Consider the following 139673-nt stretch of genomic DNA (forward strand, 5'->3'; position numbering starts at 1 on the left):
ATGGTTGGAGTGGATGGAGTTTGGTGATGAGCTGGCAGTGCTGGGTGAATGGTTGGAGTGGATGGAGTTTGGTGATGAGCTGGCAGTGCTGGTGAATGGTTGGAGTGGATGGAGTTTGGTGATGAGCTGGCAGTGCTGGTGAATGGTTGGAGTGGATGGAGTTTGGTGATGAGCTGGCAGTGCTGGTGAATGGTTGGAGTGGATGGAGTTTGGGGCTGAGCTGGCAGTGCTGGTGAATGGTTGGAGTGGATGGAGTTTGGTGATGAGCTGGCAGTGCTGGTGAATGGTTGGAGTGGATGGAGTTTGGTGATGAGCTGGCAGTGCTGGGTGAATGGTTGGAGTGGATGGAGTTTGGTGGTGAGCTGGCAGTGCTGGGTGAATGGTTGGAGTGGATGGAGTTTGGTGGTGAGCTGGCAGTGCTGGTGAATGGTTGGAGTGGATGGAGTTTGGTGGTGAGCTGGCAGTGCTGGGTGAATGGTTGGAGTGGATGGAGTTTGGTGATGAGCTGGCAGTGCTGAGTGAATGGTTGGAGTGGATGGAGTTTGGTGATGAGCTGGCAGTGCTGGTGAATGGTTGGAGTGGATGGAGTTTGGTGATGAGCTGGCAGTGCTGGTGAATGGTTGGAGTGGATGGAGTTTGGTGGTGAGCTGGCAGTGCTGGGTGAATGGTTGGAGTGGATGGAGTTTGGTGATGAGCTGGCAGTGCTGGGTGAATGGTTGGAGTGGATGGAGTTTGGTGATGAGCTGGCAGTGCTGGGTGAATGGTTGGAGTGGATGGAGTTTGGTGATGAGCTGGCAGTGCTGGTGAATGGTTGGAGTGGATGGAGTTTGGTGATGAGCTGGCAGTGCTGGTGAATGGTTGGAGTGGATGGAGTTTGGTGATGAGCTGGCAGTGCTGGGTGAATGGTTGGAGTGGATGGAGTTTGGTGATGAGCTGGCAGTGCTGGTGAATGGTTGGAGTGGATGGAGTTTGGTGATGAGCTGGCAGTGCTGGGTGAATGGTTGGAGTGGATGGAGTTTGGTGATGAGCTGGCAGTGCTGGTGAATGGTTGGAGTGGATGGAGTTTGGTGGTGAGCTGGCAGTGCTGGGTGAATGGTTGGAGTGGATGGAGTTTGGTGATGAGCTGGCAGTGCTGGTGAATGGTTGGAGTGGATGGAGTTTGGTGATGAGCTGGCAGTGCTGGGTGAATGGTTGGAGTGGATGGAGTTTGGTGGTGAGCTGGCAGTGCTGGTGAATGGTTGGAGTGGATGGAGTTTGGTGGTGAGCTGGCAGTGCTGGTGAATGGTTGGAGTGGATGGAGTTTGGTGGTGAGCTGGCAGTGCTGGTGAATGGTTGGAGTGGATGGAGTTTGGTGATGAGCTGGCAGTGCTGGTGAATGGTTGGAGTGGATGGAGTTTGGTGGTGAGCTGGCAGTGCTGGTGAATGGTTGGAGTGGATGGAGTTTGGTGGTGAGCTGGCAGTGCTGGGTGAATGGTTGGAGTGGATGGAGTTTGGTGATGAGCTGGCAGTGCTGGTGAATGGTTGGAGTGGATGGAGTTTGGTGGTGAGCAGGCAGTGCTGGTGAATGGTTGGAGTGGATGGAGTTTGGTGATGAGCTGGCAGTGCTGGTGAATGGTTGGAGTGGATGGAGTTTGGTGATGAGCTGGCAGTGCTGGGTGAATGGTTGGAGTGGATGGAGTTTGGTGGTGAGCTGGCAGTGCTGGTGAATGGTTGGAGTGGATGGAGTTTGGTGATGAGCTGGCAGTGCTGGTGAATGGTTGGAGTGGATGGAGTTTGGTGGTGAGCTGGCAGTGCTGGGTGAATGGTTGGAGTGGATGGAGTTTGGTGATGAGCTGGCAGTGCTGGGTGAATGGTTGGAGTGGATGGAGTTTGGTGATGAGCTGGCAGTGCTGGTGAATGGTTGGAGTGGATGGAGTTTGGTGATGAGCTGGCAGTGCTGGTGAATGGTTGGAGTGGATGGAGTTTGGTGATGAGCTGGCAGTGCTGGTGAATGGTTGGAGTGGATGGAGTTTGGTGGTGAGCTGGCAGTGCTGGGTGAATGGTTGGAGTGGATGGAGTTTGGTGGTGAGCTGGCAGTGCTGGTGAATGGTTGGAGTGGATGGAGTTTGGTGATGAGCTGGCAGTGCTGGTGAATGGTTGGAGTGGATGGAGTTTGGTGTTGAGCTGGCAGTGCTGGTGAATGGTTGGAGTGGATGGAGTTTGGTGTTGAGCTGGCAGTGCTGGTGAATGGTTGGAGTGGATGGAGTTTGGTGGTGAGCTGGCAGTGCTGAGTGAATGGTTGGAGTGGATGGAGTTTGGTGGTGAGCTGGCAGTGCTGGTGAATGGTTGGAGTGGATGGAGTTTGGTGATGAGCTGGCAGTGCTGGTGAATGGTTGGAGTGGATGGAGTTTGGTGATGAGCTGGCAGTGCTGGTGAATGGTTGGAGTGGATGGAGTTTGGTGATGAGCTGGCAGTGCTGGGTGAATGGTTGGAGTGGATGGAGTTTGGTGATGAGCTGGCAGTGCTGGTGAATGGTTGGAGTGGATGGAGTTTGGTGATGAGCTGGCAGTGCTGGTGAATGGTTGGAGTGGATGGAGTTTGGTGGTGAGCTGGCAGTGCTGGGTGAATGGTTGGAGTGGATGGAGTTTGGTGATGAGCTGGCAGTGCTGGTGAATGGTTGGAGTGGATGGAGTTTGGTGGTGAGCAGGCAGTGCTGGTGAATGGTTGGAGTGGATGGAGTTTGGTGGTGAGCTGGCAGTGCTGGGTGAATGGTTGGAGTGGATGGAGTTTGGTGGTGAGCAGGCAGTGCTGGTGAATGGTTGGAGTGGATGGAGTTTGGTGGTGAGCTGGCAGTGCTGGTGAATGGTTGGAGTGGATGGAGTTTGGTGGTGAGCTGGCAGTGCTGGTGAATGGTTGGAGTGGATGGAGTTTGGTGATGAGCTGGCAGTGCTGGTGAATGGTTGGAGTGGATGGAGTTTGGTGGTGAGCTGGCAGTGCTGGGTGAATGGTTGGAGTGGATGGAGTTTGGTGATGAGCTGGCAGTGCTGGTGAATGGTTGGAGTGGATGGAGTTTGGTGATGAGCTGGCAGTGCTGGGTGAATGGTTGGAGTGGATGGAGTTTGGTGATGAGCTGGCAGTGCTGGTGAATGGTTGGAGTGGATGGAGTTTGGTGATGAGCTGGCAGTGCTGGTGAATGGTTGGAGTGGATGGAGTTTGGTGATGAGCTGGCAGTGCTGGGTGAATGGTTGGAGTGGATGGAGTTTGGTGATGAGCTGGCAGTGCTGGTGAATGGTTGGAGTGGATGGAGTTTGGTGATGAGCTGGCAGTGCTGGGTGAATGGTTGGAGTGGATGGAGTTTGGTGATGAGCTGGCAGTGCTGGGTGAATGGTTGGAGTGGATGGAGTTTGGTGGTGAGCTGGCAGTGCTGGGTGAATGGTTGGAGTGGATGGAGTTTGGTGATGAGCTGGCAGTGCTGAGTGAATGGTTGGAGTGGATGGAGTTTGGTGATGAGCTGGCAGTGCTGAGTGAATGGTTGGAGTGGATGGAGTTTGGTGGTGAGCTGGCAGTGCTGGGTGAATGGTTGGAGTGGATGGAGTTTGGTGATGAGCTGGCAGTGCTGGGTGAATGGTTGGAGTGGATGGAGTTTGGTGATGAGCTGGCAGTGCTGGTGAATGGTTGGAGTGGATGGAGTTTGGTGATGAGCTGGCAGTGCTGGGTGAATGGTTGGAGTGGATGGAGTTTGGTGATGAGCTGGCAGTGCTGGTGAATGGTTGGAGTGGATGGAGTTTGGTGATGAGCTGGCAGTGCTGGGTGAATGGTTGGAGTGGATGGAGTTTGGTGATGAGCTGGCAGTGCTGGTGAATGGTTGGAGTGGATGGAGTTTGGTGGTGAGCTGGCAGTGCTGGGTGAATGGTTGGAGTGGATGGAGTTTGGTGATGAGCTGGCAGTGCTGGTGAATGGTTGGAGTGGATGGAGTTTGGTGATGAGCTGGCAGTGCTGGTGAATGGTTGGAGTGGATGGAGTTTGGTGATGAGCTGGCAGTGCTGGTGAATGGTTGGAGTGGATGGAGTTTGGTGATGAGCTGGCAGTGCTGGTGAATGGTTGGAGTGGATGGAGTTTGGTGATGAGCTGGCAGTGCTGGTGAATGGTTGGAGTGGATGGAGTTTGGTGGTGAGCTGGCAGTGCTGGTGAATGGTTGGAGTGGATGGAGTTTGGTGGTGAGCTGGCAGTGCTGGTGAATGGTTGGAGTGGATGGAGTTTGGTGATGAGCTGGCAGTGCTGGTGAATGGTTGGAGTGGATGGAGTTTGGTGATGAGCTGGCAGTGCTGGTGAATGGTTGGAGTGGATGGAGTTTGGTGATGAGCTGGCAGTGCTGGTGAATGGTTGGAGTGGATGGAGTTTGGTGATGAGCTGGCAGTGCTGGTGAATGGTTGGAGTGGATGGAGTTTGGTGATGAGCTGGCAGTGCTGGGTGAATGGTTGGAGTGGATGGAGTTTGGTGATGAGCTGGCAGTGCTGGTGAATGGTTGGAGTGGATGGAGTTTGGTGATGAGCTGGCAGTGCTGGGTGAATGGTTGGAGTGGATGGAGTTTGGTGATGAGCTGGCAGTGCTGAGTGAATGGTTGGAGTGGATGGAGTTTGGTGGTGAGCTGGCAGTGCTGGTGAATGGTTGGAGTGGATGGAGTTTGGTGATGAGCTGGCAGTGCTGGGTGAATGGTTGGAGTGGATGGAGTTTGGTGATGAGCTGGCAGTGCTGGGTGAATGGTTGGAGTGGATGGAGTTTGGTGATGAGCTGGCAGTGCTGGTGAATGGTTGGAGTGGATGGAGTTTGGTGGTGAGCTGGCAGTGCTGGGTGAATGGTTGGAGTGGATGGAGTTTGGTGATGAGCTGGCAGTGCTGGGTGAATGGTTGGAGTGGATGGAGTTTGGTGATGAGCTGGCAGTGCTGGTGAATGGTTGGAGTGGATGGAGTTTGGTGATGAGCTGGCAGTGCTGGTGAATGGTTGGAGTGGATGGAGTTTGGTGGTGAGCTGGCAGTGCTGGTGAATGGTTGGAGTGGATGGAGTTTGGTGATGAGCTGGCAGTGCTGGTGAATGGTTGGAGTGGATGGAGTTTGGTGATGAGCTGGCAGTGCTGGTGAATGGTTGGAGTGGATGGAGTTTGGTGATGAGCTGGCAGTGCTGGTGAATGGTTGGAGTGGATGGAGTTTGGTGATGAGCTGGCAGTGCTGGTGAATGGTTGGAGTGGATGGAGTTTGGTGGTGAGCAGGCAGTGCTGGTGAATGGTTGGAGTGGATGGAGTTTGGTGGTGAGCTGGTAGTGCTGGTGAATGGTTGGAGTGGATGGAGTTTGGTGGTGAGCTGGCAGTGCTGGTGAATGGTTGGAGTGGATGGAGTTTGGTGATGAGCTGGCAGTGCTGGTGAATGGTTGGAGTGGATGGAGTTTGGTGGTGAGCTGGCAGTGCTGGGTGAATGGTTGGAGTGGATGGAGTTTGGTGATGAGCTGGCAGTGCTGGTGAATGGTTGGAGTGGATGGAGTTTGGTGATGAGCTGGCAGTGCTGGTGAATGGTTGGAGTGGATGGAGTTTGGTGATGAGCTGGCAGTGCTGGGTGAATGGTTGGAGTGGATGGAGTTTGGTGATGAGCTGGCAGTGCTGGTGAATGGTTGGAGTGGATGGAGTTTGGTGATGAGCTGGCAGTGCTGGTGAATGGTTGGAGTGGATGGAGTTTGGTGATGAGCTGGCAGTGCTGGGTGAATGGTTGGAGTGGATGGAGTTTGGTGATGAGCTGGCAGTGCTGGTGAATGGTTGGAGTGGATGGAGTTTGGTGATGAGCTGGCAGTGCTGGGTGAATGGTTGGAGTGGATGGAGTTTGGTGATGAGCTGGCAGTGCTGGGTGAATGGTTGGAGTGGATGGAGTTTGGTGGTGAGCTGGCAGTGCTGGGTGAATGGTTGGAGTGGATGGAGTTTGGTGATGAGCTGGCAGTGCTGAGTGAATGGTTGGAGTGGATGGAGTTTGGTGATGAGCTGGCAGTGCTGAGTGAATGGTTGGAGTGGATGGAGTTTGGTGGTGAGCTGGCAGTGCTGGTGAATGGTTGGAGTGGATGGAGTTTGGTGATGAGCTGGCAGTGCTGGGTGAATGGTTGGAGTGGATGGAGTTTGGTGATGAGCTGGCAGTGCTGGTGAATGGTTGGAGTGGATGGAGTTTGGTGATGAGCTGGCAGTGCTGGGTGAATGGTTGGAGTGGATGGAGTTTGGTGATGAGCTGGCAGTGCTGGTGAATGGTTGGAGTGGATGGAGTTTGGTGATGAGCTGGCAGTGCTGGTGAATGGTTGGAGTGGATGGAGTTTGGTGGTGAGCTGGCAGTGCTGGGTGAATGGTTGGAGTGGATGGAGTTTGGTGATGAGCTGGCAGTGCTGGGTGAATGGTTGGAGTGGATGGAGTTTGGTGATGAGCTGGCAGTGCTGGTGAATGGTTGGAGTGGATGGAGTTTGGTGGTGAGCTGGCAGTGCTGGGTGAATGGTTGGAGTGGATGGAGTTTGGTGATGAGCTGGCAGTGCTGGTGAATGGTTGGAGTGGATGGAGTTTGGTGATGAGCTGGCAGTGCTGGGTGAATGGTTGGAGTGGATGGAGTTTGGTGATGAGCTGGCAGTGCTGGGTGAATGGTTGGAGTGGATGGAGTTTGGTGATGAGCTGGCAGTGCTGGTGAATGGTTGGAGTGGATGGAGTTTGGTGATGAGCTGGCAGTGCTGGTGAATGGTTGGAGTGGATGGAGTTTGGTGATGAGCTGGCAGTGCTGGGTGAATGGTTGGAGTGGATGGAGTTTGGTGATGAGCTGGCAGTGCTGGTGAATGGTTGGAGTGGATGGAGTTTGGTGATGAGCTGGCAGTGCTGGGTGAATGGTTGGAGTGGATGGAGTTTGGTGATGAGCTGGCAGTGCTGGTGAATGGTTGGAGTGGATGGAGTTTGGTGGTGAGCTGGCAGTGCTGGGTGAATGGTTGGAGTGGATGGAGTTTGGTGATGAGCTGGCAGTGCTGGTGAATGGTTGGAGTGGATGGAGTTTGGTGATGAGCTGGCAGTGCTGAGTGAATGGTTGGAGTGGATGGAGTTTGGTGATGAGCTGGCAGTGCTGGTGAATGGTTGGAGTGGATGGAGTTTGGTGGTGAGCTGGCAGTGCTGGTGAATGGTTGGAGTGGATGGAGTTTGGTGATGAGCTGGCAGTGCTGGGTGAATGGTTGGAGTGGATGGAGTTTGGTGATGAGCTGGCAGTGCTGGTGAATGGTTGGAGTGGATGGAGTTTGGTGATGAGCTGGCAGTGCTGGGTGAATGGTTGGAGTGGATGGAGTTTGGTGATGAGCTGGCAGTGCTGGGTGAATGGTTGGAGTGGATGGAGTTTGGTGATGAGCTGGCAGTGCTGGTGAATGGTTGGAGTGGATGGAGTTTGGTGGTGAGCTGGCAGTGCTGGTGAATGGTTGGAGTGGATGGAGTTTGGTGATGAGCTGGCAGTGCTGGGTGAATGGTTGGAGTGGATGGAGTTTGGTGATGAGCTGGCAGTGCTGGGTGAATGGTTGGAGTGGATGGAGTTTGGTGATGAGCTGGCAGTGCTGGTGAATGGTTGGAGTGGATGGAGTTTGGTGGTGAGCTGGCAGTGCTGGTGAATGGTTGGAGTGGATGGAGTTTGGTGGTGAGCTGGCAGTGCTGGGTGAATGGTTGGAGTGGATGGAGTTTGGTGATGAGCTGGCAGTGCTGGTGAATGGTTGGAGTGGATGGAGTTTGGTGATGAGCTGGCAGTGCTGGTGAATGGTTGGAGTGGATGGAGTTTGGTGATGAGCTGGCAGTGCTGGTGAATGGTTGGAGTGGATGGAGTTTGGTGATGAGCTGGCAGTGCTGGTGAATGGTTGGAGTGGATGGAGTTTGGTGATGAGCTGGCAGTGCTGGGTGAATGGTTGGAGTGGATGGAGTTTGGTGATGAGCTGGCAGTGCTGGTGAATGGTTGGAGTGGATGGAGTTTGGTGATGAGCTGGCAGTGCTGGTGAATGGTTGGAGTGGATGGAGTTTGGTGATGAGCTGGCAGTGCTGGTGAATGGTTGGAGTGGATGGAGTTTGGTGATGAGCTGGCAGTGCTGGTGAATGGGTGGAGGGAATGGGGGCTGGTGTTGAGCTGGCAGTGCTGGATCAATGACCTTAGAGGTCTTTTCTGACCTAACTGATTTCATGAATCCTTGCATTAGTGCATCCAGAAGCCCTGGGCATTGCTGGCTGTGTTGTATGGTGAAGATCCAGTGGATTAGAACCACCTTGTCAGGAGCTGTCAGAATTAAGTCAGCTGGTGGGGGTCAAACTGGAGGACCTCTATCACTCTGTTTTGTTTTCTCATGAACCCGAGGCTCCCTAAGGGAGTTCTGTTTACCTCTATGCTGAATGAAAGGAGGAGGATGAAATAGCAGGAGGTAAGAGCTGGCTCAGGACGTGATTATTGCTGCAGAAATTCTCCTGGGGTCCCTAATAGCCAGGAACAGCCCTGGCTGCAGCTGTGCACCGTCTCTGGAATGGCACAGGAATTCCCATCACAGCCCCCTTGAGGGTTATCAGCATTTATCCTGATGAATGCAGCTGCTGGGGTGCAGTTAGATGTTCAGGGATGGACAAAGAGGGAGAAATTGGTCCTCTGGAATGGCAGAGCATGTGGGGAAGGAGGAGGGGCAGGCAAGGAGGGGCTACCCCTTAGCTTGGATGCCTTTAACTCTTTGCTTGCTACCTGGTCAAGAAAAACTGCCTGAAGAAAGCTGGGGAGGGAGTTTTGATAGGAGGGGAATGGATTGAAGCTGGAAGAGGGGAGATTGAGGCTGGAGATGAGGAAGAAATTCTTCACAGTGAGGGTGGGGAGACACCAGAACAGGTTGCCCAGGGGGGTTGTGGCTGATCCCTGCCTGTTGGTGTTCAATTCCAGGTTGGATGAGGCCCTGAGCAACCTGGGCTGGTGGGAGGGGTCCCTGCCCATGGCAGAGGGCTTGGAACTGGATGATTTGGTTTTTTTAAGGTCCCTTCCAACCCAAACCATTCTATGATTGCTCCTCAGCTTTGCAAGACTCCAAGCTCTGAAGCCTGGAGGAAATTCTCACTCCTGCCTGACTTCTTTCTGCTTGTGGTGGAGACTTTTGGGTTTTTTTGGAGGCTGGGAGCCCCTGAGGTGTTTCAGAGAGTGTAATAATGTTATTTTTAGAGGGTGTTTTTGGCTCTCTCTTTGTTGCATCTGCCCATCTCCAGTTCAATTACAGCAGCCCCAGCAGGAACACATCTTTCAATGATCTGCTTGCTGCCACTTTCTTTGACCTGCTAAATTGAATGGTAAATGGAGCGTGGCATGGCTCAGCAAACTCCATTCCTGGCCTCCTCTAACAAGGTGTGCAGAGAGCTATCAGCCACTCTTTATAATAATCAAATGAGATCTGTCTGAGATGTGCAGGGACTTTAGGAGGCATCTGGTTAACTATTGAAGCCTCAAGGACCAGAACAGCATGAATATTTTTTTTCTTACTTCAGACCTCTTGTCTGCTGGATCCAATTTCTTCCTTTCCCTCCCCATTTATTTATTTGTAGGTGGCTTCTTCTGCAAGACCTAAGGGCAGTGAATCAACTCAGACTTTGCAGCCTTTATGAAGTGGCCAGGCTGGCTCAAATTGGTTGTGTTGACAGATGGATCCTTCTTATCATGCAGTGGGTTGGGTTGGAAGGGACACTTAAAGGTCATCCAGTCCAACTGCCCTGCAGTCAGCAGGGACATCAGCAACTAGATCAGGTTGCTCAGAGTCCCAGACAACCTGAGCTGGTATCACACATTGAATCACAGATTGTTAGGGGTTGGAACAATCTGGAGATGATATCAAGTCCAACCTCTCTGCCAAAGCAGGATCACCTAGGGCAGGTGATACAGGAATGCATCCAGATGGGTTTTGAAAGCCTCCAGAGAAGAGGACTTCACAATCTCTCTGGGCAGCCTGTTCCAGTGCTCTGTGACCCTTACAGTAAAGAAGTTCTTCCTCATGCTGAGGTGAACCTCCTGTGCTGGAGTTTCCATCCATTACCCCATTACCTCTGGGCAGTCTGTTCTAGTGCTCCATCACCCTCACAGTAAAGAAATTTCTCCTTGTGTTGAGATGAAACCTCCTGTGTTCCAGCTTCTATCCACTGTTCCTTGTCCTATCTCCAAACAGAGCCTGGCACCTTCATCTTGACACCCACCCCTCAGATACTGATAGACATTTATTAAATCCCCTCTCAGCCTTCTCTTCTCCACACTAAACAGCCCCAGGGCTCTCAGCCTCTCTTCACAGGAGAGATGTTCAAGTCCCTTCATCATCCTCATGGCTCTCTGTTGGACTCTGGATTGGTTCCAAGGATGTGGGTTGGACTGGATCATAGAATCATAAAATCAGTCAGGGTTGGAAGGGACCACAAGCCAGTTCCAACCCCCCTGCCATGGCCAGGGACACCTCACACGAGGATGATCTTTCAATGTCCCTTCCAGCCCCTGACATTCTGTGGTTGGGGCATCTACCACTTCTCTGGGTGACTTGGGACAGTGTTTGACCACACTTAGACTCTCTGACCTCAGTCTCCCTCTTTTATTTTCACACCATCATCCCTTGTCCTGTTACAACAGGCCCTGCTAAAAAGTCCATCCCCATCTTAGAGGCTCCCTTATAGTCCTGAAAGACCACAGGAAGGTCTCCTCTGAGCAGTTCCTCTGTCTGGAGAGGGGATGGAGGAAGAAGAAAGTCCCATACCCAATGAAATTTGAAGTAATGATGGGCAGAACAGAGAGAGATGAGGGTGAAGAGTTAAAAAGCAAGATCTGGAGACTGTGTTTGAGTGGAGTTTGGTGGTCTTAGATTCACAGAATCATAGAACAGAGGAAAAGACCTCTAAGGTTGAGTCCACCCATCAGCTTACCACCACCATGGCCGTTAAACCAGGTCCCAAAGTGAAGTCTTGGATTGTTAGATGGAGAAATAATGAAACCTTTGGCCAGGTAACAAAGTGCTGTGAGAGCTGCCATGCTGTGGAGTGCTGTAGACTGCTCCCAGCTCTCCCTTTGCCTCATGAGTCTAAAAGCCAACAGAGAGCTGAAAACCTGATCCCTCTGCAGCTTCAGGAACCTTGATTCTGTTCCTGATGTACATAAGGTCAGCATCTGCTCTCCAGTTCATTGATTCCCTGTCTTAAATGCTTCAAGTCCTTGGAGTGGGAGGTTCCTCCTCATTGCTGTATCCTACTGCAGCATGAGGTTGAGCTGTTGGATGTACTTTTGGCCCTGAAGGCTGATTGCAGCCTGGGCTGTAAGGGTGACAGTGCAGCCAGCAGCTTGAGGGATGTGGGGTTTCCTCTCTGCTGGTGCTTGAGAGACCTCATCTGAGCCAGGAGTCTGGTTTGGAGCACTCTAAAACCAAGGCAGGCAATAATAGAGAGAAGTGAGCTCAGCTGAGCCACCAAACTGGTTGGGGCTGAAGCCTGGGAGATGAGGAGAGATTGAGAGCTGGGGTGGTGCAGTGGGAGAAGGGAAGGCAGGATCTCTCTGCCCTCAGTGACTGTCCTGAAGGTCTTTTCCAAGCAGAACAAGTATCACAGAATCACAGAATGGTAGGGATTGGAAAGGACCTCTGAAGATCATCCAGTCCAACCCTCCTGCCAAAGCAGGATCACCTAGGGCAGGTCACACAGAAACATATCCAGATGGGTCTTGAAAGCCTCCCAGAGAAGGAGACTCCACAACCCCTCTGGGCAGCCTGTTCCAGTGCTCTGTGACCCTTACAGTAAAGAAGTTCTTCCTCATGCTGAGGTGGAACCTCCTGTGCTGGAGTTTCCATCCATTACCCCTTGTCCTATCCCAGGGTGCAGCTGAGCAGAGCCTGTCCCTTCCTTCTTCACACCCAGCCCTCAGGTATTTATGTACATCTATTAAATCCCCTCTCAGTCTTAGGAGTGGCTGTAGAGAAGATGACTTTTGGCAAGAGGCAATGGGTAGAAGCTGTGTCAAGGGAAACTGCAGTTAGGCAGTAGGAAAGTTAGCAGTGCCAAGGGGCAATGGGCACAAAGTGGAACACAGAAAGGAAAAGCTGCTTTGCTCTGAGGATACCTGCTGGAACATGTCCAGAGAAGGGCCAGGAGGTTGAGCAGAGGGCTGGAGCTCCTCTTTTGTGAGAGAGTTGGGGTCGTTCAGTTTGGAGAAGAGAAGGCTCTCAGGAGACCTTCTTGTGGCCAGCCAGGATCTGAAGGGGGCTCCAAGAAAGCTGGGGAGGGACTTCTGAGGGTGTCAGGGAGTGACAGGACTGGGAGGGAATGGATTCAAGCTAGAGGAGGGGAGATTTAGATTAGACATTAGGAAGAAGTTCTTCCCCATGAGGGTGGTGAGAGCCTGGCACAGGCTGCCCAGGGAGGTGGTGGAAGCCTCATCCCTGGAGGTTTTTGCAGCCAGGCTGGAGGTGGCTGTGAGCAACCTGCTGTGGTGTGAGGTGTCCCTGCCCATGGCAGGGGGCTGGAACTGGCTGAGCCTTGAGGTCCCTTCCAACCCTGACAATTCTGTGGTGCCATCCTGGCCACAGCCAGGCTCTGCCCTGTGCCTAAGCTCCCAGCAGAGTCAGAGCTCCCAGGCAGAGGCACAGCCAGGAGGACAGGGAGCACAGCCAGGAGGGTAACATACTCCTTGTTCTTGTTTATCCTCAGTTCCTGCTTCTAATGGCTGCAAGTGGGACATGTAGTCATATTTCATCTTCAGAGATGATTTAATAATTTCCTTGAGGAAGATTTTGTTGTTGTTGTTGTTGTTTGCCTGCTTATTGAGGTCCAATTGGGTAATCAGGAAACGAAGAACCATGCTGGCAATTTGTCTTTTGTGTTCTCTGGATAAATGTCAGCTTGTCTCCTTAGCCTCCTTAGGCTAATGCTGATGAATGCCTGCAGGAAATTGGGACTGGGAAATGTCAGAGGGGAGTGGAGACTTGTTAGTCAGCTCTTCATTGTAGCTGGGAGTGAATTGAAACCACCTCAAAACACAATTGAGTGATGGTGGTGCTCCAAGTTGAGTCCAGCTTTTGTATTTGCTCTTGAGACCCCACCTGGAGTACTGCATCCAGTTCTGGAGCCTCTGTTCCAGTAAGGATCTGGAGGTGCTGGAAGGTGTTCAGAGAAGGGCCACCAGGATGAGCAGAGGGCTGGAGCTGCTCTGCTCTGAGGACAGACTGAGAGAGTTGGGGTTGTGCAGTCTGGAGAGGAGAAGGCTCCCAGGAGACCTTCTTGTGGCCTTCCAGGATCTGAAGGGGGCTACAGGAAAGCTGGGGAGGGACTTTTGAGGGTGTCAGGGGGTGATAGGACTGGGGGGAATGGAGCAAATCTAGAAATGGGAAGGTTCAGATTGGATGTTAGGAAGAAATTCTTCCCCATGAGGGTGGTGAGAGCCTGGAATGGGTTGTGCAGGAAGGTGGTGGAAGCCTCATCCCTGGAGGTTTTTGCAGCCAGGCTGGAGGTGGCTGTGAGCAACCTGCTGTAGTGTGAGGTGTCCCTGCCCATGGCAGGGGGGTTGGAACTGGCTGAGCCTTGAGGTCCCTTCCAACCCTGACAATTCTATGATTCTATTTGTTCTTGAGTTAGAGAATAGCTGCTGAGGGTGAATTTAAACCATCTCAAAACATAATTGAGTGATGGTCGTGCACCAAAATGAGCCCAGCTCTTGTGCTTTCTCTTGAGATAGAGAGAAATTATTAAGGGTGAATTTAAACCACTTCAAAACAGACTTGAGTGATGGTGAAGCTCCAGGTTGAGTCCAGCTGTTGTATTTGCTCTTGAGGTAGAGAGTAGTTATTGGGAGTGAATTTAAACCACTTCAAAACACAGTTCAGTGATGGTGGAGCTCCAGGTTGAATCCAGCTCTTGGATTTGCTCTTGAGGTAATAAGCAGTTATTGAGGACCACATGGCCTTGATCCTTCAACAAAATCCTTTGCCTTTGCTGGAAGGTCTGCTGGATATTGAGGGACACAAAGCTGGTGTGCACTGCAGGAAGACAGAATTCCTTTCCTGACAGATGTGGTGCTGGGGGACATGGTTTAGTGGTGACTTGCTGGGTTGGACTTGATGACCTCAAAGGTCTTTTCCCACCACACTGATTCCATCATTCTGTTCTGTGATTCTGTCTTGCTGCATTTGCAAGTTGGAGGCCACACTTCAAATATTGTGGTCAGTTTTGGGTCCCTCACTCCAAGAAGGGCATTGAGGGGCTGGAATGTGTCCAGAGAATGGCAACAAAGCTGGGAAAGGGTCTGGGGAATAGGGGTGGTGAGGAGCAGTTGAGGGACCTGGGGTTGTTCAGTCTGGAGAAAAGGAGGCTGAGGGGAGACCTCACTGCTCTCTGCACCTCCCTGAAAGGAGCTTGGAGCTAGGTGGGGATTGGTCTTTTCCCAAGTAATCAGGTGACAGAAGGAGGGGAAATGGCCTGAAATTGTGCCAGGGGAGGTTTAGGTTGGAGATGAGGAAAAACTTTGCTACAAGAGTGGTCAGGATCGGAACAGGCTGCCCAGGAAGGTGATGGAGTCCCCATCCCTGGAGGTGTTCAAGAAACCTGTGGCCATGGCCCTGTGGGCCATGGTGTGATGGCCATGCTGGGGTTGGGTTGAAGGCTGGACTCTGTGCTCTTAGAGACCTTTTTCTAACTGAAACAGTTCTGTGGCTCTGAGTTTCTGCAAGTGTTGTGTGAACGCCAAGCCTTCAGCATGGAGATTGACAGTGTCTTGTGGGGAAAAAGATAAACACCTTGTGGTGAGATGGTGGAGATGAGAGTCCTCCACAGCTGCTCTGCTCAGTGTAGCTTAGCTCTTCTGAAAGCTCTGCAGCTAAGCTTGTAGGTGCTGGCTGCTAGGCTGAAAGCTTGAATTTTCAAGGAGTGATGGGAGAAGAACTGCTTAGATGGGGCCAAGAGCAGAGGAGGGATTCAGGGAGACCTCACCATAGCCCAAGGCTCCCCTGGGGAGCCAAGGGGTGTGTGGAACATCTGTGTGGAGCTATGGAGGTGCTGACACAACTTGTCTGAAGTTACTGCTTGCTTTAGTGGTTTTGGTGTATTACTGACATGTACAGAAGAGAGGCCAGGCAGAAAGGGACCTGGGGGTACTTGGTGACAGCAGCTGAAGAGGAGCCAGCAGTGTGCCCAGGTGGTCAAGAAGGCCAATGGCAACCTGGCCTGGATCAGGAATAGTGTGGCCAGCAGGAGCAGGGAAGTCCTTCTGCCCTGTGCTCAGCACTGGATAGACCACAGCTTGAGTTCTGTGTCCAGTTCTGGGTTTAAGAAAGATGTTGAGATGCTCAAACAGAAAAGGACAACAAAGCTGGGGAGGGGTCTGGAGCACAAACCCTATGGGGAGAGGCTGAGGGAGCTGGGGGTGTTTAGCCTGGAGAAGAGGAGGCTCAGGGCAGACCTCATTGCTGTCTACAACTCCCTGAAGGGAGGTTGTAGCCAGGTGGGGGTTGGGCTCTTCTCCCAGGCAACCAGCACCAGAACAAGAGGACACAGTCTCAAGCTGTGCCAGGGGAGGTCTAGGCTGGATGTTAGGAGGAAGTTCTTCACAGAGAGAGATTGCCCATTGGAACATGCTGCCCAGGGAGGTGGTGGAGTCAGCATCCCTGGAGGTGTTTAAGAACAGTCTGGATGAGGCACTTGGTGCCATGGTCTGGTTGCTGAGATAAGTTTGGGAGACTGGTTGGTATTTTCCATATTGCTCAGTTTGCAGCTAGAGTTATTGCAGTGTCCCAGCTAGGCTGGGGGAATGGGAGAAAGGTGCCCAAGTTTGATCTGGCTCTGGGCAACCTGGTCTAGTGTGAAGTGTTCCTGCCCATGGCAGGGGTGGTGGAACTGGATCCTAGAATCCTAGAATCCTAGAATCACAGAATCATAGAATCATAGAATCATAGAATCATAGAATCATAGAATCAGAATCATAGAATCACAGAACCAGAATCACAGAATCATAGAATCATAGAATCAGAATCACAGAATCATAGAATCAGAATTATAGAATCATAGAATCAGAATCATAGAATCATAGAATTATGGAATCAGAATCACAAAATCATAGAATCAGAGAACCACAGAATCATAGGATCAGAATCATGGAATCATAGAATCCTAGAATCAGTCAGGGTTGGAAGGGACCACAAGGATCATCCAGTTCCAACCCCCCTGCCATGGGCAGGGACACCTCACACTACAGCAGGCTGGCCAGAGCCTCATCCAGCCTGGCTGCAAACACCTCCAGGGATGGAGCCTCAACCACCTCCCTGCACAACCCATTCCAGGCTCTCACCACTCTCATGGGGAAGAACTTCTTCCTCACCTCCAGCCTGAATCTCCCCACTTCCAGCTTTATTCCATTCCCCCCAGTGCTGTCACTACCTGAGAGCCTAAAAAGTCCCTCCCTCCTCCCTGAGGTCCCTTCCCACCCTGACAGTTCTGTGGTTCTGTGATTTTGTTGTTGGGTTTGTGTGCATGGTCAGAGCCACATGCTGTGCTTCTCCATCTGTTTTTCCATGTCCTGACCCATCTGCTGCCAGATTTTGGGCAACTCAATCTTTTTCCACTTTCCTCTGCCCAGAAATTCCAGCCTCAAGCTGAGATGCTCTTCAGCAAGAAATTGCTTTAAAATATTTTCTGTCCTGTGGAAGGATTCTCTTTTTTTTTCTTCCCCCCCCCCACAACTGGGCCTTCTCTTGCCAAAACCAAATTAGAAAAGAGGGGGAAGAAGGGCTCTGGGCAGCCTGCTGTAGTGTGAGGTGTCCCTGCCCATGGCAGGGGGGTTGGAACTGGCTGATCCTTGTGGTCCCTTCCAACCCTGACTGATTCTAGGATTCTAAGACATTGTTAAAAAGCTTCTTCCTGCTCTAGCTTGGTTGTTCTTTGTTTTTAATTAAAATCGACTTATTTCATTATTTTTCATGAATGAACAGGAGGTTTACTGTGTTCAGCAGCCAGGGAATGGGTAGGGACCACCACAATGACTGACAGCCATGAATCCCCTCAGGCACTTTGACTTGAACAACAACCCTCTGCATGTTGGATGGCTTGCAATCCCAGACACCACTTTGTCACTCTAAGTGCTCCTTCATTTCTCAGAATCATAGAAGGCCAAGTTGGAAGGGACCCCAAGGATCAGCCAGTTCCAAACCCCCTGCCATGGGCAGGGACACCTCACATTAGATCAGGCTGGCCAGAGCCCCATCCATAGTTAAGTGGAAGGGTTGGGGTTGTTCAGTTTGGAGAAGAGAAGGCTCTGAGGAGACTTTCTTGTGGCCTTCCAGGATCTGAAGGGGGCTCCAAGAAAGCTGGGGAGGGACTTTTGAGGGTGCCAGGGCATGATAGGACTGGGAGGAATGGACCCAAGCTAGAGGTAGGGAGATTTAGATTAGACATTAGGAAGACGTTCTTCCCCATGAGGTTTTTGCAGCCAGGCTGGAGGTGGCTGTGAGCAACCTGCTGTAGTGTGAGGTGTCCCTGCCCATGGCAGGGGAGTTGGAACTGGCTGAGCCTTGTGGTCCCTTCCAACCCTGACAATTCTGTGACCTTCAAAAGTCATGCAGTCCACCCCCCCTCTGCACTCAGCAGGGACATCCTCAACTAGATCAGGTTGCCCAGAGCCCTATCCAGTCCCATCTTGAATATCTCTAGGGATTGGTCCCAAATCACCTTCTTGGGCAACCTATTCCAGTGTTCCACCACCCTCAGAGTCAAGAACTTGTTCTTAACATCCAATCTAAATCTGCTCTGCTCTACTTTGAAGCTATTGCTCCATGTCCTATCTCTGCAGGCCTTTGCCAACAGTCTCTCTGCAGCCTTCTTGTAGCCTCCTTCAGGTACTGCAATGCTGCTCTGAGGTCTCCCTGGAGCCTTCTCTTCTCCAGGCTGAACAACCCCAACTCTCTCAGCCTCTCTTCATATCATCTGCTCCAACTTTTCTAGGTTGAAATGAGCTGGCCCAGCAACCTGTCAAGATGAGTCTTGAAGCTCTTCAGTGTAGGGGAATCCACTGATGTCTCCAATCTCTAAGTGCTCTTATGGTGAAACATTTTCTAGCTGGGGAGTGCAAGATGTTGTGGTCCAGGCTCTCCAGCAGGCACATCTGCCACCTCACATGGCATGCTGTGCTCCTGGCTTCAATGGTGGTATTTGCAGAGATGCTGGAGGGGAAGCAGACTGAAAGCTGAAACTGTTTAGCACCCATGGGGCACCAAGTTATTGTGAAAATCCTTTCTGGTCACAAGAGCTGGAGGTGGAACTTGTTTCTCTTAATGCTGGTGGGAAGAGAGCCATGGGTTGGATGGTGGGGGAGATATTCACACCACCCAGCTTGTAGGTGTGAAGATGGTTTCAGAGGGTCTTTATATAGCCAACAAAGGAGGGCCAGCTTCCTCCAGAGCAAATTTAGATCACTTCATGGGAAAACCTCTGGCTGACTACATGGAGACCACTAGAACCTCACATAATGTGTAGAGAATAATTCTTGCCCAGGGTAGCTATTCATAAACTATTTTTTTTCCTCCCAGTAGCTCATTCTATTTATTGCAAACAGGCTTAATGTCTCTGACCACAAAAACCTCTGCCAAGGACATGGATCCTATCAGCAGGTGAAATGGAAAAGTCATTTTACCTCATTAGGTTGGAGGTTTCAGTTGGAAAAGACCTTTCAGAGCATCAAGCCCAGGCTGTAGATTTGGAAAGCCAACTATTGAAAGAGGAAGGCTGAAAAATGAGATGTTTAAAAGGAGGAACAGGATCTCTGAACAGGTTTTGGCAGAAGAAACCTCAGTTCTGCTCAAAGTAGCAATGAGACCTGGAAGGAGCTTGCTCTGCCAACAAGATTTAATGAGCAGTGATTTCCTGCTGCAGCATGAAATGAAAGGACCAAGAGGAATGCAGGACTGAAAGGCAGCTCAGTTCCTCCCCTTTCCTGCAATAATCATGGAAAGGTCGGGCTTGGAAGGGACCTCCAAAGCTCATCCAGTCCAAGCCCCTCTGCACTCAGCAGGGACATCACCAACTAGATCAGGTTGCCCACAGCCCTCTCCAGCCTCACCTTGAATACCTCCAGGGATGGGACCTCAACCACCTCCCTGGGCAACCTGTGCCAGTGTTCCACCACCCTCCTGGGGCAGAACTTCTTCCTCACATCCAATCTAAATCTGCTCTGCTCTACTTTGAAGCCATTGCCTCTCCTCCTGTCCCTGCAGACCTTTGCAAACAGTCTCTCTGCAGCCTTCTTGTAGCCTCCTTCAGGTCCTGGCAGGCTGCTCTGAGGTCTCCCTGGAGCCTTCTCTTCTCCAGGCTGAACACCCCCAGCTCCCTCAGCCTGGCCTCACAGCAGAGCTGCTCCAAGCCCTGAGCATTTTCCTGGCCCTCCTCTGGAGCCTCTCCATCAGCTCCATGTCCTTCCTGTGCTGAGGGCTCCAGAGCTGCACACAGCACTGCAGCTGAGGTCTCCCCAGAGCAGAGCCAAGTGGCAGAATCTCCTCTCTGGCTCTGCTGCCAACACTGCTTTGGCTGCAGCCCAGGCTGCCCTTGGCCTTCTGTGCTGCAAGCTCACCCTGCCTGCTCCTGGCCAGCTTCTCCCCCACCAGCACCCCCAAGGCCTTTTCCTCAGGGCTGCTTTCTCTCCCCTCCTCCCCCAGGCTGGATTGACAGTGAGGATTGTTCCAGCCCAGGGGCAGATCCCTGCCTTTGCTCTTGTGGAACCTCAGGAGGTTCCCCTGGGATCACCTCTGCAGCCTCTCCAGCTCCCTCTGGATGCCATCCTGTCCCTCTGGGGTATCCACAGCACCACTCAGCTTGGTGCCATCTGCACACTGCTGATGCTGCCTGGATCCCACTGCCTATAACATTGATACAAATATTAAACAGCACAGGTCCCAGGACAGACCCCTGAGGGACACCACTTGGCACTGCTCTCCATCTGTATTTCAATGAATCTAGCAAGAAGAGGTTTTGGGTTTGTTGGGGTTTTTTTTGTTTGTTTGTTTTTTTTTTTTTTTTTTTTTTTTTTTTTTTTTTTTTTTGGGTTCAGAGCCACAGAGCAAGGAAATGACTTCATAGAATCAGAGAATTGTTTTGGTTAGAAAAGACCTCCAAGATCCAACCATCAACCCAAGACCACTATGGTCACTAAACCATGTCCCTCTCTCCATCCCACCTTATCATTGTTTACCCACATCCTTTTTAAAGGCTGTGGGAAGGGATGGAGATGAGCTGTCAGAAACTGCAGAGCTGTAGCCAAAGGTTGCTCTAAGCTTCTGGAGCCCCTATTACAAGCCCCTGTAGTTCTGGAGTCCCTATTACAAGAAAGATTTGGAGGTGCTGGAAGGTGTCCAGAGAAGGGCCATGAGGATGAGCAGAGGGCTGGAGCTGCTCTGCTCTGGAGACAGCCTGAGAGAGTTGGGATTGTTCAGTCTGGAGAGGAGAAGGCTCTGAGGTGACCTTCTTGTGGCCTTCCACGATCTGAAGAGGGCTACAGGAAAGCTGGGGAAGGACTTTTGAGGGTGTCAGGGAGTGACAGGACTGGGGGGAATGGAGCAAAATGGGTAGATTCAGATTGGATGCTAGGAAGAAGTTGTTTTGCATGAGGGTGGTGAGAGCCTGGCACAGGTTGCCCAGGGAGGTGGTGGAAGCCTCATCCCTGGAGGTTTTTAAGGCTGGATGTGGCTGTGAGCAACCTGCTGTGGTGTGAGGTGTCCCTGGCCATGGCAGGGGGGTTTGGAACTTGGATGATCCTCGAGGTCCATTCTAACCCTAACAATTCTATGATTCTAATCATTTTTATCCCCAGCTAGAGACTTCTTAGCCTTCAGAGGGATGCAGAATTACATCAAGCTCAAGCTGAAGTTTTTTCTGTCAATTTTGATGAGTTCCTCTGCTGCCCTTCAGCCTCTGCCCCTGGTTGGCAGCAGACACTTGCCCATCTTTGCTCTTCAAATGGCACTTGGGTCTCCACACTGTTTTGTGGTGAAGGGCTTTGTTTGTTCTTTCCCTTGCTGCGTGGTTGAGGATTTTTTGGCTCCTCTTTATCAGTCTTAGTGATCTTTCTTGGTTTGAGGCTCTCTCCAGGCTTCAGGGAGTTGAAGTCTAAGGGGAATCAATAGAACATTGAATTGTGTTGGTTGGAAGAGACCTTTCAGTCATCAGTTCTAAATGTTAGCCCTGCAGTGCCAGCTCACAACTAAACCATGGCCCTCAGCATCACATCTCCATGGCTTTTCAACCCTTCCTGGGATGGTGACTCCACCACTGCCCAGGGCAGCCTATTCCAGGCCTTGACAACCCTTGTGGTGAAAAATTGTTCCTCAATGTCCTAACCTAAACCTCCTCTGGCACAACTTGAGGCCATTTCTTTTTGTCTTATGACTTGTTCCTTGGGACAAGAGCCTGACTCCCACTTCACTCCAACCTCCTTTCAGGTAGTTGTAGAGAACAAGAAGGTCTCCCCTCAGCTGCCTTTTCTCTGGGCTAAACGACTCAGCTGCTCCTCAGAAGAGTTGTCCTTTAGGTATTGATATGCATTGAGATGATGACTTCTAAACAACCCCAGGTCTCTCATCCTTTCCTCATAAGAGGTGTTGCAGTGCCCTCAGCATCTTCACAGCCTCCACTGGACTCTCTCCAGAAGTTCCTTCTCTCTCTTGAACTGGGGAGCCCAGAACCTCCAGTAGTTCCTTTTCTCTCTTGAACTGGGGAGCCTAGAACTGGACACAGGATTCCAGATATGGCCTCCTTACAGCAGAGAACCTCTCTCATCTTGCTGGCCACACTCTCTGTTGTGCCTCTTTTCCCTTCCAAGCATCCACAACCTCCCCCTCTCTATTTAAGACCCTTTAGATGAAATCTTGCTCCCTGGGAGACCTTTGGGGACCTTCTGCTGTGACCATCAGTTAGTTCAATCCTCACCACTGGAGAGAAACCAAAAGAATGTGAAAAAAAGAGAGAAGTCTGTTTCATCTGAGCTGCCATGGTTAGCTCTAGTGGTATAAAGTGGGGGAAGCTTGCAGCAGCATTTGCAGGAGCAGCATTTGACTTCCTTCACCGGAAAGCTGCACAAGCTGGAGGGGCTCCAACTTCACCCACGTTGATTGACTGCTGAGTTGTTGTTGGCTGTGAGCTGATCCATGTAGGAATGGAGCCCTCATCCCTCCAGCACTGGCATTTCCTCCTACCATTCTCAGTTCAAAGCAGGCTTCTCTCTTTCCAGTTCATTTTGAGACTCTGCTTTGCTTCTGGGTGCCAGGGACGACGCTGGAGTTGGTGGCTGTGCCCTTGAGGGGCTCCTGCAGTTTAGTGCCAAGGGCAGGAGGTGTAGGCACATTGCAAGGATGGAAGACCTGCTGTTCGCTTGGGATGAGCTGACAAGAGTTCTCCAGCAGCCACAGAAGGTGGAAGAGGGCACTTGAGGGCTGGTGTGACTGGAGGGACTCCAGCAATGCCAGTGAAGCAAAGTGTTTATGCTCTACTTCATCCTTAGGCTGCCAGCAGATCAGCTGGCCCTAGCCTGGGCTGTTCTTGGCTTTCATGAAGCAGACCTGGAGCCAAACAGTGTTCTGACCCTTCTAGAAATGCATCTACTCTGCCCTGGAGAGGCCACACCTGGAATATTGCATCTAGTTTTGGGGCTCCCCAGTTCAGGAGGGGCAGGGATCTACTCCAGGGAGTCCAACAGAGGCTGCCAGCATGACTGAGGGACTGGAGCACTGCCTGGTGAGGAGAGGCTGAGAGCCCTGGGGGTGGTTAGTCTGGAGAGGAGAAGGCTGAGAGGGATCTGATCAATGTCTATCAATATCTGAGGGCTGGGGGTCAGGAGGGAGGGGACAGGCTCTGCTCAGTTGCCCCCTCTGAGAGGACAAGGGGCAGTGGATGGAAACTCCAGCACAGGAGGTTCCACCTCAGCATGGGGAGGAACTTCTTCACTGGGAGGGTGACAGAGCACTGGAACAGGCTGCCCAGAGAGGTTGTGGAGTCTCCTTCTCTGGAAGCTTTCCAGCCCCATCTGGATGTGTTCCTGTGTGACCTGTGCTGGATTCTATGGTCCTGCTCTGGCAGGGGGGCTTGGACTTGATGATCTCTGGAGGTCCCTTCCAACCCCTAACATCCTGTGATCCTGTGATCTACCTCTAGCTGGGTACAAAGAAAGAGAGAAGGAGGCAACAGTTCATTGCACACCTGTTCAGTGACCTTTAGGAATATATATGGGAGTAAAAAAGTTTGTTGTTTTTTTTTTTTGTTTTGTCCTGTGTGCCCTAGATAGGACCTGGGAAACACTTTCTGGTAGACCTAGCTTAGTTATAAAGACACCTGAACCTCAGGAAGAGGGGGATGTGTAAATGCAATGAGAGCCACTTCTGGTCATGGAATGGTTTGGATTGCAAGGGACCTTTAAAGGTCATCTCATACAACCCCCCCTGCTAAAGCAAAGTCACCCACGGCAGGTTGTCCAAGATCACAATGTCCAGGTGGGTTTGGAATCTCTCCAGAGAAAGAGACTCCACAACCTCTCTGGCAGCCTGCTCCAGGGCTCCAGCACCCTCACACCAAGGAAGTTTTCCCTCATGTTCAGATGGAACCTCCTGGGTTCTGATTTGTGCCCATTGCCTCTTGTCCTGTTGCTGGGCACCACTGAAAAGATTCTGGTCCCATCCCAGTGGCTGGGAGGTTGCCCATGAGCCAGCAATGTGCTCTTGTGGCCAAGAAGGCCAATGGCATCCTGGGGGGCAGCAGAAGGGCTGTGGTTAGTAGGTCAGAGAGGTTCTCCTCCCTCTCTACTCTGCCCTGCTGAGGCTGCATCTGGAATATTGTGTCCAGTTCTGGGCCCCTTAGTTCAAGAAGGACCTCAGGGAACTGCTTGAGAGAGTCCAGCACAAAGCCACAAAGATGCTGAAGGAGTGGAAGATCTTCCTTATGGGGAGAGCCTGAGGGAGCTGAGGGCTCTGGAGCTGGGAGAGGAGGAGCCTGAGAGGTGAGCTCATTGCTGGTGCTAAAGATGTGCAGGGGGAGTGCCCAGAGGATGGAGCCAGGCTCTGCCCAGTGATGCCCAATGCCAGCACAAGGAGCAGTGGTGGAAGGTGAGGCAGAGGAAGTTCCATGGAAACAGGAGGAAGAATTTTTTCCCTGTGAGGGCTCTCAGTCTCTCTTCCCAGGGGAGATGCTCAAGTCCCCTAAGCATCCTCCTGCCTCTCCCTTGGACTCTCTCCAGCAGCTCTCTGTCTCTCTGGAACTGGGGAGCCCCAAACTGGACACAGGATTGCAGCTGTGCTCTCAGCAGGGCAGAGCAGAGCAGAGGGGGAGCAGAACCTCCCCAGCCCTGCTGCCCACACTTTTCTTGCTGCCCCCCAGGATGCCATTGGCTCTCTTGGCCACAAGGGCACATTGCTGTCCCATGCAGAACTTGCTGTCCACCAGCACTCCAAGGTCTTTCTCTGTGGAGCTGCTCTCCAGCAAGGCAGCCTCTAACCTGTCCTGGTGCCTGTTGTTATTTCTCCCCAGATGCAGGACCCTGCACTTGTCCTGATTGTACTTCATGAGGTTTGCCTGCAGCCAGCTCTCAGCCTGTCCAGGTCACGTTGGATGCTGCACAGCCTGGCAGGTGTCAGCCAACTCCCCTCCCAGTTTTGTATCATTGTGAACTTGCTGAGGGTGCATTCAATCCCCATAGAAGAGTTTGACTGCATTTTCACAAAAGCAGCCAGCAAAACATCTCTGACAAGTGCACCATCAAGGACAGACCCAAAATAGCTTTTGGAGAGCTTGACACAAGCTAAGCTACTTGCATGTAAATGAGGGGGGAAATAATATATAGGGAAGAAAAAAAAAAAAGAAAAGAAAAGAAAGGAGCCCAAACTCTGTTCTGAAATGTTTTCCCTGGCTTGTTTAGCAAATCAGTGTCATCCAGGTCATAAATACTGGCCAGGATTATCCCATAATGACCTTTAAAGAGCTGGGGGTTTTCTTTTTTTGGAAGCAGTGTTGGTCCTTAGCATCTGAGATGCTTTAAACTTCACTTGCCTTGCGAAAAAAAAAACCTCTCTAGTTAACCAATTCAGCAGTGTTGCTGATAGGTGCAAGGAGCTGTTAGACCCAAACTGGAAGGAAAAAAAAAATAAAAACCAGCAGAGAAAGTGAGGCTTGAAAGCTTGGAGACCTGCAGACTGGAAGGCATCCAGAAGAAAATGTTCCTGGTCTTCTAAAAGGGTTAGAAATAGCTTCCTCCAGGGATATTTTAATGGGATGGAGTGAAGGTGTTGAGTGGATTTTGGGTTGGGTGTTTGTATAATCCAGATGGTGCATGGGTGGCTCTTAACCTGAAACTTCTTGTTTGGAAAGAGTTGGTTTGGCTGTTCAGCAGTGGTGGATGTGGAGGAGGTTCTTCAAGGAAAGCTGTGGCAGCCTTGCTGCTGCATGTGGGGCTGGAGCAGGCTGTTGGTTGGTACGAAGGTGAGGTAGATGTTGGGGTTGGCATCCTACTACCAACAGTGAAGAGGTTTGGGGGATTCCTCCCCTCTGCTCCACTCTGCTGAGACCCCACCCGTGGTCTGTGTCCAGGTCTGGAGCTCCTATTACAAGAAGGAAGTGCTGGAAGGTGTCCAGAGAAGGGCCATAAGGGTGAGCAGAGGGCTGGAGCTGCTCTGCTATGAGGACAGACTGAGAGAGTTGAGGCTGTTCAGTCTGGAGAAGAGAAGGCTCTGAGGTGACCTTCTTGTGGCCTTCCAGCATCTGAAGTGGGGTCCAAGAAAGCTGGGGAGGGACTTTTGAGGGTGTCAGGGAGTGATAGGTCTGGGGGGAATGGAGCAAAACTAGAAGTGGGGAGATTCAGATTGGATGTTAGGAAGAAATTCTTCCCCATGAGGGTGGTGAGAGCCTGGCACAGGTTGCCCAGGGAGGTGGTGGAAGCCTCATCCCTGGAGGTTTTTGCAGCCAGGCTGGAGGTGGCTGTGAGCAACCTGCTGTGGTGTGAGGTGTCCCTGCCCATGGCAGGGGGTTGGGACTGGCTGAGCCTTGAGGTCCCTTCCAGCCCTGACAATTCTATGATTCTGTGAACCCCCTCATTTTGGGCTCATTGCTTTCCCTCCAGGAGCTCACCTGGGCATGTAAACAGTCTCTTGGTTCACATTCAGCTGACAATCATGGAATAGAACCATGGAATGCACCACAGACCTCCAGAGGTCATTTAGTCCAACCCCTCTGCACTAAGCAGGGACATCCCCTCCCCTGCTAAGGTCAGGCTGTAAGCTCCAAACAGCTTGACCTTGGTTGTCTTCAGGAGTTGAGCCTCCACCAACTCCCTGTCTTCCAGCACCCTGATAGCAAAGAGCTTCTTCCTCATGCCCAAAGAGCTTCCTGATGTCCAATGTAAGGTGGAGATCTGTGCATGAGGTGGGGAGATCATAGTCTCTGAGCTCATGGCAGAGCACTTTGGCCACATAGTTCAGAAGATACTCAGCAGTTACACTGCAGAGGTCCCTTCCTATCTCTGTCTGCTCCTTTTGGTCCCTTTTAGCTGGAACACAAATTCCAAGGGGCTTAGGTACCTGCTGTGACTGAGGTCTGAGAGAAGTGCAGCTGAGGGAACTGGAGTTGTTTAGTCTGGAGAAGAGGAAGCTGAGGGATGCCCTCATTGCTCTCTAGAGCTCCCTAGAAGGAGGTGGGGGTTGGTTTCTGGTGCTAGAAGGAGAGGAAACTGCCTGAAATTGTGCCAGGGGAGGGTTAGGTTGGAGATGAGGAAAAATTTCTTTGCTGCCAGAGTGGTCAGGGATTGGAACATGGAAGGTGGTGGAGTCCCCATCACTGGAGGTGTTCAAGAAACCTGTGGAGATGGCACCTGGGGACAGGGTTTAATGGCCATGGTGAGGTTGGGTTGATGGTTGGACTTGATGATCTGAGAGGTCTTTCCCAACCCAAACAATTCTATGATTCTAAGTTGACTAACTTGAGTTGAACCACAAAACAATTTTAACCCTAACCCCAGCCAAGAACTGGCCATTTCTAGTAAAAAACAGATATTTTTTCTTTTTTGGCACAACAACAAAATCATTAAATAATTCCCACCTTTTTTTATTGCTTCATTTTTCTTCTACCACATTTTCTAAGATGGAGCCCACAAGGAAATGCTGTATCAGAAGATTGGTAGCCAGGGTGATGCATGAGGAAAACCACTCAATACTGTTAATTAAATGACTTCAGCCCTGCAGATGGGAAAAGGGAGGCAAAGAATAGTATTTTTTTTTTTCTTCTCCTTATACATCCCCAAAACTGTGTTTATATTGGTCACATTGTTCTGCATAATGGAAAATCCATGAGACAGCTGACTGGAGGAAAGGATGTTTTCAAGAGATTAGTGCTGTGCTCAGGGGTCTAGGAGGAAATGGTAGGGGAAAAGCTCCCAGACTGCTTTAATTTCCATCTCTTCCTCCTTGTTCTGAGAAGAAAGGATTGGTTTAATTCAACGCACAAATCCTGGCTGGGTGAGGAGTGGGTTGAGAGCAGCCCTGAAGAAAGAGACTTGGGGGTGCTGGGTGCTGAGCACCTCCCCAGGAACCAGCAGTGCCCTCCTGCAGCCCAGAGGGACCTGGACAGGCTGGAGAGCTGGGCACAAGCCAGGATCAGGAGGTTCAACAAGACCAAGGGCAGGGTCCTGCAGCTGGGTGCAGGCAATGCCAAGCACAAATGCAGGCTGGGCAGGGAGTGGCTGGAGAGCAGCCCTGAGGAGAGGGACTTGGGGGTGCTGGGGGATGAGAAGCTCAGCAGGAGCTGTCAATGTGCACTTGCAGCCCAGAGAGCCAAGCAGAGCCTGGGCTGCAGCAGGAGAAGTGTGGCCAGCAGGGCAAGGGAGGGGATTCTCCCCCTCTGCTCAGCTCTGCTGAGACCCCACCTGGAGTACTGCATCCAGTTCTGGAGCCTCTGTTCCAAGAGGGATCTGGAGGTGCTGGAAGGTGTCCAGAGAAGGGCCACCAGGATGAGCAGAGGGCTGGAGCTGCTCTCCTATGAGGACAGACTGAGAGAGTTGGGGCTGTTCAGTGTGGAGAAGAGAAGGCTCTGAGGTGACCTTCTTGTGGCCTTCCAGGATCTGAAGGGGGCTCCAAGAAAGCTGGGGAGGGACTTTTTAGGCTCTCAGGTAGTGACAGGACTGGGGGGAATGGAATAAAGCTGGAAGTGGGGAGATTCAGAGTGGAGGTGAGGAAGAAGTTCTTCCCCATGAGAGTGGTGAGAGCCTGGAATGGGTTGTGCAGGGAGGTGGTTGAGGCTCCATCCTGGAGGTGTTTGCAGCCAGGCTGGATGAGGCTCTGGGCAGCCTGCTGTAGTGTGAGGTGTCCCTGGCCATGGCAGGGGGGTTGGAACTGGATGATCCTTGTGGTCCCTTCCAACCCTGACTGATTCTAGGATTCTATGATTCTAATGTTGGAGAAATGCTGTCTGAGCTCTGCATAAGATGGGCCAACAGGATGTGCCCACAGCTAGGACCTGAGTTGCATCTCTCACTTTCCCCAGGGAAAGAAAAGTCTCAAATCTGCCCTTGGCAGTGTTACTCCATTCCATCTCAGCAGCTTCTGGAAGAGAGGGAGGAGGAGATGGGACACAGGCCTGGAAGCAGGATAGCTTTAACACTGTCTTCTCTTTCCATCCACAGTGGGAGCGCCTCTGGTTCCTCATCCTCACCTCTTCCTTCTTCCTCACCCTGGTCTGGTTTTACTTCTGGTGGGAAGTTCATAATGACTACAATGAAATCAACTGGTGAGTAGAGTTCAGCTCTTGCAGGAGGACAAATTTGGCTGCCACTGTGCAGTCATTTTGGTTGGAAAAGCCCTTCAAGATCACCAAGTCCAAGCATGAAAATGCTCAGGGCTTGGAGCAGCTCTGCTGTGAGGCCAGGCTGAGGGAGCTGGGGGTGTTCAGCCTGGAGAAGAGAAGGCTCCAGGGAGACCTCAGAGCAGCCTGCCAGGACCTGAAGGAGGCTCCAAGAAGGCTGCAGAGAGACTGTTTGCAAAGGCCTGCAGGGACAGGAGGAGAGGCAATGGCTTCAAAGTAGAGCAGAGCAGATTTAGATTGGATGTGAGGAGCAAGTTCTGCACCAGGAGGGTGGTGGAACACTGGCACAGGTTGCCCAGGGAGGTGGTTGGAGATATTCAAGGTGAGGCTGGACAGGAGAGCAACCTGATCTAGTTGGGGATGTCCCTGCTGAGTGCAGAGGGGCTTGGACTGGATGAGCTTTGGAGGTCCCTTCCAGCCCAGCCCATTCTGTGATTCTATGATTGAATCAGACTCTTTCAGGAGCTGTTTGTCACTGGATTGGATGCATTTGAGTCCTTCAGATGGACAGCAAAGGGAAAGTGATGTGGGAAGTGAGGCAGAATTGCAGAATTTTAGGGGTTGGAAGGGACCTGCAGAGATCATTAGGTCCAAGTCTCCTGCCAGAGCAGCCTCACCCAGGGGAGTCTGCACAGGAATGCCTCCAGGGGGGGTTGGAAAGGCTCCAGAGAAGGAGACTCCACAACCCCCCTGGGCAGCCTGCTCCAGGGCTCTGTCACCCTCACACCAAAGAAGTTTCTCCTCCTGTTGAGGTGAAATCTTCTCTGTTCAAGTTTGTCTCCATTGCTCCTTGGCTTATCACTGTGCAGCACCCAAAAGAGCCTGGCCCCCTCCCCTTGACACCCACCCCTCACACATTGAGAGACATTGATCAGATCCCCTCTCAGCCTTCTCTTCTCCACACTAAACAGCCCCAGGCCTCTCAGCCTCTCTTCCCAGGGGAGATGCTCAAGTCCCCTAAGCATCCTCCTGCCTCTCCCTTGGACTCTCTCCAGCAGCTCTCTGTCTCTCTGGAACTGGGGAGCCCCAACCTGGACACAGGATTGCAGCTGTGCTCTCAGCAGGGCAGAGCAGAGCAGAGGGGGAGCAGAACCTCCCCAGCCCTGCTGCCCACACTTTTCTTGCTGCCCCCCAGGATGCCATTGGCTCTCTTGGCCACAAGGGCACATTGCTGTCCCATGCAGAACTTGCTGCCCACCAGCACTCCAAGGTCTTTCTCTGTGGAGCTGCTCTCCAGCAGGGCAGCCTCTAACCTGTCCTGGTTCCTGCTGTTGTTCCTCCCCAGATGCATGACCCTGCACTTGTCCTTATTGCACTTCATGAGGTTTGCCTGCAGCCAGCTCTCAGCCTGTCCAGGTCATGTTGGTTGCTGCACAGCCTGGCAGGGTGCTTGCTTGTTTGTTTGCTTCTGTGGCTGAGTGGTTTGGGGAAGTGGCTGAACAGTTTGGCTGCAACTTCCCACAAAACAGAAGAGAAAAATTCAGCCTCAAGCAGAAAAGGGTGTGGAAAACTTTGCAAAGCTGGATGGAGCTGAAAACAAACTTCCCAGTGGGATGGAGTGGGGGAGAGGTTGGGGGTGTTGCCAGCTCCCTTCAGTGCTGGAAATGATTCCTCCTTTTTCTACCTCAGCAGCATCTTCAAAGGTTTTGACAGTGCCTTGGGCTTTCTTCTAACCAAGTGGCTTTGGCATCATCTTCTTGTCAAGGATAAGTTGCAAACTGGGTTTGAGGACACAGTGATGCTGCTGCCTTCAATAACTCACCTGCTTTGGATGCTGAAGCTGTGTGAGGAGGGAGTCTTTCCTGACTGCAGGACATGAGCTGCCTTCTCCCAGGAGTGTGTTTTTTTTTTTTTTTCTCTGAAGGACTGGAACCACCACCACTGCTCTTAATTACTTATAACACCTTTATTTTTTTTTTTTAAGGGGATTTTGGACCTCCTGCTTCTTTGCTTTTATACCTTCAGTAAAGGGTCTCTCCCAGAGGGACCTGGACAAACTTGGGAAGTGGGCACCTGTGAGCCTCATGAAGTTCAACAGGGCCAAGTCTTGCAGCTGGGTTGAGGCAATCTCCAACACGAACACAGGTTCAGGGGTGAAAGGATGGAGAGCAGCCCTGTGCAGAAGGACTTAGGGGTGCTGGGAGAAAAAAAGCTGGAGGTGAGCTGGCACCAAGCACTGCCAGCCCAGAGCCAGCCCTGTCCTGGGCTGATCCCCAGCAGTGTGGGCAGCAGGGGCAGGGAGGGGATTCTGCCCCTCTGCTGTGCTCTGCTCAGACCCCACCTGCAGTGCTGGGGCAGCTCTGGAGTCCTCAGCACAGCACAGCACAGCCAGGGAGCTGCTGGAGCAGGGCCAGAGGAGGCCACAGCCATGCTGGGAGGGCTGGAAGCCCTCTGCTGGGAGGCCAGGCTGGGAGAGTTGGGGGTGTTCAGCCTGGAGAAGAGAAGGCTCCAGGGTGGCCTTGCAGGACTTAAAGGGGCCTGGAAGGAAGATGGAGATAGACTTTTGAGCATGGCCTGTGGAGGTTTGGTGAGGAGCAGCTGAGGAATCTGGGGTTGTTGAGACTGGAGGAAAGGAGGCTGAGAGGAGACCTTCTGGCTCTCTACAACTCTTTGAAAGGAAACTGGAGTGAGATAGAGGTTGGTCTCTTCTCCAAAGCAGAGTGACAGGAGAAGAGGAAATGGCCTCAGGTTGTGCCAGGAATGGTTAGGTTGGACATTAGGACCAATTTCTTCACTGAAAGGGCTGTCAAGGTCTGGACCAGACTGCCCAGAGAAGTGATGGTGGAGTCCCCATCCCTGGAGGGATTTCAAAGCCATAGCAACGTGATGCTGAGGGACATGGGTTGGTGGTTGGACCTGATGATCCTAAAGATCTCTTCCAACCCAAATATTTCTATGATCCCCTTTAAAGCTTTCTCTGTGAGGCTGAAACGAGGTCCTGGTCAGTGAAAGGATTCTGTGCCTCTTAGATTTAAGTGATTAGGACTTTCATTTATTTCTTCAGGCATTTCTCTCCTTCATTGCATCTTGCTTCAGATCTGCAGGGTGCAAGTGATGTGCTGCCAGAGAAGGCTCAGCACTGGTTGCTGAAGGGGGTGGGAGATGCTGTAATTCCTGAAGCTGGCTGTGTTCCCTCTGCAGCAGGACTTCAACTGCAAGTCTGTGTAGCCAAATGTTTGCTTCCTCAGTTCTGGAGAAGGCTCATCTGGCTCATGTCTGCCATGGAAGCAGTCATTTACACATCAAGTGAGGACCTGATGCTGTCAGAGGGCTCCTTGAAGGGACATCAGAGCAATAACTTAACTGTACTGAAGCAGACCTGAAGAAGCTCTTGATGGTGGCATGAGCAAAGGCTTCAGAGGAAGCCTCTTTTCTTTCTTCCTTCTTTTTTCACTGCCAGCAGGTCTGAATTCCTCCAGATCCCTTTTGTTCATAGAATCATAGAATTGTTAGGCTTGGAAGGACCTCAGGATGATCCAGTTCCAACCCCTCTGCCATGGGCAGGGACACCTCACACCACAGCAGGTTGCTCACAGCCACCTCCAGCCTGGCTGCAAAAACCTCCAGGGATGAGGCTTCCACCACCTCCCTGGGCAGCCTGTGCCAGCTCTGCATCCCTGAGCAGAACCTGTACATGAGCCACGTTTGCTGAGCTCAGAGGTTTGCTCTCCAGATACTTCCAGGGAGCTTCACTCCCAGGCGGATTTAATGGGATGGTTGCCAGACCAGTCTGTAGCTGATGAACTCTGCTGGGTTTGAGTGGTGGGGAGGAGGTTGAGTCTTTGACTTGCATGCATGAAGCATTTGTGTCTGTGGTAACCAAACCAAACCCAACAAAGAAGCCAAGTGCTTGCCTTGGCCAGTTCATTGAAGGAGCTGATGAGTAGGGCTGAGGAAGGCTTGTGGGACCAGCAGATTGAGGCAGCTTCTCCTCCTCCTCTACTCTGCCCTGGTGAGGTCACTGTATTGAAGTATTGCATCCAGTTCTGGGCTCCCCAGTTCAGGAGGGACAGGGATCTGCTAGAGAGAGTCCAAGGGAGGGCTACAAGGATGCTGAAGGGACTGGAGCCCTGCCTGGTGTGGAGAGGCTGAGAGCCCTGGGGGTGGTTAGTGTGGAGAGGAGAAGACTGAGAGGGGATTTAATAAATGTTGATAAATATCTGAGGGCTGGGGGTCAGGAAGGAACAGACTCTGCTCACTTATGCCCGGTGAAAGGACAAGGGGCAATGGATATAAACTCCAGCACAGGAGGTTCCACCTCAGCATGAGGAGGAACTTCTTCACTGGGAGGGTGACAGAGCACTGGAACAGGCTGCCCAGAGAGGTTGTGGAGTCTCCTTCTCTGGAGGCTTTCCAGCCCCATCTGGATGTGTTCCTATGTGACCTGTGCTGGATTCTGTGGTGCTGCTCTGGCAGGGGGGTTGGTGTTGATGATCTCCAGAGGTCCCTTCCAACTCCTAGCAACCTGTGATCCTCTGATCCTGTGACCATTTGACCTGAGTCCCACCTTGTCAGCTGCTGGAGAAGCCAAATGACTTAGTGTTGTGGGATCATAGAATCATAGAATCCTAGAATCAGTCAGGGTTGGAAGGGACCACAAGGATCATCCAGTTCCAAGCCCCCTGCCATGGGCAGGGACACTTTGCACTAGATCTTCCCCATGAGGGCGGTGAGAGCCTGGCACAGGTTGCCCAGGGAGGTGGTGGAAGCCTCATCCCTGGAGGTTTTTGCAGCCAGGCTGGATGTGGCTGTGAGCAACCTGCTGTGGTGTGAGGTGTCCCTGCCCATGGCAGGGGTTTGGAACTGGCAGATCCTTGAGGTTCCTTCCAACCCTGACAATCCTATGATTCATTTCCCAGGAGAGCTCCAAGCACAGACACTGAGGTTTGGTTTCAGAGTGACTTGTCCCTTTTTGCTGCCTGCTTGTCACCTCAGCAGTGGGGAACAGAAAGCCTCACTTTGTCACATGCTGTCTGATCCCAGTGCTGACGCTGTGGTGCTGAACCTCTTCCTCATCTCTGCTTCCTGCTTCTCTTCCAGGTTCTTATATAACCGAATGGGATACTGGAGTGACTGGTCCATCCCCATCCTGGTAACAACTGCTGCTGGCTTTACCTACATCACAGTGTTACTGGTGAGTAGAGGGAAACGCCCTTGCCTAGAGGTTTGGCATCACCTTCTCAGTCCACCTCTGGTAGGATGAGAGGAAATGGATTTTAAGCTTGAGGAGGGGAGATTTAAACTGGGGATTGGAAGGAAATTCTTGACAGTGAGGGTGGGGAGAGCCTGGCACAGGTTGCCCAGGGAGGTGGTGGAAGCCTCATCCCTGGAGGTTTTTGCAGCCAGGCTGGAGGTGGCTGTGAGCAACCTGCTGTGGTGTGAGGTGTCCCTGCCCATGGCAGGGGGGTTGGAACTGGATTAACTTTGAGGTCCCTTACAACCCAAACTCTTCTGTTTTCTGTGTCTTGAGCAATTTTCCTTTCAGGAATGATTTCTTTCTCCTCTTTATCTTAGCCTTAAGTTGTCTAAAATAAATGGGAAATGAAAAATGCATCATCTCTGCATGACTGGGAGCAAAGAGAGAGACTCTGGTACTGGTGATGCATTTGGCCTGAGGTGAAATGCAGTTCTTGTTCTCCTTAGCATGCCCTAATTTTCATTTCAGTCTACCTGCCAGTCACAAACTGAAGTTCTTTCCCCTCATCCCAGGGTGCTGGGACCTTCAAGGTGGTGTCCATTCAGGAGAAATGCTGGCACCTAGCCCACTGTAGGCACTGGCTCCTGCAGTCCCAAGAGCTGTGCACCCCTGGAGCAGACTCTCACCTCCTTGCTTCTTGGAGGTCAAAATCTTTCCTTCCACACCCTAGGATCTGGAGAAGATCTGCTTGTACAGCTGAGCTAGGTGCTGTCTGCTGGACCATCCTCACACCAGACCTGCTTTCTGCCCTGCCCTCTTTGGTTGTCTTTTTGGATAATGATGATGATGATCATATAGTCATAGAATCAGTCAGGGTTGGAAGGGACCACAAGGAGCAGCCAGTTCCAACCCCCCTGCCATGGCCAGGGACACCTCACACTACAGCAGGCTGGCCAGAGCCTCATCCAGCCTGGCTGCAAACACCTCCAGGGATGGAGCCTCAACCACCTCCCTGCACAACCCATTCCAGGCTCTCACCACTCTCATGGGGAAGAACTTCTTCCTCACCTCCAGCCTGAATCTCCCCACTTCCAGCTTTATTCCATTCCCCCCAGTCCTGTCACTACCTGAGATCCTAAAAAGTCCCTCCCCAGCTTTCTTGGAGCCCCCTTCAGATCCTGGAAGGCCACAAGAAGGTCACCTCAGAGCCTTCTCTTCTCCAGACTGAACAGCCCCAACTCTTTCAGTCTGTCCTCAGAGCAGAGCAGCTCCAGCCCTCTGCTCATCCTGGTGGCCCTTCTCTGGACACCTTCCAGCATGTCCATAGCCCTCTTGGAACAGAGGCTCCAGAACTGGATGCAGTACTCCAGGTGGGGTCTCAGCAGAGCTGAGCAGAGGGGGAGAATCACCTCCCTTGCCCTGCTGGCCACACTTCTCCTGCTGCAGCCCAGGCTCTGCTTGGCTCTCTGGGCTGCAAGTGCACATTGACAGCTCCTGCTGAGCTTCTCATCCCCCAGCACCCCCAAGTCCCTCTCCTCAGGGCTGTTCTCCAGCCAGTCCCTGCCCAGCCTATATCAGTGCTTGGCATTGCCTGCACCCAGCTGCAGGACCCTGCCCTTGGTCTTGTTGAACCTCCTGAGGTTGGCTTGTGCCCAGCTCTGCAGCCTGTGCAGGTCCCTCTGGATGGATCCCTTCCCTCCAGCCTGTGCAGGTCCCTCTGGATGGATCCCTTCCCTCCAGCCTGTCCAGGTCCCTCTGGATGGATCCCTTCCCTCCAGCCTCTCCAGGTCCCTCTGGATGGATCCCTTCTCTTCAGCCTGTCCAGGTCCCTCTGGATGGATCCCTTCCCTCCAGCCTGTCTGCTGCACCACACAGCTTGGTGTCAGCAGCAAACTTGCTGAGGCTGCACTCAATGCCACTCTCCATGGCACCAACACAGATGTTGAACAAGCCTGGTCCCAGGACTGAGCCCTGAGGGACTCCACTTGTCCCTGGCCTCCACTGGGACATGGACCCATTGATGATGATGATGATGATGATGATGATGATGTGTTCCTGCATGTTCAAACACTCAAAGGTTGTGGTGTGCCCATGTCTGACTCTTGATTTCCCCTCCCAGATCCTGGCACTATGTCACATAGCAGTGGGACAGCAGATGAACCTGCACTGGCTTCACAAGGTAAGTGGTTCTGCTCAGCTTGGTGAGCTCAGTGAAACAGAAGTCTAAGGAGCAGGTGGTGTGTGTGGCCCTCACTGCCATCACCTTTTTGGCAAGACCATCACTTGCAGCTGGAGGGGCAGTCAAAGGCTGGGGTCAAAGGCTCTGGTGAAATGCTGCTTGGAAGTCCCTGCTGACAGAGGGTCCACTTCTGGAGACTGAAGAACACTGGGATGGTAAAGCAGCCTGGCTTTAGTCTTTGCTCTGTGTGGTCCTCCATTATGAACCCCTCTGAGGTCATTCTCTCTGTCTGCTCCACTCAGATGAGACCAGCTCTGGAGTCCTCAGAGCTGGAAAGGCATGGAGCTGTTGGAGCAGGTCCAGAGGAGACCACAAAAAATGATTCAAAGGCTGGAAGCCCTCTGCTGTGAAGCCAAGCTGAGAGAATTTGGATTACTCAGCCTGGAGAAGAGAAGGCTCTGGGGAGACCTTCTTGTGGCCTTTCAGTACTTAAAAGGGTCAAGAAGGAAGCTGGGGACAGAGTTTTGAGCAGGGCTTGTTGTGACAGGACAAGGGGTGATAGTTTGATGCTAAAAGAGGGAGACTAAGGCTAGAGAGGAGGAAGATGGTTTTGACTCTGGGGGTGCTGAGACTGGCCCAGGTTGCCCAGAGAGATGTGGGAGATGCTCCATCCTTGGAATCATTTCAGGTCAGGTTGGTTGTGGCTCTGAGCAACCTGCTCTAGCTGAAGTTGTCTCTGCCCATGGCAAGGGTGTTGGGCAAGACCTGGAAAAGTCTCTTCCAACCCAACCCATTCTATGGCTCCTTTCTGTACTGAACCCTGCCCTGGAGGGCAGAGCTGAGCAGATGTGCAGCTGCTCAAGGTGTGCTTGGAGGAAGTGACTGGAAAAGCCTTGGGAGAAGATGTAGGTGGTGAATGAGGGGATGCAAGGTGCAGGTTGTGGTTTGCTGGAAAGGAAGATGGAGATCCAGGCTTTGAAGTGCAGCAGGAGAGAGGAAGGGAGAGACAGTGCCAAAGAGAGTGAGTGGGCAGGGTGCAGTTGTAACTGGCAGTCTGCTAGCAGGGTCTTGAAGGACCAGTTCTGAGTCTGTCCATGCTCAGCTCCTCCTGAAATTGATTGTTCTGCATCTGACAAGGTCTTGCAGGATCACAGCCTGAAGAGATCATAGAAAGCACTGAGCTGGGAGGGACCTTTAAAGGTCATCTAGTCCAACCCCTCTGCAGTAAAGGAGGGACATCACCAACCAGATGAGGTTGCTTAGAGCTCCATCAATGAATATCTCCAGGGATGGGGCCTCCACCACCTCCCTGAACAACCTGTTCCAATGTTCCAGCACCCCCAGAGTCAAGGACATCTTCCTAAATCTCCCCTTCTCTGGTTTAAAACCATTGCCACTCATCCTATCACTACAAGCCCTTGTAAAATGTCCCTCCCCAGCTCTCCTCTAGCCCTCTGCAGGTACTGAAAGGTCTCCTGGGAGCCTTCTCTTCTCCAGGCTGAACAACCCCAGCTCCCTCAGCCTGGAGAGGTGCTCCAACCCTCTGATCATTTTTGTGACCCTTCTCTGGCCTCACTGCATCAGGTCCATATCCTCCTTTTGTTGAGGGCCCCAGAGGGGCAAGCCCCCACTGCTAGCACAGCACAGACCCCTCCACCTCTGTTATTTTTCATAGGAATGATAGGAATACAGCAGCAACGTCTTCCCTCTCCCCTTCCCTCTCCCCTTCCCTCTCCCCTTCCCTCTCCCCTTCCCTCTCCCCTTCCCTCTCCCCTTCCCTCTCCCCTTCCCTCTCCCCTTCCCTCTCCTCCTTCTCCCCTTCCCTCTCCCCTACCCCCTCCCCGTACCGCTCCCCTTCCCACCCCCCTACCACCTCCCGTACCTCTCCCTTCCTTCTCCCTTCCCTCTCCCCTTCCCTCTCTCATTTCCTCTCTCCTTCCATCCTCTGCCAAAAAATTACTCTCTCCTTCTAACACAATGCATGCTCAAAAGCAGACTTCATCAGCCACTGAATCCAAAGGATTCCCCAGAAGGCCAATGGCAGCCTGGGCTGCATCCAGAGCAGCAGGGCCAGCAGAGCCAGAGAGGTGATTCTGCCACTTGGCTCTGCTCTGGGGAGACCTCAGCTGCAGTGCTGTGTGCAGCTCTGGAGCCCTCAGCACAGGAAGGACATGGAGCTGATGGAGAGGCTCCAGAGGAGGGCCAGGAGAATGCTCAGGGCTTGGAGCAGCTCTGCTGTGAGGCCAGGCTGAGGGAGCTGGGGGTGTTCAGCCTGGAGAAGAGAAGGCTCCAGGGAGACCTCAGAGCAGCCTGCCAGGACCTGAAGGAGGCTCCAAGAAGGCTGCAGAGAGACTGTTTGCAAAGGCCTGCAGGGACAGGAGGAGAGGCAATGGCTTCAAAGGAGAGCAGAGCAGATTTAGATTGGATGTGAGGAAGAAGTTCTGCACCAGGAGGGTGGTGGAACACTGGCACAGGTTGCCCAGGGAGGTGGTTGAGGTCCCATCCCTGGAGCTATTGAAGGTGAGGCTGGAGAGGGCTGTGGGCAACCTGATCTAGTTGGGGATGTCCCTGCTGAGTGCAGAGGGGCTTGGACTGGATGAGCTTTGGAAGTCCCTTTCAACCCAGAGCATTCTATGATTCTGTGAACTCTACATCCTCAGAAGGAGAGGACACAGTGCAAGGAGGGGGTGGGCACTGCCTGAGTGCTGCTGGAAAATCAGTTGCTGGTCCTTGAGTCTAACAAATGTTTCTTCACCAGGGGGAATGGTATTTTTTCAGATATCTTCCAGGTGGCTGGTGGGTTTGAATGAGTAAGTTCAGAAGAGGAAGGTGTTGGTGGAGATCAGCTGGCTTTTGCCTACAGAAAATCCACTCCTCTTCTTTTTCTCTTCTTCTCCCCCCAAAAACCAGTCCACCTTTTCCAGCACAGCTCAGCCGTGGTCCTCAGTCTCTCACTTCCCTTCCTCACACCTCCTTCAGCTTCCTAAGAAGGCTGAGATGAGAGACTGGAAGAAGTTACCACCCTTCAAATATAGAAGACAGCAAAAAGGTTGCTATGTGCAAAGCTCTGGCCCCTCAGTTCAGGAGGGACAGGGATCTGCTGGAGAGAGCCCAACAGAGGGATGACTGAGGGACAGGAGCAGTGCCTGGTGAGGAGAGGCTGAGAGCCCTGGGGGTGGTTAGTCTGGAGAGGAGAAGACTGAGAGGGGATCTGATCAATGTCTATCAATATGTGAGGGCTGGAGGTCAAGAGGGAAGGGACAGGCTCTGCTCACTTGCACCCTGGGATAGGATAAAGGGCAATGGGTGGAAACTCCTCACTCAACATGAGGAGGAACTTCTTTACTGTAAGGGTCCCAGAGCACTGGAACAGGCTGCCCAGAGAGGTTGTGGAGTCTCCTTCTCTGGAGCAGAAAGATCTCCAGAGGCCCCTTCCAAACCCTAACATCCTGTGATGCTGTGATTCCTTCCAATTTCCTCTCTAATCCTCTTGAAGCCAAGCTGGAGATGCATGTGGGGAGGGTAGGAAGCAATGAAATCAGAGTTACTGGGAGGAGGAGATGGTGAATGGGGATAGAATTGTGTCCTGACACCTCTGTGCTGAGATCAAAGGGGATTAGGGATGGACTGATGAAATCCAGTTGGCAAAGTTTTGCTGTTGCTGCTGAACTTGGGAGTTTAGCTTTGGGGGTTATAAAATGGATTAAAAGTAAACCTGGGCTGGGTTGTTTCCTGGAATCTGTGCCATTGGTGTGAAGAAACTGAGAGATAATCCATGAGGGGTGGAGGTTGTGGATGCCTCCTCCCTGGGGGATACTCAAGGTTAGGTTGGGTGAAGCCTTGAGCAGCTGAATCTAGTTGAGAGCTGTCTCTGCCCATGGCAGGGAGGTTGGATGGACCTAGATGATCTCTGAGGTCCCTTCCAACCTAAGCCATTCTGTGGAGCAATTTATCTCCCTGTTGTATCTGCAGTGGTGGAAAAGAGGAGGTTCTCCTGAGACAGCACACAAGACTAACCACTTCTGGATCCTGAGCTACTTGGTTTAGACTTTTTTATGGCACATCACAGTCTCACAGTGTATTAGAGGATGGAAGGGACCTGCAGAGATCATCAGGTCCAACCCCCCTGCCAGAGCAGCATCACCCAGGGGAGTCTGCACAGGAATGCATCCAGCTGGGGTTGGAAAGGCTCCAGAGAAGGAGACTCCACAACCCCCTGGGCAGCCTGCTCCAGGGCTCTGTCACCCTCACACCAAAGAAGTTTCTCCTCCTGTTGAGCTGAAACCTTCTCTGTTCAAGTTTGTCTCCATTGCTCCTTGGCTTATCACTGTGCAGCACCCACAAGAGCCTGGCCCCCTCCCCTTGACACCCACCCCTCACACATTGAGAGACATTGATCAGATCCCCTCTCAGCCTTCTCTTCTCCACACTAAACAGCCCCAGGCCTCTCAGCCTCTCTTCCCAGGGGAGATGCTCAAGTCCCCTAAGCATCCTCCTGCCTCTCCCTTGGACTCTCTCCAGCAGCTCTCTGTCTCTCTTCAACTGGGGAGCCCCAAACTGGACACAGGATTGCAGCTGTGCTCTCAGCAGGGCAGAGCAGAGCAGAGGGGGAGCAGAACCTCCCCAGCCCTGCTGCCCACACTTTTCTTGCTGCCCCCCAGGATGCCATTGGCTCTCTTGGCCACAAGGGCACATTGCTGTCCCATGCAGAACTTGCTGCCCACCAGCACTCCAAGGTCTTTCTCTGTGGAGCTGCTCTCCAGCAGGGCAGCCTCTAACCTGTCCTGGTGCCTGCTGTTGTTCCTCCCCAGATGCAGGACCCTGCACTTGTCCTTATTAAACTCCATGAGGTTTGCCTGCAGCCAGCTCTCAGCCTGTCCAGGTCATGTTGGTTGCTGCACAGCCTGGCAGGTGTCAGCCAACTCCCTCCCAGTTTTGTATCATCAAGAACTTGCTGCGGGTGCACTCAGTGCCCTCATCAATGCCCTTCTCTAACATATAGAAGTTTATTGTCTCATTTTTGTTTTTCCAAACAGTACATGATAATCATCATAGAATCATGGAATCAGTCAGGGCTGGAAGGGACCACAAGGAGCAGCCAGTTCCAACCCCCCTGCCATGGCCAGGGACACCTCACACTACAGCAGGCTGCCCAGAGCCTCATCCAGCCTGGCTGCAAACACCTCCAGGGATGGGGCCTCAACCACCTCCCTGCACAACCCATTCCAGGCTCTCACCACTCTCATGGGGAAGAACTTCTTCCTCATGTCCAGCCTGAATCTCCCCACTTCCAGCTTTATTCCATTCCCCCTAGTCCTGTCACTACCTGAGATCCTAAAAAGTCCCTCCCCAGCTTTCTTGGAGCCCCCTTCAGATCCTGGAAGGCCACAAGAAGGTCACCTCAGAACTTTCTCTTCTCCAGACTGAACAGCCCCAACTCTCTCAGTCTGTCCTCAGAGCAGAGCAGCTCCAGCCCTCTGCTCATCCTGGTGGCCCTTCTCTGGACACCCTCCAGCATGTAAATATGGGGCTCCAGCATGTAAATGTTCTCCTCTTGATTGCAGATTGGGCTGATCACCACCTTGATAACCACCATGGTGACCATGTCATCGATAGCACAGCTCTGGGACGACGAATGGGAGATGGTGTTCATCTCACTGCAGGTAAGCTGTCACCAAGGATGCTTCTCTGGGGGGGTGAACAGTGGCCAGTGTCATGGATTTTGTGTCCTTCTGCTCTATAAAACCCCTGTCATCATGGTTGTAACCCTCAGAAAGCTTGGCAATGAGGAAACATCCATCTAAAGTCCTATAGAGTCCTCAAAAGCCAGAGGGACCTGGACAGGCTACAGGGGTGAGCCCAAGACAACCTCATGAGGTTCAACAAGACCAAGTGCAAGGTCTTGCAGGTGGGTCAGGGTAATCCCAAGCACTGCTATAGGCTGGGCAGGGACTGGCTGGAGAGCAGCCCTGAAGGAAAGGCCTTGGGGGTGCTGGGGGAGGAGAAGCTCAGCAGGAGCCATCAGGGAGCACTTGCAGCCCAGAGAGCCAAGCAGAGCCTGGGCTGCAGCAGGAGAAGTGTGGCCAGCAGGGCCAGGGAGGGGATTCTCCCCCTCTGCTCCACTCTGCTCAGATCACAGCCGGAGCTCTGTGTCCAGTTCTGGAGCATCTGTTACAAGAAAGATCTGGAGGTGCTGGAAGGTGTCCAGAGAAGGGCCAGGAGGAGGAGCAGAGGGCTGGAGCTGCTCTGCTATGAGGATAGACTGAGAGAGTTGGGGTTGTTCAGTCTGGAGAGGAGAAGGCTCATTTTCTCACCATCTTCTGGGCTCTTTCCTTTAATCTCAAAGCAGGATTTGGCTGTAGAGTTTGAGATAGAAAATACTGAGGCTGGGTGTGACTCATAGTTGCTGGAGGGATTGGCTTATGATGCTCTGGATGTTGGTGTCCAGATCTGGAGTATCACAATCATCCCAATCCAGCAATGTGCTCTTGCACCACAGAGGGCCAAGGGCAGCCTGGGCTGCATCCAAAGCAGCATGGCCAGAGGTGGAGAGAGGAGATTCTGCCACTTGGCTCTGCTCTGGGGAGACCTCAGCTGCAGTGCTGTGTGCAGCTCTGGAGCCCTCAGCACAGGAAGGACATGGAGCTGATGGAGAGGCTCCAGAGGAGGGCCAGGAAAATGCTCAGGGCTTGGAGCAGCTCTGCTGTGAGGCCAGGCTGAGGGAGCTGGGGGTGTTCAGCCTGGAGAAGAGAAGGCTCCAGGGAGACCTCAGAGCAGCCTGCCAGGACCTGAAGGAGGCTCCAAGAAGGCTGCAGAGAGACTGTTTGCAAAGGCCTGCAGGGACAGGAGGAGAGGCAATGGCTTCAAAGGAGAGCAGAGCAGATTTAGATTGGATGTGAGGAAGAAGTTCTGCCCCAGGAGGGTGGTGGAACACTGGCACAGGTTGCCCAGGGAGGTGGTTGGGGTCCCATCCCTGGAGCTATTGAAGGTGAGGCTGGAGAGGGCTGTGGGCAACCTGATCTAGTTGGGGATGTCCCTGCTGAGTGCAGAGGGGCTTGGACTGGATGAGCTGTGGAGGTCCTTTCCAACCCAAACCATTCTGTGATTCTATGAGTTTTAGGACTAGATCTGCTCCTCAGTTCATTTTTCCCTTCTCTCCTTCAAAAACAAGTACAAGAAAAGGATTTTGCCCATGAAAGGCTTTGGGAGGTTTTATTTGGGCTCACTGCTGCATGCAAAGGCAGGGAGAACCCCCCCCCCCCAGCATTTGCACAAGTGACTAAGGACTCTCAGAAGTGCTTCCCTTTTCTTCTTTCTTAAACATTTGGGCTGCAATTGGAGAAGAAAATTATGACTCAGAGGAGCCACCTCCAAGTTTCTGTCATGGGGAACATGCCATGGTGATGCATAGGACAATGCAGGCATAGAATCATGGAACAGTTGGAGCTGGGAAGGACTTTTCAAGGACTTCTCTTCCAAGCCCCCTGCAGTCAGCAGGGACATCTTCATCCAGAGCAGGTTGCTCAGAGCCCCAGACAACCTGACCTGGAATGGTTCCAGGGATGGGACATCTCCCTCCTTCTGGGCAACCTGGGTTTCACCACCCTCAGTGTCAAAAAGATTTCTTCCTTCTCTCCAGTCTGAATCTCCCTCTTTGGGTTGCAAACCATCACCTCTTGTCCTGTCACCACAGGCCCTGCTCATAAGTCTGTCCCCAGCTTTCTTCTCAGCCCTGTTAAGTACTGAAAAGTCACCAGAAGGTCTCCCTGGAGCCTTCTGTTCTCCAGGCTGAACACCCCCAACACTCCCATGCCCTCCCAGCATGGCTGTGGCCTCCTCTGGCCCTGCTCCAGCAGCTCCCTGGCTGTGCTGTGCTGAGGACTCCAGAGCTGCCCCAGCACTGCAGGTGGGGTCTGAGCAGAGCACAGCAGAGGGGCAGAATCCCCTCCCTGCCCCTGCTGCCCACACTGCTGGGGATCAGCCCAGCACAGGGCTGGTTCAGGGCTGGCAGTGCTCAGTGCTGCTCATCTCCAGCTTTTCACCCCCCAGCACCCCAAATCCTTCTGCACAGGGCTGCTCTCCAGCCCTTCAACCCCCAGCCTGGATTGATATTGAAGGTTGCCTCAACCCAGACCCAGGACCTTGCACTTGGCCTTGTTGAACCTCATGAGCTTTGTGTGGATTCCCTTCTGCAGTTTTCTAGGTGCCTCTGGATGACTTCCTGTCCCTCAGGTGTGTCAGCTGCACCCCTCAGCTTGGTGCCACCTCCAAAACCTGCTGAGGGTGCACTCAATCCTGCTGCCTCTCCTTGATGGAGATCCCAGTATGGACCCCTGAGGGACATCACTTGTGCTGATCTTCCTTGAGCCACTGACCACCATTCAACTGCACCAGGAAAAATGTGAATCTTGGTGGCACCAGGAGCCTTCCTTGGATTCCTCTGGTGTTTAAGGAGGCAATTCCCAAATGACTGTGGGTTTGGGGGAGCTCTTCTCCAAGGTGATGTTTAGAGCTCTCCTGCTTTGCCTTCCTAGTGCCCTGCATGCTAAAGGCAGGCTTTAGAAGAAGAGATGCCCAAAAGAGACACAGGAGCCTGAAGGAGGGGTGGAGTGAAATCCAGCTGGAAATGGAGTGGTCTGGTGCACTGTGGTGCCTGCAAGATCAATGCATTTTCAAGGTTCTGGGGTGTTTATCATCTTTTTAATTTAATTATTTATCTCTTTTTCTTGTGTCCTGCAGGCCACAGCCCCTTTCTTGCACATAGGAGCACTTGCAGCAGTCACTGCCCTGTCCTGGCTGATAGCAGGGCAGTTTGCAAGGACAGAGAAAGCCAGTGAGTAGCAATCCTCTCCTTCCTGGGTGGTCAAGGGCTGGTGGGTCTTGGCTTCTCTTTTTTTGGGAGCCAGAGAGCAGGAGGTAGTGCTGGTTCCTTTCCTGTGATCAGCAGCCTCCAACTCAACCATGCTGGGAATGGGGATGCTCTGTTAGAGGAAGCTGGAGTGGGGGAATCTGGTCTGGAGATGTAGCCAGAACCCATGGCTGCTGCTCTGTGGCCAGGAGCACACAAGGGCTGGAGGTGAAAGGGTTGCTTTGAATGAAGAAGTCAAGAGAAGCATCCAGATTTCTATCACTCTGCAGTGATAGAATGCAGCCTCCAAATGCAGCCTCCACAGCTAACATGCCATGGTCTTCTCTGGGTCTTATCAGCACTTCTCCCCTCCCCCATCTCCTTGGCTCACCTCCAGTTCCTGGTGGATCTGGTTTTTGACAGCCTCCATGGGCTTGTTGCTTGTGCTGCAGTAACATCCAGAGGTCTGAGTTGAGATCTGGTCCCTTCTGATGGTTAGGAGCTTGCTTAAAGGCGTGTTGAGATATGGTCAGAGGTCTAAGGGAGCAGAGTGGTGAAGGACAGACTGGACCCAGCTCTTCTTGGTGATGATCTTGTCCACTGAGAAAAAACTGGTGGTCAGGGATTGGAACAAGCTGCCCAGGGAGGTGATGGAGTCACCATCCCTGGGGTGATAGACTCACCATCCCTGGGGTGATGGAGTCACCATCCCTGGGGTGATAGACTCACCATCCCTGGGGTGATAGACTCACCATCCCTGGGGTGATGGACTCACTGTCCCTGGGGTGATGGAGTCACCATCCCTGGGGTGATGGACTCACCGTCCCTGGGGTGATGGAGTCACCATCCCTGGAGTGATGGACTCACCATTTCTGGAGTGATGCACTCACCATCCCTGGAGTTATGGAGTCACCATCCCTGGGGTGATGGAGTCACCATCTCTGGAGTGATGCACTCACCATCCCTGGAGGTGTTCCAAAAATGTGTAGACCTGGCCCCTTGGGACATGGTTTAATGGCCATGGTGGTGTTGGGTTGCTGACTCAACGGGATGATCTTAGAGAACTTTTCCAACCAAAACAACTCCATGATTCTATGATGAGCTCTTCTGTGCATCTCCCCTGTCCCACCTGTTTGCCAGGGGCTCTCCCAAGCCTGAACTGTTCCTCCAGGTTGTTGTTTTGTTTTGTTTTTTTTCTCTGTGTGAAACAATTTGATCCTTCTGTACCCTCAGAAGTGTTTTTCTTCAGGGCATCCACGGATGTTCTCAGACCTTTGTGCCAACTCCAGGAATACAAAAACAAACAAACAAAAAAAAAAATTCAATATTTGAATTGGTATTTAACCTGCAGCAAAATACAAGCCCTGGAAGGATTTGGCAGCACTTGCAAAAGGCTTCCAAGAAGTGGGAGGTGAGAATGGGGAAACAGTGCCTGAAGATGGAAAGATCTTTTGAGATCCTGAGAGAGCCTTCAAAGAAAAGGTTGTTCTGCCATGATTTCTAAACATGCCAATAAAGCTCTACCTGGTTCCTCTTCAATAGGTCCCAACATGTAATTAGGCTGCCAGTTGAGGGAGGATTTGTGGCTGTGCCTGGAGCAGAGACTGCTCCTGCTTCCTTCTGCATTCCTCAGCTTTTTTTCTCTTGTAGCTGAGTTCCCAGAAAATGCTTTCTTGTTTTGTTTTGTTCTGTTTTGTTCTGTTTTGTTTATTTGACTGAGCCAGGAAGTTGTTTTCCTTCTCTGTTTTCTGCTCCTGGGTTGGGTGTTTTTCCTGGTGTGTGTTTGACATGAAAGAAAAACTTTCATCTCTTTTGTAACATTGGATCTTAAAGGATGTGGTCTAACAGTTGTATGGAGGGAGGTGTTAGGCTAGGGTTGGACTTGATCATCTGAAGGTGTCTTCCAAGCTGGTGATTTGAAGAGAAGACTGCAAGGAGACCTTCTTGTGGCCTTCCAGGATCTGAAGGGGGCTACAAGAAAGCTGGGGAGGGACTTTTTAGGGTGTCAGGGAGTGATAGGACTGGGGGGAATGGAATAAAGCTGGAAGTGGGGAGATTCAGACTGGATGTGAGGAAGAAGTTCTTCCCCATGAGAGTGGTGAGAGCCTGGAATGGGTTGTGCAGGGAGGTGGTTGAGGCTCCATCCCTGGAGGTGTTTAATTCCAGGCTGGATGAGGCTGTGGCCAGCCTGCTGTAGTGTGAGGTGTCCCTGGCCATGGCAGGGGGGTTGGAACTGGCTGAGCCTTGTGGTCCCTTCCAACCCTGACTGATTCTATGATTCTCTTCTGTGATTTAGAGGATAGAATCATAGAATGGCTTGAGTTGGAAGGGACCTTAAAGATCATCTAGTTCCAACCCCACTGTATGGGCAGGGACACCTCCCACTAGCCCAGGTTGCTCAAGGCTTCATCCAGCCTGGAATTAAACACTTCCAGGGATGAGGCATCCACAGCTTCTCTGGGCATGTCACCAGCATGTCACCAGCCTCACAGTAAAGAACTGATTCCATGATCTTAAAGTTAAGATTCTGTGATCACAGATCATGGGTTGGATTGGAAGGGATCTCAGAGGTCATCTCCTCCAACCTCCCTGCCATGCCCAGGGAACCTTCTCAACTAGACTCAGCTGCTCAAGGCCTCATCCAGCCTGGCCTAGAACAATTCCAGGGAAGAGACATCTGTAACCTCCCTGGGCAGCCTGTGCCAGACTCTCACCTCCCTCCTGCTGCAGAACTTCTTCCTCAGCTGCAGTCTAACCCTGCTCTGCCTCAGCTTCAAATCATCCCCCTTGGCCTGGCTCTAGACTCCCTTAGCAGAAGTCTCTCTGCAGCCTTCCTGCAGGATCCCTTCAGGTTCTTTAGGCAGCTTTAAGGTCCCCCTGGAGCCTTCTCTTCTCCAGGCTGAACACCCCCAGCTCATAGCAGAGGTTCTGCAGCCCTTGGCTTCCTCTGGCATCCCTCCAACCCAGCTCTGTGTCCTTCTTGTGCTGGGGACACCAGAGCTGGAGGCAGGATTGGAATTGGGGGTCTCATGATCTTAACATCAAGACTGTATGGTCTTAAAATTAAGATTCTATGACCTTACCATCAAAATTCCAGGATCTTAGAAGTATTTCAGGATCATTTTGCTTATGAAAATTCCTTGACCTGGAGCAGTTTTTGGTGCAGGTGCATTTGACGTGGTGGTGTTAAAAATGGAAGTGAAGAACTGAAATCTCTTTTGAGAACCTCCAGCCTCTTGTGAATGCAAAGCAGATTTCACTCACTAAGAATAATCCTTCTGGAAAGAAGTGGTGCAGCTGCAGGCAGTGGTGCAATGATCTGCTCCTCTCATTTCTGAAGCCACCTGACAATCTTCTTGTGGCCTTCCAGTATCTGAAGGGGGCACCAAGAAAACTGGGGAGGGACTTTTGAGGGTGTCAGGGAGTGACAGGACTAGGGAGGATGGAGTGAAAATAGAAATGGATTGGTTCAGATTGGGTGTTAGGAAGAAATTCATCCCCATGAGGGTGATGAGAGCCTGGCACAGGTTGCCCAGGGAGGTGGTGGAAGCCTCATCCCTGGAGGTTTTTGCAGCCAGGCTGGAGGTGGCTGTGAGCAACCTGCTGTGGTGTGAGGTGTCCCTGCCCATGGCAGGGGGGTTGGAACTGGCTGAGCCTTGAGGTCCCTTCCAACCCTGACAATTCTATGATTCAGCAACTGCCTTTTATTTTATTGAGCATATTTACACTTCCTTTTGTTTTGTTCCTCCCCCTCTGATATTTTCCCCCCCAGACCTGGAGAACAGAATGTTTTCAATGCTTGCTTCTGAAGGTCACACAGAAAACACTAGACTCAAAGTAGCTCTGGAAGCTTTGAGTAGCAAAAGGCAGTGTGTGAAATATATTCTTCCAGGAGCCCAAACTAGGCTGAAGTGATCACTAAGAGCAGGAAAAACAGAGAAGGAAGGCTTAGAATCCTAGAAATGTTGTAGTTGGAAGAGATCTTTAAGCTCATCAGGTCCAACCCTTAACCCAGCACTGCCAAGTCCACCTCCAAACTGTGTCCCTCAGCACCACATCTGTACTTAAAGACCTCCAGGGATGGTGGTGACTCCACCACATCTACACATCTTGGTACCTCCAGAGAATGATGATCCCACCATTTCCCTGGGCAGCTTGCTACAAACATTTGGAAACTCTTTTTTGGGAAGAGATCGCTCCTAATATCCCATCTGAGCCTCCCCTGGTGCAGCTTGAGGCCATTTCCTCTTTTCCTATTGCTTTTTACTTGGAAGAAGAGACCAATCCCCACCTCACTGCAATCTCCTTTCAGGGAGCAGTAGAGAGCTAAAAGGTCTCTCCTCAGCCTCCTCTACTACAGTTGCCTCAAGTGCTCCTCACAGGACTTGTTCTCTACATCCTTCCCCAGCTTGTTACCCTTCTCTGGACCTGCTCCAGCTCCTCAATGTCCTTCTTGGAGGGAGGGTCTCAAACCTGAACTTGGCTTCAGCAGTGCTGAGTGCAGGGGGACGATCAAATCCCTAGTCCTGCTGGCCATACTGTTTCTAGGCTTGCATCTCCACATTGTCATTCATAGAATCCTAGAATCAGTCAGGCTTGGAAGGGACCACAAGGAGCAGCCAGTTCCAACCCCCCTGCCATGGCCAGGGACACCTCACACTACAGCAGGCTGCCCAGAGCCTCATCCAGCCTGGCTGCAAACACCTCCAGGGATGGAGCCTCAACCACCTCCCTGCACAACCCATTCCAGGCTCTCACCACTCTCATGGGGAAGAACTTCTTCCTCACCTCCAGTCTGAATCTCCCCACTTCCAGCTTTATTCCATTCCCCCCAGTCCTGTCACTCCCTGAGAGCCTAAAAAGTCCCTCCCCAGCTTTCTTGGAGCCCCCTTCAGATCCTGGAAGGCCACAAGAAGGTCACCTCAGAGCCTTCTCTTCTCCAGACTGAACAGCCCCAACTCTCTCAGTCTGTCCTCATAGCAGAGCAGCTCCAGCCCTCTGCTCATCCTGGTGGCCCTTCTCTGGACACCTTCCAGCATGTCCATAGCCCTCTTGGAACAGAGGCTCCAGAACTGGATGCAGTACTCCAGGTGGGGTCTCAGCAGAGCTGAGCAGAGGGGGAGAATCACCTCCCTTGCCCTGCTGGCCACACTTCTCCTGCTGCAGCCCAGGCTCTGCTTGGCTCTCTGGGCTGCAAGTGCACATTGACAGCTCCTGCTGAGCTTCTCATCCCCCAGCACCCCCAAGTCCCTCTCCTCAGGGCTGCTCTCCAGCCATTCCCTGCCCAGTCTGCATTTGTGCTTGGCATTGCCTCCACCCAGCTGCAGGACCCTGCCCTTGGTCTTGTTGACCCTCCTGAGGTTGGCTTGTGCCCAGCTCTGCAGCCTGTCCAGGTCCCTCTGGATGGATCCCTTCCCTCCAGCCTGTCCAGGTCCCTCTGGATGGATCCCTTCCCTCCAGCCTGTGCAGGTCCCTCTGGATGGATCCCTTCCCTCCAGCCTGTCCAGGTCCCTCTGGATGGATCCCTTCCCTCCAGCCTGTCTGCTGCTGCACCACACAGCTTGGTGTCAGCAGCAAACTTGCTGAGGCTGCACTCAATGCCACTCTCCATGGCACCAACACAGATGTTGACCAAGCCTGGTCCCAGGACTGAGCCCTGAGGGACTCTACTTGTCCCTGGCCTCCACTGGGACATGGTGTCATTGGTGTTGTCAGGTAGAAAGTGAGAGATTTATCTGTCCTCCTTGCTTGGCTTGGGTGGTCACCAGGAAAGCTTCTTCCATACAGACCATCCAACCTCAAAATGAACACTCTTGTCCTTGTCTTCACGGCGGAAGAGAAGGGTTGTGAGTGATCTTAATTCCCACACATGTATGGCTGGGTGAAGTCTGCAGCTTCAGTGTGGTTTGTGACCTGTGTTGGGACATCTTTCCCTTGTCAGTGCAGTCCAATGTTCCAAGTATTTGGAAATCTATGAATTTCAGGTGGTTCTGACCTTTAGTCTAAATCTGAGCTGTTTAATCCTGAAACAGCCTACCCAGGGAGGTGGTGGAATCATCATGCCTGGAGGTGTTCACAAAAGAGTAGATGTGGCACATCAGGACATGGTCTAGTGGTCATGGAGGTGTTGGGTAGAAGGTTGGACTTGATGATCCTAGAGGTCTTTTCCAACCTTAAGGATTCCATGATGGTCTTAGAGGTCTTTTTCAACCTTAATGATTCCATGATGATCTTAGAGGTCTTTTCCAACCTTAATGATGGTCTTGGAGGTCTTTTCCAACCTTAATGATTCAGTGATGATCCTAGAGGTCTTTTCCAACCTTAATGATTCAGTGATGGTCTTAGAGGTCTTTTCCAACCTTAAGGATTCCATGATGACTTTAGATGTCTTTTCCAACCTTAATGATAGTCTTGGAGGTCTTTTCCAACCTTAATGATTCAGTGATGATCCTAGAGGTCTTTTCCAACCTTAATGATTCAGTGATGGTCTTAGAGGTCTTTTCCAACCTTAAGGATTCCATGATGACTTTAGATGTCTTTTCCAACCTTAATGATAGTCTTGGAGGTCTTTGTCAACCTTAATGATTCCATGATGACCTTAGAGGTCTTTTCCAACCTTAATGATTCAGTGATGATCTTAGAGGTCTTTTCCAACCTTAATGATTCCATTGATGATCTTAGAGATCTTTTCCAATCTTAATGATTCCATGATGACCTTAGAGGTCTTTTCCAACCTTAATGATTCAGTGATGATCCTAGAAGTCTTTTCCAACCTTAATGATTCCATGATGACCTTAGAGGTCTTTTCCAACCTTAATGATTCAGTGATGGTCTTAGAGGTCTTTTCCAACCTTAATGATTCCATGATGACCTTAGAGGTCTTTTCCAACCTTAATGATTCAGTGATGGTCTTAGAGGTCTTTTCCAACCTTAGTGATTCCATGCTGGTCTTAGAGGTCTTTTCCAACCTTAATGATTCCATGATACCAGGAAGGAAAGTCCAGCCTGAGACTTTGCTGGCAATGAAGCTGATTTTTCAAAGCCTGGTTGGTGTGTGGTGGTTGTGGAGTGAGCAAAAATTGGGTCAGGATCATGTCCTGTGTTCATCAGGAGCTTTTGAGGCTGGTGACACACAACTCCAAGGCACATTACATTTCTGGTGGAGAACAGAGTGTGAGCTGCAAGATGCCATTGAGTTCATAGGATCATGGAATGGTCTGGGTTGGAAGGGACCTCCAACCTAAGCCATTCTATGAGTTCCTGGAGTGTTCTGGGGGTAACTGGCATCTCCCCCAGAAAGAAGGAAAAGTTAGCTGGCAGAGTTACTAATGTTACTTTCTGGCTTGTTGGGGCCATGTTTGAATGAGGCTGTTAAATGCTGGAAGCAAAAAGCAGTTTGTGTGAAACCAGATCAGCTGTGGTCAGGGCCAGAGCTGGGCTGTTCTGTCCTGCCCTTACAAAAATAAAGCCCCACCTTCATCTTGCCTCCATGGCAAATATTTGCTTTAAAAAGGGAGGTGTTGGAGGTTCTCCCTTGATTTCTAAAGGCTTAATGAGTCTGCAAAAAATAAATAATTATTAAAGAAACGGAATCACAAGTGAGGCCTTATGCTTTTATATCTGTGGTTTCCAGTGACTCCAAATAGCTCAGGAGTTCAAAGGTGCCTCTTGTCCTTTATGAGGAATATGAGGCTGTTGGGAACAAGGAACTGTTTCTTTTGTGCTGTCAGCACCTTCAGAAGTCTCTCAGATCACAGAATCACAGAAAGTTAGGGGCAGGAAGGGACGTTGAAGGTTCATCCAGTCCAACCCCCCCTGCCAGAGCAGGGTCACCTTGAGCAGATCAGAGAATCAGAGAATTGTCAGGGTTGGAAGAGACCTCAAGGCTCAGCCAGTTCCAACCCCCCTGCCATGGGCAGGGACACCTCACACCACAGCAGGTTGCTCACAGCCACCTCCAGCCTGGCTGCAAAAACCTCCAGGGATGAGGCTTCCACCACCTCCCTGGGCAACCTGTGCCAGTGCTCTCACCACCCTCATGGGGAAGAACTTCTTCCTAACATCCAATCTGAATATCCCCATTTCTAGTTTTGCTCCATTCCCCCCAGTCCTATCACTCCCTGACACCCTCAAAAGTCCCTCCCCAGCTTTCTTGGAGCCCCCTTCAGATCCTGGAAGGCCACAAGAAGGTCTCCTGGGAGCCTTCTCCTCTCCAGACTGCACAACCCCAACTCTCTCAGTCTGTCTCCATAGGAGAGGAGCTCCAGCCCTCTGCTCATCCTCATGGCCCTTCTCTGGACACCTTCCAGCATCTCCAGATCTTTCTTGTAATAGGGGCTCCAGACCTGGACACAGTACTCCAGGTGGGGTCTCACTGGATTGAAGTAGATCACACAGGAATGCATCCAGGAGGGTTTTGAATATCTCCAGAGAGGGAGACTCCAGAACCCCCCTTGGCAGCCTGTTCCATTGTCCTGGCAACCTCACAGTGAAAAAAAATCTTTCCTCATGTTTCCATTGAACTTCCTATGCTTTGGTCTTTATGAGAAGTCACTGGTAGTCCGAGGTGGATGTCTGAGGGATGGTGTGGGAGGCAGGATTGCTTGTCTGGCCCCATGAGCTGTAGCCATCACCTCCTTTGGTATAGAATCATTAAGGTTGGAAAAAGACCTCGAAGATCATCAAGTCCAAACATCAACCCAACACCACCATGCCCACTAAACCAGGCCCTGAAGTGCCAAGTGTTTTTTTGAAAGCTGGGAAGGGACTTTTTAGGCTCTCAGGTAGTGACAGGACTGGGGGGAATGGAATAAAGCTGGAAGTAGGGAGATTCAGGCTGGAAATGAGGAAGAAGTTCTTCCCCATGAGAGTGGTGAGAGCCTGGAATGGGTTGTGCAGGGAGGTGGTTGAGGCTCCATCCCTGGAGGTGTTTGCAGCCAGGCTGGATGAGGCTCTGGGCAGCCTGCTGTAGTGTGAGGTGTCCCTGGCCATGGCAGGGGGGTTGGAACTGGCTGAGCCTTGTGGTCCCTTCCAACCCTGACTGATTCTAGGATTCTATAACATCTAAAAAAGATTGGATGTGGCACTTGGAGCCATGGCTTAGTAGTCAGGTGGTGTTGGGTAACAGCTTGGACTTAATGATCTCTGAGGTCTTTTCCAACCTGTGATTCTGTTATGGGTTTAAGAAACTGGGATGTCTTAAAGCATAGAGTACACAGCTCCAGAAGTTAGATAGGTCCAGGGGTGGACTGGAAAGTGTAGTCCTTTGTTATTTCATTCCCAGAATGCCTGCATCTCCCCTTTGTAAGGAAATAGACAATCTGTTCTCCTTGCTTCTTCTCCCTCACTCTCTCCCTTTGGACCTTGTCTCTGCTGTGTGGAGGAGGTTAGCCACCTGGCTCCAGCTTTGGCCAAGCTAATTTGGGTCTGGGTAGGGAGGTATGGGGGGAGAGGAGTGGTATTGAAAGCCTTGGGGCCTTTGAGACACAATGTATGAGGCCTGGTGGGGGGGAAATTTTGGGGAAGGTGATGGTCTGGTGAGGTTTTTGGAGAAGCCCAGACTGAAGAGTTGGGCTGAATAGGAATTGTTGGGTATTTTTTTGCATGTTTTGGTACTGTTGTATGTAGTTATGAATGATACTTCCACTTAAACTTCTAGTTCTTCCAAATCTTGTGTGGAGCATTTGCTTTACTCCTTTGGGAAGGGGTGAAGAGCATCTGTCTCACTCCATACACCTAAGGCAGATAATATGGTGGAGAATGCAGGCATTCTGGGAATGAAATAACAAAATATTGCATATTCTGCTCCACCCCTGGCTCTATCTAGCCTCTGGAGGTCTGTACTCTGTGGTTTAAGACATCACTCAGTGGTGATTCCACCACCTCCCTGGGCAGCCTGTTCTAATGCCTGATCACTCTTTCAGTAAAGAATTTTTTCCTTGCATCTAATCTAAAGATCTCAGGTGTTTGCTGGTCCTGGAACATTGCTGCTTGCAGAGACCTTGGGGAGTGCAGCATTATCACAACGCAAGGATTTAATTAACCACCTCCAACTTAATCAGCAGAACTTTATTGTGAATTAACTCAAGTCTTGGTTGGCACAAATCCAAACGCAGAAGCAGCTGAAGTGGTCTTCCCCTGGCTGCAAATGGGTTGGAGTTGGTGAAGCACCAAGGAGATGTAAACCAAAGTGACATTGCATGCATCACCATGGTGCCATGACTGACTTGTAGATACATCTCACTGCAGATCTATTTCTGCTGTCAACATTTGGGGCTGTCCCACACCAAGGGATGGAAATCTGGAGTGTTTTGGACCACGTTGCTGAGATAGTGGGGGACAGGCTGTGAGAGTTGGAGCTGTTCAGCCTGGTGAAGAGGACCACAGAATCAAAGAATCACAGAAACATGCAAGTTGGAAAAGACCCTCAGGATCACCAAGTCCAACCCACAATCCTACTGTGCAAGGCTCACCCCTAAGCCATAGCCCCAAGCACCACATCCAAACCACCTTCAAACACAGCCAGGCTTGGGGACTCCACCACCTCCCTGCTCAGACCATTCCAGTGCCTGACCACTCTTGCCAGGAAAAAATGTTTCCTACTGTGCAGTCTAAACCTCCCCAGTCACAGTTTGAGGCCATTCCCTCTTGTTCCATCACTAATTACCTGGGAGAAGAGACCAGCACCAACCTCTCCACAACCTCCTTTCAGGTAGCTGCAGACAGCAATGAGGTCTCCTCTCAGCCTCCTCTTCTCCAAACTAACCATCCCCAGCTCCTTCAGTTGCTCTCCATCACATTTCTTCTCCAGGCCCTTCCCAGCTTCCTTGCCCAAAGTCTCCAGGGAGACCTTAGAGCAGCTTTCCAGTAGCTGAAGGGGGCTACAAGAAGGCTGGGAAAGGACTTTTTACAAGAGTTTGTAGTGATAGGATCAGAGGGAATGGATTGAAGCTGGAGGAGGGGAGATTTAGACTGGAAATTAGGAAGAAATTCTTTACAATAAAGGTGGTGAGGCACTGGTTGCTCGGGGAGGTTGTGGATGCCTCCTTCCTGGAGGTGTTCAAGGTCAGGTTGGATGAGGCCTTGAGCAACCTGGGCTGGTGGGAGGTGTCCCTACCCATGGCAGGGGGGTTGGAACTAGGTGATCTTTAAGGTCTCTTCCAACCTAAACAATTCCATGAATCATAGACTCATAGAATCAGTCAGGGTTGGAAGGGACCACAAGGATCATCTAGTTCCAGCCCCACTGCCATGCGCAGGGACACCTCACAATCTGTGACTTTAAGCAATTCTCTCAACTTTTTTTTTCCCCAGGAAACCTTCCCCAAGACTTGATTTAGCCCAAAGAGATTATTTTTCAGTATAATGTTGTTTTTTTTTTTTTTTTCCCACCAGAATCACAGAAACATTCAGCTTGGAAAAGACCCTCAGGATCACCAAGTCCAACCCAGAGCCCTTCTCTACAAGGCTCACCCCAAAACCATATCCCCAAGCACCACATCCAAACCACCTTCAAACACAGCCAGGCTTGGGGACTCCACCACCTCCCTGCCCAGCACATTCCTAAGCACAGAGCTCCTACCCCTGTACTGGGAGGAACATCTTTAGATCAGTCTCCCCTCTGGAGGAAGATGAAGGTGCCCAGACTTTGCCTCACTGGTGTGAGGAGGTCAGGACCAACATTTTCACCACTTCTATCTCTCTCTCTCTCTTTCCATTCCAGCTTCTCAGATGCTGATGTTCACTGCATACCTCACAGTGGTGATTGCACTTTACCTTGTCCCACTCACCATCTCCTCCCCTTGTATCATGGAGAAGAAGGCTCTGGGACCCAAGCCAGCCATTATAGGTCACCGTGGAGCACCAATGGTGAGTCCTTCTTCTGTTCAGACAACACCTCCCCAGCCAGGAAGGATGGCAGGAAAGGGGAAAGAGGTTGTTGTCAACTCAAGCCAAACCAAACCAAAGCAAAAGCAACAAGACAACTAACCCAACCCCATCTACAGAAAGCAAAAAAAACCTTCTGTGTGAAATGAGCAGCTCCTAAGAGACATCTTGGAGCAGCCAGGGAGCTTGGGGATCTTGAATAAGGGAATTCTTCAGTCTGGAGCTTTGTTTTGGTTGCTTGGCTGCCTCCTGGGGAGAGAAAAAAAAATGCAGAAATTAAATCATAAATCATAAATCATAGAATTGTCAGGGTTGGAAGGGACCTCAAGCATCATCCAGTTCCAACACCTCACACCAGATCAGGTTGCTCAGAGCCACCTCCAGCCTGGCTGCAAAAACCTCCAGGGATGAGGCTTCCACCACCTCCCTGGGCAACCTGTGCCGGGCTCTCACCACCCTCATGAGGAAGAACTTCTTCCTAACATCCAATCTGAATCTCCCCTCCTCTAGTTTTGTTCCATCCCCTATCACTCCCTGATAGCCTAAAAAGTCCCTCCCCAGCTTTCTTGGAGCCCCCTTCAGATACTGGAAGGCCACAAGAAGGTCTCCTCAGAGCCTTCTCTTCTCCAGACTGAACAACCCCAACTCTCTCAGTCTGTCCTCATAGGAGAGGAGCTCCAGCCCTCTGCTTATCCTTGTGGCCTTTCTCTGGGCACGTTTAAACATGCAGCTAACATTTTCCTGACATTTAAAGCAGCAAAATATTTTTTGTATAGGCTGTCAAATATATTTGGCAAGCTGGAGCCTGCTTGAGCTCCTCTCCAAATCCACTAGGAGTTTGCTAGGTGAAATAAACAACTGTCATGGCATAGTAGTATTTCCTTTCCCTTCCCTTCCCTTCCCTTCCCTTCCCTTCCCTTCCCTTCCCTTCCCTTCCCTTCCCTTCCCTTCCCTTCCCTTCCCTTCCCTTCCCTTCCCTTCCCTTCCCTTCCCTTCCCTTCCCTTCCCTTCCCTTCCCTTCCCTTCCCTTCCCTTCCCTTCCCTTCCCTTCCCTTCCCAAACCTTCCCTTCCCAAACCTTCCCTTCCCAAACCTTCCCTTCCCAAACCTTCCCTTCCCTTCCCTTCCCAAACCTTCCCTTCCCTTCCCAAACCTTCCCTTCCCTTCCCTTCCCAAACCTTCCCTTCCCAAACCTTCCCTTCCCAAACCTTCCCTTCCCAAACCTTCCCTTCCCAAACCTTCCCTTCCCTTCCCTTCCCTTCCCTTCCCTTCCCTTCCCTTCCCTTCCCTTCCCTTCCCTTCCCTTCCCTTCCCTTCCCTTCCCTTCCCTTCCCTTCCCTTCCCTTCCCTTCCCTTCCCTTCCCTTCCCTTCCCTTCCCTTCCCTTCCCTTCCCTTCCCTTCCCTTCCCTTCCCTTCCCTTCCCTTCTCTTTTTTTTTTTTCTTTTAAGCAATCTCTTCAACTTGCAGCTTGATTTGCATCACTCCTTTTAATTCTGTCCCATCTGTGGGTGGTGGAATGAAGTTCTAGGCATGATAAATGCATTTCCCTGTCCCACTGAGTTTGCAGCAGCCACAAAGGCAAGAAGAAGCCAAGGGAGAACCTGTTCTCTGCATGCTTTCTGCATGGCAGGAGACCCTAAAGCCTGTTAGATGTTGTTCTTGTGGGGTTTTCCAGGCCTGTGTGGCCCTAGAGCCTTCTGAAGAAACTGAACAGTGGGCAGCTTCCTTCTGTCTTCCAGATAGTTTACATAAATGTTGTTTGGAACAGGACTCCCTGCAGAATCATGGAATCATCTGGGTTGGAAGACATCTTGTAAGATCAAGGCCAACACTGCCAAGTCAGCACTAAACCATGCCCCTCAGCACCATCTCTCCATGGCTTTTTAAAGCCCTCCACTGATCAGGACTCTACCACTTCCCTGGGCAGCCTGTTCCAGAGCTTGACAACCCTTTGAGGGATGAAACTTTTCCCAGTGTCCAGCCTTAACCTCCCCTAGCGCACCTTTGAGGCCATTTCCTCTTGTCCTGTTGACTGTTCCTTGGGGGAAGAGTCTAACCCCCACCTTCTTCCAGGAAGTTGTAAAGTGACAGAAGGTCTCCCCTGACATTCCTTTTCTTCAGGATAAACAACCCCAGGTTATAGAATCATGGAATCAGTCAGGGTTGGAAGGGACCACAAGGCTCAGCCAGTTCCAACCCCCCTGCCATGGCCAGGGACACCTCACACTACAGCAGGTTGGCCAGAGCCTCATCCAGCCTGGCTGCAAACACCTCCAGGGATGGAGCCTCAACCACCTCCCTGCACAACTCATTCCAGGCTCTCACCACTCTCATGGGGAAGAACTTCTTCCTCACCTCCAGTCTGAATCTCCCCACTTCCAGCTTTATTCCATTCCCCCCAGTCCTGTCACTACCTGATATCCTAAAAAGTCCCTCCCCAGCTTTCTTGTAGCCCCCTTCAGATACTGCAGCAGTTTCCTCTGCTGCTCCTCATAAGACTTCTGCTCTAGACCCCTGCAGAGACTTGGTCCTTTGCTTTGCTTCATGTTCTTCCTTGGAGTCAGGGAACGCTCCTTGCAGTCTGGAATAATCCTATCTGCTTGCATGTTAGGGTGCAGAGGGTCACAATGGTTGATCAAAAGTGATCATAGAATTGTCAGGGTTGGAAGGGACCTCAAGGCTCAGCCAGTTCCAACCCCTCTGCCATGGGCAGGGACACCTCACGCCAGATCAAGTTGCTCAGAGCCACATCCAGCCTGGCCTTAAAAGCATCCAGGGATGAGGCTTCCACCACCTCCCCGGGGAACCTCTTCTAGTGTCTCACCACCCTCATGATGAAGAACTTCTTCCTAATATCCAATCTAAATCTCCCCTCCTCTAGCTTTGATCCATTCACCCTGGTTCTATCACTCCCTGACACCCTCAAAAGTCCCTCCCCAGCTTTCCTGTAGCCCCCTTCATATCCTGGAAGGCCACAAGAAGGTCTCCTCAGAGCCTTCTCTTCTTCAGACTGAACAACCCCAACTCTTTCAGTCTGTCCTCATAGGAGAGCAGCTCCAGCCCTCTGATCTGCCCTCTTCATGCCCAGATTTTCACAATATAAACAGGCACCTGGAGTTTCCACCACTGCCCCGTGTGCTGGCATTGGGCATCACTGGGCAGAGCCTGGCTCCAGCCTCTTGGCACTCCCCCTGCACATCTTTAGCACCAGCAATGAGCTCACCTCTCAGGCTCCTCCTCTCCCAGCTCCAGAGCCCTCAGCTCCCTCAGGCTCTCCTCATCAGGAAGATCTTCCACTGCCTTCAGCATCTGTGTGGCTCTGTACTGGACTCTCTCAAGCAGTTCCCTCAGGTTCTTCTTGAACTGAGGGGCCCAGAAATGGACATAATACTCCAGATGTGACCTCAGCAGGGCAGAGTAGAGGGGGAGGAGAACCTCTCTCCAAGCTACTAGCTTTGCCAAAAGGCTTTTCTGGTAATTTGACCTCATTTATCACAGAGCTCCTTGCTACACTTGTGCTGTTGAGCCCACGTATGTGTAGAATTATTTTGGAGAAATGGCCAAGTGGAGCTGGAGAGGAAGAATCATAGAATCATAGAATTGTTAGGGTTGGAAGGGACCTCAAGGATCATCTAATTCCAGCCCCCCTGCCATGGGCAGGGCCACCTCACACTAGATCAGAAATACACCTCAGGAAATGTCTGGAGACAGGGCTGTAGGACATAGACATCTTCCCTTGGGCAATATCAAGATCAAGAGCCTACAGAGCCTGGGACCTTGAGACCTGAGGTGAAACTGGGAGTGGAGATGGAAAAAAATGATGCAATAATTGCCTTCAGATCTCCTGAAGGAAGACAAATGTTGATTTCCTGGGCAGACAAACATGTTCCCTGATAGAACCTGATAGCTGGTTGCCTGTCTGGCAGGACAACATCCAAAACATTGCATTTGCATCTCATACTGCTGACTGAATCCTCTTCTGACATGAAGCAGCAGAGGAGGTCCAGGAGAGGGCTGTAGACACTTGTCCTGAGTCCTCTTCTGACATGAAGCAGCAGAGGAGGTCCAGGAGAGGGCTGTAGACACTTGTCCTGAGTCCTCTTCTGACATGAAGCAGCAGAGCAGATCCAGGAGAGGGCTGTAGACACGTGTCCTGAAATAAGGATTCTTCTGGAACAGGACTTAGTGGCAGATGGTGCAAGAAGGTGGTGGAATGGAGAGTTTCCCAGGAAGGCTGTAGGTGTGTGCACTTCCTGAGGGATCCTGATCCATCAGTGGGTGCAGCCTGCTCCTCACACAGGAGCAGTGATCTTCCTTTGCTCTCCAGAGCCTGCTCTCCTGCAGGCAGGCACAGACCTTCTTGGCCCTTCTTCTCCTGTCCCTTTAGGGTTTTTAAGAGCAGCATTCACAGTGTCTGTGTGAGTGTGACTCCACTGCAGCCCTTGTTCCACAGATGAACAAATGTGGGGAGCAGAGACCATATGGCTCATGAAACGTGTCTTGAATCCCAGCACCTCTTGGTCCTGGCCTTTTCAGCACCAAGAGGAGATCAGAAACCATCCTGGCATCTCTACCCAGATGCAATGTGGCTTTCTGAAGTGCAGGAGAGCTCCTGGTTGCACACTGGCTGCCCACTTGGCTATAGTGGTCGTGCTCCTCCAAGTGACATCAGAGAATAGCACAGTGTAGGGGTTGGAAGGGACCTCTGGAGATCACCTAACCCAACCTTGCTGATGCAGGTGTGCCTAGATCAGGTTGCCCAGGTTTGCAATGTCCAGGTAGCTCTGGGATCTCTCCAGGGAAGGAGACTCCACAACCTCCCTGGGCAGCCTGCTCCACTGCTCCAGCACCCTCACAGCAAAGAATTTTTACCTCATGTTCAGATGGAAGCTCCTGGACTCTAGATTGTGCCTGTTGCCCCTTGACCTATCACTGGGGCACAATTCAAAAGAGCTCATCCCCAGCCTCATGACCTCCACCCTTTGGATGTTGATCAACATTGATAAGAATCCCCTGTCAGGCTGCTCCAGGTCTCTCAGCCTCTCCTTATAAGAGAGATGCTCCAGTCCCCTAAGCCTGTTTGTGGCCTTCCATTGGACTCCCTCCTGTAGTTCCCTGTCCCTCTTGAACTGTGGAGCGCAGAAGTGGACACAGGTAGGGTTGTGGCATCAGTGCTCTGGGAACTGAGAGCTCCAGCCCTCACTTGATGTCTGTGGGCTTGAGAGAGCCTTGTCCTGAAGGGCTCAGGAGTCATCTGCCCACCCAAACCATGAGGCTCTCTCTGCAAGTTTGCTGTGTCAGCATGCTCAGCTTTTCACAGAATGGCTCAGGTTGGAAGGGATTTCATCAGAGGTCATCAAGTCCACCTCACTGCACGGACATAGAATCCTAGAATCAGTCAGGGTTGGAAGGGACCACAAGGCTCAGCCAGTTCCAACCCCCCTGCCATGGCCAGGGACACCTCACACTACAGCAGGCTGCCCAGAGCCTCATCCAGCCTGGCTGCAAACACCTCCAGGGATGGAGCCTCAACCACCTCCCTGCACAACCCATTCCAGGCTCTCACCACTCTCATGGGGAACAACTTCTTCCTCACCTCCAGTCTGAATCTCCCCACTTCCAGCTTTATTCCATTCCCCCCAGTCCTGTCACTCCCTGAGAGCCTAAAAAGTCCCTCCCCAGCTTTCTTGGAGCCCCCTTCAGATCCTGGAAGGCCACAAGAAGGTCACCTCAGAGCCTTCTCTTCTCCAGACTGAACAGCCCCAACTCTCTCAGTCTGTCCTCATAGCAGAGCAGCTCCAGCCCTCTGCTCATCCTGGTGGCCCTTCTCTGGACACCTTCCAGCATGTCCATAGCCCTCTTGGAACAGAGGCTCCAGAACTGGATGCAGTACTCCAGGTGGGGTCTCAGCAGAGCTGAGCAGAGGGGGAGAATCACCTCCCTTGCCCTGCTGGCCACACTTCTCCTGCTGCAGCCCAGGCTCTGCTTGGCTCTCTGGGCTGCAAGTGCACATTGACAGCTCCTGCTGAGCTTCTCATCCCCCAGCACCCCCAAGTCCCTCTCCTCAGGGCTGCTCTCCAGCCACTCCCTGCCCAGCCTGCATTTGTGCTTGGCATTGCCTCCACCCAGCTTCAGGACCCTGCCCTTGGTCTTGTTGACCCTCCTGAGGTTGGCTTGTGCCCAGCTCTGCAGCCTGTCCAGGTCCCTCTGGATGGATCCCTTCCCTCCAGCCTGTCCAGGTCCCTCTGGATGGATCCCTTCCCTCCAGCCTGTGCAGGTCCCTCTGGATGGATCCCTTCCCTCCAGCCTGTCCAGGTCCCTCTGGATGGATCCCTTCCCTCCAGCCTGTGCAGGTCCCTCTGGATGGATCCCTTCCCTCCAGCCTGTCCAGGTCCCTCTGGATGGATCCCTTCCCTCCAGCCTGTCTGCTGCACCACACAGCTTGGTGTCAGCAGCAAACTTGCTGAGGCTGCACTCAATGCCACTCTCCATGGCACCAACACAGATGTTGACCAAGCCTGGTCCCAGGACTGAGCCCTGAGGGACTCCACTTGTCCCTGGCCTCCACTGGGACATGGAGCCATTGACAGCCACTCTTTGGGTGCAGCCATCAAGCCAGTTCTTTATCCATCTCATGGTCCACCCATCAAACCCATGTGGCACCAGTTTGGAGAGCAGGATGTGGTGTGGGACAGTATCAAAAGCTTTGCTCAGGTCCAGGTAAATGACCTCAGTTGCTCTCCCCTCATCTATTAATCTGCAGCTGGAGCAGGTTGCTCACAGCCCTGTCCAACCTGACCTGGGATGCTTGCAGGGTTGAAGCATCTCCCACCTCTCTGGGCAATCTGGGCCAATGTTTCACCACCCTTAGAGCAAAAAGTTTTTTTCTTTCTGTCCAGTCTGAACCTCCCTCTTTTAGTTTCAAACCATCACCCTTTGTCCTGTCCCAACAGGCCCTGCTCAAAAGTCTGTCTCCAGCTTTCTTCTTGGCCCCTTGACATCCTGAAAGGCCACTAGAAGGTCTCCCTGGAACCTTCTCTTTTCCAGGTTGAACGACCTCAACTCTCTCAACCTGTCCTCACAGCAGAGGGCTTCCAACCCTCCCATCATTGTTATGGTCTCCTCTGGACCCACTCCAACAGGTCCATTGTTTTCTCCTGTGCTGAGGACTCCAGCTCTGGACACAGTAGTCCAGGAAGTGTCTCACCAAAGCAGAGCAGAGGGTCAGAGTCACCTCCCCTGACCTTCAGGCCAAATGATTTTTCAGATGGTGTCTTAATGAGCTTTGGTCTTCCATTTTCTTTATTCTCCTTCAATGCTGAAGGACTCAACTGTCTTCTCCTTAGGGTGGTGAATATGCTGAGGATGAGCCAAGCCAAGAGTGGGAATAAAACCTGGAACCAAATCTGAGATGGAAAGGAGGAAAATGATCTACCAGGACACCAACCTCTACTTCCATCTACACCTTTAAATTCTTGTCCCAGCTGTCTTTCCTCACAGGGTGCTTCAGGTTGAGGCAGGTTGTCTTGACTCTTGGCATCTACAGAAGGTGCTCTCCATCCCATTGAATTCTCCTTGCTTTCAGGTTGTTAGCCCTAAATGTAGATTCCTGTAAGCATCACCTTTCTGAGGAAAGGCTGAAGGAGCTGGGTCCCTTTAGCTTGGAGAACAGGAGGCTGAGGGGTGCCCTCAGTCATGTTCATAAAGATGTGAAGAGTCAGGAGGACAGAGCCAGGCTCTGCTCAGGACAAGGGGCAGTGGGGGCAAGCTGGAACAGAGGAGGCTCCATGTGAACGTAAGGAGAAACTTTTGTACTTGGAGGGTGCTGGAGCCCTGGGACAGGCTGCCCAGAGAGGTTGTGGAGTCTCCTTCTCTGAAGGCACTCAGAATCCATCTGGATGAGTTGCTGTGTGACCTGCCCTAGGTGACCCTGCTCTGACAGAGGGGGTTGGCCTCAATCCTTTTAGGTCCCTTCCAACCCCTAACAGTCTGGGATTCTGTGATAACTGAGCTCCTCATGGTGGTCTTTGGTTATAAATCATGGGTTCATCACTCACAAATTTCATGATATCAAATAACAACATTATCAATGATCTGAGCAAGAGCTGTATCTGTCTCCTTGGAAACCTTCATGGAAGCTCACCTCCCATTACTGGAACCAAGAAGGTGCTGGCTGGTCACAAAACAATCCTGCTAAAGCTGTGGAAACCAGCCAAGCATGGCAGAGGCAAGCACAGCTCTTGATTTTGGAGCTGGAGGCTACAAAAAGCATTGAAGTGAACTTTTGGCAAGCCACCAGCAGAGCTGGTTTCTGACATGCCTCAACTGTGCTGAGCAGGACTGTGCCAAAACAGTTCTCCATGTGCCATGGAGCTCATTTCATTGAGCCCTTCCTGCACACCAGACTAGGTGTGAGCACAGCAAATGTGTCAGGATGGTCATTCTGGGGCCATGTTGACTTTGAACAACTCCAAACTGGGAAGATGCCCATTGCTGGGATAAAGTATCTTGATGGGCAGCCAATGTTATAGGGCAGGGACTGGCTGGAGAGCAGCCCTGAAGGAAAGGCCTTGGGAGTGCTGGGGGAGGAGAAGCTCACCAGGAGCCAGCAGGGAGCACTTGCAGCCCAGAGAGCCAAGCAGAGCCTGGGCTGCAGCAGGAGAAGTGTGGCCAGCAGGGCAAGGGAGGGGATTCTCCCCCTCTGCTCCACTCTGCTCAGACCACAGCTGGAGCTCTGGGTCCAGTTCTGGAGCCTCTGTTCCAGGAAGGATCTGGAGGTGCTGGAAGGTGTCCAGAGAAGGGCCAGGAGGATGAGCAGAGGGCTGGAGTTCCTCTGCTATGGAGACAGAGTGAAAGGGTTGGGGCTGTGCAGTCTGGAGAGGAGAAGGCTCTGAGGTGACCTTCTTGTGGCCTTCCAGGATCTGAAGGGGGCTCCAAGAAAGCTGGGGAGGGACTTTTGAGGGTGTCAGGGAGTGATAGGACTGGGGGGGAATGGAGTAAAACTAGAAATGGGGAGATTCAGATTGGATGTGAGGAAGAAATTCTTCCCCATGAGGGTGGTGAGAGCCTGGCAGAGGTTGCCCAGGGAGGTGGTGGAAGCCTCATCCCTGGAGGTTTTTGCAGCCAGGCTGGAGGTGGCTGTGAGCAACCTGCTGTGGTGTGAGGTGTCCCTGCTCAATGGCAAGGGGGGTTTGGAACTGGATGATCACTAGTCTTGCATCTCCCCATTTGTATTTTTTTTCCATTCCCCCCAGTCCTATCACTACCTAACACCCTAAGAAGTCCCTCCCCAGCTGTCTTGAAGGTCCCCTTCAGATACTGGAAGGCCACAATAAAGTGGGACTTGTGTTTCATCTCCCCATCGACCCTTCCTGACAGGCTGGTGGCCTTGCACTGCCTTTGGGCTCCTCTGGCTCAGCTGTAGAGACAGGGTTTGGATGCTGCTCACTTCATTTTCTGGTGCTTGCTGCTCTCTCTGAAAGAATTACCCTGTGGAGAGGGGATCACCTTGCAGCCTTCATCCTGAGGAAACCTGAGCTACTCGGGATGGGAAACTGGAGGTGCTGAAAGCAACCCAAGGAGGTGGAGCAAGCCTGGGATGGGATCTGCAGATCTTGGAGGCTGCTGCTCCCTGCTGCCAGCTTTGGGCATCGTGGCTCTGTTTCACAAGGCTCTTCCAGGCTGACCTTGCATGACCCCGAGCTGAGCAGTGCAGGAGGCTGTGTTGGGGGTGTGAGCTCTGCCTTTGCCTGGACAAGCCAGGCTTTGAGTGGGAGCTTTTTTTAGGCAGATAAGGTGGCTCTGGGTTGCCTTTGTTGAGCAAACACCAAAATGAGCTGGGGCTTGGTGGCATGCTCTGAGCCAGAGGAATGCAGAAGAGAGATACCAGAGCTATGTGAAGGTTGTTGCTGACATGTGGTCTGATTGGTTTATGCCAAAACTTTGCTGACCTGAGCATGTGAGGTGGGCAGCTTGTAGGAAAACAAATGATTCCTACAGAACCAAGGAATGGTGGGGGGTTGGAAAGGACCTCTGGAGATCAGCCACTCCAAACCCCCTGCTAAAGCAGGGGCACCCACAGCAGGCTGCCTGACAATGTCCAGGAGGGGTTGGAATCTCTCCAGAGAAGGAGTCTTCACAGGCTCTCTGGGCAGTTTGTTCCAGTGCTCCATCAACCTCACAGCAAAGGAGTTTCTCCTCGTTCCTATTCAGGTGGAACCTGCTGGGTTCTAGCTGGTGCCCATTGCCCCTTCTCCTGTCACTGGGCACCACTGTAAAGAGTGGCCCCAGCCTCTTGCACCCTCCCCAGGCCCTTTAGCTCTTGCTCAGCACTGATCAGACCCCCTCTGGGGCTGCTCTTCTCCAGGCTCAGCAGCCCCAGGGCTCTCAGTCTTTTCTCCTCACAGAGATGCTCCAGGCCCCTCAGCATCTTTGCAGCCTCTGCTGGAGTCTCTCCAAGAGTTTCCTTTCTCTGTGGAGCCCACAATACCCCAAATGCTGCTTCACTAGGGCAGAGGAGAGAGTGAGGAGAACCTCCCTTGACCTGCTGGCCACACTCCTCTTAATGCACCCCAGGAGACTGTTGCCCTTCTTGGGCATGAGGGCACATTGCTGGCTTATGGTGAACATATTGTCCACCACCAGTCCCAGGTCTGGAGCTGCTTACCAGCCAGCCAACCACTTGCCTCTACTGGTGCAGGGAGTTATTCATCCTCTGCTTCAGGATGAATGGACTTGCCTTTGCTGAACTTCATGAGGTTCCCCTCTGCCCAACTCTCCATCCTGTCTTGGTCTTCCTAGAGACATCTTAAACTCTTGAGCTGGTTTTTATATTTATTGTGTCATTAGGAGTGTGGGCAGCAGGGCAGCAGAGGGGATTCTGCCCCTTGGCTCTGCTCTGCTCACAGCCCACCTCCAATCCTGCCTCCAGCTCTGCTGTCCCCAGCACAAGAAGGACACAGAGCTGCTGCAGGGAGGCCAGAGGAGGCCACAAAGCTGAGCCAAGGGCTGCAGCAGCTCTGCTCTGAGCACAGGCTGAGGGAGCTGGGGGTGTTCAGCCTGCAGAAGAGAAGGCTCCAGGGGACCTCAGAGCTGCCTTGCAAGAGCTGAAGGGATCCTGCAGGAAGGCTGCAGAGAGACTTTGGCTAAGGGAGTCTAGAGCCAGGCCAAGGGGGAAGGGTTTGAAGCTGAGGCAGAGCAGGGTTAGACTGCAGCTGAGGAAGAAGTTCTGCAGCAGGAGGGAGGTGAGAGTCTGGCACAGGCTGCCCAGGGAGGCTGTGGCTGCCTCCTGCCTGGGGGTGCTCAGGGCCAGGCTGGATGAGGCCTTGAGCAGCTGAGTCTGGTTGGGAGGTTTCCCTGTCCATGGCAGGGAGGTTGCAGGTGATGATCTCTGAAGTCCCTTCCAATCTGAACCATTCTATGGTCTGTCTAATATGGAGCATTTAGCCTTTTGTTGCTATTTATTCCTCTTTCCAACCCCTGAGTTGTTTAGCACCAGGGGTTGCTAACACTCATTGCATTGATGGAAACTTGCTGAACCAGCTGGTGGCAGAGAGGAGAATAAAACCAGGATGTCCCAGGTGCTCCAAACCTGCAAGTAAAATAGCTAGCAAGAAAAGGATTTATAAAAATAGACTTATTCTGGTGTGCTCCTGTTGCAGTGCAGAACAGCTGCCAGATTTGTCTCTCCACAGTTGTCTCTCTATGTATTTATTTCTGTCTGGTCTGCCTGTGGTTGATTTATTTGGTCCAGTTTTGTTCAATATCTTTATCAATGACCTGGATGAGGGCATTGAGAGGACCCTCAGCAAGTTCCTGATGATACAAAACTGACGGGGGGGAGGGGGGGGGGGGGTTGTCTGACACCTGTCAGGATGTGCAGCATCCAACATGACCTGGATAGGCTGAGAGCTGGCTGCAGGCAAACCTCATGAAGTTCAATAAGGACAAGTGCAGGGTCCTGCATCTGGGGAGGAACAACAGCAGGCACCAGGACAGGTTAGAGGCTGCCCTGCTGGAGAGCAGCTCCACAGAGAAAGACCTTGGAGTGCTGGTGGGCAGCAAGTTCTGCATGGGACAGCAATGTGCCCTTGTGGCCAAGAGAGCCAATGGCATCCTGGGGGGCAGCAAGAAAAGTGTGGGCAGCAGGGCTGGGGAGGTTCTGCTCCCCCTCTGCTCTGCTCTGCCCTGCTGAGAGCACAGCTGCAATCCTGTGTCCAGTTTGGGGCTCCCCAGTTGAAGAGAGACAGAGAGCTGCTGGAGAGAGTCCAAGGGAGAGGCAGGAGGATGCTTAGGGGACTTGAGCATCTCCCCTGGGAAGAGAGGCTGAGAGGCCTGGGGCTGTTTAGTGTGGAGAAGAGAAGGCTGAGAGGGGATCTGATCAATGTCTCTCAATGTGTGAGGGGTGGGTGTCAAGGGGAGGGGGCCAGGCTCTTGTGGGTGCTGCACAGTGATAAGCCAAGGAGCAATGGAGACAAACTTGAACAGAGAAGATTTCACCTCAACAGGAGGAGAAACTTCTTTGGTGTGAGGGTGACAGAGCCCTGGAGCAGGCTGCCCAGGGGGGTTGTGGAGTCTCCTTCTCTGGAGCCTTTCCAACCCCACCTGGATGCATTCCTGTGTGGACTCTCCTGGGTGATGCTGCTCTGGCAGGGGGGTTGGACCTGATGATCTCTGGAGGTCCCTTCCATCCTCTAATATACTGTGAGACTGTGAAGCTACTTCCATGGTAGTGGTTTTGTAGAAAAGTACAGCAGTGTTTTTCCTCACACTATATTGTTTTTAAACATCTGCTCTGTTCATCAGGAAGGGATTGGAAATAAAATCCAAGTCCCTATCAGCCTTTGGGCTACATCTTAGAGGCGTAAAGGTTTGGGGTTCTTTTAATATTATAATTTTTTTCTTGTTATTGTTCTATTTTTTTTTTTGGTAGTTTTTAAAACTAATTGTAGCAGTGGTTGGAAGCTGAGGAAGAATAGGGTTAGAATAGATCTGAGGAAGAAGTTCTTCAGGAGGAGGCAGATGAGACTTTGAAATAGGCTGCCCAGGGAGGCTGTGGCTGCCTCCTGCCTGGGGGTATTTAATGTCAAGTTGGATGACACCTTGAGCAGCCACATCTAGTTGAGAGATGTCCCTGCCCATGGTGAGGAGGTTGGAGGAGATGATCCCTCATGTCCAGTCTGAATCTCCCCACTTCCAGCTTTATTCCATTCCCCCCAGTCCTGTCACTCCCTGACACCCTAAAAAGTCCCTCCCCAGCTTTCTTGGAGCCCCCTTCAGATCCTGGAAGGCCACAAGAAGGTCACCTCAGAGCCTTCTCTTCTCCAGACTGAACAGCCCCAACTCTCTCAGTCTGTCCTCATAGCAGAGCAGCTCCAGCCCTCTGCTCATCCTGGTGGCCCTTCTCTGGACACCTTCCAGCATGTCCATAGCCCTCTTGGAACAGAGGCTCCAGAACTGGATGCAGTACTCCAGGTGGGGTCTCAGCAGAGCTGAGCAGAGGGGGAGAATCACCTCCCTTGCCCTGCTGGCCACACTTCTCCTGCTGCAGCCCAGGCTCTGCTTGGCTCTCTGGGCTGCAAGTGCACATTGACAGCTCCTGCTGAGCTTCTCATCCCCCAGCACCCCCAAGTCCCTCTCCTCAGGGCTGCTCTCCAGCCACTCCCTGCCCAGCCTGCATTTGTGCTTGGCATTGCCTGCACCCAGCTGCAGGACCCTGCCCTTGGTCTTGTTGAACCTCCTGAGGTTGGCTTGTGCCCAGCTCTGCAGCCTGTCCAGGTCCCTCTGGATGGATCCCTTCCCTCCAGCCTGTCCAGGTCCCTCTGGATGGATCCCTTCCCTCCAGCCTGTGCAGGTCCCTCTGGATGGATCCCTTCCCTCCAGCCTGTCCAGGTCCCTCTGGATGGATCCCTTCCCTCCAGCCTGTCTGCTGCACCACACAGCTTGGTGTCAGCAGCAAACTTGCTGAGGATGCACTCAGGGTGTAGACATAGCACTTTGGGGCATGGTTTTAGCGGGCATGGTGGTGTTGGGTTGATGGTTGGACCTGATGATTTTAGAGCTCTTTTCCAACCTTAAAGATTCATAATCCCTGTTTGCCCAGGCAGGCAGGAGAATGAAGAACTGTTAAGGTTGTTTAGGTGGCTCTGGATACAGTCTGTGAGTTGGGATCACAGTAACCATCACTTTGGGATAAGGTCTTCAGCAGAGCACTGTTTGGGAGGACCACTCTGCTGAGCAATATTTTATACACAGCAGATCTCAGGCTGGCCTGGTTTCTGGCAGCCCACAATAACCTTCCATGGAATTCTATCCTGTATTGGAGCCAGGGCAGAGGAGGGCAAGGAAGCTGGGAAGGGCCTGGAGAAGAAATCTGATGAAGAGCAGCTGGGGATGGTTAGTTTGGAGAAGAGAAGGCTGAGAGGAGACCTCATTGCTGTCTGCAGCTGCCTGAAAGGAGGTTGTGGAGAGGTTGGTGCTGGTCTCTTCTCACAGGTTATGAGTGATAGATCAAGAGGGAATGGCCTCAAGCTGTGACTGGGGAGGTTTAGACTGGACAGTAGGAAACATTTTTTCCCAGCAAGAGTGGTGAGGCACTGGAATGTGGTGGGCAGGGAGGTGGTGGAGTCCCCAAGCCTGGCTGTGTTTGAAGGTGGTTTGGATGTGGTGCTTGGGGCTCTGGTTTTGAGGTGAAGCATGCAGAGTAGGGTTCTTGACTTGGTGATCCTGAGGGTCTTTTCCAACCTGAATGTTTCTGTGACTCTGTGTGTGTGAAAGGCCGTCATCATAGAGGCAAAAGATGACTCAGGTCATCTTCAGATCTGAGTAAGAAGAAGTTTTGCTGGTGGAACAGTGGTAACAACATGCAGGGCAGTGATGGTTTCTATCAAGGGCAGAGGGAGTGTTGTCTGCACTTGGAACCATAGAATGGCTCAGGTTGGAAAGGGACCTCAGAGATCATCTACTCCAGCTTCACTGCCATGGGCAGGGACACCTCCTAACTAGACTTGGCTGCTCAAGTCCTCGTCCAGCCTGACCTTGAACACCCCCAGGGAGGAGGCATCCTCAGCTAAATCAGGTTGTCCAGAGCCCTGTCAAGCCTCACCTTGAATATCTCCAGGACTGGGGCCTCAACTACCTCCCTTGCAACCTGTTCCAGTGTTCCACAACCCTCTTGGTAAAGAACTTGTTCCTGGTTTGCTGTTTACAGACTGGCCAGGGAGGTAGTTGAGGATTTTCCTGCTGACTGCAGAGGGTGTTGAACTAGAAGCCCTTTGGAGGTCCCTTCCAACTCAAACCATTCCATGATTGTTTTGGCTCCTGTGCCTCCAAACCTCATTTCCAGCATTCCATAAACGAATTCCCACTTCTCGCTAATCCCTCACTGCTCTTTTTTTTTTTAACCTCTTCCCAGCTGGCACCAGAAAACACACTGATGTCCTTCCAGAAGGCAGTGGAGCAGAAGATCTATGGAGTCCAAGCTGATGTCATACTGAGGTAAGGTGATGTGGGGGTTGGTCTGACACTTGGATGGTCCAAGCCATGCTGGTAGATCTTTCCCCTCTGATGTGTGGCTGGTTGTGGCTGTGCTTTCCCATTCAGAAAGACTCCTGTGGTGAACCTATCTTATAATTCCTTGCTGTCTCCATTTCTAATGCCCCAGATGCTGCTAACTGTTCCACTGAGATGATTAAAGATCAGAGAATCAGAGAGAGAATCAGCATCATAGAATCAGAGAATCACAGAATTACAGAATCATAGAATCAGAATCATAGAATCCTAGAATCAGTCAGGGTTGGAAGGGACCACAAGGAGCAGCCAGTTCCAACCCCCCTGCCATGGCCAGGGACACCTCACACTACAGCAGGCTGGCCAGAGCCTCATCCAGCCTGGCTGCAAACACCTCCAGGGATGGAGCCTCAACCACCTCCCTGCACAACCCATTCCAGGCTCTCACCACTCTCATGGGGAAGAACTTCTTCCTCATGTCCAGCCTGAATCTCCCCACTTCCAGCTTTATTCCATTCCCCCCAGTCCTGTCACTCCCTGAAACCCTAAAAAGTCCCTCCCCAGCTTTCTTGGAGCCCCCTTCAGATCCTGGAAGGCCACAAGAAGGTCACCTCAGAGCCTTCTCTTCTCCACACTGAACAGCCCCAACTCTCTCAGTCTGTCCTCATAGCAGAGCAGCTCCAGCCCTCTGCTCATCCTGGTGGCCCTTCTCTGGACACCTTCCAGCATGTCCATAGCCCTCTTGGAATAGAGGCTCCAGAACTGGATGCAGTACTCCAGGTGGGGTCTCAGCAGAGCTGAGCAGAGGGGGAGAATCACCTCCCTTGCCCTGCTGGCCACACTTCTCCTGCTGCAGCCCAGGCTCTGCTTGGCTTTCTGGGCTGCAAGTGCACATTGACAGCTCCTGCTGAGCTTCTCCTCCCCCAGCACCCCCAAGTCCCTCTCCTCAGGGCTGCTCTCCAGCCAGTCCCTGCCCAGCCTGCATTTGTGCTTGTCATTGCCTCCACCCAGCTGCAGGACCCTGCCCTTGGTCTTGTTGACCCTCCTGAGCTTGGCTTGTGCCCAGCTCTGCAGCCTGTCCAGGTCCCTCTGGATGGATCCCTTCCCTCCAGCCTGTCCAGGTCTCTCTGGATGGATCCCTTCCCTCCAGCCTGTCTGCTGCACCACACAGCTTGGTGTCTTATAATTCCTTTCTGTCTCCATTTGTGATGCCCCAGATGCTGCTAATTGTTCCATTGAGATGATTAAAGATGAGGTTGTCCAGATGGAGGAACCTGTCTCATGAAAGCCATCTCCATTTGCAGGATGTCTGTGGTTTATCCCAGAGTTTACTTCATTGCAGTGAAACACAGAGTCTGGTTTCTAGCCTGGCTTGGAGTCACTGGTCTTGGAAAGGGAGAGTATTTCTCCCCAGGGTAGGGAGCAGAAGGTCATAGTGGGAGGATGAAGTAGGAGTTGGGATGCAGTTGATACAATTCTGTTTCTTTCCAATTCCTCAACTGCTGTGAGAGGACATCTCCTGCCCGTCCAGGCTCACAGGTGAGCACTTGGCTCATGAGCTTGAATCAGTTCCTTCCATCAGCACTGGCCAAGGACAAAGGTTGACTTTTAGGAGAAGGAAAGCTGGATATGATCCAAGAGCTTTCCATGATGTCACCCATCAGCTATCCAAGAGGAGCACTCCAAGCATCCATAGCTTTAACAATGCCCTTGATAAGAGCAAGAGCAGAGGGCTGGAGCTCCTCTCCTAGTCAGGAGACAGACTGAGAGAGTTGGGGTTGTGCAGTCTGGAGAGGAGAAGGCTCCAAGGAGACCTTCTTGTGGCCTTCCAGGATCTGAAGGGGGCTACAAGAAAACTGGGGAGGGACTTTTGAGGGTGTCAGAGGGTGATAGGACTGGGGGGAATGGAATAAAGCTGGAAGTGGGGAGATTCAGATTGGATGTTAGGAAGAAATTCTTCCCCATGAGGGTGGTGAGAGACTGGCACAGGTTGCCCAGGGAGGTGGTGGAAGCTTCATCCCTGGAGGTTTTTGCAGCCAGGCTGGAGGTGGCTGTGAGCAACCTGCTGTGGTGTGAGGTGTCCCTGCCCATGGCAGGGGGGTTGGAACTGGCTGAGCTTTGAGATCCTGTCCAACCCAAACAATTCTGTGACTCCATGATGGCTCAGTTGTCTGAACCTCTCTCATGTCTTTATAAAAGGAAGACTCCAGTGACCTTCAGACCCAAAAGTGACCTTCAGACCCAAAAGTGACCTTTATCACAGCTGCTACTAATGTTAGGAAGAGTTTGCAGCACACCATCCATTAGTGTCCTTATCCTTCTGAGAGGTGCTCTTTGTGCCTGTGGCTGGATGGGCTCATTTTACCTGGGATATGCCCAGGACATCCCTACTGGGATATTTCCTATATATCAACCATGGGTGAGCTAGCTGGACAAACACTCAGGTTGATCACATCTTGCTCCCTGCCCAAGCTGGGAGGCCCTGGTTAGCAAAGCCAACTTTGCTTCAAGCAGAAGTGATGAAAATGCTCAGGGAGTTGGAGCAGCTCTGCTACAGGGAGATGCTGAGGGAGCTGGGGGTGTTCAGCCTGGAGAAAAGGAGGCTCTGGGGAGGTCTAGTAGCAACCTTCCAGTATCTGAAGGGGGCCTAGAGGAAGGATGGAGAGAGACTGTTTGCAAAGGCCTGCAGGGACAGGACCAGAGGCAATGGCTTCAAACTAGAGCAGAGATTTAGGCTGGATGTGAGGAAGAAGTTCTTCACCATGAAGGTGGTGGAACACTGGAACAGGTTCCCTAGGGAGGTGGTTGGGGCCCCATCCCTGGAGATACTCAAGGTGAGGCTGGACAGGGCTGTGGGCAACCTGATCTAGTTGGGGCTGTCCCTGGTGACTCTGGGGAGGGTGGACTGGATGAACTTTGGAGGTCCCTTCCAGCCCAGACCATTCTATGGTTCTATGATTCTATGATGATTCTCTGATTCTGTGATCCTATGATTCCATGATGATTCTATGATGATTCTATGATGATCCTATGATTCCATGATTCTATGATGATTCTATGATGATCCTATGATTCCATGATTCTATGATGATTCTATGATGATTCTATGATGATTCTATGATTCTATGATCCTATGATTCCATGATTCTATGATGATTCTATGATTCTATGATTCTATGATGATTCTATGATCCTATGATTCCATGATTCTATGATTCTATGATGATTCTATGATTCTATGATGATTCTATGATTCCATGATGATTCTATGATCCTATGATCCTATGATGATTCTATGATTCCATGATGATTCTATGATCCTATGATCCTATGATGATTCTATGATTCCATGATGATTCTATGATCCTATGATGATCCTATGATCCTATGATGATTCTATGATCCTATGATGTTTCTATGATTCTATGCTCCTGGGGAGGTGCTAACATGATCGAGATCTTCCCAATGCCTTTCCCATGCAGTTGTGAGAGGTGGGAATGGGGACAGGCATTTCTCCAGCCCCAGGGATGTGGTGGTGCCCCTCCAGCTGCAAAGGGCCCTGTGTGTGTCTCTGCAGCTATGATGGAGTGCCATTTCTGATGCATGACAAGACACTCAGGAGAACAACAAACGTGGAGGAGGTGTTTCCAGAGCGGGCCTACCAGCACTCCTCCATGTTCAACTGGACTGACCTGGAGAAACTCAATGCTGGAGAGTGGTTCCTAAAGGTGTGTATGGCCATGAAGAGTCTCCTGAGGAGCTGTGACCATGAGATGGAAGCTCACACCTAAACCTCCTTCGAGGTGTAGAGCTGTGGAACAGCCTGAAGTGAATGGCCTGAAGTGCAGCTAGACCAAAAATCCATGGAGCACAATTTAGTTCTGGTCTCTGCTACATTTAGGCTTGGTCTAAGAGATGTGTTGCCTTTCTGTGCCTCTTCCACCACCTGGAGGTAGGAGCCTTAATGCCAAGTTGACACCACTAGGAACTTCAAGGCTCCCAGGAGGGGGTACATGGTGATGATGAGGAGGAGAAAACAGAGATGGTGAAGGGTCTAAAGCACAAAACCTCTGAGGAGCAGCTGAAGGAACTGGGATTGTTTAGCCTGGAGAAAAGGAGGCTGAAGGGAGACCTTCTGGCTCTCTGCAAGTGCTGAAAGGAGGTTGGAGCCAGGTGGGGGTTGGTCTCATCTCCCAAGGAACAAGCAATAGTACAAGGGGAGTCAGCCTCAAGCTGCTCCAGGTGAGGTTTAAGTTGGATATTAGGAGCAACTTCATCACCAAAAGGGTTGTCAAGCCCTGTGAGGGCTGCCCAGGGAAGTGGTTGAGTCACCATCCCTGGAGGTATTTGGAAGCTGTGTAGATGTGGTGTTGAGGTGCAGTGGTGACTAGGCAGGGTTGGGCTAATGGTTGGGATGGATGATCTCTTCAAGGGTTCTTCCAACCAGAATGATTCCATGCCATGAGAAGGACTTGTCTGTCACACTTTGCTTTCAGTCAGGGTCTTTGACCTCCCCTTGGGTAGGTAAACTGAGGCACAAAGCTTTAGCAAGCTGCAAAAGATGGGATGGTTGCCAAGAGTAGTTGTTAGCATCTCCCACTGGTGCCAGGATGGGTTGGAGAAGGGTCTTCACCTGTCCTGGGGGAGTGTGGGCTTTGTGGCACTAATGCCAGGATGTCCTTTGCTTTCAGAATGACCCTTTCTGGACAGCTGGGTCTCTCTCAAGGTCTGACTACTTGGAAGCTGCCAACCAGTCAATCTGCAAGCTGGCAGATATGCTGGAGGTGATCAAGGACAACACATCACTCATCCTCAACTTCCAGGACCTGCCAGCAGCTCATCCCTACTACAGCACATACATCAACATCACCCTGGAAACCATCCTGGCATCAGGAATTCAGCAACAGTCTGTGAGTTCTGAGGGCTTGGTTGATGTTTCCAAAACTCTTTATGGGTTCCCCCACATCCTTAAGTGTCTCTGATCCATTTGAACACTTGATGAGGCACTCAGTGCCATGGTTTGATTGATTAGAAGGTATTGGCTGATAGGTTGATGATCTCAAAGGTCTTTTCCAACCTGGTTGATTCTATGATTCATAGATTCACAGAATTGTCAGGGTTGGAAGGGACTTCAAGGCTCAGCCAGTTCCAAGCCCCCTGCCATGGGCAGGGACACCTCACACCACAGCAGGTTGCTCACAGCCACCTCCAGCCTGGCTGCAAAAACCTCCAGGGATGAGGCTTCCACCACCTCCCTGGGCAACCTGTGCCAGGCTCTCACCACCCTCATGGGGAAGAATTTCTTCCTCACATCCAATCTGAATCTCCCCACTCCTAGTTTTGCTCCATCCCCCCCAGTCCTATCACTCCCTGACACCCTCTAAAGTCCTCCCCCAGCTTTCTTGGAGCCCCCTTCAGATCCTGGAAGGCCACCAGAAGGTCTCCTCAGAGCCTTCTCTTCTCCAGACTGAACAGCCCCAACTCTCTCAGTCTGTCCTCAGAGCAGAGCAGCTCCAACCCTCTGCTCATCCTTGTGGCATTTCTCTGGACACCTTCCAGCACCTCCAGATCCTTCCTGGAACAGAGGCTCCAGAACTGGACACAGAGCTCCAGCTGTGGTCTGAGCAGAGTGGAGCAGAGGGGGAGAATCCCCTCCCTGGCCCTGCTGGCCACACTTCTCCTGCTGCAGCCCAGGCTCTGCTTGGCTCTCTGGGCTGCAAGTGCTCCCTGTTGGCTCCTGGTGAGCTTCTCCTCCTCCCCCAGCACCCCCATGGACTTTCCTTCAGGGCTGCTCTCCAGCCAGCCCCTGCCCAGCCCATTCAAAATGCCACTTCATGCCAAGAAGTCATGCTGGGCAGGATGGTGCCTCCAGGCTGGTGGGCCCTCATCTACCAGGGCTGTGGTGGATGTGTAGGTGGAGGAAAGTGATCATTGCCCTTCCTGAGCAGCTGTGTCCATTGTGAGGATGACCAGTACAAGGCAGGTGTTGATGAACTGGAGCAAGTCTTGCAGAGGCCTCCAAACTGGTTAGGAGGAGAGGCTGAGGGAATTGAATCTCTTCATCCTGGAAAAGACAGGACTTAGGAAAGATCTAAGAGCAGCTCTCTAGTGGCTGCAAGGAGGTGGTGAGAAGTTAGAGCCAAGGTCTTCACTGTGATGTATGTCAGGAAGGTGAGAGGGAATCATCATAAATTGGAACAGGAGAGGTTTGTGTGGGATATAAGGAAATTGGGTTTCCCTCTAAGGGCAGGCAAGTGCTGGGAGGAAGCAGGAAAGCCCAAGAGGTCTCCATCCTCTTTCCTAAACCCATCATCTTTCCTAAACTCCATCATATTTCCTAAATCCTCAGTTTAGGAAAGATGTTGAATTGCTGGAGCAAGTCCAGAGAAGGGCAACGAGGCTGGGGAGGGGTCTGGAGCACAGCCCTGTGAGGAGAGGCTGAGGGAGCTGGGGATGTTTAGCCTGGAGAAGAGGAGGCTCAGGGCAGACCTCATTGCTGTCTACAACTCCCTGAAGGGAGGTTGTAGCCAGGTGGGGGTTGGGCTCTTCTCCCAGGCAACCAGCACCAGAACAAGAGGACACAGTCTCAAGCTGTGCCAGGGGAGGTTTAGGCTGGAGGTGAGGAGAAAGTTCTTCACAGAGAGAGTGGTTGGCCATTGGAATGTGCTGCCCAGGGAGGTGGTGGAGTCACCACCCCTGGAGGTGTTCAAGAGGGCATTGGACGTGGCACTTGGTGCCATGGTTTAGATAGGCATGAGGTGTAGGGTGACAGGTTGGACTCGATGATCCTTGAGGTCTCTTCCAGCCTTCTTGATTCTATGATTCTGTGATTCTATGATTCTATCCTTGGAGATTTTCTAGACACAAAAGGACAAAGCCCTGTTTCAAATCAGAGCTGGCCCTGGTTTGTCCTGGAGCAGACACCCCCTGAGGTCCCTTCCCACCAAGGGAATCAATAAGAACCTGAGACATGAGAGAAGAGGCTGAGACCTGGAGGCCAATCCTCTCTTTCTGACTCTTTGCTTTTAAATAATGAAGCTCTAAATGCCTCCTAGACAATGTGTGTGACAATCCAGGCTGCCTGCAAAGCTTCCTCCTGCTCCCAGCCCTGTGACCCATCTGTGTCATCACCGTGCTGTGTCTTGCTGCCTCCACAGGTGATGTGGCTGCCAGACAAGGAGAGGCAGCTGGTCAGGCAGATTGCACCAGGTTTCCAGCAGACTTCTGGCCTCAAGCTGGATGCAGAGCGCCTGAGGGAGAAGGGCATCGTGAAGCTCAACCTGCGTTACACCAAGGTCACAAATGAGGAGGTCAGGTAAGGAGATGCCAGCCCTGAGAGCCCCCTCCCTGGAGGTGTTCAAGGCCAGGTTGGAAGGGGCTCTGAGCAACCTGGGCTAGTGGAAGGTGTCCCAATGGGGCAGGGAGGATGGCACTGGATGATCTTTAAGGTCCCTTCCAACCTAAACCATTCTATGAATCTAAGCTCCTGCCTTTGGACTCTGATAAGCCGGGGGGGGTGTGCACAGCTCTGTGCATCCTTCTGTCCTGTGTGTGCTGCCTGGCAGAGCAGCATCCTGTGTGGTCATCCCAAGCTGTCTTTTCTGCAGGTATCATTTCAGAATGGGCTTGTTCCTGAAAGCTTGAGCTGTGCAAGCTTTGTCCTTAGCCATACACAGAAGGCTGTGAGGCCATTCAGCAAGACTAGGGCAAACTGAGAGTTGGGCAGAGAGGAACCTCATGAGGTTCAGCAAGGAGGAGTGCAGAGTGCTGCAGCTGGGAAGAAAGAGTCAACTGCAGCAGGACAGGCTGGGAGGTGATCTGCTGGAGGGCAGCCCTGGGGAGAAGGACCTGGGAGTGCTGGTGGGCAACAAGTTCTGCATGGGACAGCAATGTGCCCTGGGGGCCAAGAAGGCCAAGGGGGTCCTGGGGTGCATTCAGAGGAGTGTGGCCAGCAGATCCAGGGAGGTTCTCCTCCCCCTCTACTCTGCCCTGCTGAGACCTCACCTGGAATACTGCATCCAGTTCTGGGCTGCCCAGTTCAGGAGGGACAGGGATCTGCTGGAGAGAGTCCAAGGGAGGGCTGCAAGGATGCTGAAGGGACTGGAGCCCTGCCTGGGGAGGAGAGGCTGAGAGCCCTGGGGGTGGTTAGTCTGGAGAGGAGAAGGCTGAGAGGGGATCTGATCAATGTTTATAAATATCTGAGGGCTGGGGGTCAGGAGGGAGGGGACAGGCTCTGCTCACTTGCACCCTGGGATAGGACAAGGGGCAATGGATGGAAACTCCAGCACAGGAGGTTCCACCTCAACATGGGCAGGGACACCTCACACCACAGCAGGTTGCTCACAGCCACATCCAGCCTGGCCTTCAAAACCTCCAGGGATGAGGCTTCCACCACCTCCCTGGGCAACCTGTTCCAGTCTCTCACCACCCTCATGGTGCAAAACTTCTTCCTAACATCCAATCTGAATCTACCCATTTCTATTTTTGTTCCATTCCCCCCAGTCCTCTCAGTACCTAACACCCTAAAACCTCCCTCCCCAGCCTTCTTCATCCTCATTAGCAGCTGCCCTTTGCTTCTGCTTGTCTGCTCCAGAGTTGCTACCACAGAATTTTGATTAGTCCAAAACCTGGAGGTGCTTTGAGAAGTTTCTCTTTGCAGAGAATTCACTCTTTTCATTCCTGTCCTCTCTCAGCTCTTTCAACTGGTCAGATCTTCCCTTTAATGAGACTGCCACAGCACGAGGATCCTCTCCTTCTGCTGGAGCCTGTGTTTGAACCACGCAGTCAGTGTGTTAGCTCCTTTCTCAGAAAGGGTGGATTGGCTCTATTCAAGGGTTTCTAATTTTCAGAGTTGAAATTTTTTTGTTCTTCCCCCAAGAAATCCTTGAAAATGAAGCAGGTTTGCAGATTGAAGAAAGAAAAGAAAAAAATAAAGAAGCATCTTCAAATGATTTTTTTTTTTTTTTTATCTTGGGCTGGAAATGGGGAAGAGCTGTTCCTATAGCTGCTTGAGAGCCTGATCCTGTTTAAAGTAATCCAGTGGTGTCTTTCCATGGTGCCCAGCAATGAGTCTGGTTGCTCACCCTTAAAACCAAGCCCAGGTAGGGTAATTCCTGCCTGTTCTTCCCCCCCCCTATTTGCTCTGTCTCATGGAAAGGATCATAGGAAAGGAGGTTGGAGCCTCTCACTCCAAAAAGGACATTGAGGTGCTGGAGTGTGCCCAGAGAATGGCAACAAAGCTGGGGAAGGGTCTGGAGAGCAGGGCTGGTGAGGAGCAGCTGAGGGAGCTGGGGGTATCCATCCTGGAGAAAAAGAGGTTGAGGGAAGACCTTCTGCCTCCCTACAACTCCCTGAAGGGAGGTTGTAGCCAAATGGGGGTTGGTCTCTTCTCCCCAGCAACAAGTGATAGGACAAGAGGAAACAGCCCCTAGTTGCACCAGGGGTTGGACATTATAGAATCTTAGAATCAGTCAGGGTTGGAAGGGACCACAAGGAGCAGCCAGTTCCAACCCCCCTGCCATGGCCAGGGACACCTCACACTACAGCAGGCTGCCCAGAGCCTCATCCAGCCTGGCTGCAAACACCTCCAGGGATGGAGCCTCAACCACCTCCCTGCACAACCCATTCCAGGCTCTCACCACTCTCATTAGAAGAAATTTCTTCAGTGGAAGGGTTCTCAAACACTGGAACAGGGTCCCCAGGGAGGTGGTTGGATCCCCATCCCTGAAGGTGTTTAAAAGAGGCAGAGATGTGGTGCTGAGGGCACCAGCCTTGTAGAGTTGTAGAATAGCTGACTGAATGATCCTGAAGGTAGATGACTTAAGACTTGGTGATCTTAGAGGTCTTTTCCAACCCAAACAACTCTCTGTACCAAATGTCCTCCATATACCAACTCTGCCATCTGTCCCAGCTCCTCAGACTTAATCTCTCATCAATGCCATCATCACAGCTGTCCCCAAACTCAGAGCCTCCCACCTGAGTGTTTCTTGCACTCCAGAGGCCTTTTGGTGCCCTGTCAAACATTGCAGCAGAAGCCAGAGCAGGCTCAACAAGCCCTGGTTTGACACAGCTTCCTCAGTCTCCTCCAAAATCATCACCTGGATTGCTCCAACCACCTCTACCCTTGAGAACCCCTTAGCTGTTGGAGCAGTTTAATTGTGTTGTGAGTGTTGGGATGTCCACATCTTGTCCCTTTCATCTCCAAGTGCTTTGCTGATATTAAAATTGCAAGGATTAATCTCTGTGCTGGAGATTAATGATGCTTCTGCTTCGTAGATAAGGGCACAGAGCGATTTATGCAGCTCAGATTTGGGTACAAGGAGTCCACTGTCAGTGGTTGATTTGCTGCTTGACAGCTTCTGAGCCCCAGCTTGCACCTTGAGCTTCTTAAGAGGTTGTCAGGAGACTGAGAGCTGTAACTCTGCAACCATTCCAAACACAGAGGGCATGGGAAGTTGTAGGAATTGATGTTGGAGGAATGCATCTGTCAGTTTTTAATTAAGCAAATTGCCTATGAAGTGTTGCAGGCATCTGAGACAGATGTGGAGATTGCATCAATGTGATGAAGTGGTTGCTGCAGAGCCACTCCAGGCTCATCATTCATCAGCAAGCAGCTGGGATGGGCTGTGGCCTGAGTCACATTGCATCTAAGAGGTGAAGAAGAAAGTTTCAAGTTCAAACCATTTGATTGCAATGCCCTGGGTTTGCTTAGGGGGGTTTGATGAGGGGGTTGGAGCACCTCTGCTACAGGGACAGGCTGAGGGAGCTGGGGGTGTTCAGCCTGGAGAAGAGAAGGCTCTGGGGAGACCTAATAGCAACCTTCCAGTACTTGAAGGGGGCTACAGGAGAGCTGGGGAGGGACTTTTGACAAGGGCTGGGAGTGACAGGATGAAGGGGAATTGATTGAAGCTAGAAGAGGGGAGATTGAGACTGGAGATTAGGAAGAAATTCTTTGCAGTGAGGGTGAGGAGACTCTGGAACAGGCTGCCCAGGCCTGCAGAAGAGAAGGCTCTGGGGAGACCTAAGAGCAGCCTGCCAGGACCTGAAAGAGGCTACAAGAAGGATGGAGAGAGACTGTTTGCAAAGGCCTGCAGTGATAGGACAAGAGGCAATGGCTTCAAAGTAGAGCAGAGCAGATTTAGATTGGATGTGAGGAAGAAGTTCTGCACCATGAGGGTGGTGGAACACTGGCACAGGTTGCCCAGGGAGGTGGTTGAGTTCCCATCCCTGGAAATATTGAAGGTGAGGCTGGACAGGGCTGTGGGCAACCTGATCTAGTTGAGGATGTCCCTGCTGAGTGCAGAGGGGGTTGGACTGGATGAGCTTTGGAGGTCTCTTCCAACCCAGACCATTCTCTGATTGTCTGACCAGCACCCATGCCCTGTCAATGAAACCTACCTCATGCAATTCAACCCCCACGGATCCAGCTGTGGTCACAGCTGTGGATGATGGCAAGAGCTCTCCTTGTGGGGCTGAAACTTCCTCAGCAAGTTTGCTGATGACACCAAGCTGTGTGGTGCAGCAGACAGGCTGGAGGGAAGGGATCCATCCAGAGGGACCTGGACAGGCTGGAGGGAAGGGATCCATCCAGAGGGACCTGGACAGGCTGCAGAGCTGGGCACAAGCCAACCTCAGGAGGTTCAACAAGACCAAGGGCAGGGTCCTGCAGCTGGGTGGAGGCAATGCCAAGCACAAATCCAGGCTGGGCAGGGAGTGGCTGGAGAGCAGCCCTGAGGAGAGGGACTTGGGGGTGCTGGGGGATGAGAAGCTCAGCAGGAGCTGTCAATGTGCACTTGCAGCCCAGAAAGCCAAGCAGAGCCTGGGCTGCAGCAGGAGAAGTGTGGCCAGCAGGGCAAGGGAGGTGATTCTCCCCCTCTGCTCAGCTCTGCTGAGACCCCACCTGGAGTACTGCATCCAGTTCTGGAGCCTCTGTTCCAAGAGGGCTATGGACATGCTGGAAGGTGTCCAGAGAAGGGCCACCAGGATGAGCAGAGGGCTGGAGCTGCTCTGCTATGAGGACAGACTGAGAGAGTTGGGGCTGTTCAGTCTGGAGAAGAGAAGGCTCTGAGGTGACCTTCTTGTGGCCTTCCAGGATCTGAAGGGGGCTCCAAGAAAGCTGGGGAGGGACTTTTTAGGATCTCAGGGAGTGACAGGACTGGGGGGAATGGAATAAAGCTGGAAGTGGGGAGATTCAGACTGGAGGTGAGGAAGAAGTTCTTCCCCATGAGAGTGGTGAGAGCCTGGAATGGGTTGTGCAGGGAGGTGGTTGAGGCTCCATCCCTGGAGGTGTTTGCAGCCAGGCTGGATGAGGCTCTGGCCAGCCTGCTGTAGTGTGAGGTGTCCCTGGCCATGGCAGGGGGGTTGGAACTGGCTGCTCCTTGTGGTCCCTTCCAGCCCTGCCTGCTTCTATGATCCTCTAAGGTCTGCTGTTTCCTGGGGGACTGCCATCTCCCCATCTGTCTCCTGACAGGGACTACAGCACAGCCAACCTGAGTGTGAATGTCTACACCGTGAACGAGCCCTGGCTGTTCTCCATCCTGTGGTGCGCCGGTGTGCAGTCCGTCACCTCCGACAGCTCCCACCGCCTGCGCAAGGTGCCTTTGCCCCTCTGGCTCATGGTAAGCCTGGCAGAGTGTGTGTGGCAGTTGAGGCCTGCTGCCTCCTCTCGCTGCCACCTCTGGTGTTGTGATGATTTGAAACTGTCTTTTTAATTTTTCCTTGCAAAGTTCAAGCAGAGGAAATGAAAGAGTGGAAATAAGTCACTATTGGGTGTAAGAAAGCAAAATACTGATTGTTCTAAACACTTCCATTGGATAGATAGAAATGTTTAAGAACTATTACCCAAAACAAAGTGAGGCACTCTGCAATCTGCAGTGGGGGCAGTTGCTGGGCTGTCTGGCTGCTGTTTCTTCTTCTCTTCTGGCTGAAGATAACACACTGACCTTGGCAGCTAAGTTAACAACTTTCTGCTTTAGCTAACTCTGCTTTCTGCCAGGGGGGTCTGGGGGGAGGCCCCTGGGAGAGAGGCCCCTTGGGAAAGGTCCCCGTTGGGGGGAAGCAAAGGGAGCTTGGTTGTGCTTTTTCTGTTGATTGTATATATTTGTGAATGTTGTGAATTTTGTATATTTGTACAGATTCGTTGCATTTCATCATAGATTGTAGATTCTGCTTGTAATAACAGCTTTCATTTGTTTCCAGACTGGGCTAGCCTGGTTATTGTCAGTGGGGGGGGAGGAATTTCAGCTCACACTGACACAGGTGACCACGAAACAGCCTGTTCCTACCCAGGAATTCATCTGCAAAGTCCTTCCCTACCTCTTTCTTCCCTCTCTGCTCCCGTGGGAGACACTCCCCGTCGGGTACGGGTGGGGGAGTGTCTCCAGGCTTCTTAGGGGGACTGTGGGGGAGTCTCTGTGATGGATTCCAGGCTGCCTTTTTAATTTGTCTTCACAAAGAAGAGCAGAGAAAGTGGAAGAATGTAAATAAATCACTACTGGGTGTAAGAAAACAAAATAATGATTAGGCTGAACACTTCCATTGGGGAGGTCAAAATGTTTAAGAATCTCTACTCAAAAACCAGGTTGGGGAGTTTGGGCAGGCTGGGACTCAGCTTGCTTGCTGGGCTTCTGTCTGCTGTTTCTTCTTCTTTTCTGGCTGAAGATAACACACTGACCTTGACAAGCTAAGTCTAACAGCCTCTCTGCTTCTTGACTCTGCTTTCTGCCAGGGGAGTCTGGGGGCATTCCTTCTGGCTGTGGAGGAGGCCCCTTGGGGGAAGCAAAGGGGGCTTGGTTGTGCTTTTCTGTTGGTTGTACACATTTGTAAGTGTTGTGAAGAGTGTCTCTTTGTACAGATTCATTGCATTTCATCAGAGATTGTAGATTTGCTTGGAAATACAGCTTGCATTTCCTTGCAGACTGAGCTAGCCTGGTCATTGTCAGTGTGGGGGGACTTCAGCTCTCACACTGTTACAGCATCTTAAGGCTTCTTAGGCCTGTCTAGGGCTCATGCAAGGAGGAGAAGGGGGGAGGGCAGTCTCAGAGCCAGCCAGCCTGAGACTAGCCTAGCAGTGGGGGGAGGGAAGAAACCCTGGGGGGTTTTTGGGTAGACCCTCAGGTGGGGAGAAGGGAAGCATTGGGAGGCTTTTGGGTGTGGTGTAAGGGACTTCATGCTTTGGGATATCTTTGCCACTATGCTTTGTAGTCTTCTGCAAAACACCAATTGTTTTTTTTTTTTTTTGCATTTAAACTCCCCATCACTCTCCAATCTATCTGTGTGAGTGTCCATTCTTGTGTCTCTCTCAGGGCAATAGAGGATCTGTGTGGCTCTAAACCAGGACAGTGTGGTAGTTTTAAGCTGTACCTTTAAAATTTTCCAGTAAGTAATAAAATGTAAATAAATCACCACTGGGGTGTGAAAAGCAAAATAATGATAGCCTTGAGGAGAGGGATTTGGGGGTGCTGGGGAAGAAGAAGCTCAACATCAGCCAGCAGTGTGCACTTGCAGCCCAGAAAGCCAAGCAGAGCCTGGGCTGCAGCAGGAGAAGTGTGGCCAGCAGGGCAAGGGAGGGGATTCTCCCCCTCTGCTCAGCTCTGCTGAGACCCCACCTGGAGTACTGCATCCAGTGCTGGAGCCTCTGTTCCAAGAGGGCTATGGACATGCTGGAAGGTGTCCAGAGAAGGGCCACCAGGATGAGCAGAGGGCTGGAGCTGCTCTGCTCTGAGGACAGACTGAGAGAGTTGGGGCTGTTCAGTGTGGAGAAGAGAAGGCTCTGAGGTGACCTTCTTGTGGCCTTCCAGGATCTGAAGGGGGCTCCAAGAAAGCTGGGGAGGGACTTTTTAGGATCTCAGGTAGTGATAGGACTTGGGGGGAATGGAATAAAGCTGGAAGTGGGGAGATTCAGGCTGGAGGTGAGGAAGAAGTTCTTCCCCATGAGAGTGGTGAGAGCCTGGAATGGGTTGTGCAGGGAGGTGGTTGAGGCTCCATCCCTGGAGGTGTTTGCAGCCAGGCTGGATGAGGCTCTGGCCAGCCTGCTGTAGTGTGAGGTGTCCCTGGCCATGGCAGGGGGGTTGGAACTGGCTGAGCCTTGTGGTCCCTTCCAACCCTGACTGATTCTAGGATTTTATGACTGGGAGAATCTTTGTAGCAGGGCCTGTTGTGACTGCACAAAGCTGATTCTGTGGCTCTCTGATTCTTTGTGTAGAGCTCCTCTCCTATGGAGTCAGAATGAGGGAGCTGGGGTGGTGCAGTCTGGAGAAGAGAAGGTTCTGAGGAGACCTTCTTGTGACTTTCCAGTGTCTGGAGTGGGCTACAAGAAAACTGGGGAGGGACTTTTGAGGGTGTCAGGGAGTGATAGGACTGGGGGGGGGGGGGGGGGGGTGGAACAAAACTAGAAGTGGGGAGATTCAGATAGGATGTTAGGAAGAAGTTCTTCCCCATGAGGGTGGTGAGAGCCTGGCACAGGCTGCCCAGGGAGGTGGTGGAAGCCTCATCCCTGGAGGTTTTTAAGGCCAGGCTGGATGTGGCTGTGAGCAACCTGCTGTGGTGTGAGGTGTCCCTGCCCATGGCAGGGGGGTTAGAACTGGTTGAGCCTTGAGGTCCCTTCCAACCCTAACAATCCTATGATTCATTTCCCTTCCAACCCTGACAATTCTGTGATTCTCTGCTTAGCAGTGTGATTAAAGACTCTGATTTCTAATGACCCTTGCAGCTCTTTGCTTTGCTTCCTGCCTTGGTGTTACCTTGAGCCACCTGTTGCCTCTCTCTGATTGTTCAAACCAGAAAGTTTAAGGTCTGCTTCTGTTTTCCCTTTTGTCTCCCAGCCTCCAGATGAGTACCACCTGATCTGGATCACCTCTGATCTCATTTCATTTATCATCATTGTAGGAGTTTTTATATTCCAGAAGTAAGTAGCATGGTTCCTGCTCAGCTCTCCTGGCTTCTTGTGGGAGGTGTGGGGTGGTTGATTTTGTTGTGGTGGTTGTTCAGAGCATGGGGTGGGGATGGGGGAGAGGAGTGTGATGCTCCTCAGGCACTTGGAGTGCAATAGCAGAGCAACTCCAAAGACTGCAAACAGTAATCCAGCTCCTGAGAGGTGACCTTGAGCTGGATTCTGTCCCCACTTTTGGAATGAATCTCAAGCTAGCAGCAGTAGATGCCTTGTTCTGCTCACAAATGTGTGTGGGAGAGAAACTGGAAATGCTTTAGGGAAATGGACCTTGAGGAAGAGATTAAAATGCTTTTCAAAGAAGAAAAGGAGATGCTTGGAGATTCCACCATCATAGCCTTTGTCATGGATTAGGGACAGATGTGCTCTGTGAATGGCTTTGCCTTCCCAAAGGGAAGAGAATGGGAATAAGGGGGAGAGGCTGATGGGCTGGGAAAGAGACTAAACCAGCTGGGATGGAAATAAGAACAATGAAATGAAACAGACACAAAGAGATACAAACTGACATCAAATCCAGCCCCTGATGGCAAGGATGTCACCATCACCACTGATGCTGTGGGCAGGCACTGGAGACATCCCAGACTGGACTCAGTGGCAGATGGGAATTGGATTCGAGAGCTGGATCTGGGAACTGGATTCAGGATCACATGGATTGGGATTGAAGGCACAATGGACAGAGTCATGCTTGGGTATTGGCCACTGAAGAAGAGGCTTGACCCTGGTGATCCCTCAGCTTGATCCCGAAGATGACATCCATGGGATGGAATCCCTTGTTGGTCAGTTTAGGGTCACCTGTCCTGTCCTCTCCTCCCCACAGATGCCACCTCTGACTTACTGCACCCCAACATTGCACACAACATTTAGCAGTGCTCTTGGTCTGCACAGGGGCAAGTCTCAGCCAGAGCCTTTCTGCAGCCCAACCCTTGGCAGTGACTCTCCCTGTCAGCTTCTCTCTGTCAGGAGCAGCTCCTGGCTGTGCAAACCTGCCCTGAACTTCAGAAAGTGCCCTCCTTGAGCAGATCCTGAGCTGAGAAGCCAAATCCCTGAGCAGAATTGGTTCTGTTCTAGCTCAAACCAGGACAGTCTTCAAAACGACCATCTCAGGGTCTTCCTAGATCCATGTGTTCCCATTTTAGGGGAAGAAACAGATAGACTGGGATTTAGCAAATGGAATCAGTTGCTTAGTTTGATGCACAGGGAAAGTGTCTCCCATTGTTCCAAGGAAGAGGAGGAGCAAGGTTTTGATGAGGGCACAGCAGAAGCCTCTCTGTCAGCCACACTCCCTGAAAACAAATGTGGAGCAGAGCAAGTTAAGACTCTGATAAATCAGGAGGAGTTAAATCAACTTCCTAACAGCAGAGCTGGATGCACTACCCTCCTCTTGATTACACAGGAGGAGAGCAGGGTGTCCTCCTGCTGATGTGCCTTTCCTCCCAGGAGCCATTTTAGCTGTCAGTGGTGACAGTGTAATGACCCTGGCTGGGAAAAAGGATGAGCTGAGAGAGCTGTGCTCCCTCCAGGGAAAAGGTGGCATCCTGAAATTGCAGCCCCCCCTTCCCTTGGCTCTATTATCTCATCTGCCTTGACATGCACTAATGACTGTCTTGGAGACATCAGGGGACTTACACTTTCCTTCCTTCTTGATATCTGAAATGCCTCTGTCTTAGGATCAGCAATTTAACTGGCTTCAGCCCTCCTGAGACAGTGATTTTGCTGCTGTCCTGTCCCAGATCATCTGCTTGCACAAGCACAGAACTGTCAGGGTTGGAAGGGACCTCAAGGCTCAGCCAGTTCCAACCCCCTGCCATGGGCAGGGACACCTCACACCACAGCAGGTTGCTCACAGCCACCTCCAGCCTGGCTGCAAAAACCTCCAGGGATGAAGCTTCCACCACCTCCCTGGGCAGCCTGTGCCAGGCTCTCACCACCCTCATGGGGAAGAACTTCTTCCTAACATCCAATCTGAATCTCCCCACTTCTAGCTTGGATCCATTCCCCCCTAATCCTGTCACTCCCTGAGACCCTAAAAAGTCCTTCCCCAGCTTCCTTCAGATCCTGGAAGGCCACAAGAAGGTCTCCTCAGAGCCTCCTCTTCTCCAAACTGAACAACCCCAACCCTCTCAGTCTGTCTCCTGAGTAGGAGAGGAGTTCCAACCCTCTGCTCATCCCTGTGTCCCTTCTCTTCCATCATCTAGGGGCATCACTACCCAACTCCTTTTGCCATCTTACTGTAGGATTGTTGCTCCTGCAGCACACCCACAGAGTGGTGGGGGTTGGAAGGCAGCTCTGGAGATCATCCAGTCCACCCCCCTTGCTAAAGCAGGGTCAGCCACAGCAGCTTGCCCAGGATTGTGTCCAAGCAAGTTTGGAATCTCTCCAGAGAAGGAGACTCCACAACCACTCTGGGCAGCCTGGGGCACAGCTCCGTCCCCCTCAAACTGAACTGTTGTGAATTTGACTTCAAGCCACAGGTTGGATCTATTCATCCTGGTGTCTGAATTCATAACTTGCACAGTTCCACACTGGTAGACCCCTGCCCAGCAGGTCCCCAGTTCCAGCAGGGGCTAACAGAGTGAGCAGCAGATTCAAACCTCTCCTCTCAGAGCAGATTTTCCAGCAGTTGATTAAACCATGGACCAAGCTGAGATGAACATTCTTCTGAGAAGTCTTCTGATCTGAGTTGTGGCTGCTTAAACCTCTCCTCTGTAAGCTCATTAGGGCTGCTTTGTCTGGAAGCTTCCTCTACTCCCTCAAATCCATCAGTTGGTCTGGTAAGAGATCTTCTTACTCTTCAGGTCCTGCATTCCTCTGTCAGATACAGAAACACATGGAGGAGTCTGGAAGCAGGAACTGACCTCTTCCAGCTCTGGAGCCCTCAATAGAGGAAGGACATGGACCTGATGGAGCAGGTCCAGATGAGGGCCACAAAGATGCTCAGGGGGTTGGAGCAGCTCTGCTGTGAGGCCAGGCTGAGGGAGCTGGGGGTGTTCAGCCTGGAGAAGAGAAGGCTCCAGGGAGACCTCAGAGCAGCCTGCCAGGACCTGAAGGAGGCTCCAAGAAGGCTGCAGAGAGACTGTTTGCAAAGGCCTGCAGGGACAGGAGGAGAGGCAATGGCTTCAAAGGAGAGCAGAGCAGATTTAGATTGGATGTGAGGAAGAAGTTCTGCCCCAGGAGGGTGGTGGAACACTGGCACAGGTTGCCCAGGGAGGTGGTTGGGGTCCCATCCCTGGAGATATTGAAGGTGAGGCTGGAGAGGGCTGTGGGCAACCTGATCTAGTTGGGGATGTCCTTGCTGAGTGCAGAGGGGCTTGGACTGGATGAGCTTTGGAGGTCCCTTCCAGCCCAGCCCATTCTATGATTCTCTCTGAAGAGCAGAACTTCAAGGCCAAAGGAATGAGATACTGGAGCCTTTTGCATCATCTCCCAAAGTCCATTTCAGAAGACTTTCCTGAATCAGACCCAAGCGTGAAGGAACTAAACTGATTCAACCTGCTGGATGCAGGATCCAGAGCAGAGTGAAATGGTGAATGCTTGGAGAGAGAGGGAGAAGTCACAACTGTGGGGACTTTGCAATATCTGGATTCTGTCTCTCTGCATGGACTGAAGTTCTTCCAGTTTGGAAGAGTAGGAGTAGAGCAAGAAGAAGGAAAACATCATTGCAGGGTTTCTCTTCCGCCCTCAGGCCAAGTGTGATACAGGTGAGGAGAGCTGGAAACTGCCCCCAGCTTTCTCCAGGCTCCATCAACATGGAGCACTGAGCTCCCTGCCCAGCTTCTGGACCTGCCATGGAAAAGCCAAATGCTCACAGAGGTCTAGCCACAGGGGGGTTCCATCATGGTAAGACCAAAGATCTTCTCCTGGATCTCCCCCTTGGGACAACTCAACCCCAAGGCAGTAAAGGGAAGAAGGCAGAAGGCTGGTCCCAGAAGGTGGACTTTCTGCAGCAAAGGGCTTGCTTTTCCAAAAGCCTTGTGCAGGAGACAGCCATTTCCCTACCACTCCACTTTCTCCACCACATGAGAAGCTGAAGACTTGAGGAGGAAGATGACAGCAGAATTTGCCCAGCTGCTGCCTGCTGCTGGGATTCAGCTCCAGGAAATGGGGCTCTGCATTTCCCCTTCAGTGTCATGGTTTGAGGGGGTTTGGTTTATTTGTTGTTTGGTTTGGGTGATTTTTTTTTTTTTGTATCCTAGATATTTTTTGGGGGGAGGGGAGGGGATGGCAAACCAGAGTTGCTTCCTTCATGCAAGGATGAGAGGGGGGTGGGTGGGAACAGAGGTGCTTTGCTTCTCTCCTATGCATGCCTTGTCTCCTCTGTAAGCCATGGGTAGGGATTACTCCTCCTGTTCTGCTCCAGCCCTGCTGACAGCATCGTGGCAGCCCTTCCAGAGGGGGAAAATACCAACTGGGATGACTTCTAACTGACCTCTTATTGCCTCTTTGCCTTGTTTATTTTCTTACTTGCTCTGACTGTTGTGCATGTTCCTCCTCTTTCTCTCTCTGCTGCATTCTGGCATCTCACAGCTATCACATGATCAGGTAATTCTGGTGCTTTCCTCCTCTTCCTCTTGTATTTATTTCTTTATTTATTTTCATTTCTCTCTCTCTTTCTCCCTCTCTGCTATGGCTTCACTGCAGGAAGGACAGGGCAGGAAGCAGCTTCTCATGATGATTTCAAACATCTGGCTTCACAGGGAGGGGGAGACCATGGGGGCTCTGAACATTGCATACTCCATAGTCATGAGCACCACTGGAGCCTGATGCTGAAGCTGGTAGATGTTTGGAAGGCAACCTGACCACCTGTTCCTATGGCCCAAGTCTCTGCCTTTTGCAACAGCCCTGGGCTGAGGTCCTGTAGCATGTTGGAATTGGGAAATTCCCAGTGGATGTAATGTGGAAATAATCCCATCCAAAATATCCCTTTTTTTTTTTTTTTTTTTTTTTTTGAAACCAAACTCTCCCAATTTGGCCAATTCTAAAGGCAATAATATAGCCCTGGGAATTAATTCCAAAGTCTAAGAGCTGGAAAGCTTTGTCTCATCAATTAGAGCTTGGGAATCTCACAGGACTCTCTTCCCAGTCACCCCACTGCGAAACTGGGAGTGCAGTGTGGAAGTAACCAGCACTGCACCAGGGAAGACAATGAGCCTGGCATGCTGGATTGGAAGTGCCAGCAACTGGAAACTCAGATTTCTCCTCCTTTGGGCTGTTTCCTCCCAGTCATCCTCCTGCCCTTGGAGGGAAGTGCTCTCACTTGTCTGCAGTAAAGCCTTGGACCACACTCTTCAGGCCTTACCTCCTCCATCCCTTCCTCTGTGGGCCAGGGGGTGGTGTCTCTGAGGACTTGGCTACTCCCTCTCTGTGCTTACCTGCCCACACACTGCCTCAGGGGAGGTCAGGGTTGGCCACCTGCAAGTGTTGCCTGCTCCTCATTGCAGCATTGCATCCTCACAACACCTCCCCAGAGCATCGCCTGGCTCCGGGACCAGCCTAAGCCCTTCTTAGGGGTGCAGGGAGGTTGGGTGTTCTCCTCTTGCCTTCCCCTCACTCCTTGGCTTGTGGATCAGGAGAAGGCAGGCATGGAGGAGCTGGGCAGGCTTTAGGAAAGAGCAGTGGCAGGATGGGGACTCTGGCTGTGGCTGGCTTAGCTCTTTGCTCGCTCCATCTCCTCACCTCAGCACCGACCAACCCCCTGCGCTCCTCCACCTTGCTCCTCTCCCATCCCCTCCCCCTGCCATTTAGCCATCTCCCCACCAAACCCCAGGGTCCAGAGGTTGGCCCTAACATGCTCTATGCTGTCTCTGTGTTGTTGTCCCAGTATCTTTTAGTCTGTTCCCACCCCGTGTCCGTCTGGTCCGCTTTGATGCCAACCTCCCAGAGCAAGACCTACCTGCTGTCTGTCTGGCCCTTTTGCACGCCGCTGTCCTAAGTGTGGCCCATCACACCAGAGCCCAAGGGGGTAGGAGAGGTGCTCTTTTCTACTTAGCTTTCTGGAGACCCAAAGAGGCTGCTTGAGCACAGCAGAAAGGGTTTTGGACGCCGGTGGCAGAGTGACGTTGCGGTGGCTCTCCTAAGAGGGCGTTTCCAGGTGGCCCCTGGAAAAACAGGGGGCAGCCTCTCCTAGTTTGGTCAACCACAGGATGGTTAGGGGTTGGGAGGGACCTCTGGAGTTCATCAATCCCAACCCCTCTGCCAGAGCAGGGCCATGGAATCTAGCACAGGTCATGCATCCAGAGGGGGCTGGAAAGTCTCCAGAGAAAAGGAGACTCCACAACCTCTCTGGGCAGCCTGCTCCAGTGCTCTGTCACCCTCCCAGTACTCCTGTGAGAGGAAGTCACTGACCTCTTGTGTAGCCACCCTGGAGCTGACCACAGCCACCATGTGAGATGGGGAGCAGAGAGCAAGTGGTGATTCCTCTTGGCAGGAGGAGCAAAGTCCTTGGTCCCTGCAAGCCTTTGAGGCTGGGCTGGCTGTGACTCAGGGTAACCCTTGCCCTGCATGGGACATCTAGGACTTGTGAGCAAGAGATCATCATGGATGAAGCTTGGAGCAACCTGGGCTAGTGGGAGGTGTCCCTGCCCATGGCAGAGGGGGTGGGAACTGGATGATCCTTGAAGTCCTTTCCAACCTCTTTAAGACCCCTCCCACCTCAAGCCACTCAATGTCCTTTGGCCACGCAGCCAAACCTGATGTTGGTAATGCTGCTGGTGGCAAAGAGAAGACTTCTTGTAGCAATGTGGTTTGGTTCTGGTTATAGTTCAAGGAGAAGTCTTCTCCTGTAAGATCCTCTGCACTTGCAACCACAAGTGGGGTCTGCCTGCATGGGACCAAAAACAACTGGTGGCCTCCCAGGTCAGAAGGGCTCAGCTTAGATGATGATGATGATAGAAAGCTTTTTATACTTGAATGTTTTCACCTCCTTGTCCTTCCTCTGTGTTGCTTCTCTCCATGGGTCTATGAGTTGTGTTGTGATGCCATCCCACCCCTTCTTCCTTGGAGCAGAGCATCCACCTTCAGCCATACCCCAGTCAGAGCCTGATGGTGCAGTGTCACCCACTGGGATTTGGGAAGGGGATGGAAATGCCACAAAATCAGCACCAGCTCTTTTGTGGGCGTTGCTTTGTAGGCCCAGGCTGAAGATGTGTTGGGCTTCTCAAATCTTTTGCTCCTCAAGGCTGGAGAGAGGATTAGAAATGTAAGAGAAGGTGGTTGCCACCCTAAAAACGTTGAAAATTCCACACACCACCAAGAAAAAATAGGTCTGCAGAAAAAAAGATGTTCACGGGAATGACCTTTTCTCGTGTGGGAGAGCCACTAGATGGTGCCAGAAGATCAGAAACCCCATGAGCCACCCCCCCGCCCCCAGTCCTTGCTGTTCCTCCATCAAACAGCTTTCCAGCCTCCCTGGTTCCAGCAGGGACAAGGGGATGTACTTGAAAGCCTTTCTCCATGGTCAGGAGGTAGGAGGATGGCCACGAAAAGGATCAGGGGGTTGGAGCACCTCTGCTATAAAGACAGGATGAGGAAGATGGAGTCGTGCAGCATGGAGAAGAGATGGCTCCAGGGAGACCTATTAAAGACCTTCCAGTACCTGAAGGGAGCTACAAGAGGGATGGAGAGAGACTGTTTGCAAAGACCTGCAGAGTCAGGACCAGGGGCAATGGCTTCAAAGGAGAGCAGAGCAGATTTAGATTGGATGTTAGGAAGAAGTTCTGCACCAGGAGGGTGGTGGAACACTGGAACAGGTTGCCCAGGGAGGTGGTTGTGGCCCCATCTCTGGAGATATTGAAGGTGAGGCTGGACAGGGCTGTGGGCAACCTGATCTAGTTGGGGATGTCCCTGCTGAGTGCAGAGGGGGTTGGACTGGATGAGGTTTGGAGGTCCCTTCCAGCCCAGACCATTCCATGAATCAGTGAAGCTGTGGAAGCCTGACCTTTAGCAGCATCCTTTTGCAGTGGGATCTTGGGTAAAGCTGCTTTTATCTGAAGCCACCAAGTGCTGTTTCCCCCTCTTTCAGCACCACTTTCACTTCCAGTGCCACCATCTCTGCAGCTGAAGTTCTGCCACAGAATCCCTCTTGAACTTCTCCTGTGGCTTATGGCTGTGGTGGGTTGCTGGTTGGGCTTGGTCTTAAAAGGTCTTCTCCAACCTAAATAGTTGGATGATTGCTACCATCAGTGATTTCCTTTGCATGCATTCATTAATGAAAACAGAAGCTTGGCTAATTTTAAATAGAGCCAAGTTCCCATCAGCCTCATGGTGCTTGTGTGGTTGGAACTTCTGGTGTCCTATCAGGGCTGAAAAGGTGGAGGGGCTGAGTAGAAATACCTGAGTAAAGACCTGAGGTTTGGGGAGGAAAGTCCTCTGGGAGAAGTCATGTTCAGGGGAACCCTATGTGACAGCCATGTGTGGGGACTGTGCCTTTGCTGCATCTGAGGTTTGAGAGCTTAAATTCTCTTTGAGCCACCTTCTACCACAAGAGTGAGCGTGGCACTCAGTGAGGGAAAGCTTATGGCTCCTTTGCTTGCCTTGGTCTCTCCTTCTGTTCCCCCTTTCCAACCCTAAGACTTACAACAGCCCTACCTCCTTTGGGCAACTGATGTGCTAGGGGTTTGGAGCATCTGCTGCCCTGGGAGGCATGAGAGGAATTAGGATGCTCTAGGTGGCTCAGGAGGATCCAGCAGTGCCCCTCGGGGATAACATCTCTCAGCATCCTCCTACCACGTGGGGCTGCGTTAGAGGCAAAGGGAGCAAAGCTCTGAGGGTCTCTGGGAGTTGTTCTCCAGATTGTTGGTGGCCACTGGAACTGAGGCTGCTGCCAGGACTGGGTGAGAGCAGCTTCTGAGACCTCCCTCTTGCCTTGCAGGTGGCGCCTGGGGAGCATCAGGACCTACAACCCGGAGCAGATCATGCTCAGCGCCGCTGTCCGCCGCTCCAGCAGGGATGTCAAGATCATGAAGGAGAAGCTCATCTTCTCAGGTGTGGAGGATGGGGCTGGCTTGGGGGAGTTTTAGGTGATGCCTGGAATAATTTTCCACCTGAGGACTTGAACAGACAAGTGGTAAAATGTAAATAAATCACTACTGGGTGTAAAAAAAAGGAAAATGAAGAGGATGAGCAGAGGGCTGGAGCTGCTCTGCTATGAGGACAGACTGAGAGAGTTGGGGCTGTTCAGTCTGGAGAAGAGAAGGCTCTGAGGTGACCTTCTTGTGGCCTTCCAGTACCTGAAGGGGGCTCCAAGAAAGGTGGGGAGGGACTTTTTAGGCTCTCAGGTAGTGACAGGACTGGGGGGAATGGAATAAAGCTGGAAGTGGGGAGATTCAGGCTGGAGGTGAGGAAGAAGTTCTTCCCTATGAGAGTGGTGAGAGCCTGGAATGGGTTGTGCAGGGAGGTGGTTGAGGCTCCATCCCTGGAGGTGTTTGCAGCCAGGCTGGATGAGGCTCTGGGCAGCCTGCTGTAGTGTGAGGTGTCCCTGGCCATGGCAGGGGGTTGGAACTGGCTGATCCTTGTGGTCCCTTCCAGCCCTGACTGATTCTAGGATTCTATGAAAGACAATTCTAAACACTTCCATTGGAGAGATATCTGCCATAAGATTTAGTTCCCAAAGCAATTTCTTTCTCTTCTTGCTTCTTCACTCTGGGAGAGACTAACTTGCTTCTGCTTGACCTTGGCTGCAGTGTTTTGGCTAAGTCTAACAGCAACTTTCTCTGCTCCTTTCTCTTGTCCCTTTTGTACAGGGGGGTGAGGGGAGGCAGGGGGGAGAGAAGCTGTTGCAGCTCCCCTGGGCCTTGGCCAGGGGGGGTCCTTGTGCTGTTTATTAGTTGTAAATACCTGTAAATGTTTTATACTTGTACCTATTCCTTGCATTTCGTTGTAGATTGTAGTTGTGCTTGTAAATACAGCTTTCAGTTGCTTCCAACTGAGCTGGTCTGGCAAAATTTAATGTTGGGGGGGAATTTTCAACCCACCACAGTGGCCAGGCAGAGGTCTTGGCCTCATCACTCAGCTGTCACCCTGCTCTCTGTTGAGGGAGGGGATGGTCTTCATAGAGCTGTCATTAGCTGCTGGTGGGGCAGAGTGGCAGCTGGAGCTAGTCCCTGCCTGAAACACTGATTGTAAACAGGAAATTTCCTGGGGATTTGAGTAAAAGATAAATGATATAGGGGGTGGAAATAGGATGATAACAGGAGATAGGTAAATATTTCATTGGTGCAGCTGAATAGGAGCCAGCAGTGTGCCCAGGTGGCCAAGAAAGCCAAAGGCATCCTGGCTGGGATTGGAAATGCTGTGTCCAGCAGGAGCAGGGAGGGGATTGTCCCCTGGCACTCAGCTCTGGGGAGGTCACACCTGGAGTGTTGTGTCCAGTTTGGGGCACCTGAATGCAAGAGAGCTGTGGAGGTGCTGGAGCCAGGGCAGAGGAGGGCAAGGAAGCTGGGAAGGGCCTGGAGAAGAAATGTGATGGAGAGCACCTGAAGGAGCTGGGGATGGTTAGTTTGGAGAAGAGGAGGCTGAGAGGAGACCTCAGTGCTGTCTGCAGCTACCTGAAAGGAGGTTGTGGAGAGGTTGGTGCTGGTCTCTTCTCCCAGGTAATTAGTGATGGAACAAGAGGGAATGGCCTCAAGCTGTGACTGGGGAGGTTTAGACTGGACAGTAGGAAACATTTTTTCCATGGCAAGAGTGTTCAGGGATTGGAATGTGCTGGGCAGGATCTCCAAGCCTGGCTGTGTTTCAGGGTGATTTGGATGTGGTGCTTGGGGCTCTGGTTTTAGTGGTGCCCCTCGCAGAGCAGGGTTGTGGGTTGGACTTGGTGACCCTGAGTGTCTTTTCCGAGCTGAATGTTTCTGTGCTTCTGTGCCTGTCACCCCTGTGACCGTGTCCCTGCTTTTTCCTCTGCTCCCCAGAGATCAACAACGGCGTGGAGCCCCCGGACGAGCTGTCCCTCTGCTCCGAGAACGGCTACGCCAACGAGGTGGTGACCCCCGCGGAGCGGCGGGACGCCAGGCTGCGGCTGAGCTGAGAGCCTGGGCTCCAACCCTGCCCTCGGGCGCCCCCCAGCGTTCTGCTGCCGCAGTCCGAGCCGTGCTCCGCTGCTGCCCGAGGGATGGGAACCTTTCAGGAACTGCTGCTTGGGCAGAGACCCTTAACCCTTCCCATACCCCCTGGCTAGCTGCTCCACCTCCCTGGTTGTGAGGTTGGGGGGGCTTTGGGTTTGTTTTTTGTTTTTTTTTCTTTTTCTTTTTTTTTGTAAATATGTAGAAAAATCTGATTTTGGGGGGTATTGTTTGGTTGTTGTCTCTTTTTTTTTTTTTTATTGAGTGTAACTTTTTTTTTCAGGGCATGAGTGGAAATACTGTGTTCATTAAATCCTCAACCTTATGGCTGAAGTTATTTGAATCTTGATGTGACAACCTGAAGTCCCCTCGGGTGGGAAGGGTCCTGGGAAAAACTCCCCTTGGATGTGTCTCTCCTTTCTCCCCTTTGCCCTGTTCTACTCCTTCCCTGGGGGCAGAGATTGTGTAGCTGAAACGTTGTGATGTTCTTGTGAAGTGTTGTTTTTTGTTATGGGTTGGGGTTTGGGTTTTTTGGGGGTTGGTTTCTTTTGTTTCCTTCCCTTTCCCTCCTTTCCTGGGCAAGGAAGTTTTAGCTTGAAGGCAGCAGGAGGTTGGTGGAGAGAAGCTTTCCTGGGAGAGAAGGCAGCACTGAAGTTCAGAGCCAGGGAAGGGATTGCACTGGCTCAGTCACTTGAGCTCCTTCTCCCTGTCCCATCCTCCTTCCCCAAAGCCTGGATGCTCTTGGACAATGACCTTGAAACTGTTCTGCCACAGCCTTGAAGGCAAATCATGAAGGTTGGCTCTGGATTGACCTCTGCTGGCTGCAATGCTTTGATTCTTGGTCATCCCTCCCACCCCCCCTCCCCCTTTTTCACCTTCTCTCCTTCTTTCTATCTTCTCCCTGATTTGGGCTCTGTCAGGAGCCTGGATGGCTTGCAACAAGCAATGCCATGGGCACCATCACCACTCAGATCTGGCTAAAGTGCCTGCCACTCTGAGTGGCATTTGGAGTCACTCCTTGCTTCCCTCTCCTTGCACCTGCAGGGGAAGAGGAGGTGGTGATGCAGAGGAGACTTCCCCCCCACCTCTGAGCTGAGCAGGTGCCCATGGATGAAGGATCAGAGGATGTTAGGGGATGGAAGGGACCTTTAAAGATCATCAAGTCCAACCCCCTGCCAGAGCAGGACCACAGAATCTAGCACAGGTCACACAGGAACACATCCAGATGGGGCTGGAAAGTCTCCAGAGAAGGAGACTCCACAACCTCTCTGGGCAGCCTGTTCCAGTGCTCTGTCACCCTCCCAGTGAAGAAGTTCCTCCTCATGTTGAGGTGGAACCTCCTGTGCTGGAGTTTATATCCATTGCCCCTTGTCCTATCCCATTGTGCAAGGAGCTGTAAGTAGTTTGGAAGGTGAAGCAGCCCTGAAGTGTAATTTAGTCCTGCAAGAAGACCTTTTCCTCCTTGCTTCAAAAGCAGGATCTTTGAAGCTGCACTTTCACGTCCTCCAAAGGATGTGGTGGTCTTGCAGCAGGTGCTGGAAGAGCTCATGAAGGCAAGAGCTCCCATCTGCATGTTTCCAAAGGCTTTCAACCCAAATCCTACAGCAGAGGTACAAAAACTAAGTGGGTGACAGCATTTTGTCCCCATCCTGAAGCAGCTCACAGCCAGCCCAAGAGCAGTCTCAGCTCTCTGCTCTCCACCTTCAAGGCCTTGGGGAGAGGAGCTCATTTTTTGGGCCTCTTTGCTGTTCACACAGAGCTGGTTCCCAAGGCAGCTGAAGCCAGCTGGAAGGCTGCTGGAGCTGTGAATGGGTCTTGGCTCAGTCTCTGTGGCCTTCTGGTGTGTGCTGGGTCACTTCCTTGCTGGGTCTTGGTTGCCATAAGGTGCAGTGTGAGAAATCCCATTGAGGTCCAGCTTCCTTTGAAGCTTGCCTTGAAAAGTGGTGGGAACCATCAAAGCTGTTTCCTGTGGAGGGAATGGGAGCTCAGGCTGAGTCTTTGGGTGCTGGCCAAGTTGGGTTGCAGAGCCTGTGAGCAGCTGGGAGAAGCCAGGAGGAGGAGAAGGTCTGGGGAGGGATGCTAATGTGCACCACATTCACTGCACAAAGCAGGCTTGGGGAGGGCAGAAACGAGCCACACCAGAAACGTCCCTGAGCAGTTTGCTCTTTTGGGCATCACTGAACTGCTCTTTTATTTTTTTTTTTCTTAAGTTGTCCTCCAGTAGCATTTTGAACCTCAAAAATCACAGGATCCCAGGATGTTAGGGGCTGGAAGGCACCTCTGAAGATCATCAAGTCCAACCCCCTGCCAGAGCAGGGCCATAGAATCCAGCACAGGTCACACAGGAGTACATCCAGATGGGTCTGGAAAGGCTCCAGAGAAGGAGACTCCACAACCTCTCTGGGCAGCCTGTTCCAGTGCTCTGTCACCCTCCCAGTGAAGAAGTTGCTCCTCATGGTGAGGTGGAACCTCCTGTGCTGGAGTTTCCATCCATTGCCCCTTGTGCTATGACAAGGCACAACTGAGCAGAGGCTGTCCCTGTCCCTTGCTTCTTGACCCCTCAGCCCTCAGATATTTATAGACATTGATCAGATCCCTCTGCTCAGACTCTCAGTCTTCTCTCCAGACTGAACAGCCCCAGGACCCTCAGCCTCTCCTCACAAGGCAGTGCTCCAGTCCCTCAATCATCCTTGCAGCCCTCTGTTGGACTCTTTCCAGCAGATCCCTGTCCCTCTTGAACTGGGGAGCCCAGAACTGGATGCAATATTCCACACGTGGCCTCAGCAGTGCAGAGTAGAGGAAGGCTCAGTGTAAGAAGTGAAAAGAAAAGAAAAACTCTCCTATTGGTGATGAAGAATCTGAATTATGATGCTTTGAGAAGCACCTCCTGAGCAGTGCAAACCAAGAGGTTCATTTGCATCCACCCTGGATGCAAGTAGAAGACTCCTGGTCCAATGCTGCCTCTTACCATCCCCCCCTCCCCAGCACTGTCTTCTCTATGGTACTCTCAAGTCTGTGGTTTGGTTTGTTCTGCACAATTTGCAAGGGTTTTTTTTTGGGGGGGTGGGTGTTTGAAGGCTTTTGAGTTGCTCTCCCCCTTTGATGTGGTGCTGCATTGAAAGCTTCCTGGTGGGATGTCCTTGCCAAGTGGAGAGCTGTTGTTTAAACCTCAGCATCTGTTGCTAATCACCTGCATGTTCTGTTCTTGCCTTACCTTGGAGGTGACTTTATGGAAAGGTGAAGTGCTTCAGAAGCTCAGAAGTGGTAAAAAGCAATCCAGCAATCAGTTGGTTTTTTTTTTTTTTTTCAACAGTTCACCTTTTTTCCTTTTATTTCCTTTTTTCTTCCTTTTAATTATTTTTTCTTTTATTTCCCTTTTGTCTTTTATTTCCTCTTTTTCTTTTATTTCCTTTTTTCTTTTATTTCCTTTTTTCTTTTATTTCCTTTTTCCTCTTTTATTTCCTTTTTTCTTTTATTTCCTTTTTCCTCTTTTTCTTTTATTTCCTTTTTCCTCTTTTTCTTTTATTTCCTTTTTTCTTTTATTTCCTTTTTTCTTTTATTTCCTTTTTCCTCTTTTATTTCCTTTTTTCTTTTATTTCCTTTTTCCTCTTTTATTTCCTTTTTCCTCTTTTTCTTTTATTTCCTTTTTTCTTTTATTTCCTTTTTTCTTTTATTTCCTTTTTTCTTTTATTTCCTTTTTCCTCTTTTATTTCCTTTTTTCTTTTATTTCCTTTTTCTCTTTTATTTCCTTCTTTTATTTTCTTTTTTCTTTTACTTCCTTTTTTGTTTTATTTCCTTTTTCCTTTTATTTCCTTTTTTCTATTTATTTTTATTTCCTTTTTTCTTTTATTTCTTTTTCTCTTTTATTTCCTTTTTTCTTTTATTTCCTTTTTTAGTTCCTTTTTTCTTTTATTTCCTTTTCCTCTTTTATTCCCTTTTTTATTTCCTTTTTTCTTTTACTTCCTTTTCTTCTTTTCGTTCCTTTTTTCTTTTATTACCTTTTTTATTCCCTTTTTTCTTTTATTTCTTTTTTCTCTTTTATTTCCTTTTTCTCTCTTATTTCCTTTTTCTCTTTTATTTCCTTTTTTCTTTTATTTCCTTTTTCTCTTTTATTTCCTTTTTTATTTCCTTTTTCTCTTTTATTTCCTTTTTATTTCCTTTTTCTCTTTTATTTCCTTTTTATTTCCTTTTTTATTTCCTTTTTTCTTTTATTTCCTCTTCTTCTTTTAGTTCCTTTTTTCTTTTATTTCCTTTTTTCTTTTATTTCCTTTTCCCTTTTATTTCATTTTTTTCTTCTACTTCCTTTTTCTCTTTTATTTCCTTTTTTCTATTTCCTTTTTTCTTTTTTTTTCTATTTCCTTTTTTTTAAATTTTATTTCCTTTATTTTTAATGAAATGAGACCCAAATTGATGCCTGATGCACTGTTACCCTTTATGTACTGGATGTTTCCTACTTCTCTTTTTCAAAGGATGAAAAAAAAAAAACAAACAAAAAAACAACAAAACCAAAAAACCCCAAAACAAAACAATAAAAAAAAGAGTGAAAATAGACCTAGCCCAAAATAAACTCTGCAATGCTCTGTGAAATAAAACTGTCAGTATTCCCCCTGCCCACCTGTGATGTTGTGGTGTGTTCTGGGATTGCTTCCATAGTCACATAGGATCACAGAGACACTCAGGTTGGAAAAGATCCTCAGAGTCACCAAATCCAACCCACAACCCTGCTCTACAAGGCTCACCCCTAAACCAGAGCCCCAAGCACCACATCCAAACCACCTTCAAACACAGCCAGGCTTGGGGACTCCACCACCTCCCTGCCCACCACATTCCAGTGCCTGACCACTCTTGACAGGAAAAAATGTTTCCTACTGTCCAGTCTAAACCTCCCCAGTCACAGCTTGAGGCCATTCCCTCTTGTTCCATCACTAATTACCTGGGAGAAGAGACCAGCACCAACCTCTCCACAACCTCCTTTCAGGTAGCTGCAGACAGCACTGAGGTCTCCTCTCAGCCTCCTCTTCTCCAAACTAACCATCCCCAGCTCCTTCAGGTGCTCTCCATCACATTCTTCTCCAGGCCCTTCCCAGCTTCCTTGCCCTCCTCTGCCCTGGCTCCAGCACCTCCACATCTCTCTTGCATTGAGGTGCCCCAAACTGGACACAGCACTCCAGGTGTGGCCTCCCCAGAGCTGAGTGCCAGGGGACAATCCCCTCCCTGCTCCTGCTGGACACAGCATTTCCAATCCCAGCCAGGATGCCTTTGGCTTTCTTGGCCACCTGGGCACGCTGCTGGCTCCTCTTCAGCTGCTTGGCCATTGTCACCCCCAGGTCCCTTTCCTCCAGCAGCTTTCCAGCCACACTGCCCCAAGCCTGCAGCATTGCTTGGGGTTGTTGTGACCCAAGGGCAGGACCTGGCCCTTGGCCTTTTTGAAGGTCATCCCATTAACCTTGGCCATGGATCCAATCTATCCATGTCCTGATGGAGAGATGGCACCTGGATCCTTCTCTCTGTGTTTCTCCTTCTTTTTTTCATGCTTCATGAGGGAGGTAAAGGTGTGACCACAGTGGGGGGGAGGTTTGGAGATGTGTTCTTCTTGAGAGCCATACAACTGTGTTGCATCTCCTCTTGATGACACTGAGTGGTGTGGGTGACGTGCCTGAGGGATGGGATCAATCCAGGGGGACCTGGACAAGCTGGAGAAGTGGGCACATGTGAACCTCACGAGGTTCAGCAAGGCCACACTAAGGTTGTGCATCTGGACTGGGCAAACCCCAGTATCAGTCCAGGCTGGGGGGAGATGATGGAGAGCAGCTCTGTGCAGAAGGACTTTGGGGTGCTGGGGGGTGAAAAGCTGGAGATGAGCTGGCACCAAGCACTGCCAGCCCAGAGCCAGCCCTGCCCTGGGCTGATCCCCAGCAGTGTGGGCAGCAGGGGCAGGGAGGGGATTCTGCCCCTCTGCTGTGCTCTGCTCAGACCCCACCTGCAGTGCTGGGGCAGCTCTGGAGTCCTCAGCACAGCACAGCCAGGGAGCTGCTGGAGCAGGGCCAGAGGAGGCCACAGCCATGCTGGGAGGGCTGGAAGCCCTCTGCTGGGAGGCCAGGCTGGGAGAGTTGGGGGTGTTCAGCCTGGAGAAGAGAAGGCTCCAGGGAGACCTCCTAGTGGCCTTTTGGTACTTAGAGGGGAGCTGCAGGAAAGCTGGGGAGAGACTTTTGAGCAGGGCTTGTGGTGACAGGACGAGGGGGGATGGTTTGAAACTGAAAGAGATTCAGACTGGAGATAGAAGGAAGGAAATTTTGACAGTGTGATGAGCCCCTGCCCCATGTTGCCCAGGGAGGTGGGAGATGCTCCAATCCTGGAGCCATGCCAGGTCAGCTTATCTGGGGCTCTGAGCAAGTTAAAGGGCTCATGGCAAGGGTGCTGGTCTGGATGACCTTCAAGGGTCCATGATTCTGTGGCTGTCTCCCACCCAGGTTATATAAAACAGTAGCTGACAGGCAGCCATGTGGAAAGGAGGCAACTCTGCAGCCCTGCATCTGCAAGAGCCAGTGGAGAACAATTTTTTTGCAGTGTTTGTGGCCACATGGGGCCAATGATGGTCCCAGGGAACTGAGCAGGCAGCAATCTCAACCCAAACAAATGGGAAGCAATTTATTTTTAACACACATTATGCAAAGCCATTGCCCCAGGGTGCTGTGAAGGCCAAAATCCATGAGCTCCTCCAAAGAATAAATGGTTCCTAGCTCCATTAGCAATTATTAAACACAGGAGTCTGGGTGCTAAGCCCAGCTTGGGAAGTCCTTGAGCAGTTCTTTGCTGAATTTCTATATTAAGGGCTTGCTTGGTGCTTGTTCTGCTTGCTTTCTTCTTCACCCCAGGATCTGTTGCCAGCTGCAGCCAGGGGATGCTTTGGGCTGAGGAGAGGATCTGCTCTGGGTCAATGTGGGATTATTCTTTGGTAGGCAGCTGGTTGTTCCCCTCCAGCCCTTGAATGGCTGCATTTGACTGCGAGTTGAAAGGGATTAAAAGGGAAACACAACAGGATCTCACTGCTTTGCTGCTGCTGCTGGCTTGTCAGTACCCTGTCAGGAATTTGTCTGGCTCCAGGAATAACATTTGAGTGCTAAATATAGAATGTGCCCAGGGGGAAAAAGGGGGTAGAGCACCTAGGATCTACAACATGGACTAATCCTGAACCCTAGGGAGAGGTGCTGGAAAATTGAGAGGGATGGGAGTGAGGCAGGCTGGGGTCTGTTATTCAAACAGAGGAGCTGAGGATGGGTTGCTGGCTCTAAGCCCAAATGGCTTGGGACAGCCAATGCTGTGCTGCTTTAACTCTTTTTTCCCCCCTCCTTCCTTTCTAAAGCTGCCTGTATAAATCAGAGCTTGGTGGGACAACTGGGATAGGTCTCATGGTATCTGGGAACCTTTCCAAGCCCTTCAGAATTACCAGGGGAGTTGTAGTCCTTGGGGTCTGGATGGTGATGCCTTGAGCCTACCCAGGTATATGCCATAAAGATGATCAGAGAATGGGTTGGGGTGGAAGGGACCTTTAGAGATCATCTAGTTCCACCCATCCCACCACCTGCCACTAGAACAGGCTGTGTCCAGCATGGCCTTGAGTATCTCCAGGGAGGAGGCAATGATCTCTTCTATGGAGTCTCCATCTCTGGAGTCCTTCCAAACCCATCTGGATGCATTTCTGTGCAACCTGCTCAAGGTGAACCTGCTCTGGAAAGGGGGAAGGGAGGTTGGAAGATGATCTCCAGAGGTCTCTTCAAACTCTTATCATGCTGGGATCTCCACTAAAGCCTTAATGAGCTTTCCCAGCTCAAACTCAGCATGGGCAGCCCAGGTGTGGTGTCAGATGCAGCAGTGGCACAAGGCTGAAGGCTGAGTCCTCTTCTCCTGGCCTCTTGGTGCAAGCAATGTCCTCATGGTTGGAGATGCTGAGCAGGTTCCAAGCTCAACGTCAGTACTGACTCTATGTGAAATAGGAAACCAAGTTGCTCCTTTCCCCCTCTTAAATCTCTTCGTTTTCTCCCTCTCTTTTTTTTTTTTTTTTCTGGACCCTGTTTCTGTTCTGGTTACTTCTCTGCCTTCACTCATCTGCTTGGCCCTCTTGCTTTGATCTCTGCTCCTGGAGGCTAGTGACAGAATCACAGAATTATGTGAGGCTGGAATAGATCTCTGAGATGATCAAGTCCAGCCTGTGACCTACCACCACCACATGGACTGTCCTTCACTTCTGATCACTGGCTGAGGGTGAAAAGGGTGCTCTGACTCTCCCCATGGCAAGGTGGGGGCCATGGAATGTGGTGCCAGGAAGAAGCAGGATGCAGTTCTCCCTCTTGGGCATGTGGTGGGGAGGTACAGACCACAGTGTGAGCATCTCCCTCAGGATGCCTCACCACAGCCTCCATTACCTGATCTATCTACACCTCTCTTCTACCTTTCCCCTTGTCCTTTCACACAATCACAGGATGTTAGGGGCTGGAAGGGACCTCCAAAGCTCATCCAGTCCAACCCCCCTGCCAGAGCAGGAGCACCCAGAGCAGGTCACACAGGAGCACATCCAGGTGGGTCTTGAATATCTCCAGAGAGGGAGACTCCACAACCCCCCTGGGCAGCCTCTTCCAGTGTTCTGCCACCCTCACAGGGGAAAAATTCTCCCTCCTGTTTCCATGGAACTTCCTATGCCTCAACTCCCACCACTGCCCCTTGTGCTGGCATTGGGCATCACTGGGCAGAGCCTGGCTCCAGCCTCTGGGCACTCCCCCTGCACATCTTTAGCACCAGCAATGAGCTCACCTCTCAGGCTCCTCCTCTCCCAGCTCCAGAGCCCTCAGCTCCCTCAGGCTCTCCCATAAGGAAGATCTTCCACTGCCTTCAGCATCTTTGTGGTTCTGTGCTGGACTCTCTCAAGCAGTTCCCTGAGGTCCTTCTTGACCTGAGGGTCCAGAACTGGACACAATATTCCAGATGTGGCCTCAGCAGGGCAGAGTAGAGAGGGAGGAGAACTTTTCAATTCTTCTTTTTCTTGTTTGCTCTGCAGCTTAGCTGCATCCCTTCTCCTTCCTAATTCTTTCTTCTCCTGACATGCACAGAGGCTGTCCAGAGAGGTGGAGTCTCCTTCTCTGGAGATATTCAAGACCCACCTGGATGTGTTCCTGTGTGATCTGCTCTAGGTGACCCTGCTCTGGCAGGGGGGTTGAACTGGATGAGCTTTTGAGATTCAAGCCCACCTGCACACTGTGACCCTGGGCAACCTGCTCTGGCTGACCCTGCTTTAAGCAGAGGGGTTGCACTGGATGGTCTCCACAATTCCTTCCAAGCCTCCCCATTCTGTGGTGCTCTCTTTCTCCTTCAGGAAGCTTTGGTCCTACATTCAGAGGGAGCTTTCCACACCAGATTCCTGGAGTTCCTGATGCTGTACACTTGTATTTTCCCTTTTTAATGTTTGTGGGTTTGGACCTGATGGCTCCCATGGGTTATGTGTCAGGGACTGAGCACTTCTACAGTGAAGAAAGGATTTTAGAGTCATAATCCAATGCAAGAGGTTTGCTGATGACACCAAGCTGTGTGGTGAAGCTGACAGGCTGGAGGGAAGGGATCCATCCAGAGGGACTTGGATAGGCTGGAGGGAAGGGATCCATCCAGAGGGACCTGGACAGGCTGGAGGGAAGGGATCCATCCAGAGAACCTGGACAGGCTGGAGGGAAGGGATCTATCCAGAGAACCTGGACAGGCTGGAGGGAAGGGATCCATCCAGAGGGACCTGGACAGGCTGCAGAGCTGTGCCCATGACAACCTCATGAGGTTCAACAAGGCCAAGTGCAGAGTCCTGCAGCTGGGTCAGAGCAATCCCAGGCACTGATATAGGCTGGGCAGGGACTGGCTGGAGAGCAGCCCTGAGGAGAGGGACTTGGGGGTGCTGGGGGAGGAGAAGCTCAGCAGGAGCTGTCAATGTGCACTTGCAGCCCAGAAAGCCAAGCAGAGCCTGGGCTGCAGCAGGAGAAGTGTGGCCAGCAGGGCAAGGGAGGTGATTCTCCCCCTCTGCTCAGCTCTGCTGAGACCCCACCTGGAGTACTGCATCCAGTTCTGGAGCCTCTGTTCCAAGAGGGCTATGGACATGCTGGAAGGTGTCCAGAGAAGGGCCACCAGGATGAGCAGAGGGCTGGAGCTGCTCTGCTCTGAGGACAGACTGAGAGAGTTGGGGCTGTTCAGTCTGGAGAAGAGAAGGCTCTGAGGTGACCTTCTTGTGGCCTTCCAGGATCTGAAGGGGGCTCCAAGAAAGCTGGGGAGGGACTTTTGAGGTGTCAGGGAGTGATAGGACTGGGGGGAAATGGAGCAAAACTAGAAATGGGAAGGTTCAGATTGGATGTTAGGAAGAATTTCTTCCCCATGAGGGTGGTGAGAGCCTGGCACAGGTTGCCCAGGGAGGTGGTGGAAGCCTCATCCCTGGAGGTTTTTGCAGCCAGGCTGGAGGTGGCTGTGAGCAACCTGCTGTGGTGTGAGGTGTCCCTGGCCATGGCAGGGGGGGTTGGGACTGGCTGAGCCTTGTGGTCCCTTCCAACCTTGACAATTCTATAAGATCACTGCTCCTGGGGTCTGTATCTATCCTGGGAGAAGCCCCAGGGCACTGGTAGCAAAGGAGAGGTTGAGGTCCTTCCTTAGCACTAGATGCTGCCTAGCAGACATCTCTTTCAAACACCTTCATGAAAGGGTTGTGAAAGCCTGGAACAGGCTGTCCAGGGAAGTGATGGAGTCCCCATCCCTGAAGGGACTGAAGAAATTGTGTAGATGTGGTGTTGAGGAGCAGGGTTCAGTGGTGAGCTGGCAGTGCTGGGTTAACACTTGGACTCAATGACCTTAGAGGTCTCTTCCAGCCAAAACAATTCTATCATTTAATGCCCTCTGGTCTGTGTCAAAAGGTTACCAGCAGGAGTTGCAGCACAGCCTTTTGACAGTGACAGGCACACTGTGGCACGGTGGCATCACACAAGGAGCTCCAGGGCCAAGAGCAGCTTGTTGTGGCTGCAGAAATCTGCTCCCATAGGTGGCTTGGCATCGGTGTGGGGACAGCTGCACCCTACAAAGCCTTCTCATTGTTGTGTGTTTACAACCCTTAGTAGCTGCTCCTTCCTCTCCCAACCCCCCCCCCCCCACACACACACACCCTTGGGGCTGCACACAGTGTTTGAAGCTGGGGTTGGTGACCCTATGAATGAGGTGCTGAGGGCCATGGTCTAAAACAGGATCCCAGAATGTTAGTGGTTGGAAGACACCTCTGGAGATAATCAAGACCATCCCTCCTGCTAGAGCAGGACCATAGAATCCAGTGCAGGTCACACAGGAACACATCCAGATGGGGCTGGAAAGGCTCCAGAGAAGGAGACTCCACAACCTCTCTGGGCAGCCTGTTCCAGGGCTCTGTCACCCTCCCAGTGAAGAAGTTCATGCTGAGGTGGAACCTCCATACTTCTTGTCCTATCACAGGACACAACTGAGCAGAGACTGTCCTCTCCCTCTTGACCCCCAGCCCTCAGATCTTGAATAGAATCCTAGAATCAGTCAGGGTTGGAAGGGACCACAAGGCTCAGCCAGTTCCAACCCCCCTGCCATGGCCAGGGACACCTCACACTACAGCAGGCTGGCCACAGCCTCATCCAGCCTGGCTGCAAACACCTCCAGGGATGGAGCCTCAACCACCTCCCTGCACAACCCATTCCAGGCTCTCACCACTCTCATGGGGAAGAACTTCTTCCTCACCTCCAGCCTGAATCTCCCCACTTCCAGCTTTATTCCATTGCCACTAGACATTGATCAGATCCCCTCTCAGCCGTCTCTACTCCACACTAACCACCCCCAGGGCTGTCATCCTCTCCTCACCAGGCACTGCTCCAGTCCCTCAGCCATCCTGGTAGCCTTCCCTTGGACTCTCTCCAGCAGATCCCTGTCCCCCCCCAGTTGTGTACAGGGGGTGTTAGGCTATGGCTTGGACTTGATGATCCTGAGGTCTTTACCAACCAGGTGGTTGATTCTATGCTTGGTGGCTGTAAGGAGCTGACAGCTTTCCATTTCCAACACTCTGGGGAGCTGTGCCCCACAGGGCAGGGTCAGTACCATTTGTGCTGGTGCTCCAACCTTGGCCACCTCTAGCTCCATCCACACCCAGAAGTGGTTGGTGGAGCCTGGCAGTGCCAACTCCATCAGAGTGGAAAGTCCTCAGGGCAGATCCCCCCCAACCCCCTCTCCAAGCCTCCCATCCCACTGCTCAGGCTGGGAAATCGGAGCCTTTTCCAGGTTGCCAAGGATTCAAATGCAAATGTCGGGAGCAAGCAGGATGCCAGCTTGTGCCCCGCAGCCCCGAGATGGCAGAGGAGCAGACAACACAACTTGTTCAAAGAGATGCTGAGCGAGGGGAGCTAAAACTGCCTGCACACTGGAGGGCTTTAAGAGCCTGACCTCATGGAGCTTCCCCAGGGCTGCCTGGATTTGGAGCATTTAAAAATCCAACCAGCAACTGGGAGAGGAGTTAGAGGGGAGGGCGAAAAGAAACCACCCGGGAGCAAACTTCCCCTTCTGCCCTCCTCCTCCTCAAGGACCTAATTACCTAATTAGCACGCGTTAATGAGGGGGATTCCAGCTTCTCCCTGACCCAATCCATTGCTCCTCTGGGTGTCTTTTTTTGTGTTGTTTTTTTTTTTTTTTTTCTTTTTTTGCTGCTCCCAGAGCTGTTATTTTCTAGGCATTAGTGTGGCTCCCAGCGAGACGGCAGCGCCTCTAACAAATAAATCCTTCCACCTGGACCTCAATTTGCTCTCCAGATGGCTCGACCCTCTCAAAGCTGCCCTGGTGTGATAGATTTAGCTGTTGGTCGCCTTTTGCTTTTTTTCCTCCCCTGAGCTGGGATGCGTTTTCCCTTGCTCCTAGCTCCTCCCCGGTCGGTTGTTATTGACAGCTGCATGGCTAATGCCCTGTAGCTCTCTGGCATTCAGGAAAACAAAAGCAGATTTCTCCCTTCTCCCCCATCCCCCTCCCTCCTCCATCTCTCCCCCCACCTCTCAGGCAGTGAGGATAAAGGAGATGCTTTTGTGCTTCCTCAAGCGTTGCAGCAGAAGGGCCGAGCCGTGGTGCTGCCTGCCGGCGACCTGGCTCTGTGGTGGTTGTTGTTGGATGGGAGGTCTCCGAGAGGGAAGTTGCTAAGGTCCCACCTGGAGCAGACAACCTGTGGGCCAGGTAAGGTTGGGAACTTCTTGCACTAGCAGCTGGGGAGGCTTCGTGGTTTAGTGGTGATGAGGTCTTGGGTGACAGGTTGGACTTTGATGATCCTCGAGGTCTTTTCCAACCTTATTGATGATTCTGTTTAAAGACATTTGCTGGTGGTGTGGTTCTTGGATGGAGAAGGTGAGCCCCCCAAAGAGGAGGGGGCAATGGGGCAAACCTACTCTTTCTTTGGCACTGGCAAAGTCCCCTTTGGAGAGGGGAGAGAGGTGAGCTGGGGAAGGGCATTTGGATTCCTTGGGGAGGGAGGAGAGGTGTTTCTTTCTGAGGGTGTGGGGGGAGGTGTCAGCCTGATCTGTTTCTTCCCAGCTCTGAGATGTGCATGACCCTAATGGCTTGGAAATGTGTGTGGAGCATGGAGAGAAGAGGAGGGAATAAAGATCTGTCTGGAGCATGTGTCAGCAGCATGTGGAGTCTTCAGAGAGTTGCCTTTGTTGTAACTTCTCTGAATCACTTTAAACTGAATTACAGCAGGTTCCCTCCTCCTCCCTGGCCACCTGTCAGCCACCTTTGGGGTGTTCAGGACCTTCCCCCCATGATTTCTTATTTAGTTAGGGCTTGTCATGCTGCTTCCCTGCACTTCAGGCCTTTACAGCTCCCCTGTGGTATGGTTTTCCCAACTGATGAGGGTTGACCTCATTCATGTTGACAAAGATGTGCAGGGGGAGTGCCCAGAGGCTGGAGCCAGGCTCTGCCCAGTGATGCCCAATGCCAGCACAAGGGGCAGTGGTGGAAGGTGAGGCATAGGAAGCTCAAAGGAAACAGGAGGAAGAATTATTTCCCTGTGGGGGTGACAGAACACTGGAAGAAGCTGTTCAGTGGGGTTGTGGAGTCTTCCTCTCTGGAGATATTCAAGACCCACCTGGATGTGCTCCTGTGTGACCTGCCCTGGGTGATCCTACTCTGGCAGGGGAGTTGGACTTGGAGGATCTCTGGAGGTTCCTTCCAGCCCCTAACATTCTGTGATTCTTGAGGCATGAGTGATGCTTTCTTGGGGTGGTGGAGGGAAGATCCTCTGAGCTAGGTTTGGTTGTTCTGCACACATCCTGGTGCTGGTGGAGCTAGGAGGTGTCTTCTAGAGCATGGGAGAATGTGAACACCTTTTGGGTCTGTGGCCAGGTGTGGTTGGCTCTCTGGAGGATGAAATTGTAGGAAGATTGATGAAGGACTAGAGCTAAAACAGGGCTTCTGACTCAGGACAAGTTCAAGGTAACCTTCTCTGTCTGCCTGGAGAGGGGTGTGTGAACACCACAGAGCCATGGATGGGTGGACTGCTCAGTGGGTAAGGAATTGGCTGGATGGTGGCATCCAGAGGGTGGTGCTCAGTGGCTTGAAGTACAGATGGAGAGCAGTGCCAAGTGGTGTCCCTCAGGGCTCTGTCCTGGGACCTGTGCTGTTTAATATTTGTATCAATGTTATAGGCAGTGGGATCCAGGCACCATCAGCAGTGTGCAGATGGCACCAAGCTGAGTGGTGCTGTGGATACCCCAGAGGGACAGGATGGCATCCAGAGGGAGCTGGACAGGCTGCAGAGGTGATCCCAGGGGAACCTCCTGAGGTTCAACAAGAGCAAGGGCAGGGATCTGCCCCTGGGCTGGAACAATCCTCACTGTCAATCCAGACTGGGGGAGGAGGGGAGAGAAAGCAGCCCTGAGGAAAAGGCCTTGGGGGTGCTGGTGGGGGAGAAGCTGGCCAGGAGCAGGCAGGGTGAGCTTGCAGCACAGAAGGCCAAGGGCAGCCTGGGCTGCAGCCAAAGCAGTGTTGGCAGCAGAGCCAGAGAGGTGATTCTGCCACTTGGCTCTGCTCTGGGGAGACCTCAGCTGCAGTGCTGTGTGCAGCTCTGGAGCCCTCAGCACAGGAAGGACATGGAGCTGATGGAGAGGCTCCAGAGGAGGGCCAGGAGAATGCTCAGGGCTTGGAGCAGCTCTGCTGTGAGGCCAGGCTGAGGGAGCTGGGGGTGTTCAGCCTGGAGAAGAGAAGGCTCCAGGGAGACCTCAGAGCAGCCTGCCAGGACCTGAAGGAGGCTCCAAGAAGGCTGCAGAGAGACTGTTTGCAAAGGCCTGCAGGGACAGGAGGAGAGGCAATGGCTTCAAAGGAGAGCAGAGCAGATTTAGATTGGATGTGAGGAAGAAGTTCTGCCCCAGGAGGGTGGTGGAACACTGGCACAGGTTGCCCAGGGAGGTGGTGAGGTCCCATCCCTGGAGATATTGAAGGTGAGGCTGGAGAGGGCTGTGGGCAACCTGATCTAGTTGGGGATGTCCCTGCTGAGTGCAGAGGGGCTTGGACTGGATGAGCTTTGGAGGTCCCTTCCAACCCAGACCATTCCATGATTCTATGATATTTGGACTGGAATCTGTGCTTCCTCATGGTACTGAGGAAGATGCAGAAACCATGAGGATGCTTAGGGGACTTGAGTATCTCCCCTGGGAAGAGAGGCTGAGAGGTCTGGGGCTGTTTAGTGTGGAGAAGAGAAGGCTGAGAGGGGATCTGATCAATGTCTCTCAATGTGTGAGGGGTGGGTGTCAGGAGGAGGGGGCCAGGCTCTTTTGGGTGGTTCACAATGATAGGCCAAGGAACAATGGGTTCAAACTTGAACAGAGAAGATTTCAGCTCAACATGAGGAGAAACGTCTTTGGTGTGAGGGTGACAGAGCCCTGGACAGGCTGCCCAGGGGGGTTGTGGAGTCTCCTTCTCTGGAGCCTTTCCAACCCCAGCTGGATGCATTCCTGTGCAGACTCCCCTGAGTGCTCCTGCTCTGGCAGGGGGGTTGGACCTGATGATCTCTGGAGGTCCCTTCCAACCTCTGATAGACTCTGAGACTGTGTTGGATATTGCACTGAGATCTCCTCCTGCTTTGCTCTTCTCTCCTCTCCTTCGCCGCTCCCCGGTCAGGATGCGCCGAACGATGAAGGAAGAATCCAGCTTGGGGACCAGCAGCCTGGAGAAGGTGAGGAGGGACTCCAGCCAGGAGAAGCTGCAGGTGAAGCTCTGCAGTGGGTCCTGCCACGCCGAGCAGATCCTCCAGACCCTCAACTCCTACCGCCGGAGCGGCATCTTCACCGACGTGGTGCTGCTGATCGACGGGCAGGAGTTCCCCTGCCACCGTGCCACCCTCTCAGCCAACAGCACCTACTTCAGGGCCATGTTTGGTGGCAACCTCAAGGAAGGCCACCAGGACATTGTCAACATCCAGAAGATCTCCGCCTCCGCCATGTCTCTGCTGCTTGACTACATGTACGGGGGGGACCTCGTCATCCAGGAGGACAACGTTGAAGGCATCTTGGAGCTGGCTGACCTGCTGCAGATCTCCAAGCTGAGGGATGCCTGTGCCACCTTCCTGGAAGGCCAGCTCCACCCTTGCAACTGCTTGGGCATGATGAAGTTTGCCGATTCCTTCTCCATCACCTCGCTGGCAGAAAAGAGCAAGAGGTTCATGCTGGAGTGTTTTGTGGAGGTGTCCCACCACCAGGAGTTCCTGGAGATGGGCGTGAAGGAGCTGGTGGAGTATCTGTCTGAGGAGCAGCTGGTGGTGCCCAAGGAGGAGGTGGTCTTCGAGGCGGTCATGCGCTGGGTGCGCCACGACGTGCCCGGCAGGAAGGCAGCTCTGAAGGACCTCCTGGAGCATGTGAGGTTGCCCTTGCTGGATCCCACCTACTTCCTGGAGAAGGTGGAAATGGATGGACTCATCCAGGACTCCAAGGAGTGCATTCCTCTGCTGCATGAGGCTCGCAAGTACTACATCCTTGGGAACGAGGTCAGCTCTTTGAGGTCAAGACCCAGAAGGTAAACCACAGCCTCTCAGCAAGTTTGTTGGTGGCACCAAGCCGGGGGGAGTGGCTGACATGCCTGAGGGTTGTGATGCCACTCAGTGGGACCAGAGTTGGGCAGGGAGAAATTGAATGAAGGTCAACAAAGGCAAGGGGAGAGTCTTGCACCTGGGAAAGAACAACCCCAGGGAGCAGTAGAGGTTGGGGACTGAGATTCTGGAGAACAGTGAAGGGGACAAGGCCCTGGGGGTCCTGGTGGGTGGGAGGTTGCCCATGAGCCAGCTATGTGCTCTGGTGGCCAAGAAGGCCAAAGGCATCCTGGGGTGGATCAGAAGGGCTGTGGTCAGTAGGTCAAGAGAGGTTCTCCTCCCTCTCTACCCTGCCCTGCTGAGGCCACATCTGGAATATTGTATCCAGTCCTGGGCCCCTCAGTTCAGGAAGGACCTCAGGGAACTGCTTGAGAGAGTCCAGCTCAGAGCCATAAAGATGCTGAAGGCAGTGGAACATCTTCCTTCTGAGGAGAGCCTGAGGGAGCTGAGGGCTCTGGAGCTGGGAGAGGAGGAGCCTGAGAGGTGAGCTCATTGCTGGTGCTAAAGATGTGCAGGGGGAGTGCCCAGAGGCTGGAGCCAGGCTCTGCCCAGTGATGCCCAATGCCAGCACAAGGAGCAATGGTGGAAGGTGAGGCAGAGGAAGTTCCATGGAAACAGAAGGAAGAATTTTTCCCCTGTGAGGGTACCAGAACACTGGCACAGGCTGCCCAGGGGGGTTGTGGAGTCTCCCTCTCTGGAGATATTCAAGACCCACCTGGATGAGTTCCTGTGTGACCTGCTCTAGGTGCTCCTGCTCTGGCAGGGGGCTTGGACTGGATGAGCTTTTGAGGTCCTTTCCAGCCCCTAACACTCTGTGATTCTGTGATTCTTCCCTAGGTCATCCAGCCTGCTGTAGTGTGAGGCCACTTCTCAAAATGCTTTTTTCCTCCCTTTTTCTCTGATTGCTTCACTTTTGGCCTCTCTGGAGGTGTTTGCACTCTGGGATAGGACAAGGGACAATGGATATAAACTCCAGCACAGGAGGTTCCACCTCACCATGAGGAGGAACTTCTTCACTGGGAAGGTGACAAAGCACTGGAACAGGCTGCCCAGAGAGGTTGTGGAGTCTCCTTCTCTGGAGCCTTTCCAGCCCCATCTGGATGTGTTCCTGTGTGACCTGTGCTGGATTCTATGGTCCTGCTCTGGCAGGGGGGGTTGGACTTGGTGATCTTTAGAGGTCCCTTCCAACCCCTAATATCCTGTGAGCCTGTTGGCCTGGCTTAAAGGATTCTTGTGAGGTTGAACTCAATGACTTTAAACCTCTGTTCCAACCTAAACAATTCCATGATGGTCAAGAAGGTCAATGGCAGCTTTGGATACATTAAGAGGAGTGTGGCCAGTAGCTTGAGGGAGGTTTTTCTCCCCCTCTGCTTTGCACCTGTGAGGCCTCACCTGGAGTACTGTGTCCAGTTCTGGGCACACCACCTCAAGAAGGACAAAGAACTACTGGAAAGAGCCTGGTGCAGGGCCCCTGAGATGCTGAGGGGGCTGAAACATCTCTGATCTGAGGAAAGGCTGAGAGAGCTGGGGCTGCTCACCTTGGAGAAGAGGAGGCTGAGGGGGATCTTACTAATGCTTAGCAATATCCAAGGGGTGTCAGGAGAATGGGGCCAGACTCTTCTCAGTGGTCCCCAGTGACAGGACAAGAAGTAATGAGCATAAAGTTGAACAGAGGGAGTTCTATCTAGTGTGAGGTGTCCCTGCCCATGGCAGGGGGGTTGGGACTAGATGATCCTTGTGGTCCCTTCCAACCCTGACTGATTCTATGATTCTATCTGAGCATGAGAAGGAACTTCTCTACTTTGAGAGTGCTAGAGCACTGGAACAAGCTGCCCAGAGAGGCTGTGGAGTCTCCACCTCCAGAGACTCCAGGTCTGCCTGGACATGTTCTGATGTGATCTGCTTTAGGTGATCCTGCTGTGGCAGGGGGGTTGGACTTGGATGATCTCCAGAGGGCCCTCCCAACCTCTATCATTCTGTGATCCTAATGCCCATGACACTTTTTCTGTTGTTGGCAAGGAATGTCCTGGTCACTGCTCTGGGTGTGCAGTGCTGCTGTCTGGCCAGACTGTGGTCACAAAGAGGTGCTTAGAGCTCTTCATTTCTGCTTTCACCAATGCTCTGAGCAGAGATTCACAGAATGCATCAGGTTGGAAGGGACCCTCAAAGGTCTTCTTGCCCAAACCCTCCTGCAGTCAGCCAGGGACATCTTCAACTGGATCAAGTTTGATACTGAGTGTCTCCAGGGATGAGACCTCCACCACATCTCTGGGCAACCTGTGCCAGTGTCTCTCCTTGGTGAGAGATTCCCTCTAATGTCTAAAGGGTTGAGTCCTCTCTTCCATTCACAGCTCTGCCACTGCTCTGCTCTCATTTCACCTCTTTTGGTCTCTCTCCTACCTGTCAGCAGGAAAACCTGGATCAGCTTCAGTTCCCCAGGACATCAGTGTGGTGCCTAGCTCCAAGGCATTGCTGCAGGGTCAGGAATTCATGTCCAGAGCAAAAAAAAAAAAAAAAACAAAAACCAACCAAACCAAAACTTTGCTTGCCAGGTGGCTACCTTAACATCCTTGATGAGCAGCAAGAAGATGGAGAGCTCCTAGCATAGGCAACTGCCAGTGAAGTGGGGGAGGAGAAGAAAAAATGATTTCAAGGGATGGGGGTGTAGAGAAATCTGCAGCTCTCTGTGATTGTGAAGGTTGGGTTTGACCAACCATGTTTTAAGCCTCTGCTGTTTTTCCAGGGTGCCACAAGTCCCTTAGGTGCAGTTTCCTGTTCTGAAGAGCTTCAAAACCCACCTAGAAGTGGTCCTGTGCCACCTGAGCTAGGTGACCCTGCTTGAACAGGAAGGGTTGAACTAGATGATCCCCAGGGGTCCCTTCCAACACCCTCTACCCTGTGATTCTGTGAATGAAGATTTGTGGGGCTTGGGGTTTTTTTTGGCTGCTGGGTGAAGCATCCTAGAGAGAAGGCTGGAGTTTGCCCCAGGGCATCTGAGAAGTCCCAGTTTGACATTTAGGACATGTTTCTGTCAGGTGATGGAGATGGTTTGACACAATTCACTGTGCTGGATGCCACAGCAGGCTCTTGCATACAGAACTTCTCAATGAGAGGGTCTGTGGTGACCTCCTCCAAGGTGCAAGCAGCTAAAATCCACTGGGGATGAATCCCACCCTCCAGCATCCACATTTTGCCTCCTCCTGTTTATGGCTTTGGTGTTAACTGAGTTGTCTCACCCTGCAAAAACCATGGCAGAGCTGGTGATGGATCAGCTGAGGGAGTTGGGATTGGTTAGCTTGACGAAGAGGAGGCTGAGAGGAGACCTTACTGCTCTCTACAGCTACCTGAAAGGAGGTTGGATCGAGGTGGGGGTTGACCTCTTCTCCCAAGTCTCTAGTGACAAGGCAAGAGATAATGGCCTCAAGTTGTACCAGGGAGGCTTAGGCTGGATATTAAGAACAATTTCATTACTGCAAAAGTGCTCAGGTGTTGGAGCAGGCTGCCCAGGGATGTGGTGGAGTCACCATCCCTGGAGGTATTCAAACCTTTGGCCATGGTCTGGTGGTCATGGAGCTGTTGGGTAGAAGGTTGGACTTGATGATCTTAAAGATCTCTTCAACCTTAATAACTCTCAGATTTTTTTACAACCTTAGTGATCCTAAGGTTTTATGATTCTAAGGTAAAATCTCTTCAACCTTAATGACTCTCAGATTTTTTACAACCTTAATAATCCTAAGATTTTGTGATTCTAAGACTAAGTGTTCCAAATCTTCTCTTTCACCCTTTTTTTCTCTCCCTTCCCCTCCTCCAGAGCTGTTCTTCTCTTGCCACCTACTAGCTGGCAGCATTCTCCTTCCCCTTCTGTCTCCTCTGCTCATTGCTATTAAGGCTGGAGAGAGAGACATTTCCTGGAAACATTTTTCCCTCCAGGCAGAGAGCTTGCTGTGGGCAGGCTGCCAGCAGCAGCTTTCCATGCTTGTGGCAGTGCCTTCAGAATTCTCAGGTTTGAATGTGCTGGAAGGGGGAGAGTGAGTGGCAGGAGCCAATCTCATGAGGGACTTTTAAAGGTCATTGCCTTTTCTCCTGGACCCCTTCCCATCCAAACTGGGAGGTTGCTTTTGGTTTGATGGTGCAGACAGAAGGGAAGGGGCAATGATATGCACAGAAAATCAGTAGCTGAGGCAGAAGAGGACATTGTCCTGTGTGCCTTCTGGCTGCCAATGTTCTAACTAGGATGGGAGGGATGAGGGAAAGGAGCAGCCAGGCCTGAGGACTTACCCATGTTGTTCATGGTCTAGGTTCATGGAGTTGGCAGAAGTCATCATTGTCATTGGAGGCTGTGATAAGAAAGGCCTTCTGAAGCTGCCCTTCACTGACCTCTACCACCCAAAGAGCAGGCAGTGGACAGCCCTCTCCAGCCTGCCTGGCTACACCAAGTCAGAGTTTGCTGCCTGCACGCTGAAGAACGATGTCTACATATCAGGTGAGAGACCCTGTACCAAGTGGTCCCTTCCTGGTTGCCTTCTGCTTGGACAATACCTCCTGAGGTCTGCTCACCAGGACTCGTTCATGTGCATCCCAGAGTCACTTCATGGTGGAGTTTCTCCCTAGGTGATTTGGATTTTGGTGTCCTAAGGAACAATTTCACCTTTAAAGGGGAAGGGTGACAGTATCTAAAAAAAACTTTCCCTCCTGTTGGACATCTGTCAAAAGTGTCCAGCTGTGGAGCTGCTTTTGGTGTGGGTCCTACAAGAAGGCTGGAGAGAGACAGTTTGCAAAGGCCTGCAGGGACAGGAGGAGAGGCAATGGGTTCAGACTAGAGCAGAGCAGATTTAGATTGGGTGTGAGGAAGAAGTTCTGCACCAGGAGGGTGGTGGAACACTGGAACAGGTTGCCCAGGGAGGTGGTTGGGGTCCATCCCTGGAGATATTGAAGGTGAGGCTCCACAGGGCTGTGGGCAACCTGATCCAGTTGGGGATGTCCCTGCTGAGTGCAGAGGGGGTTGGACTGGATGAGCTTTGGAGATTCCTTCCAGCCCACACCATTCTGTGATTCTATTAGGGAGTCCCAAAACATCATAGTTTTACTTAAGATATAATTCCTGTCAGATGAGGTCCATGTAAGGGATGGAGCAGTGTGATGAGTCCAGATGGTACAAGTCCAGCTGCTATCTCCACTGGGAAGCTGAGCTTACACAACCCAAACCCTGTGACCCTACTCTGGCCTAAGCTGTTCCACTGAGATCCCTGGGGCTTGAGAAGGGAAGACTAAGAGGGGATCTGATCAATGTCTCTCAATGTGTGAGGGGTGGGTGTCAAGGGGAGGGGGCCAGGCTCTTTTGGGTGCTCCATGGAATGGTTTGGGTTAGAAATGACTTCTAAAGCTCACCTAGTCCAACCCCAATGTTTCAGTCTGGCTTCCTGCCTGTCTTTCTGGCTCTCTTGGATTGAGGGGACAGAATGAAATTTTACTCACCCGAAAGAGGAAAATCAAAAGGCTCCACGGAGTTGGAAAGTTAAAATGGAAATATTGTTCACAAATAAAGACAGAAATACAAAATACACAAATTCATGTCAAGCCTTGGCCCAGTTCTCCAACCTGAGCTTACCACAACCTCATTAGGTAAGATAAGCCAAGGAACAATGGGTTCAAACTTGAACAGAGAAGGTTTCAGCTCAACAGGAGGAGAAACTTCTTTGGTGTGAGGGTGACAGAGCCCTGGAGCAGGCTGCCCAGGGAGGTCATGGAGTCTCCTTCTCTGGAGACATTCCAACCCCACCTGGATGCATTCCTGTGTGGACTCCCCTGGGTGACCCTACTCAGGCAGGGGGGTTGGACCTGATGATCTCTGGAGGTCCCTTCCAACCTCTGATAGACTCTGAGACTGCGTGGAGGAAGCAGGCAACGCTGTGGTGCAGTGAGGTGATGGAGTTGTTCTCAGGGTCACACCAGCCACCATCCCTCTGCTTTTCAGGAGGACACATCAGCAGCAATGATGTCTGGGTGCTGAGCTCCCAGCTGAATGTCTGGATCAAGGTTGCTTGCCTGCAGAAAGGTCGATGGAGGCACAAGATGGCAACGCTTCAGGGCAAGGTAAGCAGTGGAGCACATTTTGGGGCAAGCCCCATGGATCATTATCCAGCCCCCACCCAACCTTCTCCTGCTGCCCTGTACAATGAGAAGCTGTCAGTGTGTCCTCTGGGTCATGTAGAGATGGTTTGGATGGAAGAACAAGTAGGACATAACCAAGAATGTGGTGGAAGGTGTCCAGAGAAGGGCCACCAGGATGAGCAGAGGGCTGGAGCTGCTCTGCTATGAGGACAGACTGAGAGAGTTGGGGTTGTGCAGTCTGGAGAGGAGAAGGCTCCCAGGAGACCTTCTTGTGGCCTTCCAGGATCTGAAGGGGGCTACAAGAAAGCTGGGCAGAAGAGACAATAGTCACAGGATCCTAGGGTGTTAGGGGTTGGAATGAACCTCTGGAGATCATCAAGTCCAATCCCCCTGCCAGAGCAGGACCACAGAATCCAGCACAGGTCACACAGGAACACATCCAGATGGGGCTGGAAAGGCTCCAGAGAAGGAGACTCCACAACCTCTCAGGGCAGCCTGTTCCAGTGCTCTGTCACCCTCCCAGTGAAGAAGTTCCTCCTCATGCTGAGGTGGAACCTCCTGTGCTGGAGTTTATATCCATTGCCCCTTGTCCTATCCCAGGGTGCAAGTGAGCAGAGCCTGTCCCCTCCCTCCTGACCCCCAGCCCTCAGATATTGATAGACATTGATCAGATCCCTCTCAGCCTTCTCCTCTCCACACTAACCACCCCCAGGGCTCTCAGCCTCTCCTCACCAGGCAGGGCTCCAGTCCCTTCAGCATCCTTGCAGCCCTCCCTTGGACTCTCTCCAGCAGATCCCTGTCCCTCCTGAACTGGGGAGCCCAGAATTGGATGCAGTATTCCAGGTGAGGTCTCAGCAGGGCAGAGGAGAGGGGGAGGAGAACCTCCCTCCATCTGCTGGCCACACTCCTCTGAATGCAGCCCAGGACCCCCTTGGCCTTCTTGGCCACCAGGGCACATTGCTGTCCCATGCAGAACTTGTTGCCCACCAGCACTCCCAGGTCCTTCTCCCCAGGGCTGCTCTCCAGCAGATTGCAGGTTGGACTCGATGATCTTTGAGGTCTCTTCCAGCCTTCTTGATTCTATGATCATGTCCCAACCTGTCCTGCTGCAGTTGATTCTTCCTTCCCAGGTGGAGGACTCTGCACTTCTCCTTGTTGAACCTCATTTGCTTCCTCTCTGCCCAGCTCTCAGTCTGTCCCAAGTCTTGCTGAATGCCCACACAGCCTTCAGGTGTCTCAGCCAAGCCTCCCAGTCCATTTCCATCCGGCTGCAGGCTGATGGGAATGAAATAAGCAAGATTACACTTTCCAGTGTCTACCCCTGGGACCTTAAGAACCTCTCTGGTTCTCAAACCCATAACACTGGCCCAGTCCTGGCCTCTCCTCGTGTGCTCACCAAGGTGAGTCCAGCAGTTTCTCACCACCTTTCTTTGCTCCCTCTGTGGCAGATCTACGCCGTGGGAGGCTTTGATGGCTTTGGCCGCCTCTCCAGCGTGGAGTGCTATGATACCTTCTCCAACAGCTGGGCAACCTTGGCCCCCCTGCCTCAAGCTGTGAGCTCAGCAGCTGTGGTCTCCTGCCTGAACAAGCTCTACGTGCTGGGGGGTGCTGTGGATGACACCACGAACACCGACAAGGTAAGGCTGGGGGAGGGCACTGAGAAGGGATGAAGAGCTCCAAGTAAAGAGGGTTTGCCAAGGAACGTTGGGGAGCAATGGGGTTGTCCTTAAATCATAGAGTGTCAGGGATTGGAAGGGGCCTCCAGGGATCATCCAGTCCAACCCAGCCCTGCCAGAGCAGGATCACCTACAGCAGGTCACACAGGAACACAGCCAGGTGGGTCTTGAATATCTCCAGCTGTAAGGAAGTCTTAGACTTGAAGACTAATGAAGGACCCTTATAATATGAGAAGTCATGAGTGAGATCACAGCATCACAGAACCATTCAGGTTCGAAAAGACCCTCAGGGTCACCAAATCCAACCCACAACCCTCCCCTACAAGGCTCACCCTTAAACCAGAGCCCCAAGTACCACATCCAAACCACCTTCAAACACAGCCAGGCTTGGGGACTCCACCACCTCCCTGCCCACCACATTCCAGTGCCTCACCACTCTTGACAGGAGAAAATGTTTCCTACTGTCCAGTCTAAACCTCCCCAGTCACAGCTTGAGGCCATTCCCTCTTGTTCCATCACTAATCACCTGGGAGAAGAGACCAGCACCAACCTCTCCACAACCTCCTTTCAGGTAGCTGCAGACAGCACTGAGGTCTCCTCTCAGCCTCCTCTTCTCCAAACTAACCATCCCCAGCTCCTTCAGGTGCTCTCCATCACATTTCTTCTCCAGGCCCTTCCCAGCTTCCTTGCCCTCCTCTGCCCTGGCTCCAGCACCTCCACATCTCTCTTGCATTGAGGTGCCCCAAACTGGACACAGCACTCCAGGTGTGGCCTCCCCAGAGCTGAGTGCCAGGGGACAATCCCCTCCCTGCTCCTGCTGGACACAGCATTTCCAATCCCAGCCAGGATGCCTTTGGCTTTCTTGGCCACCTGGGCACACTGCTGGCTCCTCTTCAGCTGCTTGGCCATTGTCACCCCCAGGTCCCTTCCTGCCAAAGAGCTGTAAGGGACAGAGAAGTCATGAGCGAGATGAGACTTAGGGAGCAGAGAGATTGAGATTGAGAGAGAGAGAGAGAGAAGTTGTCAGGAGGTGGCAGTGTGTCAGACATGCTTTCAGTAGAGCTTGTTGTGCTCTGAAACCTGGCCAGCCCTGAGACACCCCAGGAACAAAGACCTGTGGGTATTCACCAGCAGGAGCTGCCTGGAGGAGACCTCTGCAGCCAGACATGATGCTCCTGAGCTGCAGGAAGAATCATTCAGCTCCATCTCTGAGCACTTCCCCACATGCTGGCTGGGTCAAGGACAACTACCCTAGGGGCTTGTTAGTTTGTCTGGTAGACCTGAATACAAGAGGGAATGCTGGGACTCATCATCCCATCACTCTCTGCACTGATCTCTGGGTGTTGAAGCTCCCATCCATGCTTCTTCCCCCAAGTGCTTTTATTTCTAGTGAACAGCAGCTTCATCCAAGCAAAGGTGAGGTAGATTCACCTTCTGATCACTGTTTCCCCTCCCAGGTCCAGTGCTATGATCCAGAGGACAACAAGTGGACACTCTTGTCTCCCACCCCTTTTTACCAGAGGTGCATCAGTGCTGTCTGCTTGGACAACATCATTTATGTTGTAGGTGGACTCCTCAGTAAAATCTTCAGCTATGATCCAAGGAATGACAGCTGGCAAGAAGTAGCCACCCTCCCTGGACCTCTGGTAAGGAAGAGGTTTGGGAAAGAAGCTCTGAGTAGTCTCTCTGTGGAACAGGAGACACCTGTGCTTTGCTGAGGGTGAAGGGCAAGGGAAATACATCATGGGTTTGGCTATGAACATGACCTCTGCAGGGCAACTCAAACATGTCCATGCTGCTTGGAGGATGTCTCCCCCAGAGCAAACCCAAGTTTTCTTGCTCAGGCTGAGGCTACACTAGGTAGTAATGCCAGGGGAGGGTGGAAGTATTGGTGTGGAGGACCTGTTCTCCATGCTCTGTGTTTCAGGGTAGGGGTTGTGTTGGCTCTAGCCTAGTCTGGGAACTGCAGCTGCACTGGTGGCAGTTGTCTACCTTGGTTTAGTGTCACCACAGCTGTGCACTCCAGAGCCATGCTGCAATATGAGCTGTGGCACAGGGTAGAGGAATGATGGCACACATCTCATCACCATCTGACTCGTCCCCTTGTCAGAGGCTCTTGCAAGGAGGTGCTGGCTGGGTGGCTGGTCTCTTGGTGTGCCTGTGAGCCTGGTGGACTGCTGGAAACAGCCATGGCCACATCACTTGTGTGCAGCAGTTCAAGTGTCTAAGCTTAGTGAAACACTGAGATGGCAGCATTTCAACAGCCAGACATCACTCACCTGCTTCTGCTCCTTTCTGCTAGATGGGTGAGAGCTAAGCCTGTTGAAATGAGTCAGCCTCTTGCTCATCCCCACTGCCTAGAGCTGGAGGCTTTCTGCTCAGCTCCTGGGCTTTGAGCCTGATGAACTGAGTCAGCCTCTTGCTCATCCCCATTGCCTAGACCTGGAGCTTGCTCCCCATCTCTTGGGCTTTGAGTCCATTGAACTGAGACAACCTCTTGCTCATTCCCACAACTCATTTCCCTCAAGCCAGAGCTTGCTCCTCAGCTGTTGTGCTTTGAGCCTGTTGAATTGAGTCAACCTCTTGCTCATCCCCATTGCCTAAAGCTGGAGGTTTGCTGCTCAGCTCTTGGGGTTAGCCCATTGAACTGAGACAACCTCTTGCTCATCCCCATTGCCTAAAGCTGGAGGTTTACTCCTCAGCTCTTGGGCTTTGAGCCTGTTGAACTGAGTCAACCTCTTGCCTGAAGCTGGAGCCTTTCTCCTCAGCTCTTGTGCTTTGAGCCTATTGAGTTGAGTCAACCTCTTGCTCATCCCCATTGCCTAGAGCTGGAGCCTTTCTCCTCAGCTCTTGTGCTTTCCTTCTGCTTTCCAGGAGAGCTGTGGCCTGACAGTGTGTGGAGGGAAGATCTACATCCTGGGGGGCCGGGATGAGAACGGGGAAGGCACAGACAAGGCCTTCACCTTCGACCCTGTGTCGGGGGGCCTGGAGCAGCAGCCCCCCCTGCAGCGCTGCACCAGCTACCATGGCTGTGTCACCATCCTCCAGCGCATGAGCAGATGACCTCTGGGCTCCAGCTGTGTCCACCTCCCACCCACAGCCTCCCCTGCAGTCACTGACCATGTGGACAGACCTCTCAGCTTCGTGTGGGGAAGGACAGCACCAGCTCCTGAAGATGATGTCCTCCAGCAGCCTCTGTGTTTGTTTTTATTTCCTGGCCTGCTGATGCCAACAGCTTTGGTGCTGATCTAGCTGAGAGGGGGAAAGGCTGCTGGGCTGTGTGAAGCTGCATCACAGACCTTGCCACAGTAGGATTCCAGGACCCTTGCAGCACCTGGGACTACTGAATTTGACTTTTACTTGGCTTTTCCTGGCTGTAGATCTGAGTTTTCTGTTTATGTTGGCAGCAGAAGCTCTCTGTCCTGCAAGGACAAGAATTTGCTGCTCTTATAGAATCATAGAATCAGTCAGGGTTGGAAGGGACCACAAGGACCATCCAGTTCCAACCCCCCTGCCGTGGGCAGGGACACCTCACACTAGAATCATAGAACTGTTTTGGTTGGAAAAGACCTCTAAGGTCATCAAGTCCAACCATCAACCCAAGACCACCATGGCCATTAAACCATGTGTGGCACCCAAGACTGTTGCAGTGAGAAACAGAGCTGCAGGATCCAATATTTTAGCTAAGGTTAGCAGATATTTGTGCATCCAGCTGGGTAGAAGCTTGTGTCAAACCATGGTGATGACCTCAATGGTCATCAAGGTCCAATGTTAGTCCCATTGCAGTGTAGAGCTGAGATTGAGGTTTATCCTACAAGGAGAAGCATTTGCTGCTTTCATAGAATCATAGAACTGTTTTGGTTGGAAAAGACCTCTAAGGTCATCAAGTCCAACCATCAACCCAAGACCACCATGGCCATTAAACCATGTGTGGCACCCGAGACTGCTGCAGTAAGCAATAGAGCTGCAGGATCCAATTCTTTAGCTAAAGTTAGCAGATATTTATGCATCCAGCTAGGTAGAAGCTTGTGTCAAACCATGGTGATGACCTCAGTGCTCATTAACCTCCACTCTTAGTCCCATTACAGCACAGAGCTGAGGTTGAGACTTCAAAGCTGATACCCCAAAACAATTTCTCCACTAAATCCCCCAAAGCCTGGTTCAATAGTCCAGGCTCTGACTCTAAGAAGGGTCTGCTCCCCTAAAGCACAGAGTGCTGCCTCTTTTCAGGTGTGGTTTGTGGTTGGACTCCTGTCCCACTCTGTCTTTGAGAGGACAAGTGAATCATGGAGCCTAGAGTTCCTTCTTCAGAGAGCAGAGGTAGGGGGAATGTTGTGCAGGAATTAAGCACAAAGACCTGAAGTGTGGTAGTCCATGGAATCACATCTGGCTCGTTTTGACTCTGGAGTATGCTAGCAAGTAGGAAAACAACCCCAATATTGGAGAGATTTGGTGCAGGGTCCATGGGGACCTTGACGTGCAGCTCATTTGGAGGCAAATGTTTGAGCTCCTGGCCTGCATTGCTCCAAGCCTCTTGGTGTCAGGTCTAGAAGTGACCCTAAGCACATTTCATAGAAGGCTTTGGGTTGGAAGGGACCTTCAAAGGCCACCTGCTTATTTGATGGCCACGTTTGATTTGGTAGAGTAGCTTTTGGTGTCAGTGTCTTTAGTCCATGACTGGAACTGAGAGTTTCTGATGGCTCCTTGGAAATGTTCTTGGTGTTCAATTAGGGGCTTAGGTGTTGCCAAATGTAGAGTGGGGTCTCTTAAAACTCCCCTGACTTGTGTGTTGCATGGTGCACCCCTCTACAGCAGGCTGCTGGCTGGCTGCTGTTTTCCCTGCACCTTCTTTTCCTCACCCCAATGATGACTTCTTCCTGAAGTAGAGGAAATGACTGGTCCAGACACTTCCCTTTTCAGGGCTTTTTCAGTGTCTTAAACCTCTTGGGTTTTGCCTGCTCCCCCATACAGCTGGGTTTCATGTGGTCCTCTTTAGTACTTCTGTTTTCTGGCAGCTCTGAGAAGTTCACCTCTTCTTTGTCTTTCTGGAGAAAGACCTTGGAGTGCTGGTGGGCAGCAAGTTCTGCATGGTTCAGCAATGTGCCTTTGTGGCCAAGAGAGCCAATGGCATCCTGGGGGGCAGCAAGAAAAGTGTGGCCAGCAGGAGGTTCTTCTCCTCTACTCTGCCCTGCTGAGAGCACAGCTGCAATCCTGTGTCCAGTTTGGGGCTCCCCAGTTCCAGAGAGACAGAGAGCTGCTGGAGAGAGTCCAAGGGAGAGGCAGGAGGATGCTTAGGGGACTTGAGCATCTCCCCTGGGAAGAGAGGCTGAGAGGCCTGGGGCTGTTTAGTGTGGAGAAGAGAAGGCTGAGAGGGGATCTGATCAATGTCTCTCAATGTGTGAGGGGTGGGTGTCAAGGGGAGGGGGCCAGGCTCTTGTGGGTGCTGCACAGTGATAAGCCAAGGAGCAATGGAGACAAACTTGAACAGAGAAGGTTTCAGCTCAACAGGAGGAGAAACTTCCTTGGTGTGAGGGTGACAGAGCCCTGGAGCAGGCTGCCCAGGGGGGTTGTGGAGTCTCCTTCTCTGGAGAGATTCCAAACCCACCTGCACACTGCAATTCTGGGCAAGCTGCTGTGGGTGCCCTGCTTTAGCAGAGGGGATTGGACATGATGATCTCCAGAGGTCCCTTCTAACCCCCAGTATTCTGTGAGGATAGCAAGGAATCAGGGATGGTCCTCATGCCATCATTCTACCTTGTTTCAGGTGTGGGGCTATGAGCAGAGATATATCTTGCTTGGCTGCTGGCAGATGATGTTGTTCTTGTTCTTGCAAAGAGCATGGTAACAAAAAACAGATTCCTTGAAAGCTTTGGCTTGGAAGGAACCTCTGGAGATCATCCAGTCAAACCCCAAACATTTGGATATGGCAATAACAGGAAGTTATCCAGCTGCACTCAACAGTTTCTCTCTCCAACAGGCTTTCCTGTTTTCCCTAACTCCTCTTGGAAGTCTTTTCACACTCATTCCTGTAGACAGAAGCACACTCCCAGGACAGGATCTTAGGGGTTGGAAGGGACCTCTGGACATCTTCAAGTCCAAACTCCCCCTGCCAGAGCAGGATTGTAGAACCAAGCACTGGTCACACAAGGATGCTCTTCAGAGAAAGAGACTCCACAACCTCTCTGGGCAGCCTGCTCCAGGGCTCTGTCACCCTCACAATAAAGACCTTCCTCAGGTTACAGAATCAGAGAATTAACCAGGTTGGAAAAGACCTTGGAGATCATCAAGCCCAACCTATCACCCAACACCACCTACTCAACTAAGCCATGGCACTAAAAGAGCCTCATTCCAGTCTTATTTTAAACACTTCCAGGTTGAGGTGGAACCTCCTGTGCTGTAGTTTACATCCTCTGCCCTTTGTCCTATCACAGGGCACAAGTGAGCAGAGCCTGTCCCCTCCCTCTTGACCCCCAGCCCTCAGATATTTATAGGCATTGTTTAGATCCCCTCTCAGTCTTCTCCTCTCCAGACCAAAGAGCCCCAGGGCTCTCAGCCTTTGCTCACAAGGATGTGTTCCAGTCCCTTCAGCATCCTTGTAGCCCTCCTTTGGCCTCTCTCATGTAGATTCCTGTCCCTCCTGAACTGGAGAGCCCAGAATTGGATGCAATATTCCAGGTATGGCCTCATCAGGGCAGAGTAGAGGGGGAGGAGAACCTCCCTGGACCTGCTGGACACTCTCTTCACAGAATCACAGAAACCTTCAGGATGGAAAAGAGCCTCAGGGTCACCAAGTCCAACCCAGAATCCTACTCTGCAAGGCTCACCCCTAAACCAGAGCCCCAAGCAAACCACCTTGAAACATATCCAGGCTTGGGGACTCCACCACCTCCCTACCCAGGCACATGCCAATGCTCTTAATGCACCCCAGGATCCATTGGCCTTGTTGGCCACAAGGGCCACCAGGACCTTGCTGTCCACCAGGACTCCCAGGTCCTTCTCCACAGGGCTGATCAAAAGGGTGGAAGCTTCTCTCCACATGCTTTTGATGTGTGGTGTGCTGCAACAAGGGTAAGCTTGTGGTGGAAGTTGTGGCATCAGACACTCAAACCTTTGCTTTGTTCTTGGTCCTGGTATTCTTTGTGCCACTGACAGGTGTTTGGATTTTGTAAGGGCTGTGAGCATGCAGGGCAGGGTTAGGGGCAGGATTGAGCTTGGTTTTTAGCTAGAAGTAAATATCCACCTTGATTCCTAAGGGCTTTTGCTGCAGGAATTTCAGTTGTACATATTGCTTCCTGGCATTTCAAAAAGCCAGTGCTGCTGGAGCATCAGAGGAGCTCTGAGTGCACCACCCTGAGGTGTCCCAAAGTCTGAATTCTCAGTCTAAGCAAGTAGAAAGTTCAAGGGATTGAGTTTTGTTGGGTTTTGGGGGGTTTATTTTGTCTGCAGGGAATGATGTCTTCAACTATTCTCATGGCATCCTGGCCAAGACAGTGTAGAGGAGTTTGGATCACTCAGAGTCAGCTGAAGGATGGAGAATAGTTCTGTTTTGGTGTGATGGGAAGAGTGTTTCCAAGGAAAGTGGAAAAACTCTCTGCCTTGGCTGCTCCTTGCTCTTCCTTGGTGTGGCAGAAGGACAGGAAGCAGGACACTGTTGGCCACCACAACCTGCTTCAGTTTCTGTAGAAGGCATTCCCCAGCCCATGCTTAAAACACCTCCTTGCTGCCCTGAGAGTGATGCACAGACCTGCTGTGGGAGCTCTGTACAGGAAAAGATGGAGGAGGGAGTAGTGCTCAGCTGCAGAGCAGGGGAGGGAGCTCCAGCTTCATGTATTTCAGCTTTGACAAACAAAATAAATGACTTTTGTTTTGCACTCCAAAACGGTGACTGCCACTCACTTCCAAGTAGCACTTCACCCATCCCTTCCTTCTCCCTGCCTTTTGGTTTTCCTGCTGCCTCTCTCCACAGCTGTGTGATTTTGGGGGGATTGTTTGGATTGGGGATGGGAGCCAGAGGGAAGGAAAAAAAAAAAAAATATTCATTGTGAATCACAGAGTGACAGAAGGTTGGAAGGGACCTCTGGAGATCATCCAGTCCAACCCACACCCTGCCAGAGCAGGATCACCCAGGGCAGGGCACACAGGGACACATCCAGGCAGGTTTTGAATGTCTCCAGGGTAGGAGACTCCACAACCTCTCTGGGCAGCCTGCTCCAGGGCTCTGTCACCCTCACAGAGAAAAAGATTTCCTTATGTTCCCATGGAACCTCCTCTGCCCCAGCTTGCACCCACTGCCCCTTGTCCTGTCCTTGGACATCCCTGAGCAGAGCCTGGCTCCATCCCTGCACATCTTTATCAACAGCAATGAGGTCACCCCTCAGGCTCCTCTGCTCCCAGCTGCAGAGCCCTCAGCTCCCTCAGCCTGTCCTCACAGGGAGATGCTCCACTGCCTGCAGCAGCTTTGTGGTTCTGTGCTGGACTCTTTCAAGCAGTTCCCTGAGGTCCTTCTTGAACTGGACACAATATTCTGGATGGGGCAGAGTAGAGGGGGAGGAAAACCTCTCTAAACCTCCTAACCACTTCCCTTCCATTACACCCCAGGGTGCCACTGGCCACATTGCTGGCTCATGAGTAAATCATATGGAAGATGTAGACAGTGAGATCTTCTGGGATTGGCCACAGTGGCCCATGACAACCCAGAAGGATTATAGAGAAAGGTGGAAGACAGAGCTGCAGTGGAAAGCAAAGTGAACTACTTGGCAGCCTTAGCTACTGAGTTAAAAAAAAACCCATAAAACACTTTTTTTCCATGAAGGCAAATGAATTGTAACTGGAGAAGAAATAGAAGCCACCCAGAGCTAGAGCAGAAGAGTCTTGTGGAGCAGCATCACAGAATGCCAGGGGTTAGAAAGGACCTCAAAAGATCCTAGCATCATAGAAATGTCTGGATTGGAAGGGACCTCCAAAGGTCATCCAGTCCAAACCCCTCTGCCCTCAGCAGGGACATCCTCAACTAGATCAGGTTCTCCAGAGCAGGATCACTTAAAACCACAGGAATTCCTCCAGGTGGGTTTGGAAAGTCTCCTGAGAAGGAGACTCCACAAGCACTCTGGGCAGCCTGTTCCAGTGCTCTGTGGTGGAGAGCAGCTGGAATGGTTTCCAGAGTGAGACTGGGAGCAGTGCTGTGGTTCTGAGTAGAGGGATGACACAAAGGACTGCACTGGGTCACCCCTGCCATGGCAGTGGAGAAGGGACCAGAGCAGCAGATCTGCTTGGTGGAGGCAGTGAAAATCCTGAGGAGCAGAGCAGAGCAGAGCCATCAAAATTATTCAGGAGTGAGGTAAGAACTGTGCTCAGTCTGTGCTATTTAGCAGGAAGAAGGCACAGACACTTTTGATATTGAGTCTTGATGAGTATCATGTAGAATCAGAGAATCAGTCAGGGTTGGAAGGGACCTCAAGGCTCAGCCAGTTCCAACCCCCCTGCCATGGCCAGGGACACCTCACACTACAGCAGGCTGGCCAGAGCCTCATCCAGCCTGGCTGCAAACACCTCCAGGGTTGGAGCCTCAACCACCTCCCTGCACAACCCATTCCAGGCTCTCACCACCCTCATGGGGAAGAACTTCTTCCTCACATCCAATCTGAATCTCCCCACTTCCAGCTTTATTCCATTCCCCCAGTCCTGTCACTACCTGAGAGCCTAAAAAGTCCCTCCCCAGCTTTCTTGGAGCCCCCTTCAGACCCTGGAAGGCCACAAGAAGGTCACCTCAGAGCCTTCTCTTCTCCAGACTGAACAGCCCCAACTCTCTCAGTCTGTCCTCAGAGCAGAGCAGCTCCAGCCCTCTGCTCATCCTGGTGGCCCTTCTCTGGACACCTTCCAGCATGTCCATATCCCTCTTGGAATAGAGGCTCCAGAACTGGATGCAGTACTCCAGGTGGGGTCTCAGCAGAGCTGAGCAGAGGGGGAGAATCCCCTCCCTTGTCCTGCTGGCCACACTTCTCCTGATGCAGCCCAGGCTCTGCTTGGCTCTCTGGGCTGCAAGTGCACATTGACAGCTCCTGCTGAGCTTCTCATCCCCCAGCACCCCCAAGTCCCTCTCCTCAGGGCTGTTCTCAAGCCAGTCCCTGCCCAACCTATATCAGTGCTTGGGATTGCCTGCACCCAGCTGCAGGACCTTGCACTTGGTCTTGTTGAACCTCATGAGTTTGTCATGGGCTCAGCTCTTCAGCCTGTCAAAGTCCCTCTGGATGGATCCCTTCCCTCCAGCCTGTCTGCTGCACCACACAGCTTGGTGTCATCAGCATGTAGGTAACATAGAGTTACAGAATCATAGACTGCTTTGGGTTGGAAAGGACCCCCCCAAAGCTCATCCAGTCCAAGCCCCTCTGCACTCAGCAGGGACATCCTCAACTAGATGAGGTTGCCCAAAGCCCTCTTGAGCCTCACCTTGAATATCTCACCAGTCTGTTCTTTGGCAGGAGGTTAGAGCCATCAGTGCTTCACAGCAGACATCACAGGGAACATTTTTCACCACCTAATCCTCCCTACTTAATGCAAGGCTGAGAGAGCTACACTCAGGCAAAGCTTTCTCACAGGAGGCTTTGTCAAGGCAAGGTGCCAACAGCTCCTTCCTGGTTTGCCATGGATTGACTAAGCCCAGCCCTGACTTTCCCAGAGCCTTACAGCATCCACCTGTAAGACTGCCATTGACTTTCCATCTACCAGTGACACCATCAGTGGTTGTAGAAAGGATTTCATCCTTCCCCTCCCCACACTGCCATTTGATCTCTCTCCAGCCCCAACCTCAGAGGCTGAGGGAGCTGGGGGTGCTTATCCTGGAGGAGGCTCAGGGCAGACCTCATTGCTGTCTACAACTCCCTGAAGGGAGGTTGTAGCCAGGTGGGGGTTGGGCTCTTCTCCCAGAAGGAGAGGACACAGTCTCAAGCTGCACCAGGGGAGGTTTAGGCTGGATGTTAGGAAGAAATTATTCCTAGCAAGAGAGATTGGCCATGGGAATGTGCTGCCCAGGGAGGTGGTGGAGTCACCATCCCTGGAAGTGTTTAAAATAAGCCTGGCTGAGGCACTCAGTGCCATGGTGCAGTTGATTGGATGGTGTTGGGTGAGAGGTTGGACTGGATGATCTCAAAGGTCTTTTCCAACCTTGTTGATTCTGTGAGGTACCTGAAGGGAGGTTGTAGCCAGGTGGAGGTTGGTCTCTTCTCCCAGGCAGTCAGTGACAGAGCAAGAGGACACAGTCTCAAGCTGTGCCAGGGGACGTTTAGGCTGGAGGTGAGGAGAAAGTTCTTCACAGAAAGAGTCATTGGCCATTGGAATGTGCTGCCCAGGGAGATGGTGGAGTCACCATCCCTGGAGGTGTTCAGAAAAGCTTGGATGTGGCACTTGGAGCCATGGTTTAGTTGTCAGGTTGGACTCAATGATCTCTGAGGTCTTTTCCAACCTGGCTGATTCTGTGACTCTCCTCCTCTGGCCCTGTCTTGTCACACACAGGCTTGGTGTGATGGTTTGAAACTGTCTTTTTAATTTTTCCTTGCAAAGTTCAAAACAGAGAAAGTGAAAGAATGTAAATAAGTCACTATTGGGTGTAAGAAAGCAAAATAACGATTGTTCTAAACACTTCCATTGGATAGATAGAAATGTTTAAGAACTATTACCCAAAACAAAGCAGGCATTCGGCACATTCTGCGTTCGGCAGTGGGGGCAGTTGCTGGGCTGTCTGGCTGCTGTTTCTTCTTCTCTTCTGGCTGAAGATAACACACTGACCTTGGCAGCTAAGTTAACAACTTTCTGCTCTAACTAAGCTCTGCTTCTCTGTCCAGGGGGGTCGGGGGGGAAGCTCCTGGGAGAGGGAGGCCCCCTTTGGGAGGGTCCCCTTGGGGGGAAGCAAAGGGAGATCGGTTGTGCTTTTTCTGTTGATTGTATATATTTGTGAATGTTGTGAATTTTGTATATTTGTACATATTCATTGCATTTCATGGTAGATTTTAGACTCTGCTTGTAAATACAGCTTTTCATTTGCTTCCAGACTGAGCTAGCCTGGTTATTGTCGGTGGGGGGGGAATTTCAGCTCACACCGACACACTTTTTATTTTTGGCGCCCAACGTGGGGCTCGATTGCTTGTGATTTATTTCTGCTCAGATTAGGAAGCAAAATGAAGCTGTTTTGGGTTCTGAGTCATTCTATTTTATCTATTATCAGTGTGATTGTCTACAGATGGGCCATTTCTTGCATGATAGACAAGATTGTGAGATATGTGGCATATAAGTCGTTTCTTTGGGTTAAGAACAAGTTACTGAATGCTGTTGAATTCTGTTGTGGTCTTATTGGGCTTAGAAGATATGGTAACTCAACTATGAATCTGCTAGCAGACACATTTGAGTTTGTTACTCCTCTTACAACTACAGAGGGTCTTTGGAACCAGTGGTACCCTAGATACCTTGTGCTAGCCTTAATTTTGTTGTTTCTTGGAATAATCATATGGCTGCTGATAGCACTGTGTCAAGAAAGACGTAAGGCTACTCACTCTTCCAACCTGCTTAGATGTAAGAGGAAACATAGAAAAGCTCAGAGAGGTTCGGAATTGGTTTCTGATTCTGATTACGGTGACCAGGAAATCACAGTTCAGGTTTGTGAGAAAGCTGCCGATAGTTTTGACTCAGAGCCAGCAGCAGCAGCTGCGGGACCTTTGCCAGAATCTGAGATAACAGACTCGGGTACACAGGCAGACATAGTTACACAGACAGACTCGGCGACACAGACAGACTCGATTACACAGGCAGAGAGGGGTACACGGGCAGAGAGGGGTACACAAACAGACACAGCTGCACAGAGAGAAATGGATGTGCAGACAGACATAGTTACACAGAGAGAAATGGTTGTCCAGGCAGACATAGTTACACAGAGAGAAATGGATGTGCAGACAGACATGGTTACACAGAGAGAAATGGTTGTCCAGGCAGACATAGTTACACAGAGAGAAATGGCTGCGCAGACAGACATAGCTGTGCAGGCAGACGCCATTAACGAGGCACAGTCTCCTCCTCCTCCCTCTGCTGCCCAGACGGACGCAGCAGTGGCTGCAGGATCTCAAAGCACACCTCCTACCAACCCTGCACAGACTCCCTCTGCTCCTGCTAACCCTGCACAAAATTCCTCTACTCCCTCCAACTCTGCTGTGAATGTGAAAGCCAATCCAGTAAATTTGGTGGCCACTGTAAGCAGAAAGCGCAAAGGAGCTGCAGGAGGAGATGCAGATGCTGCAGGAAATGGTGCAGATGGAGATGAGGGTCCTTCTACTCAGGGTCCCTCTGTTAAGAAAGATCCTTCTGGTGAGGAAGAGAAGGTTAGCCTTAAAACTCTGGCAGACCTCTTGAGACCCCACATGGATGATGGAGATGTAGACCCTGCTGAATTAGCAACTGCAGGCAGTGCCTCTGAACTCAAGGAAATTCAACGGAGGATTAAAATAGGATTATGGGGACAGCGACCTCAGGATGATGATGATGATGATGATGATGAGGATGACATACAGTCAGCTAATGCACCCAGACAGGAAATTAGACATGTGAGGAAGGATTACATCAGAGGAGATAACGAGCCAGTCCTGTCTTGGCTAGCCAGGTGTTTTGATATGGGAGCCCCAGCACTGGTGGTAGGCGACAAGTCGGCCTCTCAGTTGGGGATGCTCTCAAAGGATACAGGCATAGACAGGCACCTAGGCAAGTGCATTGGTAAAGCTTCTCTGTGGGCACGCCTCCTACTGGCAGTCTCGCTGAGGTACCCCAGCAGAGATGATTTACCATGGAACCCTAAGCCTTGGACCACAATAGATGAGGGAATCAAGCGTCTGAGAGAATTTGCTGTGAGAGAAATAATATACGGAGATCATAAGACTCTGAATCCTGATGAAATTCCTGTTGGAACAGGCCTTGCCAAAAAGCTCATTAAGCTTGCTCCTCCTAATTATGCTACTATTCTGGCAAGCAGGATTGTGGCAAGAAATTATGGTGGAGTGCCTCCCACTGTTGGCTATTTCACTGACCAAATGAGGCAATTGGAGGATAGTCTTGCACGTACTTCTTTGGTTTCAGCCATTGAAACTCTGTCTGGAAAGATGGAGAATTGCATGAAAGAGCTGAAGGAGGAACTTAAAACCTCCATATCCAACTTGATGAAGGGGGATGATTCTAATTCCTCTTCCTCCAGATGGATACAAGTTTCAGCTGTTAGGAACAGACGTGCTCCAAGAAGGCCATTCCAGAATAGGTCAAACCAAAACAGACAGCAGAGGCAATCACGTGGCAGTATCTGGATAACTCTGCGTGATCAGTTTGGTGAGAACATGAACAGATGGGATGGTCAACCAACTTCTGATCTTTTCAAGAGGTTACGGGAGCTGCAGAGGGGCAGATCCCGAGGTAGCAATACCAGGAGGGTAGCTGTCGCTTCCTCAGTTTCCCAGAACAACTCTGATAGCTCCAACAGTGATCCTAATTCTGGTGCTGGACGTTGTGCCAGCTGTACATGTGGAGGTAATCCCCACCATTAGGGGTGCCCTGCCTTCCGCCAGGGGGAGGTAAGGGATAATGGAGATAACAGAATCTATTGGGATGTGTACATCCAGTGGCCTGGCACTTCAAAATTTCAGAAGTACAGGGCCTTGGTTGACACAGGAGCTCAGTGCACCATAATACCATCAAATTATCAAGGGGGAGAATCTATAACTATTCAGGGAGTCACTGGTGGATCTCAAGAGTTGTTTAAGATAGAGGTTGACATAAGTTTAACTGGGAAGCAGTGGAAGAAACATACTATTGTAACAGGTCCTAATGCACCTTGTATTTTGGGAATTGACTTTCTGAGAGAAGGGCGTTTTAAAGACCCTAAGGGTTACAAATGGGCTTTTGGAATAGCAACTGTAGAAATTGATGGAGGAAAATTGAAGTTGTCCATTAGACCTGAGCTTTCAGATGAATCTGCAGTTGTGGGACAACATGAGATAGAGGATGTAAAGCTGCCGGTTGCTTCTCAAACTGTGCATCACAGACAATACAGAACCAACCGTGACTCTTTGGTGCCCATTCAAAACTTGATTCGTCAGTTGGAGAGTCAGAAGGTCATCAGCAAAACTCATTCACCTTTCAACAGTCCAATCTGGCCTGTGAGAAAGCAGAATGGAGAGTGGCGTCTGACAGTTGATTTCCGTGCCTTGAATGAAGTAACTCCACCCATGAGTGCAGCTGTACCAGACATGATGGAACTCCAATATGAGCTGGAATCCAAGCAGGCCAAATGGTATGCTACCATAGACATTGCTAATGCTTT

The 139673-nt window shown here is 51.7% G+C and overlaps 2 protein-coding genes across 2 annotated transcripts; both read left to right on the top strand.

Moving 5' to 3' along the window:
- Positions 1-28673: 28673 nt before the first annotated feature.
- Positions 28674-99369, top strand: GDPD5 (glycerophosphodiester phosphodiesterase domain containing 5). Its single transcript, XM_054386594.1, has 14 exons — positions 28674-28774; positions 33890-33983; positions 36106-36165; positions 41730-41828; positions 44905-44998; positions 56736-56881; positions 72312-72394; positions 75984-76134; positions 77098-77316; positions 79564-79721; positions 84876-85023; positions 88228-88310; positions 97219-97331; positions 99254-99369. Exons 2-14 carry the CDS (start codon positions 33906-33908, stop codon positions 99367-99369), a joined length of 1548 nt encoding a protein of 515 aa, XP_054242569.1. The 5' UTR covers positions 28674-28774; positions 33890-33905.
- A 16211-nt stretch (positions 99370-115580) lies between these two features.
- On the top strand, positions 115581-127393 carry KLHL35 (kelch like family member 35). The gene is made up of 6 exons (XM_054387730.1): positions 115581-116470; positions 120842-121026; positions 122518-122636; positions 124103-124291; positions 125788-125976; positions 127205-127393. Exons 1-6 carry the CDS (start codon positions 115581-115583, stop codon positions 127391-127393), a joined length of 1761 nt encoding a protein of 586 aa, XP_054243705.1.
- Positions 127394-139673: the final 12280 nt, after the last annotated feature.

The sequence above is a fragment of the Indicator indicator genome, chromosome 1 (assembly GCF_027791375.1).
Source record: "Indicator indicator isolate 239-I01 chromosome 1, UM_Iind_1.1, whole genome shotgun sequence".
NCBI lineage: Eukaryota > Metazoa > Chordata > Aves > Piciformes > Indicatoridae > Indicator > Indicator indicator.

What these genes read in the sequence shown, in the direction of transcription:
- KLHL35 (XM_054387730.1), top strand. Translation starts at nt 115,581, where the DNA reads ATGCGCCGAACGATGAAGGAAGAATCCAGCTTGGGGACCAGCAGCCTG. An exon ending in TGGCAACGCTTCAGGGCAAG is followed by an intron (nt 122,637 to 124,102) that starts GTAAGCAGTGGA and finishes CCTCTGTGGCAG; the next exon opens with ATCTACGCCGTGGGAGGCTT. An exon ending in ACACCACGAACACCGACAAG is followed by an intron (nt 124,292 to 125,787) that starts GTAAGGCTGGGG and finishes TTCCCCTCCCAG; the next exon opens with GTCCAGTGCTATGATCCAGA.
- GDPD5 (XM_054386594.1), top strand. Translation starts at nt 33,906, where the DNA reads ATGGGATACTGGAGTGACTGGTCCATCCCCATCCTGGTAACAACTGCT. An exon ending in ACCTGCACTGGCTTCACAAG is followed by an intron (nt 36,166 to 41,729) that starts GTAAGTGGTTCT and finishes TCTTGATTGCAG; the next exon opens with ATTGGGCTGATCACCACCTT. An exon ending in GTCACAAATGAGGAGGTCAG is followed by an intron (nt 79,722 to 84,875) that starts GTAAGGAGATGC and finishes GTCTCCTGACAG; the next exon opens with GGACTACAGCACAGCCAACC.